The sequence below is a fragment of the Callionymus lyra genome, chromosome 1, assembly GCF_982586985.1.
Source record: "Callionymus lyra chromosome 1, fCalLyr1.hap1.1, whole genome shotgun sequence".
In the NCBI taxonomy this organism is placed as follows: domain Eukaryota; kingdom Metazoa; phylum Chordata; class Actinopteri; order Syngnathiformes; family Callionymidae; genus Callionymus; species Callionymus lyra.
In genome coordinates this window covers 12549032-12670927 of record NC_141818.1, presented here as the reverse complement: position 1 = coordinate 12670927, position 121896 = coordinate 12549032, and the positions used below count along the sequence as shown (strand labels likewise).

The 121896-nt window shown below is 39.8% G+C and overlaps 10 protein-coding genes and 1 pseudogene across 14 annotated transcripts in view; 1 reads left to right on the top strand and 10 right to left on the bottom strand.

Moving 5' to 3' along the window:
• Nucleotides 1-11807: 11807 nt before the first annotated feature.
• Nucleotides 11808-15278, bottom strand: LOC148088095 (arrestin domain-containing protein 3-like). Its single transcript, XM_087779201.1, has 7 exons — nt 15029-15278; nt 14905-14965; nt 14664-14835; nt 14490-14577; nt 14154-14410; nt 12751-12857; nt 11808-11817 (listed from the first exon to the last, which is right to left on the bottom strand). Exons 1-7 carry the CDS (start codon nt 15276-15278, stop codon nt 11808-11810), a joined length of 945 nt encoding a protein of 314 aa, XP_087635327.1.
• An 848-nt stretch (nt 15279-16126) lies between these two features.
• Nucleotides 16127-20568, bottom strand: LOC148088094 (arrestin domain-containing protein 3-like). Of its 2 annotated transcripts, none has more exons than XM_087802350.1 (6): nt 20288-20568; nt 20132-20192; nt 19913-20060; nt 19753-19849; nt 19054-19310; nt 16127-18125 (listed from the first exon to the last, which is right to left on the bottom strand). In XM_087802350.1, exons 1-6 carry the CDS (start codon nt 20544-20546, stop codon nt 17424-17426), a joined length of 1524 nt encoding a protein of 507 aa, XP_087658476.1. In that variant the 5' UTR covers nt 20547-20568; the 3' UTR covers nt 16127-17423. The 2 variants fall into 2 exon arrangements, with proteins under 2 accessions (XP_087658476.1, XP_087658562.1); XM_087802436.1 differs by having other exon boundaries at nt 20128-20192; nt 20288-20419.
• Nucleotides 20569-21077: 509 nt separating this feature from the next.
• Nucleotides 21078-23846, bottom strand: LOC148088093 (arrestin domain-containing protein 3-like). 2 transcript variants are annotated; one of them, XR_015712974.1, is made up of 7 exons: nt 23546-23846; nt 23423-23483; nt 23202-23349; nt 23043-23139; nt 22360-22616; nt 21502-22192; nt 21078-21353 (listed from the first exon to the last, which is right to left on the bottom strand). XR_015712974.1 is itself a non-coding variant. In XM_087802189.1 (6 exons), exons 1-6 carry the CDS (start codon nt 23802-23804, stop codon nt 21872-21874), a joined length of 1143 nt encoding a protein of 380 aa, XP_087658315.1. In that variant the 5' UTR covers nt 23805-23846; the 3' UTR covers nt 21078-21871. The 2 variants fall into 2 exon arrangements, 1 of the variants encoding a protein (XP_087658315.1); XM_087802189.1 differs by having other exon boundaries at nt 21078-22192.
• A 490-nt stretch (nt 23847-24336) lies between these two features.
• Nucleotides 24337-27619, bottom strand: LOC148088092 (arrestin domain-containing protein 3-like; annotated as a pseudogene). The gene is made up of 4 exons (XR_015711474.1): nt 26852-27619; nt 26693-26789; nt 25620-25876; nt 24337-25452 (listed from the first exon to the last, which is right to left on the bottom strand). The product of XR_015711474.1 is annotated as an arrestin domain-containing protein 3-like (transcript).
• Nucleotides 27620-27736: 117 nt separating this feature from the next.
• On the bottom strand, nt 27737-32241 carry LOC148088091 (arrestin domain-containing protein 3-like). The gene is made up of 6 exons (XM_087794343.1): nt 31902-32241; nt 30559-30619; nt 30340-30487; nt 30174-30267; nt 28904-29160; nt 27737-28845 (listed from the first exon to the last, which is right to left on the bottom strand). Exons 1-6 carry the CDS (start codon nt 32185-32187, stop codon nt 28102-28104), a joined length of 1590 nt encoding a protein of 529 aa, XP_087650469.1. The 5' UTR covers nt 32188-32241; the 3' UTR covers nt 27737-28101.
• A 1574-nt stretch (nt 32242-33815) lies between these two features.
• On the bottom strand, nt 33816-40085 carry LOC148088090 (arrestin domain-containing protein 3-like). The gene is made up of 7 exons (XM_087794330.1): nt 39634-40085; nt 37074-37118; nt 36842-36902; nt 35808-35958; nt 35608-35704; nt 35241-35497; nt 33816-34196 (listed from the first exon to the last, which is right to left on the bottom strand). The coding sequence occupies exons 1-7, from the start codon at nt 39893-39895 to the stop codon at nt 33960-33962; spliced, it is 1110 nt and encodes a 369-aa protein (XP_087650456.1). The 5' UTR covers nt 39896-40085; the 3' UTR covers nt 33816-33959.
• Nucleotides 40086-41599: 1514 nt separating this feature from the next.
• LOC148088089 (arrestin domain-containing protein 3-like) lies at nt 41600-44599 on the bottom strand. Its single transcript, XM_087779200.1, has 6 exons — nt 44344-44599; nt 43262-43322; nt 43047-43197; nt 42879-42975; nt 42222-42478; nt 41600-42157 (listed from the first exon to the last, which is right to left on the bottom strand). Exons 1-6 carry the CDS (start codon nt 44597-44599, stop codon nt 41600-41602), a joined length of 1380 nt encoding a protein of 459 aa, XP_087635326.1.
• A 2267-nt stretch (nt 44600-46866) lies between these two features.
• Nucleotides 46867-50154, bottom strand: LOC148088088 (arrestin domain-containing protein 3-like). Its single transcript, XM_087779199.1, has 6 exons — nt 49899-50154; nt 48201-48261; nt 47986-48136; nt 47821-47917; nt 47183-47439; nt 46867-47118 (listed from the first exon to the last, which is right to left on the bottom strand). The coding sequence occupies exons 1-6, from the start codon at nt 50152-50154 to the stop codon at nt 46867-46869; spliced, it is 1074 nt and encodes a 357-aa protein (XP_087635325.1).
• Nucleotides 50155-56762: 6608 nt separating this feature from the next.
• LOC148088087 (arrestin domain-containing protein 3-like) lies at nt 56763-60019 on the bottom strand. The gene is made up of 6 exons (XM_087802060.1): nt 59764-60019; nt 58173-58233; nt 57958-58108; nt 57793-57889; nt 57154-57410; nt 56763-57089 (listed from the first exon to the last, which is right to left on the bottom strand). The coding sequence occupies exons 1-6, from the start codon at nt 60017-60019 to the stop codon at nt 56838-56840; spliced, it is 1074 nt and encodes a 357-aa protein (XP_087658186.1). The 3' UTR covers nt 56763-56837.
• Nucleotides 60020-60257: 238 nt separating this feature from the next.
• Nucleotides 60258-66122, bottom strand: LOC148088086 (arrestin domain-containing protein 3-like). The gene is made up of 6 exons (XM_087794318.1): nt 64249-66122; nt 64122-64182; nt 62905-63052; nt 62725-62827; nt 62388-62653; nt 60258-61400 (listed from the first exon to the last, which is right to left on the bottom strand). Exons 1-6 carry the CDS (start codon nt 64508-64510, stop codon nt 61302-61304), a joined length of 939 nt encoding a protein of 312 aa, XP_087650444.1. The 5' UTR covers nt 64511-66122; the 3' UTR covers nt 60258-61301.
• Nucleotides 66123-80948: 14826 nt separating this feature from the next.
• The window catches only part of ssbp2a (single stranded DNA binding protein 2a), a 53750-nt gene continuing 12802 nt past the window's right edge, over nt 80949-121896 (top strand). For both annotated transcript variants that reach the window (XM_087801940.1, XM_087801931.1), the window contains exons 1-4: nt 80949-81082; nt 109086-109158; nt 112640-112701; nt 112766-112850. In XM_087801940.1, the coding sequence (XP_087658066.1) occupies nt 81027-81082; nt 109086-109158; nt 112640-112701; nt 112766-112850 (276 nt within the window). In that variant the 5' untranslated portion in view covers nt 80949-81026. The remainder of the gene's footprint in view (nt 81083-109085; nt 109159-112639; nt 112702-112765; nt 112851-121896) is intronic.

The following is a 121896-nucleotide window of genomic DNA, read 5'->3' as shown; positions in this document are numbered from 1 at the left end:
ACAACAAGGTCATAAAAGAGGGTCACAAATACAACTATAAATATCAACTGTTTATAAAGTGATAACAATATTGAATATGTTAATTAAAAATGTATTTACAATCCATTTCATCATCTTTCATCTTCGATCGGATTAAATCTTCGGTGGCATACAAATGCGGGATGGAAAATCATTGTCGCAGAAACCTCAGGCAAACCAGACTTTCATAAACAGGTTAATTAAAAAATATTAAAACTGTTTTACGTGCGTACAATCAGAAGGTCAGTGGGTTCCCGGTGCCCCGCTGTACTTGGACACAGAAGAAAACGACTTCATACATGTGAATAATTTGGATTCATATTTTTTTGGACTGTGAAAGGACATCTTGGTGGCATCTGGAACCAGCGACGCTCAGTGAGTAGCTGCACTTTATCAACCTTTACTGACTTCACTGACCTCAATACTGCAATACTTCAATGTTAAAAAGGATGATGGAGGGGGGAAAAGAAATGATTCAGAGTCAGGTTGGTCTCTATATCAGAGTGACTGCACCATTTGCTCCCATGCTGGGAGAGAAAACCATCCCATAATTCATCTATGAGAACTGAATCTCAGCAGTGATGGAGTCGGCCGCACACACACACACACACGCTCGCCTCCATTGGTCGGCATCTCTCCACCCCACCGTGGGAGTCTCAGAGGGTCTGCTGCAGCGCTCTGCTCTCGGGGCCTGGAAACGCTGGAGTGAGCCATTTTTCCTCCAACTTCTATTTTTAGTTCCCATATTCCAGAAGAAACCCACATCCGCACACGTTTCCCCCGATCCATCCAGCGTGCACAGTCATCTGAGCGGCTCAATCACTGCAGATAAATGGACGCCAGAGCAAAGTTCAGCTTCGCAGGGAAACATGAGACGACGGGAGATCGTGCAACAACGGGAAGAAGGCTGGATGCATAAATTGCGCCCGGGCTGTCTGGCCCCGGGGCAGCAGCCTGGTGCTCAGCCAGCCGTGCACACCAAGACACTGCGAAAAGAATGTGGCGGGGGACACTTGCTGCAGCACCTCCCTTCGAATTACACTATATATTTAGGTCGGTAGAATATGACATGTCCTCCTAAGAGTAAATCAAACATAAGCTCATGTTTATTTACTAATGTAATAAAGAGAATAGTACGTGTATAAGTCAGCCAATAGTGACAAAAAAGTGCATTCATTGCCATCGGTAATAACCGCAGTATCCTTCGGAGCCATCGCATAAATCAGTTCTGCAACCCTTTTTGTACGATGGACTGATTAAATGACAGGATTGTATTCAGGGACTGACATTCAGATGGACAAACGTAAAAATAAGATAGCAATATTATCCTTAACTGGGTATTTTACACAGGTTTCTGTGTAAAAGCCCAACTACTGGTCAATAGGTCAAAGACATGGCCCTTGAGAAGTTCATTAACGACACACCTTGTTGAATAATCAAAATGATTTGCAATGATTTTGTTTTAATTTCTGTTTATTTTTATTTTATTTACACTGAGAGTAAACACAAAAAATAAACTATCCTGATGCATACTAACCGCCAGTGCACTAAGAGAAGTATGTGATTTGAGACACAGCACTGGTGTTGCATCAATGTTTGATTGTATGCTGACGATGGTGTTCTATATGTGTGTCTCCTAGCTTTTAGAGAGTTTGCGTTTTACTTGTTTTCACTGGTCAAGAATAACAAACTAATGGTATTTAAGTGAAAATCCGGTCTTATTTCAAAATTAAACACCTTTCAGACAGTAATAATCTATAGAACCTTTCTCTTTTTTCTTTCTGTGCAGGCCAGGAACAAATGTCTCACGGACCGGTACTGGTCCCCGGACCAGGAGTTGGGGACCACCGTCATAAAGAACAAACTTCAATCAAAGTTGATAAAATACCGCAAATAAATGAGTTCGTATTCGTTTCTAAAAACCTGGCGAATCGTCGATATGTTGCTGTGGTTGTATTTTTTAAGTGGTTGTCGAGGAGCCAAATAACGCCTATTGTGTGAAGATTGAAAGAATTGAAGGGGCCCAGAGGAGGACAACTGTGATGGGACTGAGATGATTTGAGTTAGTAAATGGAAAGGAGGAGTAAAATAGAGAGATAATAAACATTAATGGATCACAATTCTTTATTTATATCAGCGTCAGGTCACCGTAATTAGCTACTGTGTTTCTAGGATATTTAGAAACAGAAACATGGAAAAAAGTGATTAAATATTAAAAATAATCTGATTATTTTTTTCTCATTGTATATTAAAAAATAATAAAGTGCATATACATGTATATTAATGTGCATGTTAGCATATGTGTGCAGCTTGATTTAAAAGATGTATTTTCCAAAGTGCAGTGGAAACAGAAACAAACGCTTGAATCAAACTTTATTAGCCATTGTAAGAAGACAACAGTCAAATAAAGTTCTCATTCTTTCTTACCATGCGCTTGTGTTCCTCACATGGTCTCCGGTCAGCGCCTCATGAGGTGCAGCTGGTTCCAGGAGCAACACAGATGGGACTTGTAGTTTTCTTCCCGGCGGCCATTTTGCCTGGAGTTTCTAAGCCAGGAGGAGAGAATGTCACAGCTGTCAATCAAATTCAAGTGGCGACGAAATGAACTAAATGTTCAGTATGTTGTTGTACATGTTTCCTTAAGATGCACATGTGTAGGTGAGGGTGCGACCAAACCAAGACTTTTGAAACTTTGTGCTCAGTTAAAAACATGAATGACAACCATTGCTACAGGAGCATAAACATCTAAAGTAACTTTTATAACAGTATATATATTAAAAAGAAAAAAGAAAGACAAGTAAATATGAAATAGTTTTCTTGCAAGATGCAGGAATTAATGTTTGAATTACAAATTAAACTAGTATTAGCTTAGCATTGTCATGCTAATAGTTACGAACATGTTTGAATCCATTAGCATGGTTACAAACATGTTTTAAAAATGAACAGCAGGTCATAGTTATTATTTATTATTATTATATTATTGGTAATTGAACAACGTACCCACCTTGCTTAATATTTGGACTTTGATTCGATTTTCTATGGCCTTGTTATTAATAGTTTTAAAATGAATTAAAACATCTACATTAGCAGCTGTAAAATATATTTGGAATCATAATATCAATTTATTTTGACAAGATTATAACAAGAATAAAACACATTTCAGAAACTAAACATCAATGCTACTTGCTAAATATCAAAACTGTTTCATGTCATGAAGTAGGAACAAAGTTAATTATATATTAATGTTGTGTACAATGAACCTGATGAGTCAATTAAATAACGGGAATTTGATGTTATTGTAACATGAAAAGACAACATTTTTTGTTGGTGGTTCTAGAACATATATTTTCATACAAGACATTAAACTTGTGTTACAAAGAGCTTAAATGTATTTAGGTAATTAAGTGTTTAATTTTAATCATGACAATCTTTCTTTTTCATTATAATTTTTTCAAATTCTATAAGGACTTTCAATTTGTTACACGGTAAAGTGTCTATATTCTCCGTAAAGATTACTTCAAAATGTATATCAAGCTTTTCCTTGATTTTCTGGAACTCCTGTTATGTTCTCAGTTTTATCCTGACCTTTAAAGTATATACTTTATTGAATATTGTTTTGATTGTTTAAGCGCTTTGTGACCCTGGTCTGGAAAAGCGCTATATAAATAAAAATGACTTACTTACTTACTTAATATATTTGAATTCACAATGACATCATCTGCAGTATTTTATATCTTTAAGACAAAAGAAAGAGGCAGTTTATACTTCTTAATCCGCTGTAAGGAGTTTTGACAGGTACTTGCCACTGCGAGTCAGAGAAAAACACATCTGTGTCGTTGGTTCGCTTCATTTATGGGTGAGTGGTGCACGCCTGGCAGCTCAGAGGGTTTTTATATATAATGGAGTCAAGAGTATCTGCCCACATTGATAAAATAAAGGGAGGTCCCTCTTTCCTTTTAGCCTATAGGGCTGGAGAATCATGTAGGAACCTGTCAGCATGTTTATGAATGAAGCAGCTGACTTCACTGAGGAGTGTGTGATGGGAGGATGACACACAAGATGACTCCCAGATAACAATAAAGAGGACAACAGTGTGTGTAGAGGGGGGGATTTGGGAGTGGGTTGGGGGGGAAACTTTGATTTTTTTTTTTTTAATTTAATGTCTGAATTAAAACTTTTTTTTTTTTTTAAAGAAACTCAAAGAGGTTGAGAAATCCGGCTTATTGATGGCGGTGGATGCCAGCGGGCATTAGAACAGCGAGCGGCCATCTGCCAGCCGAGGCGAACTAGCAACCCCACCAGCTGCAGTCGCAAAAACGCCCTTACAAAGCAGGACATGCATGCAGCGTCTGACGTCTGCGGCCACACTACTCCACTGCTGCTGCGAAAAAAAGCCCAGAACCCAGCAGCGGAAACAATGCGAACCACGCTCACGAGCGCCGCATAGGTTCGAAGACTTTTTTTTCTTCTTCTTGTTTTTTTTTTTTTGTTGTTAGTGGTGGAGCGCGTGCTTTACGAGCACATCGTTCGGAGGAAATATACCTAAAAAAAAAATTTTTTGAGAAAAAAAAAAAAAAAAAAGGACTCATGCCGGGGCACTTTAACACCGCGACATGGCGACGGCAAGAAAAGAAGGAAGGGAGCTTTTTACTATCCTGGAAACTAGCGCGGATACAGAAAGTAGCTCGGCGTGCGACGGTCGGGACTCTCCGCCGAACCTTCCTGCCGATGTGAAGTGGTTCGAAATCCCGTACCGAAAGCCGGACTCGGACGAGGAAGAGGGCGAAGTGGAGGAGGAGGAGGAGGAGGACGGCGGCGGCGGCGAGGGGGAGAATGGACTCTCTTCGGCGGCCGCGACGGCGGCGGACGCGGGCAGCCTCATCGCGGGAGGCTGCAACATAATCCTGGTGACCGGGACCAGCAATGGACTCAAACACGACGACGAGGACCCGAACGATTGTTACTATTCCTCCTCCAACAACAACAACTGCTCGGACACCAACACCGATTCGGATATTGATTTCTCGGATCTGGAGGAGGAGGAGCAGCGGCGGAGCTGCTTCAGCCTGGAGGACGACGACGACGACCAGGACCGGGATCGGGACCCGGACGACGACGACTGCGCCGCGCCGGACTTCTGGAGGGAGCCCGACCAGGTGATCGCGATCGAGCCCTTCACGGCGCCCAGCGGGCCCCAGCACTCGCTGGGGGACGATGCTGACACCCGTGACTATTTCCGGATACTCTTCCCAGATTCTCTCTTCGAACACATGGTAGAACAAACAAACAATTACGCCCTCTATCGGCAGAGGAGGAGCGGGAAGTCAGACCCGAACTGGCACCCCACCGACGCCAGGGAGATGAGAGCCTACGTGGGGCTGAACATCCTGATGGGGATCAACCAGCTGCCGGACCCCGGCATGTACTGGGCCAGCGACGTTTTCGTCGGGAACGCCGGGTTCAAGAAGACGATGACGGCCCGGCGCTTCGAGAAGCTGACCCAGTACCTCCAGCTGTGCGACCGGGAGCAGGAGCCCGTGCGCGGGGAGAGGGGGTACGACGGGCTCTTTAAGATCCGGCCCCTCCTCGACGTGCTGGAGGGCAGCATCTGGGACGCGTACTCGCCCAACCGCTGCTTGACCGTGGATAAGTGCGCCCTGGTGATGAAGGGCCGCTACTCGCCCTCGCAGTACGTGCCCTCCAGGCCGCTGAAGAAGGGCCTGAAGGTGTGGATGCTGTGCGACGCCCGCTCGGGGTACTGCCACCGGGCCAAGATCCACGTGGGGAAACCCTGCGAGGACGAGGAGGCGGCGTCGCTCGGGTACCGCGTGGTGACCTCCCTGGTGCAGGGGCTGGAGGGTCAGCACCACCACATCTTCATGAGCAGCTTCTTCTCGTCGGTGCCGCTGCTCCGGAGGCTGCTGAAGGACCGGCTGTACGCCTGCGGCCCCGCCCACCCCGGGCGCAAAGGTTACCCCGAGGTCCTGAAACCCGGGAACGTGGGCAAGCTGGCCCAGGGGGAGTTCTACCAGTGCCAGCGCGGCAACCTCATCGCCACGGTGACCCGGGACGTGAAGGTGGTTCACTCCTTATCCACCAACTCGGCGCCGGGGATCGTGGGCATCAGCCCGCCGCCGCGGCCCCATGAGACGGACCCGGACGACGACGACTTCACGGAGAGCCTGTCCTTCGGCCTGCCGCGACCTTTGCCCCTGCTGCTGTACCAGGAGAACATGAGGGGGGTGGACCTCTGCGACCAGATGAGGGAGTGCTATCAAGTCGGGCGCCCCTGCAAGAAGTGGTGGCGCTACTTCCTGTGGTTCTACGTCAACCTGTGCATCGTCAACGCGTACATTATCCTCAAGGAGAGCCGGGGCGGGTCGGCGCCGGCCGGGTTCAACGGCAAACAGTTCACGCACCGCCACTTCCGGGTGCGCCTGGCGCAGCAGCTGATCGGGGACTACCAGGGGGCGAGGGGCATGGAGCGGGCGGCCAGAAAAAGACACGCCGACTCACCCATCGAGTACGGACATCGGCTGGAGCGCATGTCCGAGCGCTCGCGCCGCTGCAGGAACTGCACCAACAAGGGACTGCGGCACGAGAGCGTGTTCGGCTGCAAGATATGCAACGTCCACTTATGCAGGGGAGGCTGCTTCTCTGAGTTTCATAAATAACGTCAAACTTTTTTTTTGTTTTTGTTTTTTTATATCATTTGTGTACCAAGCAACAAACTTTTTAATCTAGTATGTTTGTAATTCCAAAGGTTAGAACTGTTTTGTTTTTTTTATGCTCTTGTGTTTCTGCCCAACACATTTTTTTGGACTCAAAAAAGCGTCACTTAAATCCATTAAGGAAGTAAAATATCCACTTTTTAAAATTGTAAACTTGACAAAATAATATAAATGAATCATATGAAGGGATGTATTCAAGTTGTACTTGAAAAAAAATTAAAAATACGAGTATAATTTCAACAAACTATAGGGAATTTTGTTGATTTTTATTCATCATGTGCTGTCAGTTCAATCCAAAACAAACTTATTCACTTCAGAAATCAACTCCAGTTGAGGCTTTTGAATGAAAATTCATGATGAATAATAAGAAAGACTTGGGTTTTCTTTTTACTGGTTTTTGTATAATGCTGACCATGCAAAATAGCAAAAATGTTATTCTTTTTATCATATTTTTAAGAAAATTCTAAATAATTTTGGATTCACATGCAAATGATCCTGGTTAAATCCCTTTAATTGTTATTTTAACTAGTTCATTATTTAATATGTTAAACATCTTGTTGATAAAAACACTACAATTATTTCCCCAAAAAAAGTTTGGGGATGATTTATGTACTTTTTAGACAGTCTTTCTTTACAGATACAGAAGTTTTCCTTCAATTACCGTACATCATATGTTTGTGGTTTTAACATTTCATCATATTAAATTCAAAGGAAAATTTATGACGAGTCAGCAGTTTTTTTAATATTGGCCATAGCTGGGTTTTTTGATCGACTAGTAATTCTGGAAAAAGTGATGAACTACCAAAAAAATTGACCCTTAAATAGTGATGTCTGTTCATGCATGTGTTGGAACTCACACAGCAGAAACACAACAGCATATGTGAAGTGCACAATTATATCACACACTTAAGTAGGTCTAGGTTTAGAGTAGAGTCATGTTATTGCACGCGTCACTAGAGATTATAAAGTCTGTCAAATATTTGAGTTAGATTAGAAACTTTTTTGGGGCAAATCGCCTTCTGTAACACTGACTGAAATGCCTTGTGTCACTTTTTTTTATACATTTAAAAAAACGAAAAGAATTTTATATGAAGGAGAGAAGATTTTAAAAACTTTTCTGCACTTAATCACAGACTGGAAAATGTTTACTATGAAAAGTTTTGTCTTCTTTTTCCAAAATAAATATTTCATTATGATTCATTAATCTGTTGTTTGAGGTCATTCAGTCGCTACAAAGGGATTTTTTTTTACCGACATATACGACACGGAACGTTGGATTTTAAATCACTTTACTCTGGTCTTGAAGTGGATTCAACAGCGTCTGTGGACTGGATGCAAACAGCTTGGAGCAATTACAGACTGGAAGAAAAACTCATCAGTAATCCCAGCCGGGACTGAAGACTTTTCCTGGACATCTGCGGCCTTTTATTCTAACTATGAACTAGTCGATGTTAAATAAACTTTACACACGAGGTCGTATGAAACCGGAGCCACAAATAATTTATCTTCAAGATTGATCATAATTAAACTGCTGATCTTGTTGAATTATGTAGATAATTATAAAAGACAATGTTGACACTTTTTTAACAAAGAAAAATAATCTTGAAAAATAAGACTAAAGACTGATGCTCTAAGATCAAGCTTCTTTGGATTGTCCCATGTAGAAAGGAGATGAGATCCTTCACTTGGTGAAGTATCTTACGATAGACGTCAATATCTGGAACAGCATTTTCAGTTTTTTACAAAAAGACAACCCTCTCATTTCCCATTAGATCTCTGCTTCTACCATCACACCTGTCTTTATGATAATTGGGAAGTCCTGGCAGGTATTGGGAAAAAAAATCCAATATATTTATTCATGTTTCTCTTAATTTTCCTTAATTAAATAATATTATTTACATAATCAAGAATGAATAAAGGTACACAATTTAAAAAAAAACAATAATAATAATATTTAAAGCTTTACTTACCCTTTCATGCACAAACTTTCATTTCTTTCCAGGTTGTTTTTTATGATTCCTTGCGTCTGGAAAAAGAATTCAGCTTCATTTTTTAAAAACAGCTGTTGACACATTTACTAGAGCGGACAATTAAACACCTTCATTATTCCCAAATTGTACTTATTATTCTTCTCATTAGATTCGATTTTTCTTTATTAGTTCCACAAGTAACATTTTAGTTTACGGCAGCATTAGGGGGAATAAAATACAATAAACAACAAGAGCACACAACAAAACTTGAATAAAATACTTAAATAAGAATACAATACAAATCTCATTCTATTTTAGATGTATCTTGTTTACCAGCAAAGTTTTCCTGTAATATCTATCTGTAGAATACTTTTATATTATTCCTACCAATTTATTATTTGCAATGTACACTTTGCTACTGCTTTTTACTTTATGATTATATAGTATTCTGGGATTTTATCGTTTTCCTGACATTCTACATTTCAGTGACATTCAGAGTTGTGAAAGAGGATTAGAAATAAATTCAGTTTTTATTAGTAAGTAAGTAATGGTTATTTCTCATGTCATTATAATGGTGGCAATGGGAAGATATTCTCCTTCCTTGCTGCACCGCGTCTCCACCGTCGGCCATCTTGCTTTCGACGTTTTTCCTCGTCCGCTCTGGTGTGGGAGTGAGGAGGGATTTAAAAATTGATAGTGAAGGACGAGGTCATTTAGGAGTCTTTAGATGAACGTCGTCCGTGACTTCCTTTCAGCGTCGGCGGCGGCGTCTGCGGACGACGATACCGACGGAGACGAACTAACATGTTAGTGAGTTAATTGAGTTAATCCTGCCCAAGGGCACTTCTGGGATCAGCTTCATGAATGAGCAGAATTCATCGGGCTCGGACAAAAAAAACTGTATCTCAACAGGAGGTCAACCGTATTTCTCGTGTACTTGTGTTGTCTCGTCCGACCCGGAGATGTTTCCAGGCTAAGTGGTCCGCGTGGTCGGGAGGTCACAGGAGCCCTAGGACACTCGCCTTCGCTCTCTCTCCGATCCCACACAACAAACATCCAACGCTCTTCGCTCTCGCGCTGCCGTTCCCCAGCTGGGAGCGGGTTAGTCAACTGGACGCCCATCCTGCTGATCCGTGGGAGCCCCATGGGGAGTTGCCATGGAAACCACGGCCGATGAAGACTGGGTGTCGCCAGCAGGCCGGCGTGGTTGTCATGGCGCTCACTCCGGCTACAGGAGTAGGAGGATCTGGAGGCCACTCCTACCCACCAGGGCGAGGAGTGTGTGTGAGAGAGTGTGTGTGTGAGAGTGTTCTGGGTGCACGCTTTGCATGGAGCCAGTCTGGTTACCACGGCGGCGCCGCCGCCAAGACTGCGGCCCAAGAATGAGTGTGTTGCAGCCGAGGTGACGACGCGAGGCAGGTGGACAACAGAGACCTGACATCGATCAGATGCTAGACTCTGCTCACAAAGTTCTCCAGATACAGTACGACTTCAGACTCATCTTCTATCGTACCATCAAAAATCATGGGTTTTACTATTGTCCTCCTGACCTGTCATTGATGTTGAATTTCACGTGATGATTTATTCACACGTTTAGTATTGTATAAATACAGTATTGTCTCTTCAAGACAAGGTTTCAAAAACACGTAGTTTGCTCAGAATCCAATTCAATATGAAGTGATATGTTGTGCTTCACAGAGAAAAATTGGTGTATTTTCAAACAACCATGCAAATGTGATGTTCTAGAATTACTTTTCAATATTTAATGTAAGGCTATATTGTATAATAAAACATTCCAGTGGATGGATGGAAAATGGGTGGATGGATGGAAGGATGGATAGATAAATGGCTAGATGGATGGGTGGATAGATAAATGGATAAATGGAAGGATGGATGGCTAGATGGATGGATAAATGGATGGATGGATGCTAGATGTATGGATGGATAAATGGATGGATGGCTAGATGAATAAATGGATTGATGGATGGCTAGATGGATGGATAAATGGCTAGATCAATTGATAAATGAATGGATGGATAGATGGCTAGATGAATGGATAAATGGATGGATGGCTAGATGAATAAATGGATTGATGGATGGATAGATGGATGCTAGATGGATGGATAAATGGATGAAAGGATGGATGGATGGATGGATACATGGATAGATACATAGATGGATGGATGGCTAGATAGATAAATGGCTAGATGAATAAATGGATTGATGGATGGCTAGATGGATGGATAAATGGATGAAAGGATGGATAGATGGATGGATGCTAGATGCATGGATGGATAAATGGATGGATGGCTAGATGAATAAAAGGATTGATGGATGGATAGATGGATGGATAAATGGATGAAAGGATGGATGGATGGATGGATTAATGGATAGATAAATGGATGGATGGATGCTAGATGTATGGATGGATAGCTAGATGAATAAATGGATTGATGGATGGATAGATGGATGAATAAATGGATAGATGGACGGACAAATGGATGAATAAATACTTGGATTCTTGGGACGAATTGACAGAGGATGTGACACAAATCTAACAAATATTCAAAATCTATAAATAAAATACTATAACATTGTAGTTACATTGACAGTATCTTCAAGTAGAAATAAAGTGTGATCCAGGATGTTGTTGTTGTTGTTGTTGTTGCATCTCTTGTTCCTCTCGTCAACAACTCCTGAAACAAAGGCCTTCTTTAAAATCCGTCTTTAGTCAAATCACTTAAAGCTGTCGTGGATGTTGGAACACGTAATTGCTTCATCACCAGCACACGAACAAGGGAACCATGTTGGGATAAAACCTTCTTATCCTTGATTCTTTTACGAGTCACGCTAGCGTGAGACGTGATTTAAGATCGTGAAGACGAGAACCGATGACCTCCGGAGCCTGAAACTGCTCACGCCTGGTCCTGTATTATCCATGTTCCACCAGTATTGGTCACCTCACTTTGGATTGACCCTTTAACCGATCCACGATCCATGTTTGTGCCGAGTCAGAACCCAACACACCCTCCTCTAGGTGTCACAATAAAGTGTAAACATCATCCCGACGGTCCGTGTCTGCTTCCACTTAAAACCAGCTGGATGGGGAGATGAGAATCGTGAATGTGTCTTTGTGCAATGCTGGCTCGCCAAACCAGTCCGTGGGAGTATGTACTGTGTTCTCATCCCATTAGAATAGAACGATGCTGCTTCATTTGATCTGTTTGTATCAGATAAAATGTAAGTAAGTAAGTAAATATTATTTGTAAAGCACCTTTCTAGACCAGCGTCACAAAGCGCTTGATCAATCAAAAACAATACACAGTTAAAATATATACTTTAAAAGGCCAAGACACATAAGACAAACACAGGAGTCGCAGAAAATCAGGGAAAATGTCTCTCCTCTGGTCGTGAACCATGTTCAGGAACCATCGGTAGATTCTGATCCACAGACCTCAGAGCCCGAGCTGGGGTGTAAGGCTGGATCAGATCACGGATGTAAGGAGGAGTCTTACCATGAATAGATCTGAAAGTAAGAACCAGAATTTTAAAATTGATCCTGAAAGAAACTGGCAGCCAGTGAAAAGATTTAAGGATCGGAGAAATGTGAGTTCTTCTACTAGAGCGGGTTAGAATTCTCGCTGCAGAGTTCTGTATCAACTGCAGGCGAGACAGCTCCTTCTTGTTTAGACACAAAAATAAACTGTTACAATAGTCTGAACGAGAAGACACAAACGCATGGATTGTAAACTGCAGATCGTGTTGTGACACCACTTTCCTGAGTTTAGAGATTTTTCACAGTTGAAAGATACAGTTTTTTGCAATATCTTTGTCAAATAAAACACCCAAATGTGTCTCAAAATATCATTAAAAATACAAAATTAAATGCTTTTATACTCTGATATATATATTCCGGTCATTTTTGATTATAAATATGATGTCGTGACCATCACTGATGTAAAAATACATTTGCTTTTGTGTTCGTTTCCTCTGGTTCTCTGGCTTGGTTTAAACAAGACAGCCTTCGGAACCAGATGGACCGCTTTGGTTTCTGCTTCTCTGGACGTGGCGTTCTCAAGAGGATGACCAGTGGAAGCTTGACCTCTGGATGTCTGTTCATGGCGACATCGAGAGTGACCTACGAGCCAAAGAAAAACGGATTTAACGTATTAGCAAATTAGAAAATTATTTAGTTTAGCATCCATCTGTCAATCAATTTGTCTATTATCAAGATTTAAAAAAAAATCTTAATAAAAAATGTTATCTTTAATCCACCTATTTTGTTCTGAAATTCAGTAAAAAATAAGCAATTGAAGCCATTTTTAATTTGACTTTACGGTGAAATATGTTCAAGACTCTCCTCGTGTCTTCTCCTCAGAAGTCACTGGAGGGCGCTGTTGCCTATAATAATTACACTTTCTTCATGTTCTTTACTAAAATGAAACAGAAAGAAGTTGTAACAATTTTCTTTTTTCAAACAGTCCTAACATTCTTTTTGCAATAAAATCGGATTAATGTGTGTGTTTTTCTCTCTAAATTGAAAATGTATATTATAAGTAGTTTCCATTTATATTTATATAAATGTTGTATTTTTTTGGTAAACGCTTATTTTTTTACATTAAAGTTTAATTATATTTACCTAAAGAAATCATATAACTACAATATAATATTTATATAAATTATATAATTACTCTATGACATTTTTTCAATAGTTGTTATCCCTGGGGTTCAACATGATCAAGGTAAGTACTCAAACTTTAATGAATAACACAAAACATATTAAAATAAAATATTCCATAATAAACGCTTTTTATTAGATTGTATATTGTACTGTAAACTCCCTCAAAACCTTTTTTCTTTACAGTAATTTGTAATTGGTTTGCATTAAAGCATGATATACCTCGTTTTCTCTGTATAATAAACATTTGTGCATTGATTTATGACTTTCCAGAAACCCATGGAGGCCTCACACTTCAATCAAGACATTGTGATTTGAAGGTTAATTAACTCTTGTTTTATTTCAGGGTCAAGGGCCCGATAGCAAATGTGTTTGGGTTGAAGTAGTTCAAGGTCCACTGCTGCGTATGTATTTCTGGAAGCCACCTTTACCCAGAGACAAGGCAAGGGATACCACAAACACATCTGTTTTCAGACCTTCCGGTTACCTTGACTTTGAAATAACACAAGGGTTGAAAACATCTATGTATAAAACCACATTCAACAAAGAAAAAGGTTAATTTTATCATTATTATATTCCCTGTTTTCGGTTTGCTTTTTTTGCATTACATCCAAAGCCTTTTTAAACATGTTTTCTTTTTTTGTTATATATTTATTTCACTTGTTTTCAGGTCTAGCCAATAAAGAACTATTTTTGAGTTTACATACTTAAAGTTTGTTGTTTAGATGAAATAACTTATCATTAGAGTTGGCGTACCTTGAGTCTGTATTCCAGATTCATCATGGAGCAGTTGAGGAAGGTGGGAGGAAGATTCGCAGGGACACGGAGAACGTTGGTAATGGTCCCGCTACATCCGGCGGAAAGAGAGTCTCCGGTTCCAAACCGTATTTCGTTGGCGTGAATCATTCTCCTGGACTGCGCCGCGAACGTCTGCTTCTCACAGAAGAAGAACTTCGGCGTGACGCTGCACGCTGAGCCGTTGACCACTTCCACAGAGACGGCCATCGCTTCACCTGTGGAGAATTTGGCTCGACTTTAAACCGATAAAACACATTCTATTCGTCTTGTCGCTGCAGGTGAACCCCTGCTCACCTTGTCCCAGCGCCATCTTTTCAGAGGTCACGTTCATGGTCACTGGACCTGAACCGAGGAAGGAGACTCTGCTGGCTGACTGCTGCTCCTGCAAGACAGACGACGCGAAAAAAAACAAAACAAAAAGAAAACGTGAGTCTCCGACTCCATCGGTGCATCGCTCTAGATGTTCACCTTCAGTCCGATGATCATGGCCTCGGATCTGGAGGCGAATGGAAACTCGGACCTGGTCAAGAAGGGGATCTCCAGCTTGGTTTTGTGGACGTGCCAGATGGATCGGGTCAGTTCTGCTCTCAAGCTGTAAGTGATTTTCCCCCATTTTCCCGCGAAGGACGAGGGCATGTCTCTGGAACATAAGGAGAGTTACTCTGGCATACTTTATTTTGCTGATTCATCAGTTTGAAAATAAACTCACATGTTTGGAATGACAAAGGTAAACGGATAAAAGCTCTGGCCGGCCCTCATTATTTCTGACCCTAAACAAAAGAAGAAAAAACATTTTTAAACTTCTGTTTTTACGAATGACAAACATGACCCACCATCGCCTTTGTTTTTATCCTGGAGAATGATCTGCTCGAACTCGAAGTATATTTTCTTGTCCCTCACGACCGATCCGTCCGGCTCGCTCCACGCCACCGTCGCCTTTCCCTTGGCCGTCACCGACAGCCTCTGGACTCGGGTCTCCCCGCCGGTCGCCACGGTCACCCTGCCCGACAGAACGTCGCCCGGGGAGAAGGTCCCTCGATCGTTCACCTTGTCGTAGTCCAGAGAGAGGTGTCTCACGGTCATGGTGAGACAGGCTGAGACGAATGAGAACCTTCTCTCCTCAGTGCTCTCCGATGCGCCACGTGATCGGGTCAGTGGTGTCACTTTCAAACGAAGGTAACTTGAAACCTTCAGCTGCACTTGTCAAATTAGGTTTTAGGTTATAAGTCTAAACAATTTTATTGAATTAAATCCAGGGACTGTGTCTCCTCCTATTGTTCCTATAGGGTCAAATTATGCTTCATGACTTTCAAATAAAATTATTTAACTTAAGGTTCAACTAATGTGTTGATTTAAGTGTGACTTAAATAGATATTGTACTCTATTGTACTCATCAGTACGTGTCCATTTGTACAAAACTATCTTTTCATTGAAATATTTACATTAGAATTTGTGCTTAAGGCCGCCCTCTGAAAACGCTTTGTTTTTCCTCATTTTTAGCATAACCACGCCCACTCTGCTGTGATTGGTCAAGCATCAGGGGTTTGCCACAGCGTGTCATCAATCCCGAAAGTCTCCACCTCCAAGGGTATCGTTGTATAAAAAGTGGGGCGTGATTACAGCTGGCTGGAGGAGGAGTGAAGACATTATTATGTCATAATGGACTCCGCTCTCCGAACCTCTTGTTCGCCAAGATTCTAGACGGGGAATAATTTATAAAGTAATAAGTTCCAAAAATGGTCATGAAGAGAGACTTACTGCATTTTGGAGAGGAAAACTTCAACATTTAAAACATGTCAGTAAGTCAGGTTGGGGTTTCACATTATTATTGACCTTTAATGAGTCTAGAAACATTGTTCAATTCTATGTTTCCTGTACAAACACATTTTCAGAAGTTTGTATTAGTCATCATTTCAATATTTGTCCAGTAATACGCACAGTTGTTTAGTTCACAATCCACATATTTAACCTCAGTTCATTGGATCAACAAACCAGTATTAAAAAAATAAGTTTTATTTCATCCAAAAAGTAACGCTCATAAGAAAACAGGTGATTAAGTGAATATAATAAAATTCAGGTTATTTTGCTTTTAAAGGTCCATTGGGCAACAACCTTCTCTAAATAGTCAATGATGAATATGTGTTACTTCCTAAACAGAGGCTGCAGCTTCGACTACTTGTTAGAATATTTTACTAGTACTACCTTATTCATCATCTCATGAGTCATTTAGACTGATTTTATGTGATGGATTTTAAATAAATTCTTTCCTAGTCTTTCGCTAACAGGTCACATGCTTGCCTGACGTTTCACCAGTTTGATCAATGTAAACGTAAAAGTATATTTCACACAGTTTTTTTTTTTTAAAGCTGTCAAGCAACCATTCTTGCATGTCTAGACTCAGACTTCACACAGTAAGTGGGATTAGTTTTACTCTCCACTATCATTAGTCTTACGCGCTAACACACAAAACAGTATCCAGCGGGCAGAAATTCCTTCGGCGAGTCACGCATCAAGACATGATTCGCTGACGTAAATGTGGACGTAAACTCTTGACTGACACGGAACGATTCATTCATCATTTCCACAACTTTTCGACAAACAGGTTTTGTCAACACACACCAAAACTCATGTTAGCGAGTCAAAACAGAACACTCTCGTCACTGGAAAAAATACTCTGCCTGACAGATAAAACTCATCTTCTCGCTTCAGAGAATACAGAGACAGTATAAAAGAAGTCTCAAACTAGCGGCTCACAGGACATTTGCGGCCCTCCATTTTAGTTTTAATGAGTGCGAACTTAGCAAGGGACTTTCTCTGTACATTATCAGACGGTTGACAAATAAAAATACCTTATATAGCTTTAATTATATACTTAATGTGTGATTTTATTGAATGGCCCAATTTCACAGTGATACCAAAACAAATCCATGCATGTCATAATGTATCAATAAATTAATGTTTCTTTAACCGCCACATCTGTCATTAAGAGTTAATTGAAAGCAAAATTAGCCAATCTCAAAATGCATCTTCGTGTGGAAAAAACTCTTGGACTGGTGATGGTCCAGACGGTCATAACCTTTATATTTTTAAATGACCAGTTTATATAGTAAAAATGAAAAAAAAAATGACAGGAAATGTCTTTGTGACAGAAGAATCAGTCTCACCGAGGCTGGTAACATCTCCAAGGTATAAAAAACTGTCCATAAATAAATGAGAATTGTAAAATAATTAAAATTCATGTTCATAAGACTCTGGTGGCGGGATTCGCGGGTATAAGGCATATGTACTGTAAAGTGGTGGAGGATCTGAATATGGGGCGGTAGATCGCTGGTATGGCTGGTGGCTTGTTGTTGGTCGATATGGATTGACAAAGTTTTGGTTAGGATTCTCAAACGGTGTGACTGGATAAGCACATGCCTGGTTCGAGTATCCATCTAGGCTGTGCGGGACACCGAACGGTTGGCTTGACTCTCCCCTCATCTGGTTCGAGTATCCATCTAGGCTGTGCGGGACACCGAACGGTTGGCTTGAGTCTCCCCTCGTCTGGTTCGAGTATCCATCTAGGCTGTGCGGGACACCAAACGGTTGGCTTGAGTCTCCCCTCGTCTGGTTAGTGTTCCCAGCTATACTCTGAGGGACATCGAACCGTTGGCTTGAATCTCCACTCGCCTGGTACCCATCTAGACTGTGTGGAACACTGACCGGTCGGCTAGAGTATGAGTTTCCACCCTGTTGTTCTTGGTTTTCAAATTGTTGATTGGACTTTTCAAAAGATTTCTTTGACTTTTGAGGTTGTTTCTTCGGATTCACATCAAGAACTGGAACAGGAAATGGTTCCGCAGCCGCTTTCTTCTTCGACTTTAGAGGAGGGAGGACAACTATTGAAAGCTTGATCTTTGGATCGACGGCATATTTGATGTCCAGGTAGATCTATGAGCACATAGAACAACATATCATTGACAGGAAACATGGTAACATCAGATTGACCCAATTAAAAATAGTTAATAAGCATGTGAAGATAATTGGTACGTCCAGGTCTTTGTAGTGTGTTTGGAATTGAAACCAACAATGTTTCCAATGAGAATAACACGTATAACGAGTGAGTATAGCTTCTGATCCTGTGTTGAGTATCTTCTTGCATAATTATTGACTTGTGAATCACCACTAAGACGTTTGTTTTCATGTCTTAACAAGAAGGAGCTGTCTTGCCTGCAGTTAATACAAAGCTCTGCAGCAAGAATTCTGAGCCGCTCTAGTAGAAGAACTCATATTTCTTTGATCCTTAAAACTCTTCACTGGCTGCCAGTTTCTTTCAGGATCAAATTTAAAATTCTGGTGCTTGCTTTCAGATCTATTAATGGTCAGGCTCCTCCTTACATCAGTGATTTGATCCAGCCTTACACCCCAGCTCGGGCTCTGAGGTCTGTGGATCAGAATCTATTGATGGTTCCTCGCACACGGTTCAGGACCAGAGGAGAGAGATCCTTCCAGGCTTTAAGAGCTTTGTGACCCCAGTCTCAAAAAGCGCTCTATAAATACTAATTACTCATTCACTTACTTACTTACTTACTCACTTACTTACTTACTTCGGACACAAATGTTCATAATTTAAAAACCGTGCCTTGTCTATTCACATCAAAGGCATTGAATTGGTTGTGGAATATGAAAGGTATTTTGAGAGACGATGGTGTGAAACAGTTCCCCCAACTTTCGGGCCAAATTCCCAACTATGAGAAAAAAAGTGTCTTTCCCAGATGTTCATTTTGGAATAAAGTTTTTGGATAAATAACTCAACATATATTAAACACTTGGAATTATAGCCGTGAACTACGGTCCATATATAGAAGACATAGGTTACCTTCAGCCTGTACTCCAGCTTGAAGATGGAGCAGTTGGTGATGGAGGGTGGAAGTTCCCTGGGAACGTCGATCACCTTCCTAACAATCTGAGAGCTGCCGGACGCGATAGAATCGACTTTCTCCTTCAGAACATCGCGTGTGTTGAGTTTCCTGTGACCCTGTGCGAAGTAACTCTTCTTCTCGTACAACACAAATTTGGGCTTCACAGAGCGGCTGCAGTTGTTGTTGATCTCAGCGGTGACCTTGATACCTTCACCTTAATGACATGGAACAAACAAGTTAGAAGTTACATTACTTTATACCTGATATACATATCTAAAAACAATAACAAGTCACTGTTTTGCCCCGAGATCCAAAAACATTTTCTCCTGTCAGCCATTATTGCTAAAAACCTTTAGCCAGGTGTGTTAGCATTAAAAGCCACTCATGATCCGCATGTAGCAATGTTGCCTGATGCATTGTTGCTTAAAGAACGCTAACACAAACCAGCCACGCCACTTCTGACATCCCAGTTCAACAAAGAACGCTATGATTCAAAAGAGTGACATCAAATGGAACTTTCCGCCAGGCCAATAAAGATCTACAACTTAAAACGTTTTCTAGTGTATGACATTACAAAAAGAGACAAAATAAGTATACCAATGATATCTAATCTCTGTATTATTTAAAAAGTAAAAATGTAATTTATTTTTTCTCACCCTGCATGTATCCCATCTTCATGGTGTAAACGTCCATCGTTATACATCCTGATCCAACAAAACTGATCGTTTTGTCTTTACAGGCATATTGAGGCTCCTGGTGAAAACAAAGGCATTTTAAAATACTAATTAAACAATCACCTTTTGAGTGTCTTCTCACCATGAGTCCAGGAATATCCAGGTCTGGTTTGGATACAAATGTTAAATGTGCTTTGGCTTTCTTGCTCAGCTTCATCGACTGTTTGAGCTCGGCCTTCACCTTATGAACGACTTTACCGATGCAGTCTTTGAACGACGACGGCATCTTTCTGTCCAACACACGACAAACGGTTAGAGAAAAAGAAAAAAGATTGAAATGAAAAAAGGCACAGTTACCTACTTGTCTGGAATCTGGAAGGTAAAAGGATAGACGTTTCGTCCTTTTCCAACAAATTCACTTCCTAAGAAAATATGAAAATATAGAAAACAAAATTACTCTCAATGGGACTGGTTGTTAAATATCCCACAAAAAGTATATTAGGTCTTTGGCTCTCACCATTCTCCCACAGTTTTCTCAGGATATGATGTTTGACTTCGTAGTATTTCTCATCAGCCCAGTACACTCTGGTGTTGTACTGGCCGTAATGTTCCGTCCAGACGACTCGAGACTTCCCTGATGCAATGAACGTCAGCGACTGCACTTTGGTTTCCTTTGAAACCTCCAAGATGATCCTTCCATTGATAGTGTCCCTATTAGTAAAGGTATTTTTGTCGTTGATAGCGTCGTACTCGATGCTGAAGTTGGTTATGGTCATTATTCCGGAGGAGCGAACGCTCTAGTTCAGACACCAGGTAAGAGTGAGTGAAGCAGTGTGACGGTGCTCACGAGTCCACAGTCGAAAACCTGTTCTTCTAGTTTTTCATATTTAAACTCTGATGTCACAGTATCATTACTGGCATTCATTTACAAAAAAACAACACTTAAAAAAGGGTAATGGTTTATTCAGAATGTTAACTTCCATCACAAAATTTCTTCAATTATATGTTATGTCAGGGCTAAGAACAAGCTAGGAAATGTTCACTGTCAATGTCTCAAGTTGTTCCTCCACAGATGTACTGTAGAGCGCCATACTGAGAGATTTATTTTAATCCTGGAAGCCCATACTTATTATTGATCTTAGTGGCTTAACTCTTTATTCTAAGGACATGAATCCTTAAAGTAGAAGTGTTATTTAAGCCTCAAAGATCAATGATGTAAAAACATTAAATTCCATTATCTGTAATCTCAGATAAATAAAACAATGGACACAATGGATACTTTTTAAAATGTATACATGAGACTGGGAATCGATCCAGATGCACTTTATTCAACACAATGACTGTCATGAATTAAAAAGTGACCCACAAGCAGAAGACAATAAATGGCAGACAGGAGAAAAGTTATAAAAAACAAACAAACAAGTTAATAAACACAAGTACACCAGCATGTCCACAGGATGGCAACAAAGTCCAAACCTGTATTTTCCAAAAATAATAATCAAGTCCAGAGTCCTTTCTTTCAAAAAACAGTCCAAGAAAAACAAGGGGGTAGATACTGACAGGGCAGCAAGACGCACAATCCACTGAGGGGGAAAGAATAAAAGTCAAATCAAACACTCACAAAAAACGGAGTAACAAGAAACACTGACTAGAAAAAAAAATCAGGAACAACAACAGAGAAACAAAGTTGGAACAGCAAGCAGGTAGAATGTTGTAGAGTCAAAAATGTACCAGGTGGGACTGGAAACGAGCTGACAACTGCTGGCTGGAGATCAGCCCCTTAATTCTGTCAGGGCTGATTGATTGATCAACAGCAGCTGTGCGACTCTGCCAACCACTGTCAGAAACCGCGCCCGTCAACTGTCAAAGAAAAAGAAAATGGCAAAGCAGGAAGTACAAAATAAACCAAAACAGAAGTGGATCGTGACAATGACAAATCTTTTGCTGCTTTGTTGAAGCTAAATCATAACCAACTTTTTTTTTTTTTTTTAAGCGAGATTAGGCGAAACACAAATATAAAAAAAATAGAATGAATATCATTGGCATTGAATATTTGTGATCTTGTTGTATTAATACAGTTCATCAGGCAGAAGAATGACTCTCATTGTTGGTCATGGTTAATTTGCTTTGGTGGCCGGACATTGAGCAATGGTTGACTCGGGCATGCATATGCAGGACTCGGGTTCACAAAAGGTGGAGTTGGACAAACAAATGGATTGGGTATGTATCCACCCACAGCTTCGCCGTTTCCTCCAGGTGGACCTGGGTACAAGACTGGTTGGTTTTGGATTCCATATGGCTGATATGATCCACAGGCATCCAAATTTGGTCGATTCTTAGGTGGATCCATCAACTTCAGAGGCATCACAACAATGGGAAGCTTAACTTTTGGATCTTTTGCATACTTGATGTCCAAAAACACCTACAATAATACAATTAAAAAAAGAAAGATTTCTATTGAGCGAAAATAAATACATTTGCTTTGATGTTATATTTCAACAATAATGGCTCAAATGTGTCAACTTAAACTTAAGCTCCTTTAATATTAAACAAAGTTATTTTAAATTTAGTTTTCCCAAGTTACCGTACCTTCAGCCTGTACTCCAGCTTGAAGATGGAACAGTTGGTGATGGAAGGTGGAAGTTCACTGTCGACAGTGATCACTTTCTTTACAGTTTCTTTCCTGCATGATGGAACAGAATTTAACTTGTCCTTGAAAATGTCCTTGGTTTCAACTCTTCTGTGACCCTGAGCGAAATAGCTCTTCTTCCTGTACAACAGGAATTTGGGCGTCACTGAACGGCTGCAGTTGTTGCTGATCTCAGCGGTGACCCAGATACCTTCCCCTTTTGTTACACAGAGGAAAAGATGTGTCATTTGAGCATAAAGAGTTCAGACAAAATTCAGTTTTTCTTTCACATCTACTATCAAACTCTCTCACATCTACTAGCAAACTCTCTCACATCTACTATCAAACTCTCTCACATCTACTATCAAACTCTCTCACATCTTCAATCAAACTCTCTCACATCTTCTATCAAACTCTCTCACATCTACTATCAAACTCTCTCTCATCTTCTATCAAACTCTCTCACATCAACTATCAAACTCTCCCACATCTTCTATCAAACTCTCTCACATCTTCTATCAAACTCTCTCATATCTACCATCAAACTCTCTCACATCTTCTATCAAACTCTCTCACATCTATTATCGAACTCTCTCACATCTTCTATAAAACTCTCTCACATAAAAACTCAAATATTACTCACCCTGCATGTATCCCATCTTTTCTGTGTAGACGTCCATCGTTAAACTTCCAGATCCAAAATAACTGACAGTTTTGTCTTTACATCCATATTGAGGATCCTAGATGTGACAAACATACTTTCAAACATTAAATAAATGATCGTCCTTAAGTCTCTTCTCACCATGAGTCCAGGAATATCCAGGTCTGGTTTGGACACAAATGTAAAATGGGCTTTGGCTTCCTTGCTCAGCTTCATCGACTGTTTGAGCTCGGCCTTCACCTTGTGTACGATTTTACAGATGCAGTCTTGGAACGACGACGGCATCTTTCTGTCCGCCACACGACAAATGATTAGCCGACAGGGCAGGGCACGAAAAGAAAGTGCAAGCAACAATCACCTACTTTTCTGGAATATGGAAGGAAAAGGGAAACTCATGTCGTCCTTTGGCAAGAACGTCACAACCTAAGTAGACATTATTTTGATATACAAGAAGTCAAAAACTTAAATGCAACTTTTGCTCTCACCATCCTCCTGTTGTCTTCTCAGGATATGACGTTTGACTTCGTAGTATTTTTCATTAGCCCAGTACACTCTGGTGTTGTACTGGCCGTAATGTTCCGTCCAGACGACTTGAGACTTCCCTGATGCAATGAACGTCAGCGTCTGGACTTTGGTTTCCTTTGAAACCTCCAAGATGATCCTTCCGTTGATAGTGTCTCCGTTAGTAAAGGTATTTTTGTCGTTGATAGCGTCGTACTCGATGCTGAAGTTGGTGATGGTCATTTTTTCGGAGGAGCGAACGCTCTAGTTCAGACACCAGGTAAGAGTGAGTGAAGCAGTGTGACGGTGCTCACAAGTCCACAGGCGAAAACCAGTTTGTCTAGTTGTGCATATTTTAAACTCTGATGTCACAGTATCATTACTGGCATTCATTTACAAAAAAACAACACTTAAAAAAGGGTAATGGTTTATTCAGAATGTTAACTTCCATCACAAAATTTCTTCAATTATATGTTATGTCAGGGCTAAGAACAAGCTAGGAAATGTTCACTGTCAATGTCTCAAGTTGTTCCTCCACAGATGTACTGTAGAGCGCCATACTGAGAGATTTATTTTAATCCTGGAAGCCCATACTTATTATTGATCTTAGTGGCTTAACTCTTTATTCTAAGGACATGAATCCTTAAAGTAGAAGTGTTATTTAAGCCTCAAAGATCAATGATGTAAAAACATTAAATTCCATTATCTGTAATCTCAGATAAATAAAACAATGGACACAATGGATACTTTTTAAAATGTATACATGAGACTGGGAATCGATCCAGATGCACTTTATTCAACACAATGACTGTCATGAATTAAAAAGTGACCCACAAGCAGAAGACAATAAATGGCAGACAGGAGAAAAGTTATAAAAAACAAACAAACAAGTTAATAAACACAAGTACACCAGCATGTCCACAGGATGGCAACAAAGTCCAAACCTGTATTTTCCAAAAATAATAATCAAGTCCAGAGTCCTTTCTTTCAAAAAACAGTCCAAGAAAAACAAGGGGGTAGATACTGACAGGGCAGCAAGACGCACAATCCACTGAGGGGGAAAGAATAAAAGTCAAATCAAACACTCACAAAAAACGGAGTAACAAAAAACGCTGACTAGAAAAAAATCAGGAACAACAATGACCGAGAAACAAAGTTGGTACAGCAAGCAGGTAGAATGTTGTAGAGTCAAAAATGTACCAGGTGGGACTGGAAACGAGCTGACAACTGCTGGCTGGAGATCAGCCCCTTAATTCTGTCAGGGCTGATTGATTGATCAACAGCAGCTGTGCGACTCTGCCAACCACTGTCAGAAACCGCGCCCGTCAACTGTCAAAGAAAAAGAAAATGGCAAAGCAGGAAGTACAAAATAAACCAAAACAGAAGTGGATCGTGACAATGACAAATCTTTTGCTGCTTTGTTGAAGCTAAATCATAACCAACTTTTTTTTTTTTTTTTAAGCGAGATTAGGCGAAACACAAATATAAAAAAAATAGAATGAATATCATTGGCATTGAATTTTTGTGATCTTGTTGTATTAATACAGTTCATCAGGCAGAAGAATGACTCTCATTGTTGGTCATGGTTAATTTGCTTTGGTGGCCGGACATTGAGCAATGGTTGACTCGGGCATGCATATGCAGGACTCGGGTTCACAAAAGGTGGAGTTGGACAAACAAATGGATTGGGTATGTATCCACCCACAGCTTCGCCGTTTCCTCCAGGTGGACCTGGGTACAAGACTGGTTGGTTTTGGATTCCATATGGCTGATATGATCCACAGGCATCCAAATTTGGTCGATTCTTAGGTGGATCCATCAACTTCAGAGGCATCACAACAATGGGAAGCTTAACTTTTGGATCTTTTGCATACTTGATGTCCAAAAACACCTACAATAATACAATTAAAAAAAGAAAGATTTCTATTGAGCGAAAATAAATACATTTGCTTTGATGTTATATTTCAACAATAATGGCTCAAATGTGTCAACTTAAACTTAAGCTCCTTTAATATTAAATAAAGTTATTTTAATTTTAGTTTTCCCAAGTTACCGTACCTTCAGCCTGTACTCCAGCTTGAAGATGGAACAGTTGGTGATGGAAGGTGGAAGTTCACTGTCGACAGTGATCACTTTCTTTACAGTTTCTTTCCTGCATGATGGAACAGAATTTAACTTGTCCTTGAAAATGTCCTTGCTTTCAACTCTTCTGTGACCCTGAGCGAAATAGCTCTTCTTCCTGTACAACAGGAATTTGGGCGTCACTGAACGGCTGTAGTTGTTGCTGATCTCAGCGGTGACCCAGATACCTTCCCCTTTTGTTACACAGAGGAAAAGATGTGTCATTTGAGCATAAAGAGTTCAGACAAAATTCAGTTTTTCTTTCACATCTACTATCAAACACTTACATCTACTAGCAAACTCTCTCACACCTTCTATCAAACTCTCTCACACCCTCCATCAAACTTTCTCACATCTACTATCAAACTCTCTCACATCTACTAGCAAACTCTCTCACATCTACTATCAAACTCTCTCACATCTACTATCAACGTCTCTCACATCTTCTATCAAACTCTCTCACATCTTCTATCAAACTCTCTCACATCAACTATCAAACTCTCCCACATCTTCTATCAAACTCTCTCACATCTTCTATCAAAATCTCTCACATCTACTATCAAACTCTCTCACATCTTCAATCAAAATCTCTCACATCTTCTATCAAACTCTCTCACATCTTCTATCAAACTCTCTCATCTTCTATCAAACTCTCTCACATCAACTATCAAACTCTCCCACATCTTCTATCAAACTCTCTCACATCTTCTATCAAACTCTCTCACATCTACTATCAAACTCTCTCACATCTTCAATCAAAATCTCTCACATCTTCAATCAAAATCTCTCACATCTTCTATCAAACTCTCTCATCTTCTATCAAACTCTCTCACATCAACTATCAAACTCTCCCACATCTTCTATCAAACTCTCTCACATCTTCTATCAAACTCTCTCATATCTACCATCAAACTCTCTCACATCTTCTATCAAACTCTCTCACATCTATTATTGAACTCTCTCACATCTTCTATAAAACTCTCTCACATAAAAACTCAAATATTACTCACCCTGCATGTATCCCATCTTTTCTGTGTAGACGTCCATCGTTAAACTTCCAGATCCAAAATAACTGACAGTTTTGTCTTTACATCCATATTGAGGATCCTAGATGTGACAAACATACTTTCAAACATTAAATAAATGATCGTCCTTAAGTCTCTTCTCACCATGAGTCCAGGAATATCCAGGTCTGGTTTGGACACAAATGTAAAATGGGCTTTGGCTTCCTTGCTCAGCTTCATCGACTGTTTGAGCTCGGCCTTCACCTTGTGTACGATTTTACAGATGCAGTCTTGGAACGACGACGGCATCTTCCTGTTGTCTTCTCAGGATATGACGTTTGACTTCGTAGTATTTTTCATTAGCCCAGTACACTCTGGTGTTGTACTGGCCGTAATGTTCCGTCCAGACGACTTGAGACTTCCCTGATGCAATGAACGTCAGCGTCTGGACTTTGGTTTCCTTTGAAACCTCCAAGATGATCCTTCCGTTGATAGTGTCTCCGTTAGTAAAGGTATTTTTGTCGTTGATAGCGTCGTACTCGATGCTGAAGTTGGTGATGGTCATTTTTTCGGAGGAGCGAACGCTCTAGTTCAGACACCAGGTAAGAGTGAGTGAAGCAGTGTGACGGTGCTCACAAGTCCACAGGCGAAAACCAGTTTGTCTAGTTGTGCATATTTTAAACTCTGATCTCACAGAAACATTATTGGCATTCATCTTTAAAGCCTACAGTGGCAAATAAGGCTATGGGTTATTCAGAATATTAACTTCCTTTTCAAAAGAGCTATTATAATGTTCGATCAACTGACAATTTTTGCCCTTACTAAATAGATATTGGTCGTCATGTCACTGCAAAAACAAGCTGAAAACGTTCAACTGTCAATGTCACGCAACCTTGTTTCTCAACAGAGTTACTTAAGTGACTTGTGTCATCTGGATGTAGCTTCTTATCTCATGATCTCCCTTTTGTGTAATCCTGGAAGCACAAATGTCGTGATCATAGTGTAAAATAATTTCTAAGGTCGTAGTTAGGATTAAGAATGTGAAGGTGATTTGACAGGTACAACATTTATTAACATATTTGAGAAACCACGAATGGGTCAAGACTCTACAATAGATACAAATTGTACAATTTTCAATACAATGACATAAATGCCAATGGTGTAAAGAGAACCTGAGAAATGAGGGGTACCAGAAAAAGTCTTTATATTTTCCTCCGTCAGAAATAAAAAAGATTATATAAGCAAAATGTAATGTACACCAAACACCTTATTTACACAGTTGCCACCCTTTGCAAGCAAAAATCAAACGTAATTGTTGCTTCCAAAACAATATACTGATGTTATAGAAATGGTTTGGGTTACAATATTAGGCTGTTGCACCAACAGTTTCATTCATTTCATTTCACTAATGTAGATTAAAATTTATCTTTCCTCATGTCAAGGCTATCTATGGCGGGGTACAAGCTGGACGCACTATAGGCAGGAGGAGGAGCCCCGGGGTTGGTCTTGGTTGATTGGCCTGGGTACACATATGGCTGGTTAGGGTTTCCAACCGGAGGAGCGGGGTATCCACCTGAAGGGGCTGGGTATCCACCCGGAGGTGCTGGAGATCCACTAGGAGGTGCAGGGTATCCTCTAGGAGGTGCTGGGGATCCGCCAGGAGGTGCTGGGTATCCACCAGAAGGTGCTGGGAAACCACCAGGAGGTGCTGGGTATCCACCCGGTTGTGCTGGGTTTCCACCTGAGGGTGCTGGGTATCCACCAGGAGGTGCTGGGAATACACCAGGAGGTGCTGGGTATCCACCTGGTTGTGCTGGGTTTCCACCCGAGGGTGCTGGGTATCCACCAGGAGGTGCTGGGTATCCCCCCTGAGGTGCTGGGTATCCACCAGGAGGTGCTGGGTATCCACCAGGAGGTGCTGGGTATCCACCAGGAGGTGCTGGGAATCCACCAGGAGGTGCTGGGTATCCCCCCTGAGGTGCTGGGTATCCACCAGGGGGTGCTGGGTATCCACCAGGAGGTGCTGGGTATCCACCAGGAGGTGCTGGGTATCCACCAGGAGGTGCTTGGTATCCACCAGGATTAAAAACCACAGCAGGTATGACAACAATGGGAATCTTGACCTCTGGATCTGCTGCGTACTTGATGTCCAGAAACACCTGCAAAATGATATAGGTTATTGTTGAAAAGACAGTCATGGGGGCGCAGATCTCGTACCTTCAGCCAGTACTCCAGCTTGATGATGGAACAGTTGGTGATGGAAAGAGGAAGTTCTCTGGGAATAGTGATCACCTTCTTCAAGGTTTGTTTGCCACTGGATGAAATGGCATCAAACTTTTCCTTGATAATGTCAACGGTGTAAAGCTTCCTGTGACCTTGAGCAAGGAAGATCTTCTTCTCGTACAAGACGATTTTGGGCTTCACCGAGCGACTGCAGTTGTTGTTGATCTCAGCAATTAACTCGATGTTCTCACCTTAAAGAAAGAAGGTCTAGAAGCTCAATATTATCTACTTCACGTGTTAAAGCAATGATGGAGGAACAACAATATCACATATGTAGAATGTACATTTTAGGAAATCCTCAGGTCTCAGAGAGTATTTCAAAGGCTGTTTTTCCCATTATTGGTTTGTCCGATGGATTCAATATTTAGCCTGAGGGCGTTTTATCTGACGAAGATTTTCCAAAGGCCATTTTATTTGCATTAGGCTTTTCTGAGGCCATTTGTTTTCCTGAAACCTGATACCTTACTCTGAGACACACAAAACCACGAGAAAAAAAGACATGGAAGCTGATATCGGGTGATGGGAATGTCCTATCAAGTATGTTTATGAAATGAACACAACCACAATAATAATTTAAATTAAATATAGAGGAGACTTCCCGCCAGGTACGATCTTTAAAGACATGACTGATAACCTCCGACATTGAGCGATAATAACTCATTCATGTTTGTGTTTGGTGGAAACCTTTGGGGTTGAGATAATAAACGGCTTTTGAAAGTCATTAGAAGGACTTAACAGAATTGGACAGGCAAGCGAGAAACTCTGTGTTGTTCTTCTTTCTCACTTGCAAGTAAAATTAGTGACTTTAAACCAAATCTGATTTATATTCTTTGTTTAAGTAAATTTAATTAAGATTCCTAACCTGACAGGGCTAAAAGAAAGCAAAACGTTTGATGACTTGCAACTTTTTTAAGTGGTCTCTTGCTTAATATGGAGAGATTTTACAGAGATCAAATTTATCTTTGAACCTTCCTTGGAATGAGGCGAGGAAAATGGGCCCATTTACGATAACTACGATGACTAACTTTTCTTCCTTTTTGGCCTTTGCAGAAGTAAAAAGCCAAATGTCTCAGGCTTAGTCCAGATACAGAGCAGTTTATGACGGTCATTTTGACCCCATGAAGACCTGTGTAGGACCTCTGGAGCCCCCGTTAGACCAGCCTGGCTCAAGTGACTTTATAGATAGAGATATACTTCATCTCACCTGGCATGTATCCCATCTTTTTAGTGCGCACATCCATTGTTACATTTCCAGACCCGAGCGAGAGCTTTTTATCCTTGCAGTTATATTGAGGCTCCTGGAAATGAAATGTTAATGCATTGCTGGTTACATCAAATACCTTATTTTACAAGTAGTACCCCCATCTTACCATGAGTCCAGGAATATCCAGGTCTGGTCTGGACACAAAGATAAAGTGTTGTTTGGCCTTCTCTGTCATTCTCATCGACCGCTTGAGCTCTGCCTTCACCTTATGAATGACTTTACCCGTTTGGTGTTTAAATGTCGACGGCATTTTTCTGTCAAGCGAATAGATAGGAGTGAAAACAAGAAGACAAAAAACAAACAAAGAGTGGAACTAGTTAACTACCTGTTTGGAACCTGGAAAGTGAAAGGGAAGACGTTCCGTCCCATGTTAATGACATTAGAACCTAAAATAAAGAATTAGAAATTAGCTCAACTTGAAAACTGCATATCTCCGCCAAGGAGCTGGTTTAACAAGCATCCTAACTACAGGGCCACCAGTGATGTTAGCTTAACAACAATAGTGGGTTACACCAAGCTTACCATAAAAAAAAATTTGATTAGTAAATGGATTCAATTATATGTGGTTTCTTTGTAAGTAATTGAGTAAGTCATTTATATTTGTAGAGTACTTTTCCAGACCAGGGTCACAAAGCGCTCAATCAAAACAATACTCAATAAAATATATGCTAAAACACCGACACAAACAAAAGAGTCTCAGAAAATCAAAGAAAATTCTGCACGAATAAAATTGACTTAAGATGTGTCTTGAAGGAGTCAGTAGATCATCAAACACAGAGGGAGAAGAAGATCGTTCCAAAGCTTAGGAGCAACAGCCTGGAAGGATTTCTTTCCTCTGGTCCTGAACCATGTGCGAGGAACCATCAGTAGATTCTGATCCACAGATCTCAGAGCCCGAGCTGGGGTGTAAGGCTGGATCAGATCACTGATGGAAGGAGGAGTCTGACCATGAATAGATCTGAAAGTAAAAACCAGAATTTTAAAATTGATCCTGAAAGAAACTGGCAGCCAATGAAGAGTTTTAAGGATCGGAGAAATGTGAGTTCTTCTACTAGAGAAGGTCAGAATTCTCGCTGCAGAGTTCTGTATCAACTGCAGGCCAGACAGCTCCTGCTTGTTTAGACATGAAAACAAACTGTTGTAATAGTCCAGACGAGAAGACATAAACACATGGATTACAAGCTCCAGATCATGTTGTGACAACTATTTTCAGTTGAAGGAAACAGTTTCTGGTCAGTTTTCTGCAGTGTTGAACTAGAGACATGTCTTTATCAAATACAACACCCAGGTTTCTCAGGCTCAGTTTGACAGACTGACCTAAGTAACATAAGTACTGACTCAACCCTGGAACCTTAACATCAGGAGCAATAACCAGAGTTTCAGTTTAGTCAACATTTAGCTGCAAAGTGTTTTCACTCAGCCATTGTTTGATTTCTAGCAAACAATAGACTAAGCTGTTCAGCCTCTGGGGCTCAGTTGGATCAAAAGAGCAGTAGAGCTGGATGTCATCAGCAAATATATGGTAAGAAACATCAGGAAATCTCTGAATTTTCTTGTCCAATCTCAACATCTACTGATCATTGAATTTGAATAATCTATAATTCTGTCAGTATTAGTTAGAAGACCATACAATAATACACTCAGCAAGTCAAAGCTCTCACGTCTTACCAGCCTGTCCTGTCTCTCTCAAAATATGCTGCTTGACTTCGTAGTACGCCTCTTTAGCCCCGTAGTGGCTAGTGTGAGAGTGTCCGTGATGTCCATGATGTCCATGATGTCCATGATGTTCCGTCCAGGCAACCTCAGCTCTTCCTGAGGCGATGAACATCAGCGACTGAACTTCCACCTGCTTTGAAAGTTCCAAAATGATGCGTCCGTTGATGATGTCACCATTGGTGAAGTAGTTTTTGCCCTTGATGGCATCGTACTCGATGGTGAAGCTGTTGATGGTCATGACTGCAATAGAACAAGCTGCCTGGTGAGAGCAAGTCAGGAAGTCTGACACTGCCTTCATCAACTCTTCATCCTGTCAAACCTGTTCTACTTGTAACACATGTGTTAAAGGTACAGTACTGTGGCCAAGAGTCATTCAATAGGAGGATTACTCCGTGTGTTACGTAACAAATTGGGAGGGGCATCTAGCAGAAACAAAACAAATAGAATGTCTACACGTGTTGTAGTCTTGACAATACATTTTAAATCTTCATCTCATGGATCACTGGCATCTTCTTATCACATTAAATTAGTTGAAATAAAACTTCCAATAGATTATGGTGAAGATTTTTCAAGTCAATGCGATAATTGTGGATAAAACAAATATTAAAAACTTCACAAAGTCAGCAATGATAAATAAAAAAAAACACATTTTTACGTGGAATGTGTGACAGAAGCAAAGTTTGATTTTCCCAATGGTTTTATTAATATTTGCTAATAACTTTTTGACAAAAAGAAAAAAAGGTTTATTATTAACAAATACAAATATTGATAAATATTGATAATAATATATAAAAAAAAACATTTTAAGTGAATATCTCTGAATAAATATAAAAACTGTGACGTAAACTGCATGTATATGTAAGCACTTCATAGGGAAAGAAAACTCCTTTTTTTTCATACGCATTTAAACAATTGCTTTTATACATTTTATTTATCTTTTATTTTTTCAGAAAATTTGCATTGAAAGTCATCAAAATATCAACCAAAATCATAATAGCTTTATAACATTTTTAAAGCTTGATTTAATAATATATATGTATTATAATGAAATGCTTAAAATAACTAGAACATTTTATTTTATTTTATTATCTATAATGGTATTCAAAGTATAAATTAGTGGAAACAATTAAAATGATGGCATAAAGGATGTGACATTGACATAAAGTGAAAAAGGTTGAGAAGAAAGAAAAAATAAGGAAAAAGTAGTAGAAGTAGTTGTAGAATTAGTAGTAGAAGTAGAAGTAGTATTCTATTTTTTCGTTTTTTTCATTTTATTATATTTATTTCTGGGTGTTTTATTTGTGGTATATTGCTCTTGCTGTTGTTTAAACCGAATTTCCCCTCGCGGGACAAATAAAGGATTTCTGATTCTGATTCTGAAGTAGAAGTAGTAAAAGCAGTAGTATAAGTAGTAATACAATTAGTAGTAAAAGTAGAAGTATAATTAGTAGAATAAATAGAAGTAGTAGTAACTAGAATGAAGTTTCTATGTGTGAGTGGATGAATGTACCTGAAGGTCAAAGTGGGAGAAGTTGAAACATGAGTTGAAGAGATTTCCCATTCAAATGAATGGGGGGGGGGTAGAAAAAGAGGAATAGAAGAAAGAGTAGAAGAGATAAAAGAAAGCTAGAACATAGCCTGCATTTCGGTTACGAGCCGAATTGATAAAAGTTAAAAGGGTTCAAATTGGATAAAATGTGTAGTAGGAGATACAATTAACCACTTGTTAACTGTACATGTGTGTATAGTAATGTACATGTGTGTATAGTAATGTACATGTGTGTATAGTAATGCACATGTGTGTATAGTAACACGTTTGTGTGACACACAGCTGTGATGTATATAGTCGTAAAATATATTTCCATGTAGCCGTCTTAAAAAAAATCAAGTAGTTTATTTATTCCAGTAACAAACGTATATTTTAAAAGTACAATAATGAGTTCATTCACAAACAAGATAAGGCTTTGTTGTTCAGTCACTTCCACAGTACATTGATAGTGAAATGTCATTTTACTTAAAGTCAGTCAACGTGGGGTACATTGAAAAAGCTCCGTAAGGAGGCGGAAGATCTGCAGGATGAGGCGCTGGCGGTGGATGAGCGTAGGCGGGTCGGCTCTGGAGGTCCAAGGCTTCGAATCCGAACGTCGCGGCCTGAGGGGGCGGAGCCGAGGCGGCTGCCGCCGCAGGCATGATGACGATAGGAAATTTGATTTCTGGATCTGAGGCATATTTGACGTCCAGATAAACCTGTGAACAGATGTTTTAAGTTACTGTCGAAGCCAACCTGAGCGTGTCCTTGACCGACACGAACACAATGATTAAACTTTGTTTTGTCCACGAGCAAAGTATCTTTGTTTGTACAAAACTCTCTTTTCATTGAAATATTTACATTAGAAAATGTGCTGAAGCCCCGCCCACTGAAAAGGTTTTTCTGTAGATGAAATCTTGTTCACCATAACCACACCCACTCTGCCGTGATTGGTCAAACATCACGGTTTGTCACCGCCCATCATCAATCCAGGAAGTCTACACCTCCAAAGAGTCTCATTGTATAAACAAAGTGGGGCATGATTACATGAACACACCCACTCTGCTGTGATTGGACAAACATCAAGGTTTGTCACCGCCCATCATCAATCCAGGAAGTCTACACCTCCAAAGAGACTCGTTGTATAAACAAAGTGGGGCATGATTAAATGAACACACCCACTCTGCTGTGATTGGACAAACATCACGGTTTGTCACCGCCCATCATCAATCCAGGAAGTCTACACCTCCAAAGGGACTCGTTGTATAAACAAAGTGGGGCATGATTACATAACCACACCCACTCTGCTGTGATTGGTCAAACATCACGGTTTGTCACCGCCCATCATCAATTCAGGAAGTCTACACCTCCAAAGGGACTCGTTGTTTAAACAAAGTGGGGCGTGATTACAGCTATTAATATGTCATAATGGTGTTTGTTTTTTTTACATCTCCTTCAGATGCTCTCGTAACCTCTTGTTCGCTGAGAAATAAGTAATAAGTTCAAAACATGGTCATGATGAGAGACTTACTGCATCTTGGTGAGAAGGACTTCAACATTTGAAACAAGTAAGGAGAGTTGAGTTTTATTTCAATTTAAAATAAATGTCATATACTGTTAACTGTAAGGATCAATGTCAAGAAGACATAATTGAATGTTAAAGTCATGTTTTTACAGTAACTTAATTACTAACTTTCCTAACATTTCATCAAAATCCTAAAAAAAAAGGCTTCATCCGACACGAAGAAAACCCGTCGACTCACCCTCAGCCGATACTCCACTATGATGATGGGGCAGTTGAGGATGGACGGATGCGCGTCGTGGGGCACTTCGATGACCTTGGTGACGTTCTGCTTGGACGACGGCGGGACGGGTTCCCCGACCTCTTTGATCAGGTCGTGGGTGTGGCATCGCCTTTTCCCGCGAGCGAAGAAGCTCTGTTTGGTGTAAATACAGAACTTGGGCTTGATGGGACGAGACGAGTTGTTCTGAACGCACACCATGACCTTCAACCATTCACCTGTAACAACAACAACAACAATGTAACTTAAGAGAATAAACAATCTTAGTTATTCTCGTCAGTGAGGATAAATAAAGCAAAAATATCAAGTGTGGTTTGAATCATCTCACCCGGGGCGAAGCCGGTCTTCTCTAGATTCACGTCCATGGAAACTGTGCCTTTGTTGAAAAGCTTCATCTTCTTCTCCACAACTTCATGCTGCGGCTCCTGAACATTTTCGAAAAACGGCCAATGAAACGCAGGAGCTTCCACGGACACATAAACGCTCCCGCAATTAACTGTGGAATGACAAGAATGAGTCGACACTCACCTGGACTTGTGGACAAAGGCTCATGTCCCAATCGCTGATGAAGTTCAGTTTCTCCGTGTCCTTCTTGCTGATTCTCATGGATCTGGACAGTTTGGCCTCCAACAGAAACACGATTTTACCCGTGTCGGCTTTGAAAGATGAAGGCATGTTCCTGGAGCAGGAACAAAACAAAAAAAAGCACAATTCGAACCCTTTGTCGCTTTGTTGTCGTCAGAACTGTAGTCACTCGGATATTTAGTGTTAAACTTAACCACGTGCCAACAAAACTATTAAGTTTAAAGCTGGTCAACTAGTTTCCTTAGAGGGGTTTGTTATAAAGTGGGACAGTAGTGGCCATAGAACTCGTTTATATGAGGGACATTTAAAAAAAACAAAAACATAAATAAGCTCAAAATAAAAACTATATTAAACAATATCTACCGCATTTTATTTAAAAAAATCATCCATATAAATCAACATATTTAAAGACTTTCTTATTTTCCAGAAGTTTTAAATAACCCAGTGAAATATGGTCACGGAAATATGATTAGAATGAACATATTTTATTACTACTTTTTTTAAATAGCCCTTGTTTGACTAAATAATCCAAGAAGGGCGTAAAATTGGAAAATCAATTCAATTTAAAGCTAAATTAAAATTACAAATTGGGAAATTAGCTTTATAGATTCACTCCGACAGTATGAGGGCCATAATAATACAGGCAAAAAGGGCACTTTTGGCCCCCCAAGCTAAACCTTTCAAGGATCTAGTGTAAAGCGTATTATGGATCGTTGTTAATGAAGTAAACTTTCAACGTCATTCTTGTCAAGTTGTGTTGGTTCACGACTCATTTCAAACGGCGTCACCTTCAGAGCAAAATACGACAAAGCGTTGTTGGTTTTTTTTAACCTCTGGTCAACATGCCAGGTCATCAGGAAGTAGTTGAATCAATTCATCAACACGTTCGGTCAACAACACTGACAACAAATATTGACGTTAGGTTTAGAGCGAACATTCCAGACGCAGATTGGAGAACGAAAGAGGAAACAACTTACCCAGGAGGGATCACGAAGGAGAACGGGTAGACGTGACTCCCCGGAGCCACGACATTAGGGTCTGTAAAATACACATTTGATTTAAGTAAAGAACGTTTTGAGAAGATATATTTAAGGTGTGTTTTAGTTTGGACGATGCGGAGTCATTGTTCAGAGTCATTGTGTAAACGATGCTGAGGTTACAACCATGATTAGAATAGAAAATAAATATTCTTCGCAGCAAGTCACTTACATGTTTCTCCATTTTGTTGAGACAGTAGTGTTTGGAAATCTCCATCTGAAATGAGATTTTTTTTTTTAAACGTGTAAAGAGGACCAAACTTCGACAAACAATCTCTGTCCGCGTTAAATGCAAAAAACAGTTTCCTCTCAAAGTTTTGGACTTAAAATGACAATTCTAAATCATCCTTGCTTGTCCTCGATGTGTTCAGGGTTGTCCTCTCACCCTAGATCTTAAACTTCTTCTCCAAGATCATCACGACCAATGTTTTGAAGTTAATAGTTAATAAAGTCCTCCTTCGTCTGAAATCTGGGCGAACGAGAGGTTATGAGAGCAGAGCCCATGCCGACATAATAATAGGCTTCACTCCTCCTCCAGTCAGCTGTAATCACGGCCCCGCTTTGTTTATACAACGAGTCCCTTGGAGGCAGAGACTTCTGGGATCGATGGCGCCGAGTTACAAACATTGATGTTTGACCAATCACAGCAGAGAGGTTTCAGTGGGCGGGGCTTAAGTAAATTTTCTAATGTAAGTATTTAAACGGAAACATACTGATGATACAATAGAGGTCCATGATCTATTTAACCCTTGTGTTATCTCTACATATGCAGTGGTGGAGGACGTCCACCTTGACCCAGAGGCGACACAGGGGTTAAGGGACACTCAACAAGCAAACAAAAAGATAATACAAAACCTAATATAATTGCAGGGGGGGCTCATAATGTCAAAGTATGATCATGTATAAATGGTTCCAATAAATCAACAAATGCATTTTGTATTTATTATTCATTTACATTTTCACTTTTTCCCCTCTTTCTGATTATATATTAATCCCTCAAAATATCTTTTAAAGATAGTTGAAGAAATATTTTGAAAAAAACTTAGTATGTTAGTATGCATCAGGATAGTGTACATACTAACTAGTGCGCAAATTCTCAACAGATAGTATGTCTCAAATCAAACACTGCTGCTACGCACAAACTGGAATTGACGCGACAGCTTCTTCTTCTACTTGTATTTAACGATGGTTGCAACCAGCTGTTTGAACGCTATTGCCACCTGCTGGCAGCACGTTTTGCAAGTTTGGAAGAAGAAATAAAGAAAAAATATGAGAAACGAAATATTCGCGAGATATTTAAGCTGGTATCAGCACCGAAGACGTGTTTATCCTTCTACTGCTGCGGAAAATACACCTGTACGTATATGAATATATATGCATATATCTATACGACGTAACTTCCGTTTACAACGTCACTAAGATGGCGGCTGTTTAGGGTAGAAAGTGTCCATCTGACCATACTCAGTTTTGTGGGCGTTTTAGTACGCCAATTTAGTGTGCATGGCGCACTACATTTCGCATACTAAGAATTAAGACGCACTCACGCACTAAAAATACTAACTTTGACTACGCAAGTATGCGATTTGAGACACAGCACGGGATTCATAATATGTTTGTTTATTTTCTTCTTCAATCTCTCAACACACATCCATCCATGTCAAGAACAGCGCACCCAAGTGGTCATTAGGTTCCACTACAGTTATTGTTATCATTTGACATTAATGGTTACAGTTGCTTATAGAGTCAGTCATTGGTTTTGGTTTTCAGTATGGACATCCGTAATACCCTGACAAGAAATTGTAACAAGGAGAGTGAGCAGGAAGCAGCGCCATCCATGTCTACTGAAAACACAAGAACTGAAGTCAACCTGAACCCTGGAGTGAACATTCAAATTAGGCCTTTACTTGAACTCACCAAGACACCTTTCTTGGACTTGGTGAAAGTTCAGTATTGTTTTTATTGTACCTTTTAAAAACAAGGCTCCTGTAGAATGACTAAATAAGTAAGTAAGTAAGTTAGTCATTTTTATTTGTAAAGCGCTTTTCCAGACCAGGGTCACAAAGCGCTTAAACAATCAAAACAATACTCAATAAAGTATATACTTTAAAGATCAAGATAAAACTGATAACACAACAGGAGTTCCAGAAAATCAAGGAAAAGCCTATATTGTCATGATGGTCATTTGGCTCCCCTTTAAAAAAAAACATAATTTTCAGCATCTGGGCTTCATCAAGTAGTCAAACACATCACACATCACATGATTTTGTTCAATGGGATGACAACTTATTTGATTGTTCAATCCAGTGTTCACTTTGGTAGAAGTGAAGCTCTATGGTGCTTTAGTTTAATAAATGGACACATCACTAAACTTTGTGGTTGGTTGTTAGTTGTTGTTTTTTTTTAGATTTTGGGATCAACCGTCACTTGTTAGTTATTTAGTTATTTCTCTGTACTTTGCGAGTAGTCCCAGAGCCATTGTTCAGCCTGAAGCCAATACCTTTAAATGTTTTTCTGCAGCAGGGTCTGACTATATATGTTGACAATTTGCGCACTAGTTAGTAAGTACACTATCCTGATGCACACTAAGTTATAGTATACTAAGAAGGATGCGATTTGAGACACAACTTTAAAGGATTTATCCGTAAGTAAGTAAGTGATTTATATTTCTAGAGAAATTGAATGGATGTCAGTGGTAACATCCGAGGTGTGGCGCAGGTATACGCTTTCCTCACCTTTGCCGTCTTTCTCCCGCACGAAGTAGTGCTTGTTGCTGAAGTACTTGTCCTTGGCGTGGTAGGTCACCGTGGTCTGTCCGTGTCTCTCCGTCCACAGCACCTCCGCCTTGGCTTTAAACTTGACGGACAGAGACTGGACCTCGCAGACTTTGGCCACGTCCAGGGTCACGTGACCGCTCACCGTGTCGCCGACCCGGAACGTGTTCGCCTCGTTCACGGGAAGGTACGAGACTTTGAGGCTGTTGACGGTGCTCGACATGATCGTGCCGCGAAAGTTGCAAGAGTTTGTGCAGGAGAGGAAAAAATAAACTAGCGGACACTCAACAGGCAACACCCCTCACTTGTCAATCACCCGGTAAGGACCAATAGGAGGCTCGGGATGTAAAAAAAAAGAGGGCGGGCAGTTGTCGCGATCAAAACAATACGTCATATCTACAAAAAGTTTTTTTTTTTTTACATTTTAGAAACATGAATGAATAAAGAATATAGCAAAGTGTATTATTATAAATATAAGTGTTTTTTAGAGTGAAAGTCATTAACTCAGGAATGACAAGAATGAGCAGTTATTCTGTGTGGGGGAGGGTCAAGTCTGAACTGGTCTCGAGAATTGAAGTTTTTTCTTCTTCTTATACCTCACATTACTATAAATGTGTATCAAAGTATGCGAGTTAACGTTTATGTGTTAATATCACCTCAGTAAATATTGCTTTTTATTAAAACTCACAACAGTTCTGATGTTTGTTTTAAAAATAGCCGCCTTTCTGTACAGATCTACTCCGACTATTCCTATTACAAGTATTACTATCATGATACTATCACTGCTTTTCACAACGTTTTTGTCATTTAACTAATTCTACCACGAATACTTATAGTAATAAAAAGTAGATCATAATAATAACAACAATAATAAATATAGCAATAATCATTCATTTTATTATTATCATCCATGAGTAGCTCTGGGTTTTGTTGAATAAATAGAATATTCACTTGCGTTTAAAGGTGGATCCAAGATTTTAAAAAATGTTTTCCTATATAAAGATACTGTTCACAACCTACGGAGTCCATAAATATAAGCTCATACAGACCTGACATGGTAAAAAAAAAGAAAATGTGTGCATGAAATACTAATTTGAGCGAGGAATTTATATCAATTTCTTTTTACCAAGTCATGTCTAAGGCTCGGTACCAACCCTGTGGCAACTACAGTAGCAAAAGAAAACAACATTTAAAATGAACAGATCAAATGTGGCAGTCAACTCAAGCCAGTTGGACCTCCCCTCCCAAGGGGTGAGGCAGCGACGATATTATCTGGCTGTGACCGAAGTAACTATCAATGCACTAACGGTTTAAATTACATTTCAGGAAAAAAAAAAAAGATAAAGATTATAGTATGTTTAACAAACCATCTGTTTTTAAGAACATTTTGAAGGATTTGTAACTCCCTGTTGAGAGGCCTCCGACATCGAATTTGCAAAAAAAATTGGTAGGAATGACTTCATGAAAAAGGCAAGTCATCAAATAAATTAAATAACTTCCAAGAGAATGTAAAGGTAAAAGTAGTTTATTGTCAATTCTGCAATATATGTAACACATACAGATGATTGGACTGAAGGTTACAAGAAGAAGTATAATAATCATGAGCCGAAACTAAAGCATATAAAGTATGAAGGTATTCTAAATGTTTTTTGTATTTTTATCATTTATCGACGAACATTTTCTGATATTTTATTCAATTTAAAACAATTACAAAGAGTTAAAACCAAGATAAATGATAGTTACAAGTTAAAAGAAATATGAAGTCTTAAACTGTACCTGTATTAAAAATACGATTCTACATCCATCCATCTGTCTGTCTGTCTATTACTAGTTTTCTTTCCTTATGATTCACGATTGAAAACGTTTTATTTAAACATGTCATATTTACAGCTCAGTGTTGTAAATACTCCTTTAGCATATATTGCCTCTAAAATTGGTTGTTGTAATCACTCGAGGAAGGGAACGGGTCGTGCATTGGATAAGGCGTTGCAGGAGACGGGGGGACGACAAACATAGGTGCTGGGGGGAGGACGGGACCCCCCAAATCGGTTGGCATCAATGGATTAAATCCAAGGTCAGAAGGGCCAGGAGAAGGAAAAGCAGGAAAAGGAGAAGGAGTGGAAAAAGGAGAAGGAGGAGAAAAGGGAGAAGAAGGAGAAGGTGTAGAAAAAGGAGAAGGAGCAGGAAAAGGAGAAGGAGTGGAAAAAGGAGAAGAAGAAGAAAAGGGAGAAGAAGGAGAAGATGTAGAAAAAGGAGAAGGAGCAGGAAAAGGAGAAGGAGTAGGAAAAGGAGAAGGAGAAGAAAATGGAGAAGAAGGAGCAGGAGAAGGAGTAGAAAAAAGAGAAGGAGAAGGAGTAGAAAAAAGAGAAGGAGAAGTGGCAGGAAAAGGAGGAGCAGTGGTCATTTGCATGTCAACACCCTTTGGCAGGATGATGACTGGAAACTTAATCTCTGGGTCTGAAGCAATTTTCACATCCAGGTTGACCTGAAGAACAACAAATCCTCATGAAATAAAAGTGTTAGAACACAGCCAGAAAAGAGGTACTCACTCTGAGGAGGTACTCTGCCTTGATGATTTTGCAGTTCAGGACAGATGGACATGTCGTCGGAGGGATGGAGATTGTCCTGAAGACGGTCTGATAACAATTCGGTGGAATTTCTTCGCCCATTTCCTTAACAATGTCTTTAGTTGAAAGTAGCTTCCACTGTTTGGCAATGTAGCTGTACTTCTTGTACAAACAATACTCCAGCTTTATTTTCTGGGAAGACCTGTTGTCAATAACTGCCACGACCGATATGTCTTCACCTGCAAAGAAGATGACGGCGAAGTTGGCGCACACTTGCATGGAATCACATCCCAGGTGGAAATCTTAAAAATGTGGAGATATGAAATATACTGATGGATTGATGATGAAGCAGTATGATTGTATTCACTAGATGGAACTATCTGTGCTATCATCTTTCTCAAAACAGGGTTTCTACCTGTTTAACTGAGAGCGCCACCTACAGAGCGCCAACAAATTCTGCTTCATGATGTGTCATCAGTCCGTTACTTGAATGAGTCAAAACGAAAATGGAAGGGTTGCAATCTCAAATAAAAGAAAGTACCGTTTTATCTGATTTCATTTCAACTACTTGTATCTAATTTATTCTTGTCTTATCTAAGAGCCATTCATTTCTACCATAAGGGATAGACTTTGAGCTACCTTGAACGTATCCGGTGCGCTCCAGCTTCACATCCATGCCGACAGTTCCTGAAGAAAACAACCTCATCTTGTTACTGGTGGTGTCATGCTGTTGGTTCTTGACACAGAGAGATACATCCTGATTATTGACAGTTCTTTTGAATCGAAGTCATGATTGTTATTTATCACCATCATCATCGGGTCACTGTTCAGACTCGCTTTATGGACCACGGTAAACTCGGCCTTGGCTTCTCTGACGACTTTAACCGACCTGCTCAGATTTGCTTCCAACGTGTATTCGATTTTCCCCGAAGCATCTTTGAAGGACGGCGGCAGATCCCTGCATGATGGGAAAATGTCCAAGTTAAAGTTTGGTTATCAAGCACATCTTGGATCAAACTTACTGTGCAGGGATCTGGAAGGTGAACGGAAAGGTGTTGGCGCCTGCACGCAGGATGTTATAACCTGAAACAATAAAAAAAAAAAATTAACGCTACTTATTTAACCCGAATCATAGCAGCACCAGATTGTTTACCAGCTTGACCCTTGAATGTGAAGAAATTCTTACAATTGATCTTCAACTTGTAAAACGTGGTGATTAAGTTGGTTTGTTTTTTAGGATTTTTGGAAGAAAACATATTGAAACAGAGCAGAACATTTTAAAATTCCAAAAACCTCTTAGTAAAAGCTTAGCTTCCTCTAACACACATCTATCTTCACTATAACATTCGCTACTGTGGCAAAATATCTAAAATGTAACCTGAAATGGTTAGGTTGTAGTTAAAGTTATTTACTGCGTACATAAAAGACTCCATAAAAAGATTGTGGCAACTAGTTTCTCCCTTGACAGGTCAATGACCCCCTGTCCCGAAATCTGCACTCAGTTTAACTTCCAGTCCGTGGTGTAAGATTGTTCTTGCTTCTATGCTGATAAAGTTGAACTTCCTTGACTGTTCTGATATCTCTGCCTGGTGGTTATCTAGCCGTTTCTTCTCTTTCTAGGATTGTAATCATAATTGTACACATTTTTTTCAGTTTATCTTTAAGTTTATATTTGTGTGTTTTAATCCACAATTTCTTTGATTTTTTTATTTCGGGTTTTTGTGTTCAGTCAGTTCTGACACAATAAGACGTAACATATGAAAAACCCATCTATCCTGACATAACATGTTCATTTGAAGGTCATAACCTTTGTAACCGCCACTTATCTATTTAAGACATGAATAAAAGATTCAGAATTAGTCTGTTTATTTGGATTAATATCGGAGTTAACTTAATACATTTCTCTTTAATCTTCTCAAAACATTTTAAATTGCACATTGTTGCGACAAAATCAGTCTCAAATTTGTTTTAAGTTGCACTTGTTGCGTGAAAGTGTCGTCAATCAAGAATCATTTGCTATCGTCCAGAATATAGACAAAGTATTCAATATTATGGGCAAATTAAAATGACTTGTGAAGTGTAGAGTAGATTTAAGGCATCTTACCTTTTCCCCCTTGAATGAGCTGCGTCTTGATGCTAAAGTATTTCTCCTCGTCGCTGTACGTCACCTCTGTGCCTCCGTGATTTTCAGTCCATTTCACTGTCGCTTCCCCTTTCATCTCGACCCAGAGTGAGTTCACGTTACATTCTTGACTCAGTTCTAATGTGACTTGTCCCCTCACTGTGTCACCACTGCTGAAAACATTGCTTTCGTTAATGGGACTATAATCCACGGTGAACTTCTTCACGCTGTCCGACATGATGAGTCGTTGCACAGAGTCAGCAATGAACATGAGTTTGATCAAGTCTTTTTAATAAGGTATGTGATCAAAGGTAATAAAAACATGGGTAATGATTAAAGTTCTTTTCCACCTAATCAGCTTTTTAAATTACTGATTTACAGTTTTATTCTTGTTAAACTACATTTAAATACATTTCAAATAAGCCCCTGATCGTCTCTGTTAATAGTAAATTTAGTATTAAGTATTTGCATTAATAACCCTGAATGTAAAGTATAAACATTTACACCGGAGCACGTCAAAATTCTTCTTCATGAAGTGTCATCAGTCCGTTACTAGAATGAGTCATAACGAAAATGAAAGCGTTGCAATCTCAAATAAAATAAAGTAGCGTTTTATCTGATTACATTTCAAGTACTTGTATCTAATTTAGCGATCCTACCAGGTCGACATGCACATGATCAAAACGTCTGGCCGAAACCGAAAATGGTTCCAGAAGCGCCTTGGTGTGTTGGTAAACATTAGCAAGCTGACATGCTACGCATGAGGCTGCCCATTCCTTAACGTCTTTACGAAGGCCTGGCCAGAAGAGAGAGAGAGAGAGTGTACCACTTCAAAAACACGACGACGCCAAGCAACAGGCACCACTGGTCGGGGACGGTGGAAACATCGCACAGAAGTGCGAGACCACCATCCTGCACCACTGTTTCCTCCAGCTTGAGACCAGTGCGGTTTGACCTAAGAGCCAGAATATCAGGGTCCCCTGACTGATCGGCAGCTATAGCAGTATAATCAATCCCGAGGTGACCAGGACAAACCAACACCCCCAGAAAGGCAATCCACGACCAAGTCCGCCTTACCATCCACATGCTGAATGTCTGTGAACTCTGATATGGCACGGCTCCCACCGCCACATCAGATGCTTCAGTAGTGAGGACGATGGGCACCTGAGACATGTGATGAGCCAAGAGCACTGCATTTGCCAGAGCCCTCTTAGCACCATCAAATGCCTGCAGGCACTCAGGTGTCCAGTCCACCTTATCACTGGCTTTCGTTGACCTCAGGGCCCCATAAAGTGACTGTAGGAGGCTGGCTGCATGACGTAGGACCCGCTTGTAAAAATTCACTATGCCCAAAATCATCAGAGATGATGATGGAAACTGTCCGGGGAAAATCCACCACAGCCTGGACCTTAGCCGGCAAAGGACCCGCACCGTGCGATGAAATACAATGGCCTAAGAAGTCGATCACAGACACTTTGCTGTATTAACTTTTAGTCCGTGCTCTTCAAGACGCTGGAAAACCGCCCTAAGGTGCAAGAGATGGTCTTCTATTGATTGGCTGGCCACCAAAATGTCATAAAGGTAGATGAGCAGAAATGTCAGGTAACACCGAATCCATCAACCTCTCAAAAGGTCTGAGCCGCACCCTTCAAGCCAAAAGGCATGCGCAGGGACTCAAAAAGCCCCAAAGGTTTTATCTTGGTCTTGGGAAATACACCGGAACCTGACGACAGCCGCGCACACATCAACTTTGGAGAAAACTGTCGTACCTGCTAAACTGACCAAAAAATCGTGGATATGAGGAATGGGATAACAGTCGTGCGCAGTCACGTTATTTAATCTCCGAAAATCCCCAAAAGGATGGCCAGTCTTGACTTAGGCCATGTAAAGGGGCAAGGCCCAGGGACTATTTGAACGCCTCACTATTCCCAAACGTTCCATTGTAGATAACTCCTCTTTAGCAGTTGATAATTTCGCTGAGTAAAGGCAAAACAGGAAGTCCGACAGTGGGAAAGAAGTGCTCAAAACCGTGTTTGATTACAGTTGTCGAGAACGTACTTGTACTTGGACTCACCCGTCGCTATTCCTCTTAAATGGAATAACGCCTCAATGTACTCGAACCACGGGGAAGGATCGCTGTGCCAAAACTCTAGAAGTTTAAGCCATGGTAGCTGACCGGCTGCGGGAGTTAGTACTCTGTGGCCGAAGATGAGGCTCCTCCGTCGGCTACTGATGAGGAGGCATCATCTTCTTCTACCTCGAAAATGTTCAAATCGGGGTCACCAAAGTGGCAGGATGAGAAACGAGACACGAGTGGAGTCAACGGTTTATTAACAAGTTGCTGGATAGGACAGCACATGTCGCACACAGCACAAATATTTATAACATTTGGTGGGTGACTACCCATAACACACTGGGTGAGAGAACACACCCCCATGTACCCGCTACAACATTCATATTTACAGCTCAGTGTTGTGACGAATCGTGTTTTAGCATTTATTGCCTTTAATATTTGTTGTTGAATTCACTCAAGCGAGGATACATTTTGTGGTCTGTATATGGGGGTGCAGGGGCAGAGGGGGCGTAATACATGGGTGGTGTGGGGAAATTGTTGCCCCCAAAATCTGTGGGTGCGAATGCATCAAATCCAATGGCAGGTGGAGCAGAGGGCATCTCATTACACGTTGGCAGGACTGGTAGGATGATGACTGGAAACTTAACCTCTGGGTCTGAAGCATATTTCACATCCAGGTAGACCTGAAGAACAACAAATCCTCATTAAATAAAAGTTTGAGAACACAGTCAGAAAATAGGTACTCACTCTGAGGCGGTACTCTGCCTTGATGATTTTGCAGTTCATGATAGATGGACATGTCGTCGGAGGGATGGAGATTGTCCTGGAGACGAACTGATTACAATTCTGTGGAATGTTTTCGCCGACTTCCTTAAGAATATCTTTAGTCTCAAGCCGCCGCTTCCCTGAAGCAAAGTAGCTGTACTTCTTGTACAAACAATATTTTGGCTTTATTTCCCGGGAAGACTTGTTGTCGATAACAGCTACGATTGATATTCCTTCACCTGGGAAGAGGACGTTACAAATGCATTAAGTGTTAGCACACACTTGCATAGAAACACAGACACATGAGTAAAAAGATTCCAATGTTCATCTACATTAACGAAGGGCGCCACCTGCTGACCTCTAACAAATTCTGCTTCATGAAGCGCCATCAGTATGTAAAAAAAAAATGGTAGTAATAATTAAATAATATAGTAAATGGGCTCAAAAAATGAGTTATGCTTTGTCACACTTCCTTGGCCATGTCTAAGTACGATAGTCTTATCTTGGAGCTATAAAATGTTTCCATGAGGGATAGACTTTGAGCTTCAACTGGTCAGTTTAACACACACACACACCACAATTAGAACCAAACAATATTGAAGCGTTCATGAAGGGGGGACCTTGAATGTAGCCGGTGCGCTCCAGCTTCACATCCAAGCTGACGTTTCCTGAAGTTAACAACGTCATCTTCTTACTGGTGGTTTGATGCTGTTTGTTCTTGACACAGAGAGATACATCCTGATCATTAAAAGTTATTTTTAATCAAAGTCATGATTGTTTATCACCATCAGCATCGGGTCACTATACAGACTCGCTTTATGGACCACGGTAAACTCGACCTTGGCTTTTTTGTCGATTCTCATCGACCTGCTCAGATTTGCTTCCAACGTGTACTGGATTTTTCCCGAAGCACCTATGAAGGAAGGCGGCAGATCCCTGCATGATGGGAAAATATCAGAGTTCAAGTTTGGTTATCAAGCACATATTGGATCAAACTTACTGCGCAGGAATCTGGAAGGTGAACGGAAAGGTGTTGGCGCCTGCATGCAGGACGTTATAACCTGGAAAATACTTAACAATGTTAATTTTCGCAACTTATTTAACCCGAACCATAGCAGCACCAGATTGTTAAACAGTTGGGAGTAACAAAGTCTTGTCAGTCTTGCAAGTGGCTTTAAAAAGGAATTCATACCCCTTGAACTTTTCCAGATTTTGTCACATTACACGACACGAACATAAACATATCTTATTAGATGGAGAGTGTTTGTGAACGGCGTTTTTCAGATCTTGCCACAGATTCTCGATGGGATTTAGGTCTGGACTTTGACTTCTGGGCCATTCTAATACATGAATATGTTTTGTTTTAAAACCATTCCATTGTAGCCCTGGCTTTATGTTTAGGGTCGTTGTCCTGCTGGAAGGTGAACCTCCCCCCCCCTAGTCTCAAGTCTTTTGCAGACTCCAACAGGTATTCTTCCAGGATTGCCCTGTATTTGGCACCATACATCTTCCCATCAACCGTTGTGTTGGTCTTTCACATTAAATTCTAATAACATATATTTATGTTTGTGGCGTTTAATGTGGAAAGATTTGGAAAAATTCAAGGGGTATGAATACTTCTGCAACACAGCTACACAGGCCATCGACTACATGCCAACCAGTTTCTCCCTTGACCTTCTGCAATCAGCGCCGCTGCATTAGCAACTACACCTTCCTGGTTCCAGTCCGTGGTGTCAGATTGTCCTTGCTGGTAAAGTTGACCTTCCTGTCGTTCCTCGATGGTTCTGACATCTCTCACTGGTTCTAGTTTCTTCTCTGACTCTGATTTTATCTTCCATGTCCTTATGTTACCTCCTTATTTGTTTTCTCGTGTACGCTTGTGTTGACAACTACGTAATTTTTGGTTTATCTTATAGTTTTTATCTGTGCGTTTCTTCCCTCTTTCAGAATCGATCCTAATTTTTCTTTCATGAATGTTCTCATTCTGTTTTTCCAACAAACATTTGTGTTAGTCATAGGTTTTTCTTACACACAAAGACTGTGACATGAAAAATACAACAAACCTCACTTGGAACACATTCATTCGAAGCTCTCAACTTTTGTCAATAAACTCTGTTCATTTAAAGTATCATGCTTTTTTTTTTTTACTGCTATCAATCACTCTCGGCACAATTGCTCTCAGCTTGATAAACCACTTTACTTTAGATCAATAAATAAATGTGTATTTAAAGATCTTAAAGCATCTTCAATTGCACAAAAATCCTTGCGTGACGTCTTGATCAAAAATGTTCTGATTGTTATGTAACAAGAATCTGTTATGCCAAAGTGAAATAAATTAAAGTATAAGATAAGAATATGACTATGATTTCATTTTGAGGGTCATGGGTCAGGGACTAGATAAGCTTCTGCTTCTCCCGCTTTTCCCTTTCGGGACATGCATGTAATATGAGAACTACGATGAAGTGTGATGTTGATGATTTCAACCAATATGCCTGAAATAAACAATATTCATTCATTCATTGCGTGAGGTTCGGTGACACAATCCTGTCGTAAATCAGCCTCTTACAACACACTTGACCGTTTAACTTTTTTTTTAAACTTGCCCTTGTTGCGTCACATCGTCGTCAATCAAGAATCATTAAGATAATTTAATATTATGGGCTTGTCTGAAGTGCAGAGTGGAATTAAGGCATCTTACCTTGTCCCTCTTGAATGAGCTGCGTCTTGATGCTAAAGTATTTCTCCTTGTCGCTGTACGTCACTGTTGTTTTCCCATGATTTTCAGTCCATTTCACTGTCGCTTTTCCTTTCATCTTGATCCAGAGTGAGTTCACATTGGATTCCTGACTCATTTCTATCGTGACTTGTCCCGTCACTGTGTCACCACTGCTGAAAACATTGCTTTCGTTAATGGGATTATAACCCACAGCAAAGGTCTTCACGCTGCTCGACATGATGAGTTCAGGAGTAGTTTCGCCGTGTGTACAGAGTCAGCAATGAAGGTGAGCGCGATCACGACTGTCTTATAAAGTGTGTGCTCAAGGGTAATAAACACTTGGGTAATGATTAATGGCAGCAGGCATGAATCATGTTATTGTAAGATAATACATTACACTGAACGACAAGTCAAGTAAAGTCAACATGTTAAAAATAACAGATGTTTTTTTCAATTGAATACAAATACACATGAAACAGCTTTGGTTCAATTTTATTTTTTGTTTTCTATTGTATGATCGGTTAGATTGATACAACTTCTTAATTCCCACGATGGGAAAAAGCAGAGAAACCACAGTTAAACATACTTAAACATGACAAGGCAGAACACACAGCAAATTAAACGAAACAGATCATTATTTTCACAGTGAGAAACACTCGATATTTAAATGTAATTGAGGATGAATAAACGGTTAGATTGTCTTTGAAAATTGCCCGTCAATGTCCAATAACATAATTAAAAGTGCAGTAAGCAAAAGTGTACATAAGGAATCTGGTCCTTCGCGTGTATACTAGTTAATTGTAATTTCCCGGAGTAACTTTCTAAATGGATTGATAAAATTCCATCAATACCTATCTATCAATGCATCTATATATTATATGATAGTACCTTTTATTCTTCCCACATCGGGGATTCAACCATCCATCCCCACATCAATCTATCTACTATCTATTATCTTAAAAGAGGGATATTGCTAATATAGTGGTTCATAACTAGCTGAATGACTCATTCATCTACTCCTGAGTTGAAAGTAACTGGAGCCAAACCACAGGTGGAAAATGTTTAAATTGCACTTGTAAACCTCATTTAAAAGACTAAATACATTTCTTAAAAAGTAAAACATTGTAACTTTTCATCCAGCCAACTACTTCTATATGCACACAAAACACAATCGACCAGTTCCTCCCGTTGACACAAAACAAATACTTGAAAAAAAAAAAATCTGAAATTCAATAACATTGATAAAGATAAGTGCAACTTTTACTCCAATATCTTCACTGAACAATCCCTGAGAAATAGAAACAGCTTCAGACTTTCACTGAGGAATATATATCTATATATCACGATAACTGAATATATCTCAGTAATACTGATAAAATACATTGAAATGAAAGATAAGAAAAATGAAAGCTAACAAAGTTACTGTATGTTACCAGTCAGTAACATACAGACCCTCTACTAACCAGGTATATACGTATATGATAAACTTGTTACATTTGATGGTCCAATGATACACTCCCAAATAAGGCTGATGGCGAGGCACAGGGGGCTCGTAGAGGATGATGGGAAGGAGCATGACAAGATTAGCCGATGCTCTCATGCAGAGGGACAACTGTAGGAAAATAGAAACAAAGTTCAGTTTATCCATCACATGTGGAGAAGATTCATACAACATGCATTGTTGCACTGTAAGAGAGCATCGTCGCGATGGCTCACTCTGAGTATTGTGTTGTCGGTGTGTGTCGCGTTACGTTTGAAATATCAAATGTTCATTTCACTTTTTTTCTATCCGTCCCTCTCAGAACACTCCTCCCCTTCCTTCCAACACATGTAACGAGCCACAGGGTGGAGGACGACTGCAGCGATTTTGCAAAAATTGCGAAAAAATCTGCGTAGATCCTTTTTTTTCTTTGTGGATATAGCAATCAGATGTTGCAATTTGTAGAACCGCTTGTTTTTGGCTAATTATTACAGTGTAATCGTACTTTTTATGTTTTTTATTTATTATAGTGTATTTATTACAGTGTTTAACAGTTTAACAGTACAATAAAAAAAAAGCGTTTGATATTGATCATGATTATTGTGAAGTGTGAAATTCTGGGTAGATTTTGAGAATACTTTTGACACAATAACCCTCTAAAACTAAATCTTTTTACTCTCTTTTTCTAAAAACAAAACTTCATTTACTGTTGTGGTCACAGCAGTCTGCTGTGTTCTCCTCCCCCTGGTCTGCCACTCCTCCTGTCGTGTCACCTCACACCTGGTCCTCATCATCAATCATGCTCACCTGTTCTTGATCCCCAATCAACCCCTTAAATAAACCCTTGGATTCCCCGCGGTCGGCGCCAGATCGTACTTCACACAACCGTGTAACCCGGATCTCTCACTCCAGCTCGCCCACCTCGCTCTCCCTCCGGCTTCCTCATCCACTACCTGCTCCCCTCCTATTCAATAAACCCCTTTTTGTATTCCCTGGAACATCGCCTCTGTCTGCTCTTGGGAAACGTAACAGAACGCTCTGGCCAAGATGGACCCAGCGGACATGGCCAAAGTCCACGGAGCTCTCGCCGCTCAAGGCACTCAGATTGCCGAGCACAGCCAAGCCCTTCGGGACGCTATGGAAGCCTTCAAAAACATCGCTACCCGAGTCACTCAGATGGGCGCACAATTGGACGCATTGGTTCCCCACACACCGGAACCCCCACTGCCTACGACTCCTCCGCCTGCCCCCACTTCCCCAACACACCTGCCACGAGCCCGAGAGCCTCTCATTCCTGTGCCCGAATGCTACGCTGGGGACATGGGTACGTGCAGGGCTTTTTTTGATCCAGTGTTCCCTAGTTTTCAGTCAACAACCCATCACCTACCCCACTGAAAAGGCTAAGATAGCTTACATTATGGGGTCACTTAAGGGTAATGCCTTAGCGTGGGCCTCAGCAGTATGGGACAGTGATTCTCCAGTCAGGGATAATTTTGAACTTTTTGTTGCGGAAATGAGGAAGGTTTTTGATCACCCCGTGGAGGGAGGGGACGCCGCCAAATGCCTTATTTCCTTACACCAGGGCTCCCGCAGTGTAGCTGAGTTCTCCGTAGAGTTCAGGACCTATGCAGCAAGATCGGTCTGGAACAATAAGTCACTACGTGGGCTTTTTCTTTCCGGTCTCAGTGAATCCATCAAGGATGAGCTGGCCACTAGGGAGGAGGCTGAGACTCTGGACGAAATGATCTCTGTTTCCATCCGGCTGGATAACCGCCTACGCGAGTGGCGAAGGGAGAAGACAGGGAGTTCCGTACCCCCAGCACACTCTACTTCCTATTCCCCACACTTCCCGAGAGCTACCCTCTCTGCCCCTGTGAGATGTGCCGTGCCCGAAGAGGAACCCATGCAGCTGGGGCGCACTCGTCTCACCGAAGCTGAGCGGTCCCGTCGTTTAAAGACCGGGGTGTGTTTGTACTGTGCACAACCCGGACATCTCATCTCCACCTGTTGGTCACTGCCAAAAGACAAGGCCCAGCAGTGAGACTGAGCCACCCCCCCTCCGTCCCCGTTCCGCTCGGTTCACGCTCTCTCCTGGATGCCACTCTTCTGCTCCTCGGACGTCCCTTGCCGGTATCCGCCCTGGTGGACTTGGGAGCGGACGAAAACTTCATTGACGCCAAGTTCGCATCTCAGGTTGGCATTATTTTCGAACAATTACCCTCGCCCCTAAACGCTAACGCCTTAGATGGCCGCCACCTGGCCCTTATAACTCATCGTACCAAGCCCCTTGAATTAATTGTTTCTGGTAATCACCATGAGAAACTTCAGTTTCACGTCATCCAGTCTCCTATTACCCCTCTGGGTTACCCCTGGTTCAAGCGGCACAACGCCCATTTCGACTGGTCGTCTGGCAAGGTGGTGGGTTGGAGCACCTTCTGTCATTCCACCTGCCTTCAATCTGCCCTGCCTCCAGCAGAGGGAGGTGTTCCCTCGCCCCAGGTACCCCCCGACCTCTCCTTGGTTCCCCCAGCCTATCATGACCTAGGGGAGGTGTTTAGCAAGTGTCATGCGCTCACCCTGCCCCCTCATCGCCCCTATGACTGTCCCATTGATCACCTTCCCGGCGCCCCCTTGCCCAGTAGTCGCCTGTATAACTTGTCCCGGCCTGAGAGAGAGGCCATGGAGAAATATATCAAAGATTCTCTTTCGGCTGGCCTCATAAGACCCTCCTCCTCCCCTGTTGGTGCTGGCTTCTTTTTCGTCTCCAAAAAGGACAAGTCTCTTCGTCCTTGTATCGACTTCAGGGGACTCAACAACATTACGATCAAGAACAAGTATGCCCTGCCCCTCATCAGTTCCGCATTCGAGCAGCTGTAGGGCGCTACAGTCTTCTCGAAATTGGACCTACGCAATGCCTACCACCTGGTGTGCATCCGTGAAGGGGATGAGTGGAAGACTGCTTTTAACACCCCCCTCGGCCATTTTGAATACCTGGTCATGCCCTTCGGTCTCTCTAATGCCCCTGCTATGTTCCAGAACCTCATAAATGACGTCCTCCGGGACTTTCTCAACCGCTCAGTTTTTGTCTATCTGGACGACATACTTATTTTTTCTCGGAACCAGGAGGAGCACTGCCAGCACGTCCGACAAGTTCTTCAGCGGCTGTTGGAGAACAAACTGTATGTAAAGGCCGAGAAGTGCGAGTTCAGTGTCACCTCTGTATCCTTCCTTGGGTTCATCATAGCGAGCGGACAAGTGAGGACCTGTGCCGAGAAGGTCAGTGCCGTGACAGACTGGCCCATCCCCAATTCCCGCAAGAAACTGCAGCAGTTTCTGGGGTTTGCAAACTTCTACCGGAGGTTCATCCGGAACTACAGCAGGGTTGCAGCCCCTCTCACTCGTCTCACCTCTCCTGCCCTCCCATTTGCCTGGTCACCCGAGGCGGAGACTGCCTTCTCAGATCTAAAAAGACTTTTCTCGTCTGCCCCCATTCTCATCCAACCTGACCCCTCCAGGCAATTCATCGTGGAGGTCGATGCGTCTGACACAGGGGTGGGGGCGGTCCTGTCTCAGCGCTCTGCCTCTGACGAGAAGATTCATCCCTGCGCGTTTTTCTCTCGGCGGCTGGCACCTGCTGAGTGCAACTATGATGTGGGTAACAGAGAGCTGTTGGCTGTGAAATTGGCGTTGGATGAATGGCGCCACTGGCTTGAGGGGGCTGAACAACCGTTCGTGGTTTGGACCGACCACAAGAACTTGTCCTACATCCAGGCAGCGAAGCGCCTTAATTCCTGCCAAGCCCGATGGTCCCTGTTTTGGGCGTTTTAATTTCACCCTCATTTACCGTCCGGGTTCCCGTAACGTCAAGCCTGACGCCCTCTCTCGTCAGTTCAACCCTGAGGACGCACCGGCTTCCCCTGACACTATCCTCTCTCCTTCCTGCCTCAGGATCGCTGCCTGGGGGATCGAGTCCCTCATCCGGGAGGCCCAAGTCACCGAACCGGATCCGGGTTACGGTCCTCCTAACCGTCTCTTCGTCCCCAGTGCAGTTCGCTCCCAAGTTCTGGTGTGGGTCCACACATCGCGCTTTGCCTGTCACTCTGGCGTGGTCGCACCCTGTCCCTCCTGAAGAGGTACTTTTGGTGGCCAGCGATGGACGCTGACACTCGGGCATTCGTACTCACCTGCACGGTTTGTGCTCGGGCCAAGTCCTCCCATCAAGCTCCTGCTGGTCTGCTACGCCCCCTTCCCGTTCCTGGTCGGCCCTGGTCTCACATCGGCCTGGACTTTGTGACCGGTCTTCCTCCCTCTAGGGGCCACACTGTGATACTCACGGTGGTGGACAGATTTTCGAAGGCAATTCACTTCATTGCCCTCCCCAAGCTCCCCACTGCCACAGAGACTGCCCGGCTGCTTGTGCAGCATGTCGTCCGCCTCCACGGGATTCCCACTGACCTCGTCTCCGACCGTGGCCCCCAATTTATCTCCCAAGTTTGGAAGGCTTTCTGCCGAGCGCTTGGAGCCTCTGTCAGCCTGTCTTCAGGATTCCAACCACAGACGAATGGGCAGGCTGAGAGAGCTAACCAGGACCTAGGGACCGCACTTCGTTGTGTGGCTGCGCGCAACCCCTCTGCATGGAGCCACCATCTCTCTTGGATTGAGTATGCCCACAATTCCATGTCCTGTGCGGCCACCGGCATGTCCCCATTCGAATGTTCCCTGGGGTACCAGCCACCCTTGTTTCCCGCCGAGGAGGAGGACATCTCAGTCCCCTCGGTTCAACACCATCTCCGCCGTTGCCGCAAGATGTGGAGGGTCGCACGCTCCGCTCTGCTGCGCTCCGCCGAGCAGAACCGGCGCATTGCCGACCGCCACCGGGCTCCCGCTCCTGCCTATCGGGTGGGCCAACAGGTGTGGCTGTCCTCCAAGGATCTCCCCTTAAAGACTGGCTCCAAGACGCTAACCCCTCGTTTTGTTGGTCATTTCCCCATTGTTTCAATCGTCAACCCCTCAGCTGTCACACTCAAGCTGCCTCCAGCCATGCGCGTACACCCCACCTTCCATGTCTCTCGCCTTAAGCCAGTCTCCGTCAGCTCTCTCTCCCCCCGCAGAGCAATGGTAACTGGAAGGGCTGAGGGAGTTGGGACTATGTGGCCGAAGATGAGGCACCTCTGTCGGCTGCTGATGAGGAGGCATCAACTTCTTCTACCTCGAACATGTTCAAATCGGGGTCACCAAAGTGGCAGGACGAGAAACGAGACGTGAGTGGAGTCAACAGTTTATTAACAAGTCGCTGGATAGGACAGCACAAATATTTATTACATTTGGTGGGTGACTACCCATAACCCACTGGGTGAGAGAACACACCCCCATGTACCCGCTACAACATTCATATTTACAGCTCAGTGTTGTGACGAATCGTGTTTTAGCATTTATTGCCTTTAATATTTGATGTTGAATTCACTCAAGCGAGGATACATTTTGTGGTCTTTATATGGGGGTGCAGGGTCAGAGGGGGCGTAATACATGGGTGGTGTGGGGAAACTGTTGCCCCCATAATCTGTAGGTGCGAATGCATCAAATCCAATGGCAGGAGGAGCAGAGGGCATCTCATCACACGTTGGCAGGACTGGTAGGACGATGACTGGAAACTTAACCTCTGGGTCTGAAGCATATTTTACTTCCAGGTAGACCTGAAGGACAACAAATCCTCATTTAATAAAAGTTTGAGAACACAGCCAGAAAATAGGTACTCACTCTGAGACGGTACTCTGCCTTGATGATTTTGCAGTTCATGATAGATGGACATGTCGACGGAGGGATGGAGATTGTCCTGGAGACAGTCGGAGTACAATTCTGTGGAAGGTTTTCGCCCACTTCCTTAAGAATATCTTCAGTTTCAAGCCACCGCTTCCCTGAAGCAAAGTAGCTGTGCTTCTTGTACAAACAATACTTTGGCTTTATTTCCCGGAAACACTTGTTGTCGATAACAGCTACGATTGATATTCCTTCACCTGGGAAGAGGACGTTACAAATTCATATTAAGTGTTAGCACACACTTGCATAGAAACACATTACAGGCAAGTAAAAAGGTTAAAATGTTCATCTATATTAACGAAGGGCGCCACCTACTGAGCTCTAACAAATTCTGCTTAATGACGCGCCATCAGTATGTTAAAAAAAATGGTAGTAAACTTCAATAATATAATACATGGGCACAAAAAACGAGTCATGCTTTGTCACACTTCCTTGGCCATGTCTAAGTATGATAGTCTTATCTTGGAGCCATGACATTTTTCCATGAGGGATTGACTTTGAGCTTCAACTGGTCAGTTTAACACACACACACACCACAATTAGAACCAAACAATATTGAAGCGTTAATGAAGGGAGGACCTTGAACGTAGCCGGTGCGATCCAGCTTCACGTACATGCTGACGTTTCCTGAAGAAAACCCCTTCATCTTCTTACTGGTGGTTTGATGCTGTTGGTTCTTGACACAGAGAGATACATCCTCATTATTGACAGTTCTTTTGAATCGAAGTCAGGATTGTTTATCACCATCAGCATCGGGTCACTATACAGACTCGCTTTATGGACCACGGTAAACTCGGCCTTGGCTTTTTTGTCGATTCTCATCGACCTGCTCAGATTTGCTTCCAATGTGTACTGGATTTTTCCCGAAGCACCTATGAAGGAAGGCGGCAGATCCCTGCATGATGGGAAAATATCCGAGTTAAAGTTTGGTTATCAAGCACATATTGGATCAAACTTACTGCACAGGAATCTGGAAGGTGAACGGAAAGGTGTTGGCGCCTGCATGCAGGACGTTATAACCTGGAAAATACTTTAAAATGTAAATTTTCGCAACTTATTTAACCCGAACCATAGCAGCACCAGATTGTTAAACATTTGGGAGTAAAAAAGTTTTGTCAGTCTCCATATACAGTGGCTTTAAAAGGGATTCATACCCCTTGAACTTTTCCAGATTTTGCCACATTACACGACACAAACATAAACATATCTTATTAGATGGAGAGCGTTTGTGAACGGCGTTTTTCAGATCTTGCCACAGATTCTCGATGGGATTTAGGTCTGGACTTTGATTTCCGGGCCATTCTAATACATGAAAATGTTTTGTTTTTAAAACTATTCCCTTGTAGCCCTGGCTTTATGTTTAGGGTCGTTGTCCTGCTGGAAGATGACCCCCCCCCCTAGTCTCAAGTCTTTTGCAGACCCTAACAGGTTTTCTTCCAGGATTGCCCTGTATTTGGCACCATACATCTTCCCATCAACCTTTGTGTTGGTCTATAATTTAATTCTAATAAGATATATTTATCTTTGTGGCGATTAATATGAAAAAATGTGGAAAAATTCAAGGGGTATGAATACTTCTGCAAGCCACTGTAGAGGAGTTTTCGGGAAACACAGCTACACAGGCCATCGACTACATGCCAACCAGTTTCTCCCTTGACCTTCTGCAATCAGCCTCGCTGCATTAGCAACTACACCTTCCTGGTTCCAGTCCGTGGTGTCAGATTGTCCTTGCTGGTAAAGTTGACCTTCCTGTCGTTCCTCGATGGTTCTGACATCTCTCACTGGTTCTAGTTTCTTCTCTGACTCTGATTTTATCTTCCATGTCCTTATGTTACCTCCTTATTTGTTTTCTCGTGTACGCTTGTGTTGACAACTACGTCATTTTTGGTTTATCTTATAGTTTTAATCTGTGCGTTTCTTCCCTCTTTCAGAATCGATCTTAATTTACGTTCTCATTCTGTTTTTCCAACACACATTTGTGTTAGTTCTAAGACTGTAACATGAAAAATACAACAAACCTGACATGGAACATGTTCATTCGAAGCTCTCAACTTTTGTCAATAAACTTCATTAAGTATCATGTTTTTTTTTTACTACTATCAATCACTCTCGGCACAATTGCTCTCAGCTTGATAAACCACTTTACTTTAGGTCAATAAATAAATGTGTATTTAAAGATCTTAAAGCATCTTCAATTGCACAAAAATCATTGCGAAACATCTTGATCAAGAATGTGCTGATTGCTATGTAACAAGAATCTGTTATGCCAAAGTGAAATAAACTAAAGTATAAAATAAGATTATGACTATGATTTCATTATGAGGGTCATATTAAACCGATATGCCTGATATAAACAATATTCATTCATTCATTGCGTGAGGTTCGGTGACACAATCCTGTCGTAAATCAGCCTCTAACAACACATTTGACTGTTTAACTTTTTTTTTAAACTTGCCCTTGTTGCGTCACATCGTCGTCAATCAAGAATCATTAAGATCATTTAATATTATGGGCTTGTCTGAAGTGCAGAGTGGAATTAAGGCATCTTACCTTGTCCCTCTTGAATGAGCTGCGTCTTGATGCTAAAGTATTTCTCCTTGTCGCTGTACGTCACTGTTGTCTTCCCCTGATTTTCAGTCCATTTCACTGTCGCTTTTCCTTTCATTTTGATCCAGAGTGAGTTCACATTGGATTCCTGACTCATTTCTATCGTGACTTGTCCCGTCACTGTGTCACCACTGCTGAAAACATTGCTTTCGTTAATGGGATTATAACCCACAGCAAAGGTCTTCACGCTGCTCGACATGATGAGTTCAGGAGTAGTTTCGCCGTGTGTACAGAGTCAGCAATGAAGGTGAGCGCGATCACGACTGTCTTATAAAGTGTGTGCTCAAGGGTAATAAACACTTGGGTAATGATTAATGGCACCAGGCATGAATCATGTTATTGTAAGATAATACATTACACTGAACGACAAGTCAAGTAAAGTCAACATGTTAAAAATAACAGATGTTTTTTTCAATTGAATACAAATACACATGAAACAGCTTTGGTTCAATTTTATTTGTTGTTTTCTATTGTATGATCGGTTAGATTGATACAACTTCTTAATTCCCACGATGGGAAAAAGCAGAGGAACCACAGTTAAACATACTAACATGACAAGGCAGAACACACAGCAAATTAAACGAAACAGATCATTATTTTCACAGTGACAAACACTCGATATTTAAATGTAATTGAGGATGAATAAACGGTTAGATTGTCTTTGAAAATTGCCTGTCAATGTCCAATAACATAATTAAAAGTGCAGTAAGCAAAAGTGTACATAAGGAATCTGGTCCTGCACGTGAATACTAGTCAATTGTACTTTCCCAGAATAACTATCTCAATGGATTGATAAAATTCCATCAATACCTATCTATCAATGCATCTACTGTATATATTATATGATAGTACCTTTTATTCTTCCCACATCGGGGCTTCAACCATCCATCCCCACATCAATCTATCTATTATCTTAAAAGAGGGATATTCCTAATGTATTCGTTCACAACTGGCTAAAATGATTTTAAAATGAATGACTCATTGATCTACTCCTGAGTTGAAAGTAACTGGAGCCAAACCACAGGTGGAAAATGTTTAAATTGCACTTGTAAACCTCATTTAAAAGACTACATTTCTTAAAAAGTAAAACATTGTAACTTTTCATCCAGCCAACTACTTCTATATGCACACAAAACACAATCCACCAGTTCCTCCCGTTGACACAAAAGAAATACTTGAAAAAAAAAAAATCTGAAATTCAATAACATTGATAAAGATAAGTGCAACTTTTACTCCAATATCTTCCCTGAACAATCCCTGAGAAATAGAAACAGCTTGAGACTTTCACTGAGGAATATATATCTATATATCACGATAACTGAATATATCTCAGTAATACTGATAAAATACATTGAAATGAAAGATAAGACAAATGAAAGCTAACAAAGTAACTGTATGTTACCAGTCAGTAACATACAGACCCTCTACTAACCTGGTATATATATGATAAACTTGTTACATCTGATGGTCCGATGATACACTCACAAATAAGGCTGATGGCGAGGCACAGCAGGGGGCTCGTAGAGGATGATGGGAAAGAGCATGACAAGATTAGCCGATGCTCTTATGCAGAGGGACAACTGTAGGAAAATAGAAACAAAGTTCAGTTTATCCATCACATGTGGAGAAGATTCATACAACATGCATTGTTGCACTGTAAGAGAGCATCGTCGCGATGGCTCACTCTGAGTATTGTGTTGTCGTGTGTGTGTCGCGTTACGTTTGAAAAATCAAATGTTCATTTCACTTTTTTTTCTATCCGTCACACTCCTCCCCACATGTTGCGAGTCACAGAGTAGAAGATAACTGCAGCGAGAAACCGGTAATAAAGTAAACCGCTAGTTCCTGAAAAAAACGACAATGAAGTTTTGCAAAAATTGCGAAAAAATCTGCGTAGATCCTTTTTTTTTTGTGGATATAGCAATCAGAGCAGTTGTTGCAACTTGTAGCAGCTCTTTTGTTGGCTAATTATTACAGTTTAATCGCACTTTTTATGTTTTTTATTTATTATAGTGTATTTATTACAGTGTTTAACAGTTTAACAGTAAAATAATTTTAAAAAAGTGTTTGGTATCGATCATGATTATTGTGAAGTGTGAAATTCTGGGTCGATTTTAAGAATCCTTTTGACAGAATAACCCTCTAAAACAAAATCGTTTTACTCTCTTTTTCTAAAATAAAACTACGTTTACATCACTTTTTATTTTTCCTCAACGTTTCTTACTAGAACCCTTAATAAATAATGCATTTAAAACATAATTATATGTATTTTTTTCAGATAGAATAACACATTTTTTTTCTCAAACTATTGAGATGTATGAGCAGTGGGTGGTTTTGATAAGAATTAAGAGCAAAAATAAATTAGCGAGAAGTATCAGATCAAGTAATAAATAATGTTATTTCCCAAAAATGTTTTATATTCACTTGATATTTTTGAAGGACAATAAATTCTAAAAAAAAAAAATCCCTAAAAACTCAAGTCATATTTATATACTAGTAATAAAAAAATCTGAAAAAAAAAAAAAATCTTTAGCTTCTAAACATCTTTTTCCACTTCTTGAACTGACCTTAATGGTGTACTCCACCACCAGGAGGCTGCAGTTGGAGATCGTGGAAGGCGCATCGGCGGGCACTGTCAACAGCATCTCCATGCGGGCGTCAGAAACGTGGGGGTTCAGCGGGCGCCCCTTCACCGCGCCCAAGCACCTGTCCACCACCCTTGCACTTCCTCTGTTATGGGTGAAGAACGACTGTTTCTGCTGCAGCTTGACCATTGGGGTCGCAGCACGGGAGGAAGCATTGCTGAAGTCACAAAATATTCTCACGGTTTCACCTTCAGGGGATGAAAAAAAAGGGAAACTTTAACGTTTGATTGTAGCTTTTTTTAGGGATAATAAAGTGCACCTGGTAGAAACGCTTGCTTCTCTGTCCGGGCACTCATCGTGATGGGACCCTCGGCACACCAGAGGCAGCACAAGGTCTTGCTGCTGACCCCCGAGAGAGGAGCCTACGACAGTAGATGTGTCGCAACATCAAACCCTTCGTTGTAGCATGGGAAGAAAAAGAAGTGCCGAGCCCACTTACCCACAGGTGAGGCCGGTTCATGTCGATGTGGTTCACGAACTTCAACTCGGTGGTGAAGTCTTTATCCAGGTGCCAGCTCCTGCTGACGCTCATGTTCATAGTGTAGGTCACTTGTCCAAAGGCGCCGCGAAAACTCGTCGGGAAATCCCTGTCATGAGAAATATAACTTTGTAAAGACTTCAGTATCTTCAATGTATGTTTTGTTCAACAGCTTTACTTCAATCAATCACAGAAGATGTACGAAAAAGATGCATTTAAGTCCAACCATTATGTATCATTTACTAGTTAAAGCATGGATCCTTCAATGAATTAACTATTAACTCATCAACAGAAGTTCTTTAAACTGAAGTTGTTTTTTTTGTTGATTTGAACAAATAAACAATCACAGCGCAGAGATCTGTCAAGCAGCTGTTTTACAGCCAAGAATCTAATGTTATTGCTTTATTTAATTCATTAAATGTAGGTATTAGAAGCATTCCAGAACATGCTTGAACACACCGCATAGTAGAGTAAGAATGTAAATTATGTGATGCTCGTTCAGCACCACAGAGAGTGACTAATTCTTCAAATGGTATGAGGATCCAGATGGTATCTATCCAGCTGTTCTGATCTACATTTCCTGATTAATATTATAAATATTGTAATACTAAATTGGTTTTTTTTTTAACATTTATTTTGATGATGGACAACCAAAGATGAGCAAAAAAACTCCTTGGTTGACAAAACCTTTTTTTTCCCCCCTACAACTTTAAGTGCACTTGAACGCACCACCCTATAGTATAGATTAGGTTAGGTAGAACTTTATTGATTGAAATTGTTTTTTTTTTCCAAATTATCCACAGCAAATACAGCAATTTTTCATAAAAAATAATCAAAATAAAAAAAGAACAAGAACAAAGAGAAAGAAAGAGAAAGAACAAGATGATACAATCTAAGTCTAAAGACAAAGAACATACATCAAAGAAAGTATAGTAATAGTACGACAGTCCAGAATAAAGTTTTACCTACCTACCTACCTATCTTTATTTCTCTTTTTTCTTGTTCTTATTTTATTTTGATGTATTTTTTTATGGAAAATTGTTGTATTTTCTGTGGCTATTGGAAAAAAACAATAAAGTTTTACCTTACCTTACCTTACCTACCTGAGGGAGACATTCACTGTTTAGGAAAATACATCATAATACACTTGTTTTACTTAAAAAAAAAAAAAACCCCACCCATGGGGGAGCTGGCATGTGAAGGGATAGACATGTCTGCCAGGGGGGAGTTTTGAAGAGACTGAAAAGAAAGGGATCAAAGTGAGTGTGTTGGATCAGGAACTTGGGGTTCTTTGGCGGTCCATACCTGCTCCACCTTCTTGCATGATGGTGTTCCTCAAGTTGAACAACTCGAGCTTCGCGTTGACATTCCTCCTGGAGCGTTTACTTCCCGAGGTCCAGTGGACGTGGACTTTCCCCACGACCTTCATGGTGATGGAGGTGATCTTGGTCTCCTTGGTGAGCGTGAAGCTCACCTGGCCCGTCAACAAGGCACCGCTGGACAGTGTATTCCGCTCGTTCAAGGCGTTGAAGTTGATGCTAAAATCTTTTAAAGTCTGCTGGAACATCTTTTTAAAAACTTTAAATATGTATAAAAAAGAGTTCTGCCTGGTTGGAGTGGAGCAAAAATAAAAGGATTTAAACGCAAGACTATTCTCGGAAGGAAGACACAAAACAAAACAATGCGATCAACAGGGCGCTCAGTGCGCATGCTCATCGGGCCAAGCCCCTGGGCTGGGCGTGGCTTAGTTTATTTCAAGCCCGCTTGTGTTTTTCTTTTTGTTTAAAAGTTCAAACTTTGATGGTTTTACTTACGATTGTCAACTTTCTGATCGCGTCTGTATTTAGTTTTTCGTGTTTAAAAAAGTTAGGTTCATGCTTTCGATATTTAATAAAGGTAATTTTATTTCCCGTTCTTAAGTTTCGTTTATACAGAAATACCTGTAACATTAACAGCTATTTTGCTATTTATCTGTTTTATTTGCTTTATTAAATAAAACCCTTCCAAAAACGTTCGAAATAGTTTTCAGAATTGAAATTCCGCTTTAAGAGCAGATATTGAAAAAGAAAAAATGAGTAATAATAATAATAATAATAATAATCTCTATTTATATAGCGCCTTTCTAGACCAGTGGTTGTTAAATTAACATTACGGGGGGAAAAAAGTAAAAGAACAAAGATAAACAATAATAATAATTCAAAAGTGGCTCGATTTATTTTAACGATAGTCCGTGTCATTTTTGCTTATTGGAATCTCACAGTGTGGACTGTCATTGTTACTACTGTACTATGATCCCTGCAATAAAACTGTTATTGTATTATAATAATAATATTTATGTTTTATATTGAATTATGTCGAAAACGCATCTTCAATTAAACAAAATCTACAAATATAAATTACTTACTTACAATAATACCAGCTGTTATATCAAAATGAACCACTAGATGACACTGTTTGTCTGACTATTGCAAAACTGCAGTTGATCCTTGATTCAAAAGGTTAAAAGAATGGCTTCACTCTCCCTAGAAGATACATTAAAATGTTGTTTCCATTTGGTGTTGAATGGTTTTTCATTTTAAGTTGATGCTTTTTAATATTTTATCGAAGCTTTGATGATAGTTTAATGAATGAAAGGTACACAGTGCAGCCACAAAACCACCAAGAAGGTTGTTATAAACTCACCATGCAAAGCATAAAGACTTATATTTATCAAAAAAGACATGTTTCTCCGACATGTAGTTCATTTTACTTTAACAAGGACGATGATCTTTAATGGCTGTATCTCGTCTTTGGACCCTCTGGTACCTCAACACGTTTACAGCAAATGAATCATGAATGTTCAGTTTTCCACTCGCAAGGGTTGACGTCGGTGAATTAAATATTTGACTAGACTTGACTCATGCGGGATCATCAGCAGAATCCTAACGCAGGAAGTGCTCTCTGCCAGACGGTGCACTGCTTCGTTATTTACTCTAACTGTCCATTAGTTGCTCAGAGACTCCATACCCAGGCTCGTAAACAGTGGAAAGAATGTTGAAACAGGAGACGTGTGCAGAGTGGCATTTATAAATCAGAACAGCTCCAGAATCAGCTTTTGCAAGGAATTACAGTAATAACACGTGACGCCTACATGTCCTAATTCATCATGTTCTTCATATCTTAGGTGGGGATAGCGCTCTTTTTTTTATAACCATACTGGACGATGTGTCTCACACACACAGAGTCATCAATAACAGGATTGACTGTAATTGTCTCGGAGGAGAGCACCTATCAGGTTTGGTGAAGATCACATGGACTTTATTTAGATCAAGACTGTCATCTGTAGCTTCAGATATCCGTTTATCTAACAAGGAGACGGTTCAGGCTGAAATAATCATTGTGCACAGGAAAGAGAGGCGGGATGTCAAAGAGACTTTTTTTTTTCATTAGATTCATCATAAAAAACAATTGTGACAGTCTACTTCCTGGATACAACTAATTGTGTAAAAGATTATCTGTCAAAAGGTAGTTCTATCAGTTCTATAGAAATGTAGTTTTTACTTAATAAGACAGGTTAGTGGATGATATCGTACTTTCTGTTGTACATATTATTCATCTTAAAACTTATTTTGTGTTCTGGCTAAGCCACTAAACTTTAACCTACTTTAAAACAGACACTTTAAATTACTGTGTAAAGCCATAAGAACAATACAATTCAATGTATACAACTACATGAGTGCAACATTGCCTTTTTAAGGACCAACTATAAAAACTTTTTATTTTATTTTTAAATTGGTGTGTCAGCAGAACATTTGAGTCCTGCTATAAATGCTAGGCTAAAATGAAAACTAACTTGTTCAACTATTGGTAACATTAGTGGTTCTTATTGGAAAGAAGTAGTTAAATAAATTATTGTTATAACTGAGATATTGGTAATACTCATTTTTAGATCATATTTTATCCGTTGCTGAGAATGATTTCTATTTATTATTATGATGATGTGAAGTTAATATGGATGTGAATCAGAATCACAAGACATGACATTTCTACCATTCATTTTTTAACCACTTGCAATAGCCATGATATGTAATAAAACGGTTCCGTGATGGGTAAGTATTGAGCTCCAATTGTAATTCTTGGAAAACAAGAAAAGGGGGAAAATTTGAATGAGAAAAATTGAATAAACTCATGAATCAATAGTTGCTAACATGAGTTGCCAACAGAAGCATGAATATAGAGATTCAGGACAGAAATATAATCCAACAACAGCAGTCACTTTTTTTTCTGTTGATAAAACAGTTTTCAAAAGGTCAAGAACAAAAAATGTTGATATAACGTTATTTTAAAAACTCCTGCATTGCCTCTATGTTGGATTATTTAATATAGCATCGGTAAAGCAGGATGAGTCCAACCTTACCAAGAACATTTGGCTTGGATTTAAACCAAAGACTGTCAACGGCTTCATAGCATCCGTTGCAAATGTTTACAAAAAAACTATTTTTTAAGGTCAAAATATAAATGCTACGTGCCATGTTTATTGTGTTCCAGGAGCAGGAATAAGCCTTTTTTAAATTTTGGATATAATTTGGTGGTAGTCTTTGTGAATCAGATGCAATCAGTGGTTCGGCCCTTGGCATTTATATAGATATCATTAGATATAATATTATAGATTTTTAACAATACAGTTTATTTACAAAAAGGATCTTAATTCTTTAGTTCTAGGTCTATTTAGCAACCATTCCTTTTAAAAAAAATTATTAGGATGCATGACCTAATTATCAAGCGTTGTTACGCAGACGTAAGTAAATGTTTGTCCGTAAAACAGACCCTAATGCAAAGGGAAGCGAAGGAACCCCGTGGATAAGCTTCCGTATCGATCGGCAAGTTTCTCCCGAGCCCCGGCTAATCCACAGGGTTGCTCCTGATGACTTTGAAAAGCTCTGCTAGCAGTCGACCTGCGTCTATTTGCAATTTAGATGGGAGGAGAGGAGATGTCTGAGGCTGAACGCGAGGAGGGGGGAGAGCAGCGAAGCAGGATGCTGGAAAATACTGAGAGGGAAATGAGATGAGGGATGCAGGAGGAGGATGGTGCACTGCAGGAGGAGAGGAGCGAGAGGACACACAAGGATTTGAAGGATATTTTATAAGCTTTATTTTTGGTTTCGTCTAGAATAGTGCCGTGAAAATCTGATTTTAATCTACGTTAAATATAAAAGGATTCTCTCTGAAGGATTTTGCTCCAATTGTGGCCTTAAGTTGTTATCATTAAATCAGGATTTTCTCTGTTTAGTGCAATTTTGAAGATTATTGAAGAGGTATAAAATAAGCGTGATTCTCTATTTCCTACATCAGCAGCAGTGGAAAATACCCCTTTTTTCAGAGAATATATAGAATCTCTCATGGAAGCCAAGATTTACAGTTTGCAGAACACCCTGGGTCGACCCTAGGCCTCCTCACAGTTAGAAATAGATCTTTCAAACATAATCCATGCTTTGGTATCTTCTCTTTAGACTATTGTAACAGTTTATTTTAATGTCTAAACAAGAAGGAGCTGTTTCGCCTGCAGTTAATACAAAACTCTGCAGCAAGAATTCTGCCCTGCTCTAGTAGAAGAACTCACATTTCTCTGATCATTAAATTTCTTCACTAGCTGCCAGTTTCTTTCTGGATAAATTTTAAAATTCTGGTTCTTACTTTCAGATCTATTCATGGTCAGACTCCTCCTTACATCAGTGATCTGATCCAGCCTTACACCCCAGCTCGGGCTCTGAGGTCTGTGGATTAGAATCTACTGATGGTTCCTGTACACGGTTCAGGACCAGAGGAGAGAAATCCTTCCAGACTGTTGCTCCTAAGCTTTGGAACGATCTTCCTCTCGCTCTGTGTTTGATGATCTACTGACTCCTTCAAGAAACATCTTAAGACATTTCTGGGACTCCTGTGTTTGTATTATGTGTCTTGACCTTTTAAAGTATATATTTTAACTGTGTATTGTTTTTGATTGTTCAAGCGCCCTGTGACCCTGGTCTAGAAAGGTGCTTTACAAATAACTATTACTTACTTACTAACTAATCCTAGCCTTAACTCTAACCCTAACCATCCAAGAAGCATTCTGAAGAGTAACCAGACCAACTTCACATGGTTCTTAAATAAATCTCTGATTAATCAGTTCAGTCAAAAAGTTAATATTCATCCAACCTTTCAAAAAATAATGTCCTTCATTTTCAATCACCCTGGAGGAGGAGAAAGAGTTAAAGCTGTCAGATATGAACTCTTTTGTGCTTCTTTACACCCAGAAAAAGAATTCCTGTGGTCAAACAGGAAGCCAAAGAGGGAACCGCTGGCGATCCTAATCCCCGTCAGATCCAACGATAGCTTTCTTCCCCTCAAACAATGCTGCCTACAGAAGACTCTGACTGATCAACACGCGGAACTAGAAAAGGTCATTGAAAGTTACATCATGGGTTCTGAAGTAGGTGAGTGTTGTAAACTATATATACCGGGAGGACCAAGAAACTAGACATGCTTTCGTGAACCACAAATTTTTGGGAAATTCCTGTTGAAATATTCTCAGAACTTGTAAAAAATATTCCCAGTGGAAACAAAAAATGACTTTTCTTTGGGAGTGAACTTTATCCTGGAAACGGTACAATGTAAAAAAAATACATGAAATCTTGATCTGTTCTTATACATTCTGGGATGATTATTTTTGGGTAATTTCAACAAGATTTTCCTAAATGATTGGCCTGCAACATGATGACATTTTTCTGGGTCATCCTTTCTTTCCAAACTTAACTAAAACAAGCTCACTGTATCTCAGCTGTTGTATTCTGGTCCAAAGTTCCAGTCAGAGGCGCAGCTCCAGATATTAGTCTTGGCTCTCAGGAGCTAAAGAGATGCTTTGTTCCGTCGTCCGGCTTCATCCTCCCCCAGCAAATTAAAGTTTAACCTCAAAAGATCTCGGCATGGAAAAGATCAACTCTTTCTTCAGTCCAGCATGAAGACACCCATGGTCTTTACAGATTAACAAACTAAAAGTGAATGAGTGTAAAATCTCCTAATGTGAATGTAAGATTCTTAAAGTACATATTGACTTCTTTATTTGCAATGATTCATTTAAGAAGCACTAAAATGACAGAATCGTCATGTTTCAACTCTCCAATCATTTTTCTTTCTAGCCTCAAGTCGTCCAGCTGTTTAACCCTTCTGAGAAATTAAATCCAGCTGAGCTCCCCTCCAGACTCGTCTCAGCCTCTCCGACTTCCATATCCTGATTCAGACTCAGCTTGAACTCATTTCCTGTTTGAGCTGCATTTTGTTTCCTTGAGTATTTACCTACGAAATCTGCACAAAAGAAAGCAAATAAACAGTATAATGGATCGGCTGAACGAGCTTCTCCGTCCCTTTTCAGCGCAGAGAAGCAGTTTCACAAAAAACACAATAAACACAATAAAACAGTGAATATATAACAGTGCACTTTACTTCATATCAGGGGTGTCCAAACCTTTTCCAAGGACTAGAACTAAAGTAAATAAAAATTATCAGGGGCCAAAATAAAATAAAATCAAAATAAAAGCACCTACCAAAATCTGAAATTTTTAGAATTACGTAAATATTTAGTAGTTTTCTTTTTGGGGTTTTAATTTGGATCGTCTAAAAAAAAAATGTAGAATGTTTTGTTGAAATTTTAGAAACGTGAATTTATATTTCGTATTCTGGTTGAAGATAAGGTTAATAATGGAGAAATTCTACCTGAGGGCCGCAAATGGCCCCCGAGCCATGATTACAGTTGCTATATCAAACTAAACTGAAAAATGCTTTCGATACCATCGTAAAAGTAGAAGTATTTATGAGAATATTTTGTCACCAAAGGAGTATTTGATTCATCTGGAATCACAGGAAATGTCTTGATTACAATCAATATACGATCTTCTCAAAAATATTTGTTCTAAAAATTCTGTATAAAACCTTATTTTGTGTTGATTTTCACACAATTTCATGTTTTTTTTTAATTAAACATGATGAACTTAGTTGTGAATCCGGTTTGACAGTTAAAATTGATACTTTATACTTTTATTTGCCATCTCACAGGATGGACTTTCCTTTTCTCAATATTATAAAAGTTTATTACAACTTAATTCTGTAAATATGATTAACTGTGGACAAAGTAATATTTACGTCAACTAATGTAGCAGCGAAAGTAAAACTATAACTCTCTCTCTCTCTCCCTCGCTCTCTCTCTCCCTCTCTCTCCCTCTCTCTCTCTCTCTCTCTCTCTCCCTCTCTCTCTCTCTTTCCCTCTCTCTCTCTCTCTCCCTCTCTCTCTCGCTCTCTCTCTCTCTCCCCCTCTCTCTCTCGCTCTCTCTCTCTCTCTCTCCCTCTCTCTCTCGCTCTCTCTCTCTCTCTCTCTCCCTCTCTCTCTTTCTCTCTCTCTCCCCCTCTCTCTCTCCCTCTCCCTCTCCCTCTCTCTCTCTCTCTCTCTCTCTCTCTCTCCCTCTCTCTCTCCCTCTCTCAGCCCATCACACACTGTCAGCTAATGTTTACATTGAACTAAAGTGAGTCCACCGTTCCAACCGGCCTGACAGTCTGACAGGGCAAGAGAATAGTTAATAGGCCACAGGACCTCTGCTCTGACCTTGAGGCAGGACCATCCATCATGAAGGCCGGATGATAGATCGAGGCTGAGAGGTGGATCACAGGTTGCTGCTCTTAGATCCGGGACTGAATGGACTTGATGAGGAGGAACTTAACAAGCTTATCAGTGAATCATCATTTCAGACTCTTTCATCATCCGAGGATCAGCCTCATAAACAACGTCAGAGACACTAAGACATGTTTTTCTACTATGACCCTGCCGTGACTATGCGTTCTGTCAGAGACTTCTAATTGCGGAAATTGCACCTCAGTTAGGAAATGAAGAACAGTGAGTGCATTGTGCCGGTGAGTGGGGTGTTTTTTTTAATCTTTTTTTTTCCTTAATCTGGTTATTTTTTTTATAATTTAAGCATTTATTTAACTGGGATATAGTTTTGGTTTCAGCTAATATACACAGGCTGTGTCCCAGATCGCGCGCTTCTGCACTTACACTTAGTATTTTAAGTGCACAAGTGCGTCCCAGCATATAGTGCGCAACAAGCACTCAATTTGCGCACTCAAATTGCCAGGAAATTGAGTGTGGATCGTTGGACACTTTCCACCCTTAACCGTCGCAATTTTAGTGACGTAGATGGCGCTAAACAGAAGCTAAGTCACTGACGAAGCATAACAGTGTAAATGTCTAAGAAGACACAAATTCTACCACACAACAACAATAATAACACAATGAAACACAACTTAATAACTTGTTTCAATCGGTGAAAAGTGCCGTCAAGTGTCTGCGATAGTGTTATAAAGTAGTAGAAGAAGAAGCTGTTGGATAGCTTCAGTGTATAGCGACAGTGTTTGATTTGAGACAGAACTACCCTGTCGAAATTTGAGCACTGGCCAAGTACGTACGCTATCTAAATGTGTACTATAACCCAGTGCGCTTAGAGAAGTTTGCCATTTGGGCCACAGTCTTTGTAAATCAGGTGCAATCAGTGGTGCGGCCCTCAACATGTGACTCAATGAATGAAAATTAAAAATACTTTCTTAATCTCCGTAGAGAAATCTCACTGATTCACCATTATATTTAAATATAAAACATCATTGGTGCCTAAAATATCAATGCTTCCATAGCCATGATATCATCATTGAAGTTATTTTCCAGATGTTTTAAATACGCAAGAAATTAACAATATACTTTATTTTTAAATACATATATCACTTGTTAGTCATCTTCATTCTATTCTTCTCTGCCTGTTTAGCAAATAAACCTGGAAAACGGATCCTATAATGGAAAATATTTCAACCTCAAGGTTAAACTGTGAAACACGTTTTTTATAAATTATTTGTTTGTATGACGAAATAATTTAATTCAACGCTGGTAATATAGTGTATAAATATATAATATAGTCCTTCAGAATGTGTTCCAGCCAGATGGGAAAAAAAGATTATTTTTGTGTCCTTGTTCCTCCTTCAGTTCTCTCTTACTTTGTGTTTTAGGTCGCACTCATCTGCAACCTTATTACCCAGCGTCCTCTGCGGCAGCCTCGCCACCGTCAGACATATCAGCAGCCGGCGCACGCTCAACCCACTTCTGATCATCAGGAATGTTACCGGCACAAAACCTGCACAGAATTGACAACAAGGTTAAATTGACGGTTACATTTTTTTTTGTTGAAATAAAATAAATGTTCATCTCATTACTGTGACCATCTAAAAAGAAATAAATAGCAAGATTGTATCGCTTCATTGTTCACAGCTTCGTCCAGGCGTGAATATCATTATTGTTTTTTTTCGTATTTAGCAGCCATCACTGTTTACTGTACTGCCATCTCATCTGTGCTGCATCTGCGCGTCCCAAATGCCAGCGGCTCTTAAAGTGCGACATCATTTAACATCTTAATAACTACTGTGTGATGCAGTCCATAAAACAGAACGTTTCATCTCCACTTCAATCGAACGTTCTTTAAAGTCACAAATAACAACCTGCCAGAGCGTCTGTTGCGGTCGTTTGTTTGTCATTACTGTCATCGTTGAAGTCTCGGCTCGGCTGGTGAGAGTATCTAATTCACTGGAACCTTCAACAGCAACATATATAGATCATATCGTACAATTAAAACATGTCGATGTTTGAGTTGAGATCAGTGGAGGTGAAGAAGAGAGTGCAGACATGGTGGGCCGTCAGGGCATGCGAGGCCTTCTCTGCTGCCCTAAGATATATATTAAATTACAGACTTTTTTTATTATATTTGTTAATGTTTTATAATTTTTTCAAAGAATAGCTACCGTATTTTCCGCACTATTAGGCGCACCTGATTATAAGGCGCACCTTCGATGAATGGCCTATTTTAGAAACGTTTTCATAAATAGGGCGCACGGGATTATAATGCGCATAGAATAAAAGATACAGTCAAACGTTTGACTGCGTTTATGCATCCATGAGATAAAGCTGTGCTAAAGGGAATGTCAACAAAACAGTCAGATAAAGTCAAACTTCATTAAGCGTTCTGACAACTCCGTTCACTCCCATCGTAACGATGTTCAAATGATGTTTAAAAGGCTTCAAGCAGCAGCGAATGACACTGGTGTTGTGAGCAGACAAATGTTGAGTGCGCAGCAGTGAAGTTGAGCGCATGTATGACAGCTAGAGCTCGCGTGTATGACATGTTGAACGCACGTGTATGACGGGTTGAGCGCGCAGCAGAGTGGTTTTGAGTGTACAACAACCAGGACACACTCGCTCAAATCGGTGGCAGTAATATCACGTCAAAGACGTCCGCCATGATGTGACGTGCGTCGGCACAGCCGGCGCAGAGTCATGAAAGTAAACAAGTCACCCACCAGGTAATGTTCATATATAAGGCGCTCCGGATTATAAGGCGCACTGTCGTTTTTTTTAGAAATTGAAAGGCTTTTAAGTGCGCATTATAGTGCGGTACAATATATAATATATAATACGGTACTTAATAAATAATTCCAAATGGTCTATCCACCTCCTTTCATAGCTTTCCTCTGGTCCCACTGCTTCCAAACATGAATAATCATATAACAGCATTCAGCCATCATATGTCGCTAGTTTGCCTGAGGTGTCCGTATTGAAGTGACATGATGGTCAATTATATAGTACAATCATAAAGTCAAAGTATACTAAATTAAGGAAGATACTTCATTCCTGGTCCAGGACTCGATTTGGAAAAGGCTGGGGTCTGGGGTCTGTCTGGGGTTGTTGCTGTGGCCTTGGTCTGTTCTTGGTCTGTTCTTGTTCTTGTTCTTGTTCTTGTTCTTGGTCTTGGTCTTGGTCTTGGAGTGCCCTTTTTTTTTACAAAGTTACAGAGAACACAGAAGTATTTTTCTGTCGAAGCAAACATGTTTAGTAATCACACCTTTCATTTTGAATGTAAAACCTGGTTTATAAAATGCATCATAAACTGTAGTAAGAATCTTCCGGCACCTCACGGTGCTGAAGAACTCTTCTCTCTATCGATCTTCAAACATCTTCGTCAGAAAACAACATCTGCTACAGTACAGTGAAGCAGTTTTAAGAAGCCCACGGACCACAGGAGATGAGAGAATTATATAACTTTAATCCTGCGAGCATGTAAACATGTTTGTGAGCCGCCACACTCCCCAGGACTCCTTTTTTCCTCGTTAGTATTCCTCGACATATGGAGTCCACAACACCTTTTTTTTATTAGCCTTACTCTTAGCGGTGCTGGTGGTCCACATGTTGGCTCCGGGACACAACAAGACCCTGGTAGATCTCCTGAGCGCTATGACACAACACCAGTGTACAACAACCAAGACACACTCGCTCAAACCGGTGGCAGTAATATCACGTCAAAGACGTCCGCCATGAAGTGACGTGCGTCGTAAATCCCACCCCGTGATGACACAATGACGTAATCCACTTACAATAGAATGTTTACGCACTGAGGACGACAGTTGGAATAGTTAGCTTTGATATTAGCTTGAATCTTCTCCGCCATTATCTCGCGTACGTCCTCGGCCGTCACCAATTACCAGAAGCGAGGAGCTACAAGGTGCACTATTGTTCATGCTAAATTATTTACTGAGCACGAGCTTTTGTAAACTTCGGCGCCAATTCATCTTAAGAAGCTCTTTTGTGTCAGCACTTAATCGTCTCCTAATTAGCGTCCTTGCTAACACCCTCTCTCGGTGGAAATATACGATTACAGAAGCACCATCGACACGCGCCGTTTGTCAGGAAGCCAGATTCTGCCGTCTCTTTTGTGTGTCGCTTGTGTTTGTGCGAGCGCCTGCTGACACAGACTACGACACAGTGAGTGTGTTGACACTTGAAAAGTGTCACTGAGATACATAAGGGACGCGCAGATGCCGAGGAGCTCGAGTCAGAATTCCAAGCGTAAAGTGTATTTTCTCGGTGTGTTGACATGTAATTACCCGGAAGAGTTTGTGTTTATCTGAGGCAGTCGCTAAGAACAATGAGTAAAATAGATACTTTTGAATTCAAAGCAGAGCTAAAGAACACCCCTTAAAATAATGACAACAAATAAACACTATAAAGCTAGTTTTGTGTCAGAGTCCTGGGACTCAGAGAAATGTTGAGTGATGATTTGACCCTTTTGTCAGAAAACATATGTGTTTGTGGTATCCCCTGTGTTGTCTCTCGGTCACAGTGAACAATCTCCCTTGCTTCCATAAATACATATAAAGTGGTGGAGGTCATTGACCTTGACCCAGAGATAACACAAGGGATACCACAAACACATTTGTTTTGGGGCCTTTACCCTGGTATAACACAAGGGTTAGGAAAAGCGAAGAAAAAAAACATATTTATTCAACAAATACCATTTCCTTCATCCACCTTAATTTATATTTTTTTACTTTAAAAATACATGTTTGGATATATTTAATTATAATATAAAATAATTTGTTGCCATTTTCACTGCTGTGTTTTCTGTGCAATGACAATAAAAGAACGTCTAAAGTATTCAAACTATATATTTATACATATTTCGAGTTATTTTGAAACCTATCTGACCAGTTTAATTCTAAACATAACTTTTTAAGGCTTCTTTATTTTATTTAAATATATATATATATATATATATATATATATATATATATATATATCTTTATTTTTTTCAATAACGATAATAAGACGTTTTTTATATTTTTAATAATATTAAAAAACAGTATATTTATACCCATGATGATAATTCACTCTAAAAAAATAAACCCTTATCATAGGGTATTAAAATAAGACATGTATTAAACTAAGAAAGAGGTCTCATGAAGCGTTTCATTTTTGTTTGTTCTCAGAAAAAAAAAAACTTCTTAATTTAATCATGGGGTTTTTCTTTTTGAATTATTTTAATTTCTTTAGGAAAAAAAAACTTTTTTTAAAGGTTTTGATGGCAAGAAAGTAATACAAAAGACACAGTTCTAAAGAAGAATAGGGATAGAATAAGCTATTAATAAGAATTGTTGTGCACTCAAACAATCTCCCGAGAAATTATTTTAATTTATTAAATCTCATCACCATAAAGAAAACGAGCCTATGGAGTAGTTGAAGTATCTTAAATTCACGATCATGACTGAGGAAAAAAAGACAGTGACAGAGAGAAGTCTGAAGTTACGTCAACTATATATTTTAATCCAAAACAAATTGTTGTTATTCAACTTATTTGTCAGTCTCTTAACCCACTCCCTCTGAAAGATCTTTTTTTTCGATTTCCAACCTCACCAACCTGCTCCCAACACCGTCTTCTCTCCTCCGTCCTCCTCCTACCATCCTTCAGAACACATGCTTATTGCCTGCCAGTGGTTGTCATGGTGATCCACCCAGAGGGACTCATCCCAAAACCCCAAAGTTCTGCATGTCAAAAAATAGAACCTCCACTTCTCTCTCGGGGGGGTAAAGGGGGTTCATCGTGCATAAGGAGGGGAAGCGTTTCACAGCCGAGCAGCAGGAGAGGAAAAAGATGAGGAGGACCGACTGGGAGGAAGCGAGAACGAGGCTGCGTTTATCCTCTACAACTGGGTCACATCGCAGGAGCATTGTGGGAGCACAAACACCGTCGCTCCTGTCTGTGCACGTGGTCTCGCACGAGAGACCGTCCGAAGATTTTTTTCCCAATCACGGCCAGCATCTCTGCTCGCTGGACATCCTTACGGGAAGGGACGTCTCCTCTGTGAGAGCCGACCGTCTGGACGGGCAGCATGACATTGCACTTCCTCGTCATGACTGCACATCCAGTCAACCACACAGAAGGAAGGACGTCAGAGTCACCTCTGGTCCAGATTTCTACATTTGTGAATGAACTTTGAATACTCCTTGGCTTTTCCAAATCCTTTATTATTGGGTATTTATAAAAGCAGTCAGCTGGGTCATTTTGCCATTAAAAAAAACATTTAAAACATAACAATACAAATATATTTAATTAAGGAACTAAACTCCTATAAATATTACAGTTTTAATGTTTTAATGATAAAGTCACTGTTGCCATTAATTGTTTAATTGTCATAATACATTCCTTTTATAAACATTTGAAATATATGTTTGTTGATACATCTCTTATTTATTTGTAGATTTAAAAATTTAGTTTTCAACATTTAGGTTAGGTTAGGTTAGGTAGAACTTTATTGATTGATTTATTGAAATTTGTTTGTTTCCAATTAGACACAGCAATACAGCAATTATTCATATATATATAAAAAAAAAAGAAGAACAAGAACAGAGAGAAATAAAGAGAAAGAAAAAGATGATACAATCTAACTCTAAAGATAAAGAACATATATAAGATTTGAAATAAAACAAAGATACCAAGCATTACAGGTTAGTTTTTAGCAAACATAGCATTCAGTTTAAAAATGTAATTCAAATATAAATAACTATATATATTGGCGCTTGGTTCATTTGTCTACTCTTTCCACCCGTCTGCTATCCAGATCATGAATAATGTTCAGTTAAACAAGTTAGGAAATAAATAATCTTAGAGTAAGAGTGCCTGCCTGCTTAAGACCTTGGCTCCTGCCAGGATTTAAGCATCTCCCGCCCACTGTGTATGATGTCACTTAAACAAACTGTGTCTTTTCACTGCCAATAACTGTTATTTTTTATACAATACATTGTAATTTTACTTGAATATTAAACATTTTATAGAATCGGAGCATTATTTATTTCATCATGTGACTAAAAAGGGTAGTTTTGTGTTTAAAATGACGTTGAAATGTGCATTTTGTAATTCACAAAACTTTAATAAACAGTTTGGACAGATTTTTAGTTGCATTTTGACGCTAAAATTAACCTGCAACAGTTCAATGTATATATATTTTTTGTTTATCTGTAGATTTACAGAATTTAGTATTTCAACATCTGAAGTAAACAAAAAGCTAGCAACATAGCATTCACTTTAAAATGTTTTTTTTACTTTCTATCATAACATTAAAAAAATAATAAATAATGTTAAATTGCAAATACCTGCTTGAGACTTTGGCTCCTGCAAGGGATTGAGTGAACTCCGACTACTGTCTATGATAGAATAATATAAATAGTGTCTTAACCAGATGATGTAACTGCCATTGGGTAATATATATAAAACATTTTAGTTGTCCCAGCAACAAGTTTAAAGTAGAAACAGAAAAAGTTTAGACATAAATTCATATAAGATTCAACTAACAGTCGACATATTGAAAAACTGCTATTTATCATGATTTTTAAACAAGAAATTGTCTAAAAATAAATATTATTTTGCACCATCATGAAAATTAAATCAATAGATCTTGCTGTGTGGAGTTTGCATGGGTTTACTCCGGTTTCCTCCCACAGTCAAAAATCATACAGAGGTTGATCGGAAACTTGGGGAAATTGTCCATAGGTATGAGTGTGTGTGTGAAAAGTAGTGTGTCCTGCGACAGACTGGCATCCTGTCCAGGGTGTCCCGCGCCTCTAAGCCACAGAAACTGGGATAGCCTCCAGCCCCCCATATAAGGGAAAAAAGCGTCAGAAGATGAATTAAGTGATATAAAAATTTGATTTAGAAAGATTCTGTTTGAGACTTACCATTGAATTTAGACCATATTCTTGTTGAAAGCGACTAACAAGTGTAGCGTTGTGTTCACAAGGACATTCAACCACACTTTAAGAAACATTTTTAATCCAATTTTAATTGCAATTTGATTTTGAGTGGACAAAAGAGGCCGCTTTTTAGAATGACCCTGCAAATGTCCAACTATTATCCTCAAACAAACAAAAAACAACTTGTGAAATTAAAACTACAAAAATCATAAGACAGTTATATTTTTTAAAACAAATCCAAAAAGTATGTGTGAGGTTATCTCACCAATATCTTGCCTACAGTTGATTCAGAACTCTGCAGCGAGAATTTTGACCTGCTCTAGTAGAAGAACTCACATTTCTCCGATCCTTAAAACTCTTCACTGGCTGCCAGTTTCTTTCAGGATCAACTTTATAATTCTGGTTCTTACTTTCAGATCTATTCATGGTCAGACTCCTCCTTACATCACTGATCTGATCCAGCCTTACACCCCAGCTCGGGCTCTGAGGTCTGTGGATCAGAACCTACTGATGGTTCCTGAACACGCTTCAGGACCAGAGGAGAGAAATCCTTCCAGGCTGTTGCTCCTAAGCTTTGGAACGATCTTCCTCTCTCTTTGCGCTTGATGGATCTACTGACTCCTTCAAGAAACATCTTAAGACGTTTTTATTTGTTCAGGCTTTTCCTTGATTTTCTGGAACTCCTGTTGTGTTATCAGTTTTATCTTGCCCTTTAAAGGATATGCTTTATTGAATATTGTTTTGATTGTTTAAGAGCTTTGTGACCCTGGTCTGGAAAAGCGCTACACAAATAAAAATTACTTACTTACTTACAATAAAGAAAAGGAAAATGGTGATTTCTTGGCGGATGTGTTGTTTTGAGGAGCTTTGTCATGCACTATAGACCTGGAGTAGAGCCTGTACAGTTACTGAGGTGCTTCAGGTGTGACCATCACTCACACCTTCATCGCCTGGTCTGGTCCTGACCACCAAACTGGATCATCTGGACGAGCCTCGGATGAGAACATGGACCGACTGTGACTCACTAAAAAGAGTCAAATTCTAACTGATGTCAAACAGTTTTTCTCTCACTCTGCAGCTTCACATCTTTTTACTCCCATCATGCTTTGGACATCTCGACACACGTGTCCATTAACAACAACAAAAAAAATGTTCCGTGTGTTTTTGCGCGTGCGTGTGCGTGTGTGCGCGCGTGTACATCACTAGAGGAGAGCGATTGTCTATAAAAAGGAATCCTGGTCGGACGGTTTCAAATCCCCCCTCGTGCGCGTTCGCGATGGGTGGGGCTTGCGTCGCTCCCGTCACTCACGCGCCGTTGTCATGGCGAGTGGGCGGGGCGGAGCGGCAGCGGCGTCCAATGGGAGGCGCCGCTGCCGGTGTCGCCATGGTGACGGGGCTGTGCCCGGGGAGGTTGTGATGGGTTGACAGGTGCGTGACAATCGCCGCGTTCTCTGCAAGCATGTACGCCAAAGGCAAGAGTAGCTCGGTGCCGTCCGACAGCCAGGCCAGAGAAAAGTAAGTTTTTATGGACCGTGAGGGGGGAGGCTGTTGTTGGGGGGGAGACACGGGGGAGAGAGAGGGGAGGGCGGGCGGAAAGTTGACCCGCTCCGCTTGTTTCCAGATTCTCACATCGCGCTGGATTTTTATGTTGTTTTATTTTATTTTAAAACTGTCGTAAAAGTCGCTGGTTGTGTTGAGTTCAATGACCACAGGAAGGTTCGCTTCATGTTATTTTTAGTGTGTGTTGTTATAGTTTCGTTGAGTCCGCGGTGTCTGGACGCGGTGTTGCGTTCACTGACAGCTACGGTCGTGCAGCGAGGATTCTGTCTGCGCCTCGTCCGTGCGTGTGACCAGTGCGTGTTCAGGGAACGATTCACTATTTTACAATTATTATCATGTTATTATTTCATTTTTCTGGCGTAACTTCTTAAAAACTTAACGACTAATATGTCGGGGTTTTTTTAATAACTATTTCATTTTGTTCGGTGTCTTTTTAGCGTTTTGTTTGAATTTCTTAACATTATGTTGTTGTATATTTTATTTGCTTAACGTGTTCGGGTCCCAGCTACACCAGGCAGTGGGCAGACTACCGGACTATTGTAGCGCATTTTTTGGTTAAATCCGAACCAAGTCAGGATAGTAAATTAAATAGAAACATTATATAACCAAAGGAGTTATGATTCTAAATATATTAGTGGTGTTTGGTGACAAATAATCTTCTTTATTGAAGGGTATTTTAACATTCCAAATGTTAAGCAGTGGTATGTAAGCTTGGGTGGAATATTTGAGTTTTTAGTAATATTGTGTTTTATTTTGGTAAATTTCTGCTGCTGCTGCTGCTGCTGCTGCTGAGTTCGCTTCATATTCAAGATTTTTTACTGGGTTAAAATGAAGACATTTTTCTTCGAAGATAGTTTAACAACGTTAAACGTGTTTATATATAATAATAATACTGTATGTACAATAACGTCTGTAGCTTCGTGTGTCATAGTATTAAGCTTAAGAAGTATCATTTTTAAGCTGACTGTCAGCAAACAAGGATATTAATTATTTATTTTTTATTTATGTTTCTTCTTTTTTTTCCTCCAAAAAAACGACTTCCTGTAGAAAGACAGTTGAAAATTGTTTCTATCTCTATCGGATCATCTGTTTAAGGAATTTTAAAAATCGATTGTCTTTAGACGTTTTTGGACATAATACTCAACATATGTCAACAACAATGAGTCAGATACAGGAAAGCAATGACCCCCAATATGTGTCTTTACTGAAGACTTATTGAAAGGTCAGAACACAAAAGGAGAGGCACGCGAAAATATATATTTATTTTTGCAGAAATAGAGAATGTTCCTAAGTGTATATACTGTATATACTGTATAGAATACTTCTGTTATTGAACAAGACCATAGTGATCTGGTAGTTAACTTTGTAAATTATGTGAAATTAAATCGTCTTGCCACTATCGTGGCAACTTGAATTAACATTGAATTAAAAATAATTCAAAAAAGATTAAAAGAGGTGAAAAAAACAAAACAAACACAGATAGTAATTTCCACCCACAGTTAATTTTCCTGCATCTGATATCATTGTCCTTTATTTGTTTTGTTTGACGATGAGACAATTGGAAATCTCATTTATATCGTAAAGTCAAATTAATAGGACAGCAGATGGCGTTAGCATTCTGGAGCTCCAGCCTCTTCCAAACAATAACGAGGAATAAAGTCTAGTACAAATCTGAAGAAAAAGTTTCATCTACTGTTTTCTTGGACCCTTTAAAAAGAAAAAGATTCCTGAAAATTACATCTATCTTTAAAATGTCTGTCTTGGCAGAGGACAAAAGTCCAGATTCGAGTAGCAAAGATTTTAGTACCTTGTGATGTTTTCTATCATTTTCACACGACAACTACTCTGTCGTCCTTCATGGTGTCGCGACTCTCTATCCACCTAACAATAGCCGCTTGTTTTTTTCTCTCAACCTTGATCTAGGAAGTGAGACGCATAAAAGAAAGAAAAGAAAGAAAATAAACTAGTGATTTGTCTCCTAACAAGCAACCTTGTTTATCAGTGCCATGTATCACAGATGAGAAAAAAAAAAAGACCCAGTGTTGCCTTGTTGTTGTTTTTAATTTTCCGCAGCACAGCGGGGGTTCCACGAGCGAAGCGAGCGAGAGCTACAGCACACTGGAGCAAAAAGTACGAGGGTGAAAAGCTGAGCCGATCCACAGGATCATTAGTTCACAGTGTTGTGGTGTTGACCTCTGCTGCGACCTCTGTAGATATGAAGACTTCTTGTTGTTGATGTAAGGAACCGGCTGCGACTGACCGTCACTGGCTTCATTAGCTTCGGTCTGTGATGTTTTGATAATTTGTGTTTTTTTGCCACAGAGGAAAGTTGTTTTTTCGTGTCACCAGCGATATAATGATAACGTGGCTCAGTATTTATGTGTCAGGAAGACATGAACCAAATTGTCGAACCTGTGGCTGTAAATATGTGTTGTATTAGAGGCAAGTGATGGGTTCATGTACTGGGAAGTAAGTAGGGGTGTACGAAAATACACTTAAATATTGCAAATGTTTCTTTTCAAGAACATCCCTGCATACATTTTTTAATTATCAATTAACATGCAAATATTGAAATATCGAAATATAGGCAAAAATTAAATTAAAATATAGATCCCAGTGTTAGCATTGTGTGTTTTCTATGCTATCACAGTTCTCCTACAATCACATATATTGTTGTCTTTACAGTATCAAATTATATCACAATATATATTATCGTTGCTCTTCTATCTGATACGTATCCTATCACCAGATTCTTGCCAGTACACAGCCCTAGCAGTAAGTCCAAGTTTGGCAGGAGCAGGGACAGGACAAGTTCACAATTCCAGATCATTATCTGTGGGATTCACATCTAAGTTGCATTTATTTCGCATAATGACAAATCGAGACTTAGTTTTTTTTTCAGTCATCTAAGGAGGACCCAGTTTTCTACACCACAGCAGCAATCTCAAAAGTAAGATTGGGACGGTGACAATCTCAAGACCGTATAAGGGAAGAATCTATAGAAATTCTATAGAAAATGGTGGTGTATTAGCATTCATCGTGTAAACAAAGGTGAACAAACTCCAGAAATACATATTCAGTGGTGGAGGTTGTTCACCTTGACCCAGAGACAACACAAGGGATACCACAAACACATTTATTTTCAGGCTTTTGGGTCACCTTGACCCTGAGATAACACAAGGGATACCAGAAACAAATGTGTTTTCAGGCCTTTGGGTCACCTTGACCCTGAGATAACACAAGGGATACCAGAAACAAATGTGTTTTCAGGCCTTTGGGTCACCTTGACCCTGAGATAACAAAAGGGATACCACAAACAAATTTGATTTCAGGCCTTTGGGTAGCCTTGACCCAGAAAGAACACAAGTGATACCAGAAACACATTTGTTTTCAGGCCTTTGGGTCACCTTGACCCAGAGACAACACAGGGGCTACCACAAACACATTTTTTTTCGGGCCTTTGGGTCACCTTGACCCTGAGATAACAAAAGGGATACTACAAACACATTTGTTTTCGGGCCTTTGGGTCACCTTGACCCAGAGACGACACAGGTGATACCAGAAACACATTTGTTTTCGGGCGTTTGGGTCACCCAGACTCAGAGATAACACAAAGGATACCACAAACACATTTGTTTTTGGGACTTTGGGTCACCTTGACCCTGAGCTAACACAAGGGTTTAACTCATCGATTACCATCTGTAGGATTTTTTTTGAGTGTGGGAGGAAATTAGAGTGCTTGTATAAAACCAATGCAAGCTTGTGGAGGACATTAAAAGTCCAAATAAAAGACCACAAGCTACAAAAAAGACCCTATCTTATTTTAAGATCTTTGAAGATAGCGTAGCCACCGCTGAAGGAGCATCTGCACCTTTTTATATTTTGAAGTCAGATACCAAGTCAGCGTCTGTAACTGAGATCGGTTTATTTATAACCGTAACTTTGGTTATTTCTGTTCCCTTCTCATGACTTAAGAAGCTCCACTCTTAACATATCCAAGTTCTTCCCTCGTTAAAACTCGTATACTTGACCCCTTGACCTACTTCACACTTGACCTGGATGACCCAAAAAAAAAAAACCCAAAAAACTCCACCATTTGCATTTTCTTTAAGCTTTTCACATTTTAATTGCTTTATTTGACTCATCTGGCCTCACATTCACAGATTTCATCATTCAGTATCTGACCTCGTCCGTCAATCATCGCGGCGAGTGTCGAAGTCAACCTTGAAAAAAGACCGTTAGTCTAACTGTTGGATAAACCAGTTTAACGGACTTAAATACGAGGAAAAGAGAAGAAATCGTCAGTTTTTCATGCTTTAAAAAATAACCAGAGCAGAAACCGGACCATGTTTCCAATATACTGACTATAATTCCTTATATAAATGACTATAAAACTCTTCTTCTCGTTCGTTCGGTCTCGGCTTCTGGTGAGACAGACTCTCCCTCCCACTCTCCCTCCCTTCCTCTCCTCCCTCCTCTCCCATCTCTCTATACCTGCATTATAGTCTGTACTTGATTTGGATTGGAAGTGACAGAACACGACCACAGGCTGCGTACTGCAGTAGTTCAACAAGTCTAGGTTTCACTCTCTGGCAGTCGGAGCAACATATTTCACATAGTTTCTCGGGGGGATCGTGGTTCTGAGCCGAGACGTTCAGGTTTTTTTTTCCATCTCCGAGCCTGTCTGCAGAAGAAGTGACACGGTTCAATATGTTTTAAAAAAAACATGTCAATAGATGTCGGCGGGTCGTATCGAGATCACTGTTCTTGTTGTGAAAGTGTCTCTTGGACTGCAGCACCGCAACAGACTCTGAAGGAAAGCACTGCATGCTGGGAGTGATTACCCGGTCTGCCACTCTGGCTATGACGGAGTGAGTCACATTACATGAGGACCAAAAAGTGAAAATAGAAGTGCACAACACACCGCCGTACAATGGCGTCTGTTCCCCCGCGTCGTCAAAACATCAGCTGCTGCCACGACGCCGTGAACGAGCAGTTGTTCGTCGGTGGGTTTAATGAGTTCATGGACGGAGCCGAGAGCGAGCGGTTGAGCAGCGACACACACAACACGGAGCAGCGACACACACAACACGGAGCAGCGACACACACAACACGGTTGTGATCGATTGGACGATACTGTTAGGAAATAACAACTGTTGCGTTTAAATTGGAATCACATTCATAAAGTCATCGGTGTATTTCTTTCGATGCAGTCATAGATCAGCTGAAGAAACAATATTCAGTCATTTCCCCCCTTTGATGATGATCCCAGCTACTCTGGGTGAGAGGCGGAAGAAACTCTGAGCGTGTATTTGAATTTAGGGTGAGCTATCACTTTAAGAATGACCTCTGACTGTTGGAGGAAACCGGAGTTCCTAAATCAAAGCCAGTGAGGATTGTTTTATCCGTAGTATGTATTAACGTTTTAACACTGGTTTTACTTACGGACACTAAACTGTTTTCTTTGTGGTTTACAATGTTGAAATATTTTGGTACCACTTTGGTAAGTTACAAAATGCACCGCCAGGCTCTGTAGTATTTTCCTTCGTAGTAATACACCACAAATCTGTGTGTCAGTAATATTAGTCCATAGTGTTACTTCGTTATTCTATGTCTTTATAGTATTTCTCAGTTAGTCTCCGTAGTATTAATTCAGGAGTCTCCATACTATTACTCTGTAAATCTCCTTAGTATTACTCTGTAAATCTCCATATTACTCTGTGAGTCTCCATAGTATTACTCTGCAAGGCTCCATAATATTTTTTGGGAGCCTCCAAAGTATTACTCCATGAGTCGCCGTAGTATTAATTCAGGAGTCTCCATAGTATTACTCCATAAATCTCCATAGTATTACTCTGCAAGGCTCCATAGCATTACTCTGTGAGTCTCCGAAGTATTACTCAATGAGTCTCTGTAGTATTACATCATTAGTCTCCTTAGTATTACTCTGTGAGTCTCTGTAGTATTACTCTGCAAGGCTCCATAATATTTTTTTGTGAGCCTCCAAAGTATAACTCCATGAGTCGCCATAGTATTACCTCAGGAGTCTCCATAGTATTACTCTGTGAGTCCCTGTAGTATAACTTTGTGAGTCTTCATAGTATTATTTTGTTAGTCTCTGTAGTATTACTCTGCTAGCCTTCATAGTATTACTCTGAGTCTCAATGGCATAACTCCACAAGGCTCCGTTGTATTACTCTGTGAGTCTCCGCAGTATTACTTCAGGAGTCTCCGTAGTATTACTCTGTGAGCCTCCACAGTATTACTCTGCAATGCTTCGTAGTATTACTCTTCAAGGCTCCATAGTATTAATCTGCGATACTCCATAGTATGACTTTGTGATTCTTCATAGTATTATTTCGTTACTCTTTGTAGTATTACTCCACAATGCTCCATAGTATTACTCTGTAAGTTTCCATAGCATTTTTCCGCTAGCCTTCGTAGCAATATTACAGGAATCTCCGTTGTTTTATTCCACAAGTTGCTGTCTTGTTACTCTGTGGGTCTCCATAATATTACTCTGTGAGTCTCCATAGTATTACTTTGTGAGTCTCTGCAGTATTTCTCCGTGAGTCTCTGTAGTATTATTCCGCCAGTCTACGAAGAAATATTACCATGAAGCCTCACCACGCTTAGTGTGCCTTTTAATCAAGTGCACTTTTGTAACAAGTAAAGTTTAGTACAGAAATCAAAACACGGAGTAAATTAGAAGAAGACGATCATTAGATCTCGTCTTTGAATCTTCCCAATATTTTTGGTTTAGATGAATCATCCTGAGTTGTACACACAATTTCCTTCTCTCTGCTGGAGTGCACTACACTTCAATGAAATGAATCACAGCAGAATACATTCATCTGGAAATATCCTTACATGTAATACTATAAATACACACTCTTAAATGTGTACATATTGGGGCGCATCAAAAATAGATTGGGAACCACTTAACTAACTAGGAATAGAAATCATTTTGTATACTTATACTGAGACTCCCAGAGTAATACTATGGAGCCTTGAAGAGTAATACTATGGAGACTCACTGAGTAATACTACAGAAACACACAGAGGAATACTACGAAGCATTGCAGAGTAATACTTATACTTTTACTTTGTCAGATATCAAAAGTATTGAAACCCAAAAAAGGACTTTCTCAGACCTGAGTTTCTTTTGAAAAACTGTATTTATCATAGATATTTAACGTGTGGTTTTGTAACATTTTTGCACTTTTCCTGTTAACAAAATATTTATTTTGAATATCTTTAAACGTGTTTTGTTATCTTATGCTGAGTACCATAAAAAAAAACACCAAATTAATTGAAGCACATTCAGGTGATTTAATTTTTTTTTGTGAAACACTGAAGGATTAATGTTGAATTATAATATTTAGTTAAAAAAAAGCCTAAAAATAAATGCTCCCGCTGTGTCGTCGTCTGCTCCACGATGTACCCACTTGTTCCAGCGACGGCGGACCCTCGTGCCTCTGAGCCGTCACCACGACTGACACTAAATGAAAGGTATCAGCTTCAAACTGCTGTCAATGTTTTCATCCTCGCAGCATTTTAGATCAGCTTCCGCCCAGGATAGCGGGGAAAATCCGAGGGCACGCTGATATACCAGCTCCTTTTTTGTGTGTGTGTGTGTGTGTGTGTGTGTGTCTGCTCTCTCTTCAAACAAAAGTGGTAATGGCAGCTTGACAAGGGCTTGATGGAAACACTTTTTAACCAGCTATACACAGAGCCTGTTAAAAGTTGTTATCTGATGGCGTCCCCCCTGCTCTTGCTCTTATCCCTGCTGCCAGAGATGTAGTGCGCCAGCTCGCACTGCTATCAAAGCCTCTTATTGAGCTGTGTGTGTGCGTGTGTGTGTGTGTGTGAAGGAGCTGTTTTTTTTTAAAGAAGGGGTGACGTGTCAATCACCCGGATACTCTCTGTAGTCAGCACCCTCTCTTCGCACCTCTCTGCGTCCTTGAGGGGGGGATTGACGTGACACGGGGGGCCCTTCATCACCATCAGATAAGGTGTGAGGCTGGCGAGGGAATAGCGGAGGTGAGGGGCTCGACGTCCCCGAAATGATGAGTCATCGAAAACTTCCCTCGATATGACAGCGCTACGTCCGTGAGAGGCCGTTTTTTTTTTTTGACTGACGTCGAGTCGAGTCGTACTGCAACACAACACGCACAACGCACAAAGTACACACACTTTTTTCTTTTAAATAAAGTTTTGATGAGATAATTTGACCTACTGAGGAGGTGAAACCTAAAGAGACATTTACATTCAAACTGATTCTTTATCCATTTATTTTTTATTTATTTGAATATTATTAATATTATTTTATTAGTTTAAGCTAAAGCCTTATGGCGACACTTTCTGACAATTGTGTAACTTTTCTATCCAGAAATACATATGCAGTGGTGATGGTTGTTTATCTTGACCCTGAGACAACACAAGGGATACCACAAACACATTTGTTTCCGAGCCTCTGCGTCACCTTGACCCGGAGACAACACAAGGGATACCACAAACACATTTGTGTTCGAGCCTCTGCGTCACCTTGACTCTTGTTTATCAGGCTCAAGGTGACCTGAAGCCCTGAAAACAAATGTGTTTGAAGTATCCCTTGTGTTGTCTCTGAGTCAAGGTGAACGACCTCCACAACTGCATATGTCTTTATGGAAGCCAGGGAGGTCATTCACCTTGACCAAGAGACAACACAAGGGATACCACAAACACATTTGTTTTGTTTTTCGGGACATCGGGTCACCTTGACCCTGAGATAAAACAAGGGTTAAGATAAGTGGAAAGAGTCCTTCATGTCAAAGTGAATGAAAATGCATTGTAAAATATGTTTTTTATGTCAGTAAACTTTAATGAAAAATTATAATTATAATAATTGTAAAAATCCTTTAGTTTCAATGTTTTGAACCATCTTAGAAAATAACAAACCTATTATTGATTATTTATTTTATTTTTAAATGTCCTTTCATTGTTTACTTCATGTTTTGCATTGTGGGTCTGAGTGGACCACAATTTCATTTATGCTGTATGTCTTGATACATGTACATTTGACAAATAAAGAACTTGAACTTTAAAATCAACCAACACGTCGACACAGATGCAGAAAAAGATGCTTTGGAAAAAAAAGAATTATCAAAATGTATGACTCGAGAAAAAATATACTTTTTATTTAACAAGAGACACAAGAGCATTTTTGACACATTTCACAAATACAATGAAATGTTTTCTTTCTCTCTGTTTTTTTCTTACAATACAAAAATGACCTCATTTAAGTGGCAGTGAAAGCTTTATTATTGCTGTAGGTACGGGAAGTAACAGGCATTCAGAATGTGACTAGTTATGACATCACATCCTGTAGTGACAGATTTTAAAAAAAATCTGTTTTAAATCCTATTTTAAAGATCATTTTTTCAAACATTTTGATTCTTTTGATTGCATTTGTATTTCATTTGTGATCATAAAATACACCATAGAAGATGTTTTAAAATAAGAATTAGTTTATCTGTCTGGGCTGCATTAATGCTGATTAGTTGAACTGTAGTCCATGTGACCACTGTTATTTAAATACTGTGATACTTTTATCATTTGTCAGTGTTGAATCTCTTGTTAAAGGTTGTCCATTTCTACAGTAGTGTCCATCATTGTACACGTTTAAACTGCTATTATCACCATGGGTTTAAAAGTCTTCGCAAATTCATAATTTAAAGTTAATTCATAATATAAAGTTAATTCATTCCTGAAACGGCTTTAAAAATCCGACCCTAACGTCCGCTCTAGCGTTTGACTCTTGAAGCTGAGGTGCAAAAATGTCTGTCAATTAATTTCCTTCTCTAAGGTAAGGTAAGGTAAGGTAGAACTTTATGGATCCCTCAGGAGGTCTCCTTCGGGAAATTGTTTTTTCCAATAGCCACAGCAAATACAGCAATTTTTCATAAAAAATAAATCAAAATAAAATAAGAACAAGAACAAAGAGAAATAAAGAGAAAGAACAAGATGATACAATCTAAGTCTAAAGATAAAGTTAAGAACATAGATCAAAGAAAAACAACAAAGACAAAGGATACAAAGACTAATATAGAACAGAACATCCAGATACTTTTACTCCACTCCTGCCCCCGAACTCAGAATTGTACCATCTAATAGCCCGAGGAATGAATGAGTCCTTGAGTCTATTTGTTTTGCACCTGGGAAGGAGTGCAATTTAAAAAACAATTAATTAATTAATTTAAAAAATCTAGCAATCTTTCTTGATGGATGCTAGCGAGCTAAAGTAGTTGTTTTTGCAGAGTACACACGGGGAATACGCCCCCTACAGGTCATGGATATTGCACTGTGTCGTATGAAATATGGTACGAGATATCAAGAGATTTAATGTGACCAGAGGGAGCTCATGTTGGGTGAGGATCTGCATGAATTGTTATTTTGTCTGACGCCACAATGGTCGAAAAAATTGCGGGCGAAGTAACGTGTGTGGTTTTTTTTTTTTCTCCCAGGAAGTGTTTTGTTGCTCGTAGTGACGCCAAACTATGCGAAGCTTTTTCGCTGGAGACCGCAGCACAGTAGGCGATGCTTTCAAACACTTCCTGTAACTGGAGCTCAGTGGAAAAGTGGAGCTTGTTGTGTCTCTCTGACCTGAACTCGAGAAAGAGAGAGAGAGAACGACGTCTTCGGGGTTCATCCAATTTGTTTCTTGTGGACTCCAAGCTCTTGTAATCAGGACAAGTATTCGTGTCAACACGAAAAACACGCCGGCGTCGCCAGCCTGAGACGCCGGGACGAAAAAGAGGCTCTGCTCTGCTGATACTCCGCGACATCATTGATATGCAAGCGGCGTCGCTCAGACGCCAGCGCAAGGTTAAGCATGCGTGACGGCCAGAGCTTAGGAAACAGCCTCAGACGTCGTCGTCGGCGTCGTCGCTCTATCTCCTCCTCGCCTCACGCTCTCCCTCCTCCTCGTGTCTCGCACTCTTGTCCCTCGTTCGTCTCGTCGAGAAAGTTCTTCACTTCAATTTTTTCCTCATAAACGCCTCGTCCGCCACTTATTGGAGGCGAGTCAGCTTGAAGCGGTCGGTCCTTGATGCTTATCGCTTCCCCATGTGCAAGCTTTCACATCCTCTCTTTTCTTTTTTTTTCCTCTGATGATATCGCTGACATGGTGGTCGACTCTTGAAGGTCCTGCTCGTCATCACGTCGTGGCTGGATGTGAAGGATTGAGTCGAACCTTAAATAACTGAGACGTGCATTAAACCCCTGATGAAAGATGGAAGTTATTCCATGAATAAATGTTATTTATTCTTCTGGTCATTATCAGTTACGTTGCATTACTTCGAGGAAAAAAATCATGTATATTCACTGGTGTATATTTACTCTTTAAACAAATTCACCAGCTCTTATAGAAACACAGATTTAGATGCTTTATTTAGAATAAACTTTTAAAATCTGCCATATTAAATCGACCGAGATAGATACGTTTGTCATGTGATCATTTGTGTGTCGCGTGATTGGCCGAGAAGTAAACCAAACCAACATTTTAAGATTGAATTAAAAAGCCTATGAATTAAAAAAGGTTGAATTTATAAAACTTATTTTTGAATTTTTGTGCTCAGAATATGAAACTCTATGTGAAAATAATAAATAAATTGACTTTATAAATATTTTAAAATTTTATTTAAAAAAAAACAAAAACAAAACAGACATATTTTTTAGTTCAGTTGTTCAAAAAAAACAAATGAAAACCTTTTAATATAGAAATTGTTGAATAAAATAAATACATGAAACAAGTTGAACATTTGAAATGCTACATTTTTATGGCATTTATTTACCTCCATACATTGAGCTCATTGATGTTAACGCTACATGATAAGCTAAAAAAAGATATTTAAAAAAAAATGTATATAGATGATGATAAATGTAGGGTATTATTGTTGGATTGGAAATTGAAATGGGTTGAAATTCATCCACCTGTTCGTACACACGGTAGAATAAAGGAACACAGTTTTGTTTCTTGTAGCTGCTGGTTCAGGTTGAGCAGTGGAGTGAACCGTGAGTCACATGACCTTCTCCTCTGAAGGTCCACGACCCGACAATCACTCGTCAGAAACTCAGCGTTCCAGTCGAGCTTTTGTCTCAGAGTGGAACTGATTTGCTGACCAGGGATTTAAGTTGCATTGAGATAAAACGAAGAGGGAAGAAATGACGACATCATTTTATCATCATCCTGTTTTTGAAGCTTCCTTTGAAAAGATTAGAGAAAATATCAAACGGTCGATCTGAGCTGTGAGTCATTATGCAAAACCTTTTGTCACCTTCCATTTATGTTATAGTTTTATCAGCTCAAAGGTGATGCTTAGGTCTAGGCTTTTTGTCACATAAACATTTAATTTAAATTATTTTATTTTGTGATTCTCATTGAGCCTCTAATGGTCCCACATTGTCCCCCAAATTGACCATATTAATTTGAAGATAGGTTAAGAAGGAGGATGCCGACTGGCTCTGGCAACCCTGGATGGAAGAAGAATCTGCTGGCTGTTTCAATTCAACTTTATTGATATAGCACTTAACAACAACAGCAGTTGACACTAAGTGTAAAATAAAACCAGTTAATAACACCAAGATAATACAATAAAAACAAGTAATAGGCAATAAAAAAAGCTACAAAGTATCTTGCCATGTAAAAAAAACAGGGAATAAAATTGGGTTTTAGGACCAATTTGAAAACCACTGGGTTATTTTATTTGTTTTAAATGTGGTATTGTGTTAAAAAAAATTGTATTTATTTTAATTTGTAAGATTAAAATGTTGGATTTTCTTTTAGCTTAATAGACAGATAGATACTTTCATTCATAGAAATTTGAGAAATCCTCAATTCTAGCAGCACCGGTTACAGATAAAACACATCTTGAAATAACAAGATTCAAGAATAAAATGTTGTACAATGTACAGAAAAAATACAATAACATACAGTATAACGATAAAGACTGAAAATATACCGATGATATTAAGATATGTAAAATGAACTATTAACAAAATATCAAATTACAGAAGTAAGATATAATTAAATATGTGTTAGTTTAAAAAACTAGTAGTGGCATGATTTTATAGGAATAAATTATTTGCTATGAATCAATTTCAAGTCACATTTCTTGTTTATTTCCTCCATTTTCCCCTCGATTAGTCGGAGTTCATCCGACCAGTCACAAGTAACGTGCGACGATGCGGACTCTTGATTTTCCTCGAGCTCCAATCATCATCACTCAAGCTTTAGCCAGATTATCTTCCAGGATTGGACTCGTTCTATACGTTGTTCCCTCTGATTAAAACACGGATTATTAATTGCCGTGATGAGTTATTTCGGCGAAAACACGTCGGTTCCTGCATAGAAACGTTACTGTAATAAGTCGCAGACAAAGTTGAACAAGTAAGAAAATCATTGGCGCTCCCTCGGCTGTGAAATTAAACAAACTCCCACCGAGAGGGCGACGGAATCTAAACAAATCAAGGTCCATGAATTGGAACTGGGATCAGTTTTTTTTTCTCCTCAGATTTGATTTGAAACCTGTTTAATGAGTTTCAACAGAAGCAGCCGCTGACACTGGAGTCTATAGAAAATGGCTCCGCGGGTCTGTTAATATGAGCGTTCTTCTCCCTCGCGTCGCCGTGTTCCTCCCGAGTCTGATAAGCTGGCATTTCCTGTTATCTCGGCCTCGGCATTGTTGTCTGCTCTGTGAGTCGGCGTGAGTCTCAGCGCCGCGGACAGAAACAAGAAGTCGTTTCTCTCCGGGTCTGTTTTTAGGTGGAGGCGGAGGCTTTTTTTACGCCATTGTCTGCCCGAGACTTTGGTCCTGCTAATTGTATTTGTTTCAAGTCGGAGAAGAAAAGTGTCTCCTGCCATCACAGTCGTGACGAGAGACCTGAGGTTCCTGTATTAAAGTGATATAATGTTCCATGTGTGTTGTCAGCAGGTACTCGGTCGCAATAGGTCGTAAGTTTCAGAGCAGAATACCTCAAACGTGCTTATCAGTGAACGTTCAGGGTGTTATTTTGAAGGTGTTTTGCAGTTTCATTTGGGTACACGATAGGTTTATAGGTTCTGTTTTTCACTTGTATGGCTACTAACTGCTGCTGCTGCACCGGTGAAAAAAACGATCCGAATATTATCTTAACAAAACACAACAACATATACATGACTTCCATATGAAAAAAACATGTTTATTTTTGTTGTTATTGTTAATTTAAGATGACAAGTAGAGCTATCAAGACTCAAGGATGCATTAGAGCCTTATTTTCGCAGTTAATTCTGAAGAAAACCAAATGTTTTGGGGGTTTTATCTTGTGCAAACACAATTCTAAAAACACGGGTCACTTGTTTTTTTTACAAAATAAATCGAGAAATTGATTTAAATCTTTCAGGATTATTCTTAAAATGTTGAATAAAATTAGAATGTTGTGGTGTTCAGTAGTTTTATCTGGATTTTCCCATTCGCCTGTATGGCTTCTAACTGCTGTTGCCCCAGTAACAGAATCTTAACTTTATAAATCAAGGCATAAAAGACTTTTAATGTGAAAAAGCTTGTTTGTTAGTCCTTATTTGCTGTTGCTTAAAGACGCTACGTAGATATAGAGACCTCGGAATGTTTCAGATTGAGAGTGTTGTGGAGTTTGTTTCGTGCTGAGAGTTTTTTTCTTTAGGAAACACAAATTTGAAATCATCGGAAGTTGTTTGATAGTTCACCCAAATTGTGGCTCTTTTCTTCTCACCCTGATGTCCACTAAGGGTTGGGATTATTTTCAGAGCAATCTGTTCTTATTTAGCGTTAAAGACAAAAATCTATTTCCTTACATTCGACGTGGCAACTGGTACCCAGTGGTCTTTTTTTCTTCGTTTCAAAATGACACTTAAACGCATTTGAATACCTCCGTACTGATCATATATTTCTATATTTTAAGCTTGTTTTTAGTGTGTGTTGCTAGGCTAACTGCTGAAGACAAAGCCTGAGCTCTAGTGGCTACATTGAAATGCAAGTATATTTCTGCCTATAAAGGAACAAATTACTCTGGAAATAATCCCGACCCTTAGTCGACATGAGGGTGATTAAAAAAAGATATAACCCTTTTAAATTGGATACAACCCTTTTTTTTAAACAGTAAAGTCATGTGAAAAACCTTGGCAGAGGTATCCGTGTTATGAGTGCTTTTCAAGTTGAAATCCAGATCAATTCTTCTTTAAAGTGTGTCTCTTAATCTAGTGTTGAAACCAGTTTCTGTCTTTGATAAACATTAATCTTCTGCTCATTTCTGTCTGTTTTTTTGTTCACTTCAACTTCTCCCCTAAAATAATTCCTCGCATTTCCAGAGCAGCTCAGTATCTTTATCCAAGTCAAGTTATTCACTTGATAGAAATGCAGACTCCAGCAGACAAGGTGAACGTTACTGGTCTTCTTCTTCAGTTGGGCTTCATCTTCAGTTGGGCTTCATCTTCAGTTGGGCTTCATCTTCAGTTGGGCTTCATCTGGCCCGACAGGGTGTAGTCCGGTCTGCAGATGAACGTTTGTGGCAACAGTTGAACTTCTCTCTTATCTCTTGGTCCATGTGTGAAGTCAACCGTTTCAAGATCTGACCCAACACTTAACGATGAAGATACGATTCATCTTCACACGTGAAATAGAAGAATCATGAGTCCGGACTCTGAGCAAGAAGAAGTGTCCTCCGGGCGGGGAGTGAAGGGATGGATTGTGGGATGTCTGGTTTAATGAAAGGTAAACACGAGGCTTGACTTTTAGGTGAGCCAAAAAACACAGGATTCTTCCTCCCTGTCAGGATATGAACTTCATTCTTGGGACTTAAACCTTCATGCTAGACATGGCACCGAACAAGACGACCTCATCTGTTTTGAGTCAACTTTTTTTTTTTCCGAACCAAAAACCAAACCTGGTCGTCACCTGGTTACGAAAAAAAGACTTGTTGGGTTCAGACAGACGGTATCGCTACGAGAATCTACAAACATCGGCTTAGTCGAGGCTCCACATTAGCCGAGACAAACCAGGAGAACAGGAGGCGATGAAACAAAAATTTGTGTAAGAACAAATGTCTCTCCTCGGGCTGTTTCCGTGTGGGATTATGACGCGTGTTTTCTTAATCTTCAAAGCCTCACTGAACTTTTCGCTGCTCCTCCCCGCATCACGCCCGCATTCCAGAGTTCGCCGCACACGGACGGACGTCTCTGTACATTTAGCCGCGGCCATTAGAGGGAACCCCGGGGGGATTCTTCAGGGGCCTGGTAATGGAGAGTATGGATCTGACTTGCGACCATCAGCGAAAATGCCAATTAGAAAAGCATCAGTGAACAGTCGGACTGCGCGGGCCAGTAGGAGGGATGAGGAGTTGAGCTTCGAGACGGACAGTTGATGGAGTTTAGTTGATCCGAGGTCAAGTATTTGAGTTGAGCCGAAGACAGATGTACATTGACCTGCTCTGGACATCAGTTAAACAATCTAGTAGACACGGCAAAAGTTTGAATTATACTGTCAAATACACCTGTCTTAATCTTTCAAATCTTTTTTATTTGACCCTCTTCTACACAAAATATCCACCTAAATAAGAAAATTCAATTCACTAGGCAGTTCTAACAGAATAAGTGAAAATAGGAAAAAGTTAATCATTGTCAACTGTATAAAAACATGTTTTTACTTGATTATTTGATGGAATTTTCACCTGATTATCATAATATTTGATAGCTGTAGGTTTATTGTCATGTTATTTTGAACATGCTTATAATACAGTGAAATACTTTTAATACATTTGTTTTCATGTTAAATAACCTCAAGCAGGTTTTCAGAATGCTCAAAACTTACATAATAATTTCATTTATGTCCCTAGAGATTGCAAAGACACAGACACTATGAACATACGCAGATGACATAATGCTATATTTCGCACTAAAGGATTGAGTAGTAAGTAAGTAAGGAAGAAGTTATTTGTAAAGCGCCTTTCTTAGACCAGGATCACAAAGTGCTTTAACAATCCAAAATAATAAACAGTTAAAATACATTTTTTAAATGGCCAAGATACTGAAGAGACAAACACAGCAGCCCCAAGAAAAGAGAGTAAGCCTGCACAATAAAAAGGTCTTAAGAAACTGGCAGCCAATGCAGAGTTTTAAGGAACGGGGAAATGGGAGTTCTCCTACTAGAGTAATAGAGTTTTGTATTAACTTCAGGCGAGACAGCTCCTTCTTGTTTAGACACCAAAATTACATTTTACAATAGTCCAAAGAGAAGACACAAACGCATGGATTATAAGCTCCAGATCGTGTTGTGATCACCAAGTTTAGAGTTTTTTCTTAGTTGAAAGAAAACGTTTTTTTGAAGTTTTGTACTAAAATTTGTAGTTCAGCAAATTAAAGTTAAACAGCATTAAGACTATTAAAAATATAATATGTTTTATTTTGGTTTCATAGTGCATTCTTTTAAATGAATGGTGTGATGTTAAAAATAAAAAAAATAAAAACTAACGTCTAATTCCACAATTAATGCACTACATTGAAACAGAACAAAAATTCAATTGATTTGGAATCATCTGACCTGAAATTGAACTAAAATCTTGACAAATTTACAATAAAAACTGAAAGCTTTGTAAACATTTTTCAGAAAAACTAAATACATCTAATTTCAGGATGAGTAAGTAAGTAATATTTATTTATATAGCGCTTTCCGAGACCAGGGTCACAAAGCACTTAAACAATCAAAACAATACTCAAAAAAGTGTGTCTCTGTTTTCTTTACCTTAACAAGGAAATCAGAATCTTTAAAGTTAACTTATCTAAGACAACACAAATGACCACTAACACGTGTTCATATCTGTAAGTTTGAGTGTAGCATTTGAGGCTCACATCTCTGATGATAGCCTGAGACAGTGTCTTGTTCGCACCGATGTCCTGTTTTAGTTGATTTGCTCACAGGCTGCAGCATCGCTTCACTCCGGCTCATCCCGACCTCCCGTCACGTCCAGGCCTCCGTCATTAATCATTTACTCTCCCTTTCACTCTCCCTCCATTTCTGTATTTCCCCTCAACTCTCGCTTCTGACGGACTCTTGTTCCACAACTGCACCGCTGCCCTCAAGTCTTTTCCCCTCCAGAATATTGATGGTTTGTTTATTGAGTGTTGGCAAGAATCTGGTGATAAGATACGTATCACAATACAGGTAGAACAATACAATGTATCGTGATACTGTAGTAACAAGGATATATTTGTAGTATTGTCGAGTACTTGACTCTGGCGTTGTAGAATTAACAAAACCACAAGACTCTTGATGAAGTCGTAACTTCTTTCATTTGTTTTAAAACCAAAACATCAGCTTTAAAAGTTGATGTCGGCTGCATCCTCTCGTCCTCAGTCACTGTCGGGGTCTCACAGAATTTCATTGTTACTTAAGCTGAGGAGGACGTAATGAGTGGCCATCAAGTGGCCCGGAAGTTTAATTGCAACTCAAAAATGAAGAAACGCGGTGAACATTTATGTTAAGCATGAATACAATTAATACAATTATTTTGTTTTATTTACAATTTATTGAAATATAAACCATTTTCCATTTATAATCCCATTCAATCAGAAACTTTAAACGTGAAACTTTCTCTTCCGGACGAGAAAACCTTCTACTTATCTTTTCTTTTTTTATGTCACTTTAGGGGTTTCATACATTTAATAACTATGATAAAAAATTAAATTAAAAAGTCATAAATAAATCAATCAATCAATCAAATAAAATCAAACAATTCAAATCAGTGCTCTTCGATACAGTTGTGAAGAAAACAAGACTCTTTGTTTTAAAACCAAAACATAAGCTTTAAAAGTTGCTGGAGTCGGCTGTATCCTCTCGTCCTCAGTCTTTGTCGCGATCTAGCAGAATTTCATTGTTACTTAAGCTGAGGTGTACGTAATGACTGCCCGGAAGTTTAATTGCAACTCAAAAATGAACACTGGGGGAACATTTTTATGTTAATCCTAAATAAAATGAATCAAATTATGTCGAAACTTCAAACGTGAAACTTTCCCGTCCGGATGAAAACACTCTACTTTTCTTTTCTTTTCTTTTTTTTTGATGTCACTTTAGGGGTTCTGTACATTTAATAACTATAATTAAAAAATTAAATTAAAAGGTCATAAATCAATCAATCAATCAATCAAACAATTCAAATCAGTGCTCTTCGATATGGTTGTGAAGAAAATATCATGATATTTGAAGTGTATACATTTTCTTAACACCCCTATTAGTTTATGATCCTCGAAAAATAAACCTTCAGTACGTTTACATTTCTACATTGTTGTCCTTGTGTTCTCTCCCTAAACCAAGTGTACGATCTTGTTGATCCGGACAAAGCCAGTGTTCCTTTGACTACTTTCACTCCTGCCTCTCCCTCCGTTGTTGACTTCCGGGATGAATTATTCAGCGTCGTAATGGGTCTATATTTGTAGTTGTTTATCCTGCCTCGCTGCCCCGACCAGCGAGCGGCGTCCTCCATCTCTGCGTCCGTCAGTCAAGACGACTCACGCACGGAGTTGAGCGAAGTCATTAGGCGAGTCTTTTTCTTTTTTTTACAGCGACATAAAGCTCTTCGGCGAGGCTTGATTAATCAAGGCAAGTGTTTGGCAGTCGCCATCAGCAGCAGTTTGATCACCGCTGGCTTTTAAGGGCCGAGACGGAGGAGAACGCTCGCCTTCCTCCACAGGTGGCGAGTGTTCCAAGGCTCTGAGTATCCTGCTTTGTTTATTGTTGTTAGATTAAAAATTATTATACACTATACGTATACGCCATACTTAAATGAATGCTAAAAGATAATCAAAATATAAAGTATAAATTACTCGCTTCATCTAAGAGCTTAAACGTTTGAATACACATTCACAATCAACATTTCACTCAGACTGACACACTGTCTCAAGACAAGCTTGGAACAGAATTAGAGACATGACACCGGTTATTTAAATGTCTGTTTGTCTGCCTTTTCACACCTTGGGTCGTGGATCAAAAGAATGAAGCAGGGACACATCCTTAAGGGGGGGACTAGGAGACAGAAACCCCACCCAAGAACATTTGAATGATTAGAAAAGGAAACAAATTAGGAAGGAATCTCCACAGGGGATCGTGGCACAGGAAGCTTGAAGGAACCAATAGGGCGATAGGGGGAGGACCTCTCGGCCCGGAAATTTGCCTTAAATATAGCGATGTTTCTACATTTCGAGACTGTTTCTCCCAGGACTATTGAATTGTAAAGTCGCCGGCAGAAAGCGTGACTTCGATCGATCGTAAAGCTTGTATTTTGTTTGACTTGAAGCGGCGAATAAACGACCCGTGACACTCTGCATTCACCTTTTCTCTCCATAAAGCGAAGTATAAGAACCAGGAAGTGACGGCGTGTTGGAGCGACCGTAACGGACTCCTGTTTTGTCCGTTTTATTGTGATTCACGGCTGATCGTGAAATAGTCAGAACTGATTGCCGGCACTTTTTTAATTTTCCCCCGGAATATGTGTAAAAAATGTGCCGATATTACTTTTTTCCCCTCACGCTGAGAGCCGCGGATGAAATTATGACATTAAAAAAAGATATTCTTTCGGCGCCGTAGGAGAAGTTTTTATTTTGTGGAGCAGCTGGTTTATCTTGTACTGGTGTGTTCGACGGAGATGACTTTTGTAGATTCAGTTCACGGCAGGGAGTCTGGTTAACTGACGTGCGGTTCGGTGACGATTCCAGAGTCGAGTATGAAAGTTTCCTGAGCTCAGGAGGAGCTTCATCAAGTCAAAACCTCCATGGTTGAGTCTTTTTTTCATTATCACAGTGTTGGGAATTTATTTTGATTGGCTTTACAACCAGCAAGCGTTTGGGCCTTTTTTAACTAGTAAAATCCCTCTTGGTTTAAGTCAAATTCACTTGACAAGTCCAGAATGAAGATATAAAGTTATAAAAAACACACACACAAAAAAAGACATCAACTGATTCTTAACATTTATTTTTTTAATCTGGCAATAGGGTGAAAAAAGTACTTTTAATTTACTTTTAAGAGCCTTAAACCCGTCTAGTCCCTGGGTCAAGGTGACCCGGAGGCCCAGAAACAAACAAAAAAAACCTTGACCCAGAGATAACACAAGGGTTAAGTTAAATCCATGTGAATGTCACATCAAGCTTGATGCTCAATACTAGCAAGTTAGTTTTAACAAATCTGCATCTTCAGAAGCTCCGTTCATGACAAACCAGATTTGCAAAAGTCTGTGATAGTGTTATTGGAGCCTGTTGCTCTCTAATGGCTCTTTTAGAGAAATTTACAGTCCTAATAGTCTAGAACACGAGTGATGCTTGTAAAGCAAAAAAGTCAAGTTCACCTCCCGAGATATTTAAGTTGTATTATAGTTACTTCCTTCTGTTTTATTACCGTAAGAGATAATTAATTTGCTATTTTGAGTCTAACCAGTGGTTGCACTTGATGAGGAGTTAATTTGTCGTTTTATACTTAGTATTTTTTTTTTTTTGATTTTTCATTCTTAAAGCAGCAATAAGTAACATTTTCACCTATTTTTTCACATTTTCTGATGTTTCATTTTAAACAGTCATGTCTTACAGTATGTAGTAGAACAACCTACCTATTATTTTAAAAATCCACTTAATTATGTTACTATGACGACCACCTGGAGAATCTGTGACCAAACTTTTACAGTAGTTGTAAAAGACATATGAAGCACTGGGAAATATCAGGATCCTTAACCTCAACAGGTTTTCATGCTGCATTTAGCAATGGCGCATCTGAGATTCTTAGGCATTGCAGTAACACTTTTCCCACATGGGGGGTCGCCAGAAACAACATTTTAAACCTACTAATTGTCCCTTTTGACACTGCAATACAGGATTAGTTCTCAAATAGTTTTCTAAAGCTATTTTTAATTGACTACAAAAATGGGGGACTTTTTTAGGGGGGAATTCAACGTTACTATAAAATTGTACATCTCGTAACTAACTAAACTAACCTAACTAGTATCTATGGCTACCATTTTCTAAATTTATTAATCACGTTTTTTCATACATTCAGACAACCCCACATCGTTATCTTTACTTGAATGGACTAAATATCTTTTATTTCTCAATTATAAGAAACTACTTTTGTCAAACACAATTCGGGCAACTATGACATTAACTTAAGCAAATGTTTATTCAAGTTTTTTAAGACGTAAACGTGTCCTTTTTGTTAAAAATGAATGCTAATGCTACATTAAAAAAGTGTGATTGTTAGCATCGGCCCTCGAGCTAGATTAGCCATCTGTGACATATTTGTTCGGCTCTCACGCAGATTGAATCAATAACCGACAAATCCAATACACGCTCATTGTTTGTTGTGAGGGCGAAAGCCGTGCCAGACTTTGATGAGCGTAAGTCGATTAGGAATGATCGCTGGTCTTCTCTAAATGCTGATCTTGGGGAAACACTTGTGGACTAAGTGTGGGGTGTGGCTGGGGGGGGGGGGCGTCGCCTCCTCCTCTCCGGATGAGATCATTCTATCTTCCACCGCCGCCTTCATTAGACCCGATTCTCCCTCCTGACGGTTTCGGGCTCAGATTTACAGCAGCAACCCGGTGACGGGGGTTCGACTCCCAATATGACTCAAATTAAATCTGACAAAATCACTCGTGTCGTGAAGGAGAAAAAGAGTTCGGCGCTCTCTCTTCCCCTTGTTAGCACAATTTCTCCACTTTCGGAATTTTCAGCACATCAACCCTCAATCGCGGCTAATGCGGCGTCCTGTTTGTTTACAAACACAAATTGCAGACACGTTGGAAATGGAAAACGCTCTGATGGATGAAGGACAATGTGGGCAAACTGATATCAGATCCAGGGGCGAGTTGAAATTCATCAAGTGTTCTTAATTCCTAACGCAGTCGGAGTTATTTAAAGCGACGGCTCGTGTAAACGACAAGAGAGTGGATTCGCGGAGTCAAAAATCGGCTGACCTTGACCCCCGGCGTCCTCCGCTAATCCTCAGATCATATCTCAGCGGTTTGACTTTAGATTCCACATCACTGACTTTTCATCAGCTTAATTCGACAATGTGAACAGTTCCGTGAACCTGTGGCCGAGAGGTTCCAGATGCCGGCGCCTCGATGTGGACTCGTCAAAATGAATCGTAATTGAATTTATACGGAACTATTTAGACGTTCGTGACATCCATTAGTGACGAGCCGCTTTATATAAAATCAGAACTGAAAGTATGTACTTTTTTGAGTATTGTTTTGATTGTTTAAGCACTTTGTGACCCTGGTCTCGAAAAGCGCTATATAAATCAATATTTCTACTTACTTTCAAATAAGTTAATAAAAAGGCACATAAAACGATTCAAAGAGATTAAAAACCTATTAATGAATCAATAACGGACGTCGTCACTTTAAATCCAAGTCTGTAAAAGTGTGTTTTTGAAATGGATTTGAACGAAGTCAGTCAATTAACAGCCCTTATATAAAATAGAAGTACAGTTTATAATAGAAGTATTTAATTTTTTTAAATTAAATAAATAAATACGTATATATGCATTTTATCCAAAATTATTATCAAATTGTATCTATTATTTTTTTTGAAGAGCAATTATTTTTATTGTAGTAATAGTATATATATATATATATATATATACTATTACTACAATATATATATATATATATATATATATATATATATATATATATATCCCTTGTAACAGTAGGGAAATATTTTCCAATGTTAAGTCTCATCAATCTAAAAAAAGGATTATATATAAATATATCAATGATTCAAAGACAGTAAACAACCCAATTAATGAATGTCCATATATGCACCTGTACTATATGTGTGTATATATATATAAAAATATTATAATATATAAAATATATTATAAAAATATATTATATATATATTATAAAAATATTATAATATATATATATATATATATATATATATATATATATATATATATATATATATATATATATATATATATTATAATATTTTTTTCTTACTATTTTTCCTTGGGTTGTTCAGCTTTTCTATATCTTAGATCACAATTTTTATATATATATTTATTATATATATATATATATATATATATATATATTATGTATAACTTATAACTTTTTTAAAAATGTTCTTAAATATTTATATCACTAAAACTGTACACACAACTTTATAAATTAAAAAGACAAGTAAAGTAAAAAGAAAACCACAATAATAATTATTAAAAATAATGTAATGAAATATGAATGAGGTTACCCCGTTCCACATTTCACATGGTCATATTTTTAGAAGACAAATTTAAGCTTATATTATTTATATTTTTTTGACATTTATAGTGGACAAGAGGTCAGAGGGTCGTTGATCCATATATTTCTTAAACCTAAAACTGGTGATTGAGGTCAAATGTTTCTCCTTCTTTTCCTCTCAGACTCTTGTTGTGGGATCCCTCTCTCCGTCTGATCCATGTATCGTCCCATAAATCAACTCCCTCTTCACCTCTGCTGCTCCTCTGTGGTTACCCAACTTCCTCTGACCCTCATCTTTGGCGAGGGGTCAGAGGTCGCTGACATCTTGTCCGTTCCATTATCGTTTAAACCTAAATCCTTCCACCTGAACCCCGGCGTCTTGAATTCAGAACAACAATCAGAAATTTCCTTTCTTCTCCTCCTTCTAGAGTCTAGGGTTTAATAAATAGTCAAGCTGCTCACCGGCGAGACAGACTCAGACAGTTTGACAAAAAATATAGGAACAATTCTGTTCACTGATGTACAGTGCTTTGAAAAAAAAAGAAAAGAAAATGGACACATCTTTTATTCATGCTCGCTTGTCGGGGTATCAGGAGTTTTGTCAGGCCTCTCATTGTTCTGTTAACCTTGTCCCTGTAAAGAGCTCCGTCTTCGGTGAGACGTCACCACAGGCCGCCGGGAGGAGGAGGAGAAGAGAAACGACGACATGTTCGCATCTTTTTCATCATTTCCACAAACAATACAGTGAAACATGAAACGAACGGAGGGCGCGCGGAATGTTGAGTTGTGACACAACAGTCTGCATTATTAACGGCGCCACTTGTGCGGCGAGGAAGCGACACGCGGCGCGCCGATCCATTGATGACGTGAAGAGGTTCATTCATTGTCTCTTGGAAAGCAGCGTGTTCTCAAAACAAATCTCTTCTGACTCGTCACATTTTTTAAATCCTCATCCAGTTTCGTTTTTAGCATGTTTTTCAATTTTTCATCTGAGATGACACTTTCACTTCCGCCAGATTTCGATGAAGCGTCCTCCCTCTGTTACAAATGGCGTCAGAAGTAGGATGGTCTTCACGACAGTCCAAGAGTACCCCGGAAGATTAAGGAAATAGTGACCATACGCATTTATTTTTGATAACATGGGAAAATTAAACCATTTTTGTTTGTGTTTAAGATGCTTTTACAAAAGTTGTGTTTAACCAGTATCTCTAACTGTGCGTTCAAGACAAAGTAGTCCAAGATGCTGCAGCAGTAGTTTCGGAGGATATTTCACAACAAATTTTTGTGATCGCTGAAATATCTTCTTGAGTCCAGAGACATTTTTGTAGGACGTGTTAAGGGCCTTTTGTAGGATGTAGTGCATGTGATCTGTTTGAAAATACACACCTATTTAATCCAGGACCGGTTTTGAATGCAAATTGTTGTTTACTTACCAACAATAATCAGTCTTCTATTATTTTAAAAAAAATACATGAAAAAAATGGGAAAAGGTTTAATTTTGGTACAACTTCATAGTCAGTAGTTTAATTTCCTCATCCTTTTTTTTGTTTGTTTTTAGAATAAAACTTGAATGACTGAACACAAACTGTGACACTCGAGAAAAAATGTATTTTTATGTACGGTAAGGTAAGGTTAGGTAGAACTTTATGGATCCCTCAGGAGGTCTCCTTCGGGAAATAGTTTTTTCCAATAGCCACAGCAAATACAGCAATTTTTCACAAAAAATAAATCACAATAAAATAAGAACAAGAACAAAGAGAAATAAAAAGAAATAACAAGATGATCCAATCTAAGTCTAAAGATAAAGATAAAGAACATAGATCAAAGAAAAATAACAAAGACAAAGTATACAAAGATTAACATAGAACAGAACGTCATGATACTTTTGCTCCACTCCTGCCCCTGAACTCAGAATGTGGAAATAAAGTTGTTGCCATACATGTGAAACGCTAGGATTATATTGAGTTTCTCAATCCCTGGCTTCCATAAATACTACTGCAGTGGCAGAGGTAGTTCATCTGGACCCACAGGCAACACAAGGGATAGCACAAACACATTTGTTTCCGGTCCTTCAGGTCACCTTGACCCAGAGATAACGCAAGGGTTAAGTCCAAATGTATAGATTTTTGTATTTAGATCAATGGTAAAAAATATTTCACCCCTCATTACGAGTCATTATATTTTGAAGAGTAACCATTAGCACAAGACTGCTATGTCGCAACATCATAGCATAGCCAAGTCATATTCTTCATCCTGATTTTTATTTTTTTTCTTCTACATTAAGGGCCACACCCAGACTAACTGTTCTAACTCACAGTCGATACTAAGGCATCCCATCATTATTAATACTATTTGCATTACTTTCAATTGCACAAATCAAGATTTTGCTAATGCTAAATGCTAACAATGAGACGGCAAGAAATCTTGTTTCTTCTGGTTAATAAAGTCGGTGCAACATAAGTGTAAACAATTCCAGGATCAGTTTATTGTTCTCGCTATCTCCTAATGGGCAGAACTACAAGGCGAGAACGCAGGAAACTGATAAAGGGAATAAGGAGGATGGAAGGGCCGGAGGGGCCGGAGGGGCCGGAGAGGGGGAGCGAGGAGATGGAGCACCTGTGTGCAGAACAGAAAGGTGCATAGTTCATCATCTTCAGCCGTGCAGACGCCGCTGTCTGGAGAGTTTATTTTTACCTCTGGAGAAGTGGAGTCTGGAGCGACGACAGCCGCTCAGAGGGGATTCTAGGACACGGAGAAACGTCTCCGCCAACGTCTGCCGGTGTAAATAATCATCAGTGTTTCATAAACATGATGAATATAAACATTGTTTTATCACCGTGTTTACCAGGTGGTTTGGAGTGACGCGGGGTTTTAATGCCCGTCGGCTTTTCGCCGTCATGTTCGATACCTGAGAGACGATCCGGGGGGATTTCTTTTCTCTGAATGTCCGGCTTGAGTCCGACACGCTCCTAGAAAAAAAAGGTCAAAACGCAAGATTTTTTTTTTTTTTCCCTCGACCAGCATCTGAGGCTTGTGTTCATAGCAGGATGTTTGGTCGTAGTTTAAAGGTCACAAGGTAGAATCTTGTTGTTTACTTTAAGACTAAATAAAACCGTGAGTCAAGCACACTTTCCTCCTGATGGAGTCAATAGATGGTAAAACTAGCAAATGATTTAATTGTTTATTTAATAAATAAATTAAAAAAAAGGTTGTGTTGTCAACCTGCTCTGAGGAACAACATTTATTACCTTTTAAACAGTGCTATTAGAAGACCCATAATGCACTGCAGCAGATTTAATTCCGTCTCTTTTTTGATGGAGACATTATTATTATCCCCTGAAGTGATTCTTTCGTCGAGGCAGGTTCACGGCCGCCATTTACAAATCAATCCGTAACTGTTTTAAAACTCCTGATAGTTCTTCACCTCAGAGCGACTCGGTGTCGACACGGAGGGTTGGTGGTCCGGGTTATTGATGAACAAATGAAGCGCCCCAGTCCTCGGGGATTCATTCTACCGTGTTATTTACAGATACCATCCTGACTCACTGTATTTCAATGGAACTTGTTTGTGTCTTAGATTAAACTGTTGTGTTTATGCTTCATATCCGAGTCGTTTTTTGAGATGTTTCCGACAAAAAAAAACACTTGTTTATTTTTCTCTCTCTTCTTCTCTCCTCGCCAGGTTAGCTCTGTACGTCTACGAGTATCTGCTGCATGTTGGAGCTCAGAAGTCCGCACAGACTTTCCTGTCAGAGGTGAGCGTGTTCATGATGACGCCATGTTGGTCTGTGAGGGGAAAAAAACATGATGGTGAAAATGGAAATTGAATTCATTTTTATTTGATTGAGTCAGTTTTATAGATGGCACAGGAATAACATAAGAAATACAGAGTTAAAAACATAATTTATTTTCTTGTTTTCTATGCAAAAATCGAATTATTGGCTTTTTTCAGGCATTTTTTCATGGCTGACAACAATTCAATTAACCAAACTCCAGATTCCCTGGACGTCAAATGGATGCACTGTCTTCACCTCTGTCTGTTCTTCCTCAGGTTGTAGACAAATATTATGATGGGAAAAACAAACTAGATTTGTTCACTGGATCAGGTGCACCTGTGGGTGTTTAATACAAATGAGTCCAGCTTGGAAACCTTTAAAGTTCTTCTCAAAATGATCAGTAATTACTGGGAAAATAGATGATATAATTTATAATAATGAATATAATTAATGTTATTTATAAGGCGCCTTTCAAAACACACAATGACAGCATACAGACAGATTATAAAATGGTGAAAACAGCCGTTAAACATGAGTTATAAACTGAAGACATATATGAAAATGAATTGGAATTTTTAGCCTCACTGGGCGTAAGGTAAGCTGTTGATAGGACAAATTCTATATGGGAACCTACAACCAAGACTCAGCATTATAGTTAGACTTGATTTTTATGAACTTCAGGTTTGTTTTTCAGGTTGTGCCGTTTTGTTTTTGTTTTGACATTACACTGGTCCGAGGTGTGAACAGTTTGGGGACCACTGAACTAACAGACATAAAAGAAAACATACAATATGTATTCAAGGGGTTATTAATAAGAAAACCAAGAATTATTTTTTTCTATTTTTAGGAACAAACAGACACTAAAAGCCCCTCATGGGGGGGATTTAATATGTTAGAGAAAGGGAATCCCTCATTGGTCTCAATTGGTAAAACTTTCATTGATTTAAACTGCTTGAACTATTTTCTTTTGTCAAGTATGAATCTCCTTCTGCCGCGTTATGAAGGCAGAAGTCTCAGCTCAGTCTTCTCTCTACACTAAAAGCTCTTCTCTGGGAATCCCAAAAGAAAAAGCGTGGTCTAAGGACCAGTACTGGTCCGCGAGGCCCTTGATACGAGGCTTAGTGTCATAAATGATTGAATTTCTGCTGAGATTGATTGATATAAGTTTCTGAAAGTTTTTTTTTTATTTTGAACAGAATAAACAGGTGTTTGATGGTCTTGACATTTTTTATTTTGGTTGGATTTATCCTAAAGTCGGTCGGTGGAGATAAGGCTGACATTAAAGTGTCACTGAAGACAGACGTGTGTGGGGCCTCATAACAAATAGAGATTTTTCAAAAAGTTATCTTCGTCTCCTCCTTAGAATACTTTAAAACTTTTTTCAAGATTTCATCTTTTTTTAATTAATAATTCAATTTAATTTTAAATCCATATATCAGTTATTTTAAAGCACTTTATGTCAAATATCTACTGTATATTTTGGGGAGGTCTCGAGTGAGAAAACAAACTGCACTTTTGCACTTTTGCTAGAATCAAGATTTCCCTGGAAGCGTGTTGTAACTGCAGCGCGAGGCTGCAGCATCAACATCTGCCAGTAATCAGGCTAAAAGGATCTCGCTGCAGTGAAGGTAAATGAATGAACCTCCGGGGAATGCAGACCACAAGAAGAAAGAATACGCAGACACAGTCGATGCTATTTTCTCTCAGACGGCGCTGAAAGTGTCCTGACCTGAACTGTCGGGGGGGGAACAAAAAAAAAACGGTATTTGGGCTGAGCCGCCGCCAATTAAATGTGACAAAATTGGAGACGCCATGCAAATGTTGTCGCCTCTTTTTGTAGCACCACAGTGAGAAATAAATCCGTCTTTGTCAAAAGTGCCGCCGGAAATAAAGTCTTAACTCCCGACTGTTAGAGGAGACTGAAAGCATGTGGGATAAACAAGGAGGAGCAGTTCCTGACCCCCTTCGACACCCCACTCCCCCCCCCCCCCCTTCACGACCGTCTTCAAAGCAAAACATTCCATCAAAAAAAGTCAGAGTGTCTGATTCACAGCTGAGGTCAGGACAGTCTGAATTCGCGCTGCAGTCGTTTTGACTCTTCCTGTTATTTTGGGACTCGTGCCACTGAAGCTGTCATTTTGAAACTATATATTTTTTAAATGTTTTCCTGTAACCTTAACATGCTCGACCCTCTGGAGTTAAGTGTGGAATATGAAACGATGAGGGAACGAAAGTATTCCATGTTTTAAAGCGAGAACATTTTTTTTATAAGTTCCAAGCGCTCACAACCTGCAGGGGGTGCCACTACGTTGGAACGCCATGATTAAGTGGCACCGAAAAGAAAAGTACTCTGAGAGTTCGGACCTCCGCTATGAAGCGAATTCATTAATATTATTAGTTAGCCATGGACATGTGCAAATTCTAAACAGTGCAATGGAAAAAAAAATGTGAATTAAATAAATAAACTGTCAAATTTTACCTTTTTTTTGCAGTTCTATGTCAAATTGCAAAAGCACACAATCAATCCTTTTTGTTATTTTTCGCATGTGAAAGTCAGCACTGCCTCTCAGCCAATCACTTACATTTCGCCCCAAAAAAAACGTCCATTAGTATTTGAAATATTTTATATTATATATTCAATACACAGTAGTTACAGCTAAAAAAAATTAAGAGATCAGTCGCTTGAGTAGAAAATGACGCTGGAATCTACAGGAGTCCGATGGTAATTCCAGAAAATGCACCTAAATATAATGTATTCCTTGTATTCCATGTATTATTATCTACTTTAAAATCATGAATTCAAGCTGCCATGGTGGCTGATTCCATTCGTCTATGGACTTTTATGTTGCAAACACAAGAAAAAAGTTTCAGCAGAAGTTTTACCACTATTTTAATGTTCTTTACTTAAGTGTCAGAAATGTATACAAATCCAATGATTATATTTTAATGATGAGATTTTATCAAATGTTCATTTATTCATCCACCTGACCAACTTTGACTTTAACACGTAAAAGGCCCAAAATCTACTCTGTACAAATAGTTTTTCTAACAGCTGCTCTGGAGTCTGTTCACAGCCAGCACTAGCGAGGCAGAGAAAATATGTATTTATACAGCTTTAAAAAACAAAACAAACACTGACTGCGCGATTCAAATAGTCAGAATTAAATGATCTGTAAACGGCGCTCACTGAGTTGTAAAATGAACCAAAGTCTCACTCAGAGAACAGCCTGCGAACTCCCAACTGTCTGGCCTGAAAATAGACTAAAACAGGGGTTTAAAACTTGCGATGGTATTGTGTGGCCCTTCGTTTGAGGGGCGAAGCGAGGCACTACATCGTTTTAATTCTCCAGAGAACCGGTGGATCACAGATGGTTTTATTGGCTGTTATTCACAAAGCCAGACTCTATATAAAAGCTAATATTTCTCGAGATTTTCTTCATCTTCTGACTTGTGTCTCCAGATCCGATGGGAGAAGAACATCACATTAGGGGAGCCTCCTGGGTTCCTGCACTCGTGGTGGTGGTGAGTGTTAAATACTTGAATGGATGTGTCTTGGAGGCATTAAAGGTCCTTCTCTGCTCCACAGTGTTTTCTGGGACTTGTACTGCGCGGCTCCCGAGAGGAGAGACACGTGTGAACACTCCAGTGAAGCCAAGGCTTTCCATGACTACGTGAGTCTGAAGCACGTTTGGTTTTCATCGATGGTTGATGGTTAACTTGTCAGAGAGAACAACACATTCATTCATTTTAATCAGGAGAGAAAGTAGAGCACAGCCTACCTGTAGAGCACCATGTACACGACCACTGGTGCAGTTGAGCCTTACGCTATCTAACGGTCAAGGTGACCAGAAGGCCCGAAACGAAATGTGTTTGTGGTATCCCTTGTGTTATTTCTGGGTGAAGTTTACCCAAAGGCCTGAAAACAAATGTGTTTGAGGTATCCCTTGTGTTATCTCTGGGTCAAGGTGACCCCGAAGGCCCGAAAACAAATGTGATTGTGGTATCCCTTGTGTTATCTCCTGGTCAAGGTGACCCGAAGGGTCACTGTTTGTGTTATCCCTTGTGTTATCTCTGGGTCAAGGTGACCAAAGGCCCGGAAACAAATCTGTTTGTGTTATCCCTTGTGTTATCTCTGGGTCAAGGTGACCAGAAGGCCCGGAAACAAATGTGTTTTAAGTATCCCTTGTGTTATCTCTGGGTCAAGGTGAACCAAAGGCCTGAAAGCAAATGTGTTTGTGGTATCCCTTGTGTTATATCTGGGTCAAGGTGACCAGAAGGCCATTATACAAATGTGTTTGTGGTATCCCTTGTGTTATCTCTTGGTTAAGGTGACCAAAGGCCCAGAAATAAATGTGTTTGAGGTATCCCTTGTTTTGTCTCTGGGTTAAGGTGACCCAAAGGCCTGAAAACCAATGTATTTGAGGTATCCCTTGTGTTATCTCTGGGTCAAGGTGACCCAAAGACAGCACAAGGGATACCACAAACACATTTGTTTTTCTGGCCTTCGGGTCACCTTGACCCAGACACAAGGATTTATGTAGATTGCAATTCTTTGTCCCACATTCAAATAAGATAATTAGTTCAAGTTGAGGATTCAATTTTGTTCAAGTTCAACTTTTTGATGCAGGTGCAAGTTTCAAAGTATATTTTTTGGAGATACTAGCGATGAGCACTTCTTCTTCTGTTTGCTCGTTAAAAACAGGTTTAAATGCGTTGAATAATATTAGTAAAAAATATATTTCCTTCCTTATCACGATTAATCTGATGAATCAAAAAATGTGATTATATTGCGACCAGTATTCTCGCAGCTAACTTGTCGTATGCAGGTTTTTTTTCGGTCTACTGCGTCTTCTCTGCTGCACTACAGTAAAAAAAAAAAAAGGTTCCTGCAGCGACTGAGATTACTGCCGGAGCATTTTTAAGATAACCCCTTGACCGTCCTGGGGATGGATGAATGCGTCCCTCCGGGGAAGGTGCGAGGAAAAAAAAAGGAGGATTATTGTTGTTTTTTTCCCGGCGTCTGACTCATCAGATTTGACTGTTGTTTATTGAGATATATGGCGGCCGAACACGGGTCAGAGGTTTCTGCATCAGCAGCAGAGTCGTCGACATCCTTTTGGCGCGAGTGAGCCGGGCGGCAGGGCGTGCATGCGCAGGTGACGCCGCGACGACGATGATGATGATGATGATGATGATGATGATGATGATGATGGGAGTGATGAATAGGCACTCGGAGGACGGGGCGGCTTTGTGATGATGTCATCCCGGCTCCGAGGAAAAAAGAGCTGGAGGGCGGCTCGACCTCAGGAGAGGAAAACCAGGCTGTGAGAGTGTGAGGAAATATCGATACACTTGATATATCGAAACTATTTTTTTACAGTACTGTATTTTTATTGAACAGCAACGTATCAGCCCCCCCAATTATTTATTTATTTATTATTTATTTGGGGGGTTTTGAAATTCATTTTTAAGCGTATCATTTAATAAAGTAATAAGTAACCAAAATATTTTTTCGTTAAAATCAACTTGCAGATATTCCTTTATTATGTCTTGATGCAATTTAACTTTGAGCTGCTAGGTGGCAGCAGTCATTACGCTGTGCCTGAGGATGAGAGGATGCAGTCGTTTCCAGCTGCTTTTCCTCAACCACTGAATATGTACTTCTGGGTTTGTTCGACTTGAGCCAGAGGCAACGCAAGGGATACCTCAAGCACATTTGTTTGTTTTTTCGGGCCTCCGGGTCACCTTGACCCAGAGATAACACATGGGATACCTCAAATACATTGGTTTCCGGGCCTTCGGGTCACCTTGACCCAGAGATAACACATGGGATACCTCAAATACATTGGTTTTCGGGCCTTCGGGTCACCTTGACCCAGAGCTAACACATGGAATACCTCAAATACATTGGTTTTCTGGCCTTAGGGTCACCTTGACCGAGAAATAACACATGGGATACCTCAAATACATTGGTTTTTGGGCGTCCGGGTCACCTTGACCCTGAGATAACACCCCTCTTGCATTTGAAATGTTATCACAAACAATAAAATCAGGATAACGGTGGCAGTAGAGATTCGTAATCGGCTCGAAAAACACATTAGAAAATAGAAAGAAGAATTGTTGAACATTTAACGTTCCTTTTTGTGTCGTCTACATTTCTTCAGAGCTTCTTTGAAATCTGTTTGTCTTCTTCGAGTCATTGGGAGTATTTGTCAACAGTCATGTGGTCAGGAAGGTATTACAAATATCGCATAATATCGTATCGTTGTTATATCGTGACACATATCGTCAGATTCCTGACAATACTAAATTCTACTCGTCAGAGTTAAATTAATAAATAAAAACGCCAGCAGGGAGTGTGTGAAATCCACCTGCCGGGTGAAATCAGAGACTAGTAATTAGAGCAATTGTAATTAGAACAAGGTCACATTCAATCAGGCGGCGCCACGACACACTCCGTCTTACCCTCCAATCAAAGGCGCGACAATATATCCGACGCTCTATTACAAGCCGACGCCGCCGTTGTCGTGGACCCGGCAAGAGAAGAATGCGTCTTAATTCGGTGTCTCTTGTTCTGTTTCCCCCCGACTTACAGACCCGATGTAGATTCGAATCAGACGTTTTTTGAAGGTAATTATTTTCAGATAAGAGATAATTATAGAGCCGTCTCCTAATTAATGCCGCTCGTTCGCTCCGCGTCCCTCTCGGTGCTGATAATTGATGGGATTGCGACAAATCCTTCCACTTGATTCGCGAGATTGTCCCGGTACGAAGTAGTACCTGCAGGAGATAACAGGAGTATCATCACGACGCGTGGATCATCGGCGCTAGATATTAACGATGATGATGATGATGATGATGCTGGGCCTCGGACGTTTATGTTTAAAAGGGAAAAGGCTCACGAGCGCCGAGCGAAGAGAGATGCAAGCGTATTGATTTCCGGGCTTTTCGGGGCTTCGGAGAGAGAGCGTTCACAGTTCTGTTAAGTGCTTTGTAAATTACTCTCTCCATTTCAGATGTGCGGTTTCCATTTCAAAGAGCCATGATGTCATAAAAACAAGCAATTTTTTAAATGATAATGCTCTCTTCGGATATGAGATCATTATAGAAAAATGTCAACTTCACCGGGGAGTGGAACTGGAAAAATTGTTGTGCAGGGAAATTAGTGAAATTAAATATTTATGACAGAATGTTGTTTATGAAGGTTTGATTATGTGTTACTCTATTCTTTTATCGAAAAAAAGGGGAAAATGATATGGAAAATCTTATAACCTGCATTTTATTTTTGTTTCCCCCCATAAATATTATGGACATTTTATTTTATAGTTAAAATGTGATGCTCTTTTAGCATTTGAAATTATATTGTAAGCGATTACGGTGCAGAACGGCGTCTGTACCATTTTTGAATTGGCTCATAAAAACACACTAGGGACAATAGGCGAGGAAGAGTTGTTCGTTGTTCGAATTTAAATTTCTAGATGTAATTCAGAATAATACACTTCACCATCTGTTCCATGTCATGTTATCAACATTTCCGCAATATTTATTTGAAATCTTTCTTCTTTTTTTTTAGTTATTTGGCAGAAAATTGATGGTCAGGTGTGTCACATAGCATACTAGCCAACAAAGTAAAAGCTAATTTTCAGTGTCTACTTCTGTCGCTGCTCTTCGACTGCATTTTTATTCACTTTTAGTTCAGTCGGAAATATTGTCTATAATGTAGAGACATTTACATATTTGACATCATCGAAAGTGTGAAAGAATGAATCATAGCCATATGCTGACTTGTTATGTAGCATTACTGCACAATATAGGGAGAGATCATTATATATATTTCATATATAGTTCATTTTATTCACAGCTGCCTTTTTTCATACTAAAACCAAGTAAAAATTATACTTACACACACCAACATGAAAATAGAATAAAATACTGATATCTATAGTATTAATATAACTGTATAAAGAACCAAAGTGAATTTAAAATGTACACTTAAATGCAACAAATATACAAAGGTCATATTTTGACTTCCAGATATGTTTATTTATTAACTCGTCTTCCTTTACATCACATTTGATTTCACGCAATAATTAACCATATTGTATATTTTTCTTCTAAATGAATGTTTAACTGTATAAAATTTTACATGATTGATCACTTTTAGATACTTCTTTGTTCATATTGTCTAAATGTTACTGAAAATACTTGTGTCTTTGTGTGTGTATGGACGTGTATTTGTGTGTACTTGGAGCCTCCCTCTTATATTGTGTTCTAGGTAAACATTTGGGTGTCAAAAAGCACATGCAAAACGAAACTGAGTGAAAAGAGATGCTAAAACTGTCTCTAACTTAACTTATTTTACAAAAAAAAACACAGAATCTAGATTTGATTATTGAAAGATGAGAAAAGGGTAGAGATCAGTTGTTGTTTTTTTCTGTATGGCGTCACCCAGGGCACCAGTTTAGTTCCGTTCAGCTTCTATGTTCTCATGAACCAGGCCTATCTGTGGACCGGATCTCAAATCTTTGTACTTTCCTCTCCTTGCATGGAATCACCTCTGACAGGGACTCTGCATGCAGAACAGCGTGTATCATGAGCAGAACCTGCTATCAATACGTGTCATCACCGCGGGAGATACCAGCCACGCAGCAGTTAGAGGGAAGGAGAGATCAAGAGGCACCTCGGAGAGAGCGTCTGATAAGAAGCGCTTGGTGCTGCCAGATGGGTTTCATTCTCGCTCTCTGAAGCGGGGAAACAAAATTGAAAGTGTTCGATGGAGCGCTTGGATGTGACTCTGTCATGCAGATGAAGAAGTCAAATAGTGGTAAATGTTTCTGCTCCGGCTCTTCGTGGGGGTTTTGACGTGGATGTGGTGAGAAGGACAGTAGCAGTGGGTTACTGTGGTGGGGGTCTGTTTTATCTTCTTTAAAGGATAATATCAGGATTACACTGGTCTGGTCTGGGGACCTGTCCAGGGTGTCACTCACCTCTCACACTGTACAGCTGGGATACATTCCGACCACTAAACCCACTAGACCAGACCCTCGAACCAAATTAATAAAAGTAAAAAAAATGTGTATTGTGCATCATACTTGTAGAGTAGATATTGCTTCTTAGATCATAGTTTTTAACTACTCAATTTTATTTTTTCCTTTCTTTTCATTTACTTCTTTCAAAATTTAATTAATGAAAAATATATAAAACAATTCGATTATTTATCACTTTTCATTGTTTGTTTTTTTATTCAAATGTATTTCAAATATAATAATGTAAAAAGTGAAAAATTAACTTTTACAACATGCAATTATTATTATTTTTATTTTTTATTTTTTATAAAAGGTGTTTCATGTTACTTTCTTCTTTACCTACCTTACCTTGATGGCCCCTCACAGCAAGTAAGTAAGTGATTTATATTTATAGATGTATATATAATTATACAGTAGCCATTGCATTCAATGTGGCCCCTTATGAAATGTAATTAAAAAGAATCAGAAGAAAATATACTGAACAAAAAACAAAGCTTACTTTTTGAATAATTTGACTTTAATTTGTCTAAAACTGGTTGAATCCACCTCATTATTTGATATATTAAGGGGCCTGACGGTGGGGTCAGGGTGGACAGATGATGTTCATCACAAATATTAACAGGTTAACCAGGTTTAAATTAACTCTAAACTGAGTTTAAACCCACAGTTCAGATGAAAAGCGAGATACAGAGCAGAGAGGAGGAAGGGTCGGCGATGTACTGAACTAGTCGAGAGCCAATGGGGGCAAGGGAGACCCCCAGTCTGTTTCCAGGGAAACATCCTTTTTTTTCTCCTCGCCGCCTCTCACATGCTCCAATGTTCCTTGGTGTTCTTTGAGGAGGAGGGAGAAGTGGAGGTGACTCACTGTAACACCATTGCCATGGCGATGAGGAGCGAGGCGAGCGAAAAAGGGAGAAAGAAAACGGGAATTTCCATCTAGCGGAGGAGAAGAGACGTGGACATGGTCGTGACAGAGAAATTTAAATAGAAACCGTTTTCTCTCTCGTCGGCAGCTTTTTGCTCTCTTTTGTTCCGTACGCTTATCTTCAGCCCCGGCTTCTAATCCTCCCCCGGCCTCTTATCTGAGTCATTCTGGTCCTCTTGTCTCAGAGGAGCATGTCTCCCACTGCTGAGTCATGTCACACGCGTGTTTGGACACGTCTACTCGATGTCGACATATGCAAAGCCGACGCTCCGGCGGTGGGCAGATGAGAAGAGGTCGTGACACAGTCATCTTCGGATGGATCTTCCGTGTTTGATGAAGTGGGCTCCGGTCGAAAGAAGAAGAAGAGAGTCGAGCATGTAGATGTTTACTCACAATCCTCCCACGAGACTCTCTCGATGGCTCGTGTATTTTAACAGACGCCATGTTTGTCTGGTTATGTTTCATGTTCCACTCGTGTCTCACTAAGAGACCTTCCTCTGGTGGTTTGTCGCTCGGTGACGATGAAATTGACTGACAGGAAGAAGGACCATAGACCAACACCAGTTCAGGAATATCTGTGAAGATGATATTCGAGGTCGAAGATAAACCAAGACAAAAACAAAACCTCCAGTAGAAGTCAAAAAAAAAAGTCGACTTACGTTCCATATCAACACTTGAAATAAGCGATGGGATGATGGAGTTTTCGTGACACACTTATCTATGTTTAGAGCTCAGTAGGGGGCCTTAGTTTCAATAAAGTATCTGTTGAAAGAAATAGATTATAGAGCAGAGGGTGCTCTGAAGAGAAGGATGCTGATTCGTGAAGCTTTATCAACACATTACTCATTGAAACCAACATGGCTAATATGAGATTCCTCGAGCAACATGAAGCAAAAGTGATTATTTGATCTATAATGACATTATCCATGTAATGAGAGCGAGCATCTACATAAAGACGGGGACAATAGATCGTTAATGATGTATTTTGGTACTTAATAGATGTTTGAAAATTAAACAAATGTTCACTCACATGTATAACTAGAGAAAGCACTTCGACAGCGAATACCGCCGCCAAGGATCTAATTTGAAACAAACTATAAAATGGACTCTTCCATCAAATCAATGAGTCAATCAAACTCATGCTGTTAGAGTCAAATGAAAGATTATTTATTTATAATATAGTCTGTAGCAAATCTGTGAGAACCTTTCTGTTGACAGATTTGAGTCTTTTCAAATCCAACTCCTTAATATAACAGTGGAAAATGTTTTTAATTACTCAATGCTGTCAGCAAACAAATAAACAAATATTTTATTTCGCAGTAACAAAACACAAATTTAGTGTTTTGCTACATAGTTTGAAGTACTGATGAGTTGGAGAAGCTTCATGATGCAGTTTCCTCATTTTCTTATCACATATTGTTCAAACTGAGGGCGCCCCCTACTGAGCTATAAACAAAGGACAGTGTTTCATGAAGCTTCATCACTAGTTTTAAGTTGCCATTTTGGAACTTTAGTCATCTTTTTCTTGGACTTCTACTGAAGGATAATCGTTCAGGTTTCATTCTACAATGATTTGTCTTCGTATTCGTCAGCCTCAGGGACAAATAAATGTTCTGGTATATCAGACTTTGAGTCCTGCTCAGATATGAAGTCTTTAGTTTGACTTTAAATCTTTAACTCTAACTTGATCCATGTTTACGATTCTCAGTCTGAACTCTGGTTCTTTGGTGAAAAGGAATCTCCGAAAGTTTGATTTAATACCATTTTGAAAAGTGTTTTTAATACAAGAAACTCATATCATCATCATACATTTTTGATTATGGTACGCCGGATATCTACTATACCATAATTATTCATAGAAATATATGCTTGGATGAAACTACAGCCTGAATTTAAAAGACATGTATAGAAGACATTTCTGTATTGTTCTTCGTTTTTTTAAATGATATACAATCTCTTAAGTCACTTAAGGGACAACTATTGTGAAAACCCAACTCTACTGACTCACTCATATTTGTATTTTTATATTTTATTTCTTCTCCAAGATGCAGTAAGTCCCTCATCATGACCATGTTTTGAACCTATTACTTTATAAAGTTGTTCTGTGAAATCTGGGCAAACGATGATGTAATAATGTGGCGTGTCCGAAATCACGCTCTTCAGCATTTTCACTTAATATTTTAAGTGCATAAGTTCATCCACGCTGAGCAGTGTGCGAAAATGTATTGCGCAAAAAAAAACAGCTGCCATCTTAGTGACGTAGATGACCCTAAACGGAAGCTACGTCACTGACGACGTCTCTTCGGAGCAGATACAGGCGTAAATGTCTCGAGAGAAAACACTAATTTTACCACAAAACAACTCAACAGCAGTAAAAATGAAACACAACTTAACTTGTTTCAATTGACATAAAGCAAGACAGTCAAGTTGCAATCAGTATAAAAAACAAAGTGTGTAATAGCGGTTTGATTTGAGACAGTACTACCCTGTCGAAATTTGCGTACTAAGCAAGTAAGTGCATTGTCTTAAAGTGTACCGTAATTAAGTGCACTTGAAGAAGTGCACAATTTGAGAGACAGCAATGGTCTTCACTCCTCCTCCAGCCAGATGTCATCAAGGCCAGCTTTGTTTATACAACGAGTCCCTTGGCGATTGAGACTTCAGCGATTGATGATGCGTGGTGACAAACCTAGATGCTTGACCGATCACAGCAGAGTGGGTGTGGTTATGGTGAACAATATTTTATCTCCAGAAAACAGTGACAAA

Excerpts from the sequence above, each read along its gene's own strand:
- LOC148088095 (XM_087779201.1), bottom strand. The coding sequence starts at position 15,278 with ATGACCGTGAGACACCTCTCTCTGGACTACGACAAGGTGAACGATCGA. Across the intron at positions 14,578-14,663 it reads CCATGATCATCGGACTGAAG|GAGCAGCAGTCAGCCAGCAG; the intron begins GTGAACATCTAG and ends TCTGTCTTGCAG. Across the intron at positions 12,858-14,153 it reads ATCTGGAATACAGACTCAAG|GTCACTCTCGATGTCGCCAT; the intron begins GTACGCCAACTC and ends TTTGGCTCGTAG.
- LOC148088094 (XM_087802350.1), bottom strand. The coding sequence starts at position 20,546 with ATGACCATAACCAACTTCAGCATCGAGTACGACGCTATCAACGACAAA. Across the intron at positions 20,193-20,287 it reads GAGAAAACTGTGGGAGAATG|GAAGTGAATTTGTTGGAAAA; the intron begins GTGAGAGCCAAA and ends ATATTTTCTTAG. Across the intron at positions 19,850-19,912 it reads TGGATATTCCTGGACTCATG|GAGCCTCAATATGCCTGTAA; the intron begins GTGAGAAGACAC and ends TGTTTTCACCAG.
- LOC148088093 (XM_087802189.1), bottom strand. The coding sequence starts at position 23,804 with ATGACCATCACCAACTTCAGCATCGAGTACGACGCTATCAACGACAAA. Across the intron at positions 23,484-23,545 it reads GAGAAGACAACAGGAGGATG|GTTGTGACGTTCTTGCCAAA; the intron begins GTGAGAGCAAAA and ends ATGTCTACTTAG. Across the intron at positions 22,193-22,359 it reads AGCTGGAGTACAGGCTGAAG|GTGTTTTTGGACATCAAGTA; the intron begins GTACGGTAACTT and ends GTATTATTGTAG.
- LOC148088091 (XM_087794343.1), bottom strand. The coding sequence starts at position 32,187 with ATGACCATCAACAGCTTCACCATCGAGTACGATGCCATCAAGGGCAAA. Across the intron at positions 30,268-30,339 it reads TGGATATTCCTGGACTCATG|GAGCCTCAATATAACTGCAA; the intron begins GTAAGATGGGGG and ends TTTCATTTCCAG. Across the intron at positions 28,846-28,903 it reads AGCTGGAGTACTGGCTGAAG|GTGTTTCTGGACATCAAGTA; the intron begins GTACGAGATCTG and ends ATCATTTTGCAG.
- LOC148088090 (XM_087794330.1), bottom strand. The coding sequence starts at position 39,895 with ATGTCGAGCACCGTCAACAGCCTCAAAGTCTCGTACCTTCCCGTGAAC. Across the intron at positions 35,959-36,841 it reads TCCTTCGTGATCCCTCCTGG|GAACATGCCTTCATCTTTCA; the intron begins GTAAGTTGTTTC and ends TTCCTGCTCCAG. Across the intron at positions 35,705-35,807 it reads GCCTTTGTCCACAAGTCCAG|GAGCCGCAGCATGAAGTTGT; the intron begins GTGAGTGTCGAC and ends GAAAATGTTCAG.
- LOC148088089 (XM_087779200.1), bottom strand. The coding sequence starts at position 44,599 with ATGTCGGACAGCGTGAAGAAGTTCACCGTGGATTATAGTCCCATTAAC. Across the intron at positions 43,198-43,261 it reads ACCTTCCAGATCCCTGCACA|GGATCTGCCGCCGTCCTTCA; the intron begins GTAAGTTTGATC and ends CCCATCATGCAG. Across the intron at positions 42,158-42,221 it reads AGGCAGAGTACCTCCTCAGA|GTCAACCTGGATGTGAAAAT; the intron begins GTGAGTACCTCT and ends GTTGTTCTTCAG.
- LOC148088088 (XM_087779199.1), bottom strand. The coding sequence starts at position 50,154 with ATGTCGAGCAGCGTGAAGACCTTTGCTGTGGGTTATAATCCCATTAAC. Across the intron at positions 48,262-49,898 it reads GCTCATTCAAGAGGGACAAG|GTTATAACGTCCTGCATGCA; the intron begins GTAAGATGCCTT and ends AGTATTTTCCAG. Across the intron at positions 47,918-47,985 it reads ATAGTGACCCGATGCTGATG|AACAAACAGCATCAAACCAC; the intron begins GTGATAAACAAT and ends CTCTGTGTCAAG.
- LOC148088087 (XM_087802060.1), bottom strand. The coding sequence starts at position 60,019 with ATGTCGAGCAGCGTGAAGACCTTTGCTGTGGGTTATAATCCCATTAAC. Across the intron at positions 58,109-58,172 it reads ACCTTCCAGATTCCTGTGCA|GGATCTGCCGCCTTCCTTCA; the intron begins GTAAGTTTGATC and ends CCCATCATGCAG. Across the intron at positions 57,411-57,792 it reads TCGCACCGGCTACGTTCAAG|GTGAAGGAATATCAATCGTA; the intron begins GTCCTCCCTTCA and ends TCCTCTTCCCAG.
- LOC148088086 (XM_087794318.1), bottom strand. The coding sequence starts at position 64,510 with ATGTTCCAGCAGACTTTAAAAGATTTTAGCATCAACTTCAACGCCTTG. Across the intron at positions 64,183-64,248 it reads CATGCAAGAAGGTGGAGCAG|TCTCTTCAAAACTCCCCCCT; the intron begins GTATGGACCGCC and ends CTTTCTTTTCAG. Across the intron at positions 62,654-62,724 it reads GAAGCAAGCGTTTCTACCAG|GTGAAACCGTGAGAATATTT; the intron begins GTGCACTTTATT and ends CATCCCCTGAAG.